The 144,179-nt window shown below is 37.6% G+C and overlaps 1 pseudogene; it reads right to left on the minus strand.

Annotated features, from left to right (window-relative positions):
* Positions 1-2,382: 2,382 nt before the first annotated feature.
* On the minus strand, positions 2,383-117,111 carry LOC149141700 (peroxidase 27-like; annotated as a pseudogene).
* Between the last annotated feature and the right edge of the window lie 27,068 nt (positions 117,112-144,179).

The following is a 144,179-nucleotide window of genomic DNA, read 5'->3' on the forward strand; positions in this document are numbered from 1 at the left end:
TCGACTTGTTAATGATGAAAAACCACAAGTCCTTTTTTATTTATGGGAATAGTGAGGATCCGATAATCAGATATATTTGTGGAATTTTTATTTTTAGAGGCAGAAATATGGATTTAGGCTTTGATTATCTTGGTTTCAAACTAAAGCTAAATAGTTATAAAATCAAAGATTAGGACTGACTAATTAATAGAATGGAAAAAAAAAATTACCGGGTTAGCATCACGTGTGGCTAATGAGGGGGGTAGGTTGATACTGCTAAAATATGTACTACAAAGCATGGCGGTCTGCTGGATGCAAATTTTCATACTACCAAGGGAGAATTTTCACTGGTTAGAAATTAGCATGGAAAAGTTCCCGAGGTTAGGGGCAAACAATCGGGAAAGATCCACTTGGTAATATGGCCAATTCTGGAAAGGACAATCAAGGAGGGAGGTTGGGGCATCTTAGATTTGGGCTCTTTCAATAAATCGCTAGTAATAAAGAATATGTGGAGGGTATTTACTGGTACAAGCCTTTGGTCCAAAATCATAAGAGAAAAATACATGTGCGCTCTAACACTTGCTTCTTGGATTCGTAAATGGATCCAAAATCTCAACAAATAAGTCGACTATCTGGGGAGGCATAAGGAAATAATTACATTGGCTTTTTATGTTCATGAGATGGGAAGTTGGTAATGGAACCCAGATTGAGGTGGGAGTTGATGCCCTGAAAGGGATGATAGGGAACCATTTTTATCGTTTTGTTTACTTGAAATCATCCACCAAAAGGGAATTTATACTCTTCATCAGTGCATCAATTATGATAACAATACCTCCAGATTGCATGGGGGGAAATAGACAGATATGATGGAAATTGTTGGGCCATATGCACTAGAATGGGACCAATATCTACTACAAATTAGACAAGTTGGTACTTCGATCACCATTGGGGAGGATCGTATGGTATGGGATGGAAATTTTAAGAAGGGGCAACCATAGGTAAAGGAAATTTATCATAGAATCCGCAAGCATGATAAGATGATCGATGAAAACACTTGGTTTCAAGTAACCTAGAAAGAGGATCTACCAAAAAAATTAAAGATATTTGGTTGGATGGTACTTAATAACCGGATACTGACATTGTATAATTTATAGAAACGAGGTTTTGTTGGTCCGAGCTTTTGCATTCTATGAGAAAATGAACTAGAGGATGTCGAACACCTGTTCCTTCTCTGTACACATGCCATGGTTGTCTGGAAAGGTGTTCTCAGTAAATATAATATCCCATATAGAAGTTAATTTATAGAAAGATCTTGTTTACTTTATTGGTACAAGAACCATAATAAACACAGTTTTCTCCCAATCTATATTTTTTGGTCGATTTGGAGAAGCAAGAATGCATACATTTTTTAATAGAAACAATTTTTGTACATAGGGACATCATTAAATATGTGGAATTTTTCAATGAGGTTGGCCCTGTAAAAATAAAGGTGAATCATAGACAGGTCAAATCCAAAAATATATGGAGGGTTTTCTCGATGGGTTTCTTTGATGGTGCCTGCAAGAAGAGAAAATGTGGATGTGGGGTTTTCATTAAAATCAGTCCATTTTTCTACTATCATTTATGGTGGGAAGGAGGTACAAGAACCAACAATAGAGCAAAGATTATTGCCTTATGGGGTGTGTTATCAGCTGCAAAGAGGTTGGGAACTGAGAAACTGAAAGTATACGGAGAAGAAAATAACATCATCAATTGGATTAAGGGTCACAATGATTTCAGTCCGCATATACTATCAAATTGGATGAAATTTATTAGAGTCCTGATAAATTACTTCTAGCACATCCACTTTGAACATGTTTTTAGGGAACTAAATACAATGGCTGACCTCCTATCCAAAAGAGGTTTTAAGGTGGGATCTGGTAAGATCTTATATGCAGTTTTTGAAAACCATGTTAAGATAAGGGATGACTACATAAATTTCATATGAGGTTACTAGCTTTGGTCCTATGTCACAAACATGCTTTTTGTAACACGATTTTTGTATTCCACTCTGTTTTTTTAGACTAGCATATGACGAGTCTAGTTATAAACTTTTGATAGGAAATATACAGGGGAAAAGCCCATATTCCATAACTTTGGGAGACTATGAGGAGACCTGTAAAATCAAGTAGCACAAAAGATAATGGTACACGATGAGTTGATTACTTTTTGTAGAATAATAATTTTGTAAATGGGATGGGTAGAGAACAAAAGAGATACTAAGAAGCATGACATTTGTACTTCCTCTTTTATAATGAAATGAAGTGTTTTTTTTACTGAAAAAATATATGTATAGCCCAACATCCCCCAAATAAAATTATGTGCACATGGATGGAGTATTAGGTGCCCCAGATAGGTTCTTCATTAATTAACAAGAACGCATTGGCATCTGATCTGCCCTTCATTTCCAGTAAGAACACCAATCCTACCCATCTTCTCCATCGATCTTCCAAACTCCAACAGAAACCAAATTGAATTCGAGTCCATTGTAGCTGAATTTACTAGGGCCATTGTAGTTGGATCAGTGAGGAGGGAAACATCTGATCCAAAGAGTCCTCTTATCTTCTTCAAGTTCACCTAGTAGTGGTTGTCAAATGTTCTGAAGCTTTCGGGGTCCATCGCCACTATTTTGGTCCTATTCTCTCTAGGCTTACACTTTATTTTCTGTTGTTGGGCGTAGGATTTATCTAACGACAGATCCACGTCTAAGTTCGTAGTGAAGTTGTAGATTTTGTTACTAAAAATGGGGCAGTGGGAAGTGCCAATAGTGTGTGCACCAGATAGCACAACCATGTCCTTCACATTTAAACCTTTCCTCACAAATGAAGACTTCAGACGCTCCAAGTTTGCAAAAGGGGGAGGAAGGTTTGTCAGTGCCTCATTCAAAATCGATACCACACCATCCCTCCATCTTGTGGGTAGTCTCCACAGCATCCCTCTAAGCTGCCACAAGTCATTTAACCATGAGGTTGTTAGTACATTGAAGGATTGATGATCATGATATCCTATAGATGAAAGTGGTGAATTACTACTGAATTTAACTTAATTGTAGATTTCAACAAACAATTACTTACTATATCAACTGCATCTCTGGCAACCAATGTAACAATATAAGCAAATGTGTTGAATTACTACTGAATTTTACTCAATTGCAGATTTTAGAAAACAATTACTTACCATATGAACTGCATCTCTAGAAACCACTGTAAGAATATCAACACAAGAGGCAACACCAAGGCATTGCTTTTCAAGGTATGCCTTGGCAGCATCAATTACTTGATATCCCCCCAAACTCAAATTTGGATAGCGTCCTTTTCAATAGCTTGGTTGTTTTTCTTTGTATTCAATAATAAAGACACATCACATCCCTCTAACCACATTAATGAACTTATCGTTACAAAACTGAAAACAAAATGAGGAGGAGAGGGGAGACCAAAAATATTACTTGTTAAATTTTTTTACAAGTGGCAGAGGAGAGGAGTTTCCCTCAACAAATTAGTTGTGGAGGTAAAATCTCCAGTTGCGAAAATAAAATCGAAACTGGATAGAGGCTTAAAACATAATTTTAACCCATGACAAAATAGAGTAAAAACAGAGTGGTTGTTGTAAAAATAGTGTGAAAGTCTAAAACCATATCACAACAAACCAAACTTTAGATTATCATATAAAAACATAGGAAAACACATTTGCATGATAACTGGAGATTGAAGCCCCAAGTAAAACAAAAAAATATTATTGTGATTTACGCTTCACCAAGGGTTACAGAGTAACACATGCACTAGTACAAAATGACTAATTAGTTACTAAAAAACAACTAAAATTTTCATATAAACGACCATTTTTCAGTGGGTGACCAATAGTAGCTAATTTAGAATATCTTATAACGCGACCAACTTTTAGTCATTTTTAGCTTAGTCATTAATTGGTTTCCTCAATTTTATCACCTAGTAGTATATTTAGTTATAAATTTGGTCATTAATTTTTCATTGGTTTAGTCATTAATTGTTGCAATTAATGACCAAATATATAACAAAATATATTACTATATGACTCAAGAAAACCAATTAATGACCAAAGAGATATGACCAAAACGTTGGTCGTGTTATTAGATATTGTAAATTTGCTACTAATAGTCATATATATGCAAATTTTAGTCATCATTTAAAACCAATTAATGACCAAAGAAATATGACTAAATTTTAGTCGTGTTATAAGATGTTGTAAATTAGCTACTAATAGTCGTATATATGCAAAATTTAGTCATCATTTAATAATAATTTTTTTATCATTTACAGTAGTTAATTTTTGTTTTTGGTATTGTCATATTCATTATATTATCAACTAATTTAGTAGTTTCTATTCATTTCATTTAATTTCATTCATAATCATTATAAATGACTAATTTAGTCGTATATTCATTTTAATCATATTCATTATTAATTAATATAAATTACTAATTTAGTAGTTTTAGATTGATTTTATGTGTTTATTATTAATCACCATAAATTAATTAGTATGATTTTGCAACTAAATTTTAAGTAAATGTCATACAATGTGCATGTTTATCTAATATGATAACACAAAGCTACATATGTTAATTACAAGACTAAATAATATCAAGTGAAAATAAAATAATTTCAACCATATAAATTTTATTATATAAAATATCAAGTATTAAAATATGAGTTTCCAACTTAATATGGGTTGGGCTACAATTTATACATGAAATATTGTTTCATCATTTCAAAACATGATCACTATGTTGCAAAGCATTGCAAGTGAATTCACCAACTCTAAAGGCTTGACCATCAGTTTCTATGAGTGTGTCTTATGCAAGATATTGGCTCTAAGGGTATCACTAGATAGATTCTCTTCTCTCTCTCATTTTGCATTTGTCACTCCAGTGTTATTGTTCTCCTCTTTCTTCAATTGTTTCTTCTTACCATCAATATTTAGTTCCTATCCTGAAAATGAAAGAAGATACAATGGAGAGTATAAGACATGAAAGATAATGAATACTTGAATATAAAATAAAGTATACTATAAAAGATTTATATGACATATACCTCAACATTCGATAGTGGCCACTATGTTGCTAGATGACCTGTATAAACAAAAAAAATAAAATGTCACCATAAAAAATGGAATTGGAGGGGGATTCATCATGATGCTAGGATTTTTTGTGTGTACACACATCATATTGCTCACTTCTAATTGTATTAAAAACAAAGAGTATTCACAATGACATGTAGTGACATGTGGGTGTCTATTTGACTCAATGATATGCTTGATTTTTTAACCCATTCAATAAATGAAACTAGAGACTTTAGAATGAAACTCAATTGTACCTGAATGTAACAATAAGTATTTGTAGCCTCCTGGTCACCGATGAGCATCAAATCACACTGTGAAAAATTCCTTGCATTATGATAATTTGGTTGCACCTGCACTAATACTCTGTAGTAGTCCCTTGACTTACCTATAGATATAATTTTAGAAATAATCCTACTCCTGCAATTCTTCCCTATATGGATCATCTTTGTCCCCCCTATTGATAGTTATTTTTCAAGGCTGTTGGGTTGTGTGATATTCGTTCCATGACTAGCCCATGTAGTTAACCGGGGGGTTAGAGGGAGGGCGGAGCCCCCCCTTCGTTGTGACGATTGCGTAGCAAGGGGAGTCACAGGGGGTTTGAGGGGTGCAGGTAACCCCACTCTATGGGGTCCAGGGTAGTGCCCTGGAAAATTTTGGTTTTGGACCCTATGTTAGGTTGGGGTGACCTACCTATGGTTTTGTGCATGTTTTTCGGTCCATGGTTTTGGACGCAATGTTTTCGGCCCATGGCATTGGATGCTTCGTCATGCATAAATATGTATTGTAACATTGGAAGTAATATAATGAAAAATCAAGCTGGTAGTCCCGGTTTTGGGATCCAGGGGAAAATCTCTATGTATATGTGTTTTATGTGTTATTCTCTCACATTGTTTATTTTCTGCGTTTTAGAATTCCTATGAAGGTAATTTTTGTACGGGGTTAAAACCTACATTTGGTATCAGAGCTGTTTTGGCTTCAAGGGGACACCTTTGTTGCTGAGAGGTTTCGCTTGGGCCTGTGGTAGACCCCGTTTAGTGGGAGATATGCGAGATCGTTTTTGGTGATGAAAGAAGATGGCGAGTAGTGGAAAGATAGAGATCAACAAATTTAATGGTCATAGTTTTGAGTTGTGGAAACTCAAGATGGAGGATTTGTTGGTGGATAAAGATCAGTAGATTGCAGTAGATCTAGGTACTAAACCAACGAGAGTGTTTGATGATGAATGGAATAAGTTGGATTGAGGGAAAAGAGCACAATATGATTGTGTGTCTCAGATTCAGTATTGTTGAATATATCAGGGGAAGTTACGGCAAAGTATTTATGGGAAAAGTTAGGGACTTTGTACCAATCTAAGCCTCTGGTGAATAAACTGTTCTTGTGGAAAAAGATGTATAACCTGAGGATGAAAGATGGAGACTCGGTGACAGAGCATCTGAACGCATTTAATACTGTGGTAAGTCAATTAGCATCTGTTGATATTAAAATTTCAGATGAAGATAAGTGCATCAGTTTGTTGTGTTCTCTACCAGATTCGTGGGATAGTCTAGTTATTGCAATAGGTAGAAATGAAACTGCCTTGCAGTTTGATGAAATAGTCTCATCCTTGCTGTCAGAGGAGATGAGATGGAAAAATATGGAGAGTCAGAATGGTGATGCCTTGTCTGTACGAGGACGGTCCCAGAACAGAAAAAAAAAAAAAGTCATCGAGTGGGAGATTTAAATCTAGTGGGAGATCTAAATCTCCAGGAAAACTTGCAAAGGTGGTGTGCTGAAAATGTTGAAAGGAAGGGCACTACAAAAGGGACTGTAAATCTAAAGCTCCTGACAAAGGAAAGGGATCTGATGATGCTCCTTCTACAGAGGTGAAAACCACCTCAGATGAAGGTGGGGATGTGTACTTGGCTTCTTCAAGTACACATGTAGATCATAAGGCATGGTTGATTGACTCAAGTGCATCCTTTCACTTCACTCCCCATAGAGAGTGGCTCTGCGAGTATGAGAAATATGATCGTGGTGATGTCTTCTTGGGGGATGACAGGAAGGCTAGAATTGTTGGTCACGGAAAAGTAAAGTTGAAGTTGCAAGGTGGAAGGGTTAGAACACTTCCAGGTGTTCTGCATATTTCTGCATTAGCCAGAAATCTGATTTTTGTAAGCAAGCTGGATGATGCAGGTGTAAAAATAGTGATTGATAAGGATACCTACAATATGGTTCAGGGGGCATTGGTATTGATGCAGAGAGTTCGAATTGGAACTATGTACAATCTGCAAGGTAGCACTATTGTTGATGGGTGCAACAGTTCCGTGGTTCCTAAAAGTGGAGAAGAAAATCAAGTGGTCTCTGGAGAGAAGAACATGCTGTGGCATCAAAGGCTGGGACATATTGGAGAGACAGGCCTTCAAATACTTCATGGTAAAGGTATGGTAGAAGGTATGAGTAATAGCTCTTTGGATTTTTATTTTTGTGAAAATTGTGTATATGGGAAGCAGAATCGGGTGAGTTTCCCCTCTGGTGGTAAGAGGGCGAAACAGATATTAGAGCTTGTGCATAGTGATGTGTTTGGACCTGTGAAGGTTCCATCACTGGGTAAGTCTATGTACTATGTATCATTTATAGATGACTTCTCAAGGAATAGATGGATATATTTCCTTAAGAATAAATCTGAAGTCTTTGACGGGTTTAAAGAATTTAAGGCTCCAGTGGAAAACTAGATAGAGAAGAAGATAAAGGTGCCGAGGAGAGATAATGGTGGAGAGTTTTGAAGTAAGGAATTTGAATAATTCTATAAGAAGTGTGGTTTATCATGGCAGAATACTACTCCATATACACCTCAGCAAAATGGAGTTGCAGAAAGAATGAACAAGACGTTGATGGAAATAGCAAGAAGCATGCTCAGTGGTGTCGGGTTAGGACATGAATTCTGGGCAGAGGCGGTGGAGAGAGTATGTTACCTAGTCAATAGATCACCTTCATCAACATTGGAGGATAAGACTCCACAAGAGGCATGGACTGGTAGGAAACCCTCTCTTTCACATTTGAGGGTATTTGGATGTGATGCATATGTACATGTCCCAAAGGAGAAACGAACCAAGTTGGATAGTAAATCTGAAAAGTGCATCTTTATTGGGTATAAGGGTGGTTTAAAGGTTATAAGCTTTGGAAACCAGTAACAAGGAAGGTTGTGTACAATAGAGATGTGGTGTTCAGAGAGGTGAAAGATGTTATTAAACATGAAGTCCAACCAAAGGAAAATTGAGAAAATAGAGTTTGAGCTAAAGGAGGAAGAATCAGACTCCATATCAGAGGAGGAATCAGAAGATGAAAAGCCACAAACTCTGAGTCTGAGAAGATCAATTCGAGAAAGAAGGCAGCCAGAAAGGTATAGTCCATCTACTTTCTGTTCAAATTTTTCTTTATCTATTATTGATGATGATCCCAGAACTGTGAAGGAAGCAGTAGATTCAGAGGATGGAAAACTCTGTAAAGAGGCCATGGTTGATGAAATGGTATCTTTGCACAAAAATGAGGCTTGGGATCTAGTGGAGTTTCTGGCTGGAAGGAAACCCATTGGAATCAAATGGGTGTTCAAGAAGAAGACAAATGTAGAAGGAAAGGTGGAGAAATACAAAGCTCGGTTGGTAGCAAAAGGTTATTCCCAGGTGTCGGGAATTGATTTTGGTGATTTTTTTCTCTTGTTTCGAAGGTAACTTCTACTAGATTACTTTTATCTGTTGCTGCTGCTTTTGATTTTGAGGTAGAATAGATGGATGTGAAGACAACATTTCTTCACGGGAATTTGGAAGAGGAGATCTACATGAAGCAACCTGAAGGCTTTACGGTGAAGGGTAAGAAAGAACTAGTATGCAAGTTAAAGAAGTCTCTCTATGGGTTAAAACAGTCACCAAGGATGTGGTATCATAAATTTGATACATTTATACAGGGACTTGGCTTCACCAGAAGCAAAGTAGATCATTACGTGTATTTTAAATTAATTGGTGATCGTGTTATTTATCTGGTCTTATATGTGGATGATATGTTGTTGGTTGGAAATGACAAAGAAATTATCTAGGATTTGAAGACCCATTTGTCCTCCAAATTCGACATGAAAGATCTTGGTGCTGCAAACTATATTTTGGGCATGGAAATTAAAAGAGATTGGACAAAGAGGAAGCTCTGGTTAAACCAGAGGAAGTATGTCGAGACAATATTGCATAGGTTTAATATGTAGGATAGTAAACTGGTGAAGGTTCCTATTCCTGTAGGTGTAAAGTTATCTGCTGAACAATGTCCAAGAAGAGGAAGAGGACATGTCATGTTTTCCATATGCAAGTGCAGTGAGTAGTTTGATGTATGCGATGGTCTGTACTAGACAAGACATTGCACATGCAGTGGGAGTATTGAGCAGGTTTATGTCAAAACTAGGGAAGGAGCACTGGACAGTAGTGAAGCGGGTTTTCAAGTATTTGCGTGGCACCAGTGATTATGGTTTGTGCTACCAAGGAAGACTAGGATTGGACAGAGTGTTGGATATTCGTGGCTTTGTTGATGCAGACTGGGCTGGAGATCTGGATCAGAGAAGATCTACAAGTGGGTACGTGTTTAACCTATTTGGAGGTGCAGTTAGTTGGATGAGTAAGAAACAATCTGTAGTGGCACTATCAACTAGAGAGGCAGAATACATGGTAGCCACTCATGCAAGCAAGGAAGTAGTTTGGTTGCAGAGATTGTGTTCAAGTATGGGGTTAGTACAGGGAGCTATAAGGATAGACTGTGACAACCAAAGTGCAATTTTCTTGGCAAAGAACCCTGCATATCATTCAAAGACAAAGCACGTTGATGTTCAATATCACTTTGTAAGGGATATGATAGAAGAAAAAAGGGTGTTGTTGGTAAAGGTGGACACTTTGAAGAATACTACAGATGCATTGACAAAATCTATGAGCTCAAAGAAGTTCTCTTGGTGTAGAGAAATAATGGGCATTGCAGGGTTGGATAAATGACTAAGCTCTCTTGTGGCCCTTTGTGGAAATAAAAGAACAAGTGGGAGAATGTTGGGTTGTGTTATATTCTTTCCATGACTAGTCCATGTAGTTAACCAAGGAGTTAGAGGGGGGACGGAGCCCCCCCTTCGTTGTGCCGATTGCGTAGCAAGGGGAGCCACATGGGGTTTTAGGGGTACAGGTAACCCCACTCTATGGGGTTCGGGGCAGCAACCCAGAAAATTTTGGTTTTGGACCCTATGTTAGGTTGGGCAGACCTACCTATGGTTTTGTGAATTTTTTTCGCACATGGTTTTGGACGCGATGGTTTTTGGTCCATGGTATTGGATGCTTTGGCATGTATAAATATGTATTGTAACATTGAAAGGAATATAATGAAAAATCAAGTTGGTAGTCTCAGTTTTGCGATCCAGGGGAAAATCTCTGCGTATATGTGTTTTCCGTGTTATGCTCTCGCATTATTTATTGTCATTGTTTTAGAATTCATATGTAGGTAATTTTTATACGGGGTTAAAACCTAAAAGGAAACAAAATAGAACTCTCCAATTGCATCATCACCTTTCAAAACAATGCTCGAGTATTTCTAGGTGATTGTTGAACTAGTCTCTACTCAGGTCCATGAAATCTTTGATTTGTCTTGATTACACAAACCCCTTTTCGTAATAAAATTATAAATCCCAAATCTGCATTCCTCATCCCCGACATACCAATTCTTTATAGTGGAATACTTTATTATTGATCGCTTGGTGCAATAGAGATCCACTACTGTGGCATGGAGATGATTGATGTCATAATATGGTACAATTCATCCTTCAATATATGCCATAGAAATCCTCTCACCTCACATAGCTCCTCTCATTTAAAAAATAAGAGTTTTGTCAAATTCCTAGTATCCATCTCATTCATCCTTAAATAAGTGGATATATCCATGGGTGAAAAAGTGTGCTTGGAGATTTAATAGAAGGAGCTATCACTAAAAAAATAAAAATACAATGCAGCATAATAGTTATTAGCAGGAGCAACAACCCTACCAAGCTACTTCCTAACTAGATAAAGATACTCCTGAATTACCTCTTATAACGAACAAAAGATAACCTCAACTACCCATAGAGTCTACCTATGCATGGTAGAAATGAAAACACTATTGAAAACAACATCTACAACAACGTTTAGTCATCTCTTCTTCTAGTCAAGGGCATGCCCAACTTTTGAAAAGTATCAAGTAGGTTGGGGTCCACCTCATCCAGGATCCTCTTCTTCTTCTACCCTCTATGTTAATTAGGTTCAAAATAATACCAAAGGTATTCAAAATTGATGGGTGAGTAAAATTTATCAGACCATTGAGTTCTTCCATTTTTAATCATTGTCTGGAAGAATTGAATCTAAATTGCAAAAGCTGTTTAGTTTCCTTCTTTTTAGCTGAAATTAACTTAAGCTTTGGAGAGTTGTAAGGTTTAATGGATCTAAGTATATTCTACTTAAAATATAGTAACATGGTTTAAAAATTTAGGGATTGAGATTAGAATCTAAGGATGAAACATAAAATATTTTATGTTCATGATTACAAGAAATTTTAATTTCATGTAACAAAGTTTGAGGAAGGTCTAGAATTTGCATCATAGCAGAATTTTTTCTTGCATCACTTGAGCCCTTTTAATTTGGGCATGGTAGGGTCCATTAGACAAACAATCAACCACTAAAAAAGGGTGAAAAGAAAAAAATAAAATTTCATGCATTCTGACCCTAGAAAAGTTAGGGAGGATCGAACTGATCTGTACAATAAGGACATGCAAAATGCTTACTTCTCCATTATCTTTTGATGAATTGTTGGCCACAATCAAGATCTGCATTATTATAATAATTAAACCCTTTGTACAATAAGGACATGAAAAATGCTTACTTGTGCATTTTTTTTGATGAATCGTTGGTAGCAATCAAGATCTGCATCATAATCATTAAACTCTCAACTCTAGATAAAATTTATGATTTGATCACATAAACCCTCAAAATTATTTACCCATAAGAATGAAAATCCTCTTTAGTAAAAAGGAAGAAAAAAGTCCAAATTCATACCCATGTACAAATTACCAAAATATCATAATCATTAAACCCTCAAATCTACATAAAATTTAAGCATTGATCATATAAACCCTCAAAATTATTTACCCATAAGAACATAAATCCACTTTAGTAGAAAGGAATAACAGAGTCCAAATTCATACCCATGTACAAATTACCAAAATATCCACGTCCAATGACCTTGCCCTTATCAAAAAAAAATATCGATACCTAATGACCTTGCCCTTACCAAAATCATTAAACCCTCAACTCTAGATAAAATATCAATGCCTAATGACCTTGCCCTTATCAAAATCATTAAACGCTCAACTCTAGATAAAATATCAATGCCTAATGACCTTGCTCTTATCAAAATCATTAAACCCTCAACTCTAGATAAAATTTATGCTTTGATAATATAAACCCTCAAAATTATTTACCCATACAAACAAAAATCCTTTTTAGTAAAAAGGAAGAACAGAGCCCAAATTCATACCCATGTACAAATTACCAAAATATCCATGCCCAATGAACTTGCCCTTATCAAAATCATTAAAGTCTAAACTCTAGATAAAATTTATAATTTGATCATATAAACCCTTGAAATTATTTACCCATACAAACAAGAATCCTCTTTAGTAAAAAGGAAGAACAGAGTCCAAATTCATACACATGTACAAATTACCAAAATATCCATGCCCAGTGACCTTTCCCTTCCTCCATCTAATCGTTGATGCTCTCCTAAGGTGTTTCCCATGCAAACTCCATCTGGGGTTCAAATCCCATGAAATCCATAGATCACGTTGATGGTCTTCCTTCTTCTGGAATTTCCACACAGATATAGACAAGGCAGAGAAAAATATACAATGTGATGTTGTAATATGTGAATATTTTATGTGAACCCACCATTGTATTGGAAATGAAAATGAAAAGAAATATTTATAATTTGAAAATAAAAATAAAAGTATAATATAAAATAAAATATATAAATTGCAATTGGGTTAAATTATTTATTTTTAATAAGAATTTGTTATTTTTTCCTAAGATGCTAAATTAAAAAGAAGAATAAGAAGTTAAAAATGATATTGGGATGAGTGTAAACATTTAAATATGACCTCAATTAATAATAAAAAGTTAAATTAATAAAAATAATAAAATTTAATTTGTTATATTTTGATTTTTTTATTAACTAGTGAATAGGCTTTCTTACAATACCATGAGCCAATACGATGGCTTATCAATACTACAAGTCCAAAAACATAACTTATTTCACAACCAAAATATTTTACAACAATATTACAAGATTCGTAACCGTTGATATTCACCCCCATATTAGGGTAGATATTAGTAACTTGTAGAAAATAGATTTTGTTACAATACCATGGGTCAATACCATGGATTATCAATACCACATTCCCAAAAGACATAAATTATTTCACAATCAAATATTTTATAATAATATGACAAGATTTTTAAGCATGTATATTCACCCTCACTTTACCATGGATATTAACTTGTAAATCCGCTTTGTTACAATACCATGTGTCAATACCATGGCTTATCAATACCACATTTTTATTTTAATTTAATTAAACCTTCTATCCTCACGACTACTAAAAATATTCCCATAGAAATTAAATTAAGGTTTTAATAAAATTATGCTAAGATAGATCTATGCGGGTCCTTTATATATATATATATATATATAAAGAATCGACATAGATCCATCTTAGCTAAGGATCTGAGGTATGAGAGCAAGCAAATTGACTAATTATAATAGATTAAATATAGTGCATGTTTTTTTAAAGTTTTCCATTATTTTATTTTCTTTGACACGATTGATCCAAAATATAGGTTTAATATTTTACAACCAATACCATGGGCCAATACCATGGCTTATCAATACTACAGGTCCAAAAACCATAACTTATTTCACAACTAAAATATTTTACAACAATATGACAAGATTCTTAACCGTGGATATTCACCCCCACATTACGGTAGATATTATTAACTTGTAAAAAATAGTCTTTGTTACAATACCATGGGTCAATAACATGGATTATCAATACCACATGCCCAAAAAAATAAATTATTTCACAATCAAAATATTTTATAACAATAAAAACATAAATTATTTCACAATCAAATATTTTATAACAATATGACAAGATTGTTAACCATGGATATTCACCCTCAGATATTAACCTGTAAATCTGCTTTTTTACAATACCATGGGTCAATACCATGGCTTATCAATACCACATGCCAAAAAACCATAACTAATTTCATAGTAAAATTATTTTAATTTAATTTAATTTTACAACATTTTCTTAATTGAATCTAAAAGGGGAAAATGTTACAATCTGATATATATATTTAAACCCTCTATCCTAATGACTACTAAAAATATTCCCATAGAAATTAAAATAAGGTTTTAATAAAATTAAGCTAAGATGGATCTATGCCAATTCTTTAGATATATATATATATATATATATATATATATATATATATATATATATATATATATATATATATATATATATATATATATATATATATATATATATATGCATCAATCCATCATAGCTAAGGATCCAAAGGATGAGAGCAAGAAAATTGACTAATTATAATAGATTAAATATAGTGCATGATTTTTTAAAGTTTTTCATTATTTTATTTTCTTTGACATGATTGATCCAAAATATAGGTTTAATATTTTAAAACCAATTAAATTTTTCTAATTTAGATAATTTTTTAAACACAATACAATGTGATCAAATTTAAGAGAGAGTTGGGGAGGGGGTGGAGAGAGGGAGCGAGACTGTGAAAAAGTTGGAGGATAGAGAGAGAGAAAGAGAGAGTGATGGGGGAGAGAGAGAGTGAGGTGGGAGAGAGGGAGTGAGAGGAAGGAAGAGAGAGGGGAGAGAGAGAGAGAGATGGAGTTGGAGTGGGAGATAGAGGGAGGAAAGAACAAAGACATAGAGAGATAGAGGTGGAGAGAGACAGGAATGAGGAGGGAGAGATGGAGAGAGAGTGAGGGAGAGAGGAGAGGAGGGAAGAGAAAGAAGAGGAGAGGATAGACATAGGGAGAGAAGGGGAAGGGAGAGAGATGGAGAAGGATAGGGAGGGGGGGAGATAGTGATAGAGTTGGACGGAATAGAGAGTGAGAGAGGGCGAGTGATTTGGGGTGGAGAGATAGAGGGAGGTGGGAGATAAGGGATAAAGAGGAAGGAAGATAGACATGAGGAGAGAGAGATGGGATTGGAGGGGGAAGGAGAGGGATGGAACAAGAAAAACATAGAGGGAGAAAGGTGGATAGAGAGAGGGGGTGACAAGGGATTCATGGAGAGAGATTGAGGAAGAGAGGAGAGCGGGAGGGAACAAAGAGAAGGATATAGATAGAGAGGGAGAGAAGGGGAAGAGAGGGAGAGAGAGTGTGTATGTTTCGGGGGTGATATAGAGAGAGGGAATAACAAAGAGACACAAATAAAAATATAGATATTATATAGTATTATATAACCAACCTAGATCCATATTAACCCTATAACTATCAAGTGCCGAGAGGGATCCAATCTCTCGAGGTGAAAACATTTCCTCAAGTTTTTCACTAGAAAAAAAAGTTTGCACCTCGAGAGATTGGACCCCTCTCAACGCTCGATAGGTCCAGGGTTAAGATGGATGTATGTTGGTTAATATGAAATTAAAGTAGTTTTTATTTGATATTATAGCCTTAAAAATTAAAATTTCCCTTTAAATTAATTTCAAATTAGAACTATACCCAATTAGATTCAATGAATAGATTTTTAAAAAATACATAAAATAATTTTTTTTATTAAAAAATATATTTTTAAAATTACAAATTATTAGAGATACATAGTTCAAAGTGTTGGAAATAATACCGAGAAAGGGGGTGAATCAGTATTAGTGAATTCAATAATCTTTTTCTTTTCATACTCAAATTTATATATGCTACTTCAATGAAGGTAACCCACATGTACACGCAACTGTGTTTAAGGCAACCAGCATATATCCAACAAACTTGTGATTCAGTTAATTCATCATATGTTGATCTTTAATTAGTACTTCATTAACCATATAAACAGTAACCATGTGTAGTAATATCAGAACAAACCATCACACATAAGAAACACACATGAACACCAAGATTTAAGGTGGAAACCCAATGAAGGACAAAAACCACCTGATGCTGTCTTCTTTTAATATAAGAAAAACTTGTTTACAATCTTCTACTGGTGCAGACTCATACTAGTACACAGGCACCCACCTGCAGAAGGCTACAACCTTCTCTTGTTCTCCAGCTTCTACTGGAAGGGAGCTACACCCCCCTAGCTCTTGTACTAGCTGATCCGTTTACTAGTATGTAGGCGCCGGCTTACTGAAGGCTCCAACCTTCACTCGTTTTCCAGCTGTTATTGGAAGGGAGCTCCAACCCCCTAGCTCTTATACTGGCTGATATGTTTACCAGTACGTAGATGCTGACCTACAGAAGACTACGACCTTATCTCTTCCTCCAGGGACCACGTTTCATAAATTTTCATAATTTTCATACTAGATACTCCTAGAACACAACACCACAATCTGAAGGCCACATTTCATCCAATATTCATACTGGACCCATCAACAACATTGAAGCTCAAAATCAATCACCACTACAATACAATCAATCATTGAAACTCAATCATCAATATCTGAATCACCCACAACTGAATCACTGAAGGCCCATCATCACTGAAGCAAATCACATGCAATCAATCTAAATATTTAGTATACTGTCATGAAAACACAGTTACCAGAACACAGAGCAGAACCCAGAATTTCTACAACAACACCAGATCCAATTGCAACTTCAATTATCATATTTCATAATGTATACACTACTCTGATGAGCCAAACCAGCGTGTATATGCGCTTTTACCAAAGCCAACCAGTGTATGCATCTGCAAATATTAATTCATGATTTTGCAACTATTCTAGACTTTAGTTATACCCAGATCATAACATTTACAGAACAACACATGCATCAGTATTCTGATCGATACTATACATGATCAAACCACATAATGATAATTCATTTCAAGCCCTAAGATCCCGATCCATCATTAGATCTTATCCGTCATCAACTGCTAAGGTTCATCCTTGGTTTAGATCAAGCAAAGCACCATAAGTCGATAACTTGCATACTGGACCTCACACTTCATCAGATATTCAATACTTGCACATATTGGCCTAGTGATCTTCTCCTCCTTATATATTTTTAGGCCTTTCTCAATAACATGGATCGAAACCACTTAGGACCAATACCTTGGACCAAATACCTCGGACCAAAAACTTAGTTTTCCAACATATACATGCTTTTCCTTCTGTGAAAATGCGTGTGTACGTATATGCTACTTGTGTTCAGTGAACCTGCGTGTATACGCAGCTTGGTCAAGGTGAACTTGCATATACCTCTCTTTCTTCATTCTTTGTATTCTAAACTGTAATTCTTTGTTGTTAACCTGCTGCACTGTGAATTGATTCCTTTGAGCTGCCCTGCATTTTGTCACAACTATCATGCATTCTGTCACATCTGATATCTCTTCTGTAGATTCATCTAGTTACCATATACAAGTGAGTTGTTTTGCTACAAGTGGGTTGTCATCAAGTACAACACATGCATCATAATGCCAATACAAAGTTGGCTCACCTATACACCATGTGAGGATGAAGAAGTGTTTAAGGAATGATAACCTTTCAACCAATCTTGAACAACCTTTCAATCCCCTATCACTTGTAAGTTTAGATTGCTTGACACAAATAAGATGACTAACATAAAAAATTGAATCATATTATTGTAGTACTTGTTAGGAAGTTGTATTTTTTTTCTTAGACTAAATTAGTCATTCATGTTAGTGATTTTTAGTTGCATTACTTATTAGCTACTCACATATTTTGATCCGCAACTAAATTAGTGATTTATGTTAGTCGTTTTTATTTTGGTCACTTAATATTGCTCATTTTTGGTAGTGCTTCACTTGGAAAAGCTATGGCGACTAACTTTTTTAGTCGCCTAGTCACTAATTGCTCATTTTCTACTAGTGGTGGTAAAACCCAATAACTATTGTTTTCACGCGCCCACTAATATTTTCTCTACGATTTTTTCCTCTCTACCTCTTAGACTTACACCCTCGACTCTCTCTCTACCATGAAAATGAATTTTACATTCAAATTTATCAAAACATACATTTTTGACACATTAATGCATGACTGAACAAAACGTTAAGACACGGTATGGATGATTTTACATAATAAATGATTTTTAGAAATTGTAGAGGTTGCGGGATACAGGTAAGAGTTTCACAGTAAATGTTGGACCACACATATTTACCAAATATTTATTAAATACACATTCCTTATTAAATGTTTTATGTGTTTTGCAGAATTTTCTAATGTATTTCTTCTTAGAACTTGAGTCCTTCAGCTTGTAGACAAAATCTGCAACCTGCAAAAATCAACTAACAAGTATGGTTGCTATTAGTATGTTTAACACGGTGGTTGGGATTAATTTTCTAGCACTCCCCCTGAATCACAACTGTCACCATTGACATATACCAAATAATCTCTAAGATAAACAAAATTTTCACGTGTCAATGGATTTGTGAAGATATCAACAAATTGTTCGTGTGACCTGCAGTGCTGCAACAAAATTTCACCATTGTTAATTAACTCTCTAATAAAATTATATTTATCATCAATGTGCTTGGTCCTCTTGTTAAAAACAAAGTTCTTTGATATTGCAATTGTGGAAGTGTTGTCATAGAAAATAGTTGTTGTGCCCTCTTGGTTTTTGCATAGATCCCTCAACATCCTTCTCATCCAAATTGCCTAACACATTGTTGTTGTTGCGATGACATATTCAGCTTTTGCTGTTGACACTGACACTATTTTCTACTTCTTGGAAGCCCATGAAATGGCTCCATAACCTAAATGAAAAACATATCCTGATGTGTTCTTTCTATCATCGACACTTCCTGCCCAATCATTGTTGGTGTAACCAACTAGCCTAAAATCACTTGTAGCAGTGTACAAAATACCATTCTATTTTGTCCCATTGACATACCTTAGAATCCTTTTGGCTGCTTGCCAATGTGTCTCCTTGGGTGTCTCTATGAACCTTAACGCAAAACTCAGGGCATACATTATATCAGGCCTAATGGTGGTAAGATACATCAAGCTGCCCACCATACTTTTGTATAATGTTGGATTGAAATTGTTGTTGCAATCATCTTTGCTCAAGTTCAATCCCATGACATTTGGAGTTGGTGTGGGCTTGTTTCTGTAGATTAAACCTCTCCAAAATTTCTACAAGATACTTTGCTTGAGAAATAAAAATGCCATTTTCTATTTGCTTCACTTCTATGCCCAAAAAATACCTTAACAACCCCAAGTCAATCATTTCAAACTCACCTTTCATGACTTTTTTTAATTGAATGATGAGGAAATCATCATTGCCAATAAAAATCAAATCATCTACATATAAGAAAAAAATAATAAGCTTACCATCACTCTCTTTGATGTAGAGAGTAGGCTCGCCATCACATTTGTCGAAGCCATTTCCCAATAAGTAAGCATCTATCTTGCTATACCATGCACACAGTGCTTACTTCAAACCATAAAGAGCTTTTGTCAACCTATACACCTTGTCTTCTTGGCCTTCTACCTCATAACTAGGTGGTTGTACAACATATACTTCCTGTTTCAATACTCCATTCAAGAACGTTAATTTTACCTCCATTTGATACACTTTACATATATGTTGCATTGCAATCGCCATAACTATACACACTGTCTCCATCCTGGTAACTAGCGCAAATGTATCTGCATAATCTCTTCCATGTTGCTGCTTGTATCCTTTGAAAACTAGCCTCGCTTTATTCCTTCCAATTTTCCCCTCAACATTGCTCTTGGTCTTATAGACCCACTTCACTCGAATGACTTATTTTCCTTGTTGAAGGTTCACTAGCTCCCATGTGTCATTCTTTTATATTGCTTCTATTTCTTCCTCCATTTCCACAATCCATTTTTCTTCTTTGAATGCATCTTCAAAATTGATTGGGTCATCTACATGAAAAAATAATGCAAATAAGGAATTCAGACTAGCATTACTATCAACTACATCTTGCTCATAAATTTCATTTAAATTTCTGAATTTTGGGCTTATTATGCTTGTGAAAGATGGGTTTGACATGTCACTTGGTGTTGCACTTTGTGGCATGGTTGGAGAAGCACTTTCTTGACTGTGCGATGCTATTGTATTTTTTGTTGACGGTGTTACATGATGCCTTCTTTGTTGCACTTGAATAGGAGTAAAGGGAGTCACTGTTGAGGAATTGCTTGCTGCTGTTAATTCCTCTTTGTCCTCATGTGGTATACATGCGTTGACATTGACTGTCATCTCTAAAATTCCATCACATGCTTCCTATTTTATGAGCTAGACATCTTTTTTGATTATGACCTTCTTGGTTGATGGATTGTAGAGCTTGTATGCCTTGGATTCATCACTATATCCAAAAAATATGCATTTCTCCCCCTTGCTGTCCAAATTGTTCCTTAACTCATCTGCGACATGTGCATACGCCACACATCCAAACACTCTCAAGTGAGTGACACCATGATTTCTTCCACTCCATGCCTCTTCAGGAACTACATTCTTGACACTTTTGGTTGGGCACCTATTCATCACATATTTTGCGTAAGTGACAACTTCAACCCAATAATCATCTAGCAAATGATTTTCCTTCAACATAGTCCTTTCCATTTCCATAATGGTCCTATTCTTCCTTTCCACGAGACCATTTTTGTAAGGTGTATATCTTGTTGTAAATTTCTTGTGAAATCCATGCTCCCTATAAAATCGAAGGAAGTCATTTGAGATGTATTTTCCACCTCTGTCAGTCCTCAAGACTTTGATGTAGTTTCCACATTTCTTTTCAACAAGATCTTTTCATTGATGAAAGCACTCAAACACTTCACTTTTCTGTTTTAGGAAGTAGACCCATGTATTCCTTGTATAATCATCTATGAAAATCAAAAAGTAATGGTTGCCACCAATTGATGGTGTCTGCATTGGTCCGTATAAATTTGAATGGACAATTTCCAAAGGTGCCTTTGCCCTTATTGAATTTCTTGCTGGAAATGTCTCTCTATGTTGTTTTCCCAAGACACATCCTTCACATAGGCTATCTAGTCTTTCTATGGGTGGAAAACCCTTCACCATGCCTTTCCTATGCAACAAATTCAAACCTCCAAAGTTGAGATGACCAAATCTCAAATGCCATAACCAATTTTGATATTTGACCTTTGCTTGATAATTTACTTGTGTGACGACTGCAACTTTTCTTTCATCCTCTTGTGAATTCATTGACATTTGTGCTTGTGTACCTTCTTCCTTCAAATCTGATTTTATCTTTAAGGGAAACATTCTATTTCTTGTCATCTGAACTTTTGCAATCAATTGTCTGCTTGAAGGCTTATCCAAAATTGTGCACTCATCATTTTTGAGGAATACATTGTATCCCTTTTCCATGAGTTGTCCAATGCTTACAAGGTTATGCTTTAGACCAAGGAAAAAATAAACATCTGACATGTATTTCTTCTCCCCCTTCTTTGTTAGAATATTGACTCTACCTTTGCTTATGACAGAGACTGTATTAGTCCTTAATGTCACTTTAGATTTGACACTTTCATCTAGATTAGAAAACATTTATATATTCCTTGTCACGTGGTTGCTACACCCTGAATCTAGAAACCATACTTCACTTTGTTTTTCTTGTGCTACATTACAAGCTAAAAACATGATATCATGGTTCTGATTTTCCTTTGTAAAATTTACACTTGGTTTGTTACTTATGTCATATTTATTCTTTCTACATTCATTTTCATAATGACCATACTTCTTACTATAACGACATTTAACTTGATATTTATCATACCTATGACCTTGTGCTTGATTTTAGCTTGGCATTGACTTGGATTTTGATTTTTTCCCCTTCCACTTAAGCTTGAAGGGCTACCTCTTCCACCTCTGTGTGGGCTTCTTCCTCTTCCTTCATTTGATCTTCCTCTGCCTCTACCTTGACCAAATGAAACTTGTGTCTTGAAGGTATGCTCGAATGAGGAAATTGTCACTTTGTTCAATCTATGTTCATGAGAAATTAGTGATGCATGAAGGTCATCCACTGAAAATTATGAGAGCTCCTTTGTCTCTTTTATGACCACAACAATGGCATCAAAACTTGCTGGCGGACTTCTAAAAACATTCTCAACTATTCTCCTTTTCTCAAGTGTCACACCATAAAACTTGATTTGAGTAACCAATACAATTACATGTGTAAAGAATGAGTCTACATTCTCAGACTCTTTCATAGAAATTGTCTCAAAGTCTCTCCTTAGAATTTGTAATTTTGTTGTGTTCACTTTCGCCATGCCTTGGTAGGTTGTCTAGAGGGTATCCAATGCATGTTTGGAATTTTTTGCTGTTGTAATCCTTGGGAAAATACTTTCATGAACTCCTTGAAAGATGTAGAAGAGGGATTTCCAATGCATGTTTGGAATTTTTTGCTACTGTAATCCTTGGAAAAATACTTTCATGAACTCCTTGAAAGATGTAGAAGAGGGATTTTGCATCCTTCTTCCTGTTATCCCTCAAGAAATCCCTTTCTGGTTATTTCAAGGCATCTTATGCTCCTACATCTGTTGATTCTTGAAAACCATTCTCCACCAAATCCCAAATTTCTTGAGATGAAAACGGAGCATTCATTGTTATAGCCAAGTAATAATAATTTTTGCCATTAAATTTAGGTGTATGAGGATTATTCAATATTGTGCTTGATGCTTCCTTTTCTGGGTGTAAAAAAAACTTTCTCCTTGCTGGAAAATACGCTCCAAAAAAAATATTCCCTTAAAACAAATTTTAACTCCTAGTAAAAACACTTGTTTTTACACTAACAAATTTTTAGGCCCTCTAATACCATGTTAAATTTTTTTACAGTGGGTAGAGCAGAGGAGTCTTCGTCAAAAAATCAATTGTAGAGGTCAAATATCGAGTTGCGACAAGCAAATTGCAACTGGATAGAGGCTTAACACATAAATTTAACAGAGTGGTTGCGTAAAACTAGATGTGAAAGTTTAAAACCATATTGCAACAAGCCAAACTTTAGATTATGATATCAAAACATAGGAAATACATTTTCATGATACATGGAGGCTGCAGCCCAAAGTAAAACAAAAAATTCTTACTACGATTTAGGCTTCTTTAGACTATGATATCAAAACATAGGAAATACATTTTCATGATAAATGGAGATTGTAGCCCCAAGTAAAACAAAAAATTCTTTCTATGAGTTAGGCTTCTTTAGATTATGATATCAAAACATAGGAAATACATTTTCATAGGAAATACATTTTCATGATAAATGGAGGTTGCAGACCTATGTAAAACAAAAAATTCTTACTACGATTTATGTTTCACTAGGGGTTGAGGAGTAACACATAGTAAAACCCAGTAACTATTGTTTTCACGCGCCCACCAATATTTGCTCCACAATTTTTTCTCTCTCAGACTTACACCCTCGACTCTCTCTCTATCGTGCAAATGACTTTTACATTGATACTTATCAAACCATACATTTTTGACACATTAATGCATGATTGAACAAAACATTAAGACACAGTATGGACGATTTTACATAATAAATGATTTTATGAACTTGCAGAGGTTGCGGATTGTAAGTAAGAGTTGTGCAGTAAATGTTGCACCATACATATTTACCAACTCTTTATTAAATACATATTACTTTTTAAATTTTTTATGTGTGTTGTGGAATGTTCTAGTGTACTTCTGCTCAGAACTTCACTCCTTTGGCTTGTAGACAAAATCCGCAACCTGCGAAAATCAACTGACAAGTATAGCTGTTTTCAGTGTGTTTAACACGGTCGTTGGGATTAATTTTCTAACATTACTCACCCTAACAAAGAAATCATGAAAATTCATCCTGAGAAGAGGAGCTACAAGAGAAGGGGCCCTCGACATGTATTTTTCAACAATGTCTCTTACTATTATCTCAGCCCAGGGGCACGTCTTCTTGTAAAAACCCAAAGTGGAAATGTGAACTGAAATTAATCAATTCGATAAGGAATCCATGATAAAAAATAAATAGGGTGGAAGAGGATAGGAAATGAAACACTTTTGGTGTTGGTAGGTAGTTGAGGTGTGTGCTTGTTACTTTATGCCTTTCCAAAATGCTAAAAAACCATCGGTAAGTCTGAGGAGTATAGCTCACACGTGTTGGATGGAAGTTGGAGCCTTGATAAGGTTGAAGTCCAAATATATGATCTGGAATTTATCTAGACAAAGAATGAAAGGTATTACAGACTTATGTGCATGGATGTGCTTATGTTACTTATGCAACGGATCGATAAGATTGCTAGAATACATAGACACTAAGGCTATCAGAGGAAACATAACAGTCAAACATGTAAACAAAACAAGTTTAATAAGGAGTTCACCCAATGCTCCTGGGCTACGTCTCCTGGTCCAGCCTTTCAGTGGTGGCCTCTCTATTATGTTTTCAAGCAGAGTTTTTACAACAATGAGCTCAATTTAAGTCTCACTAACAGAATGAAGTTAGTGGGAATGGAGTGCATAGACCCTTCTTACTGAAACTCGACCTCTGAGGGTCACAGTTGTATGACAGGCCTATGTCGAGGAGCTTGCTTGAACCTCTCAAGCCGTCAATGGAGTACACAGACTCTCTGACTCTCTTTGGCTCTATCTGGCTCAATGCTGCCTTCAAGTCAGCTCGGCTTCTACTCTCTGTTCTCTACTATTAGCTTTCTACATCTCTGTGTGTTTCCCGTTCTTTGCTTCTGTCAGTTCATGGCTTTAAAGCCAGTCTGCTCTTTGACTGCTCATTTCTGCTTCCCGGCCTTCTGGTTTCCTTTCCTCTGTCCATTTGAATTCCTCTGCTCTGCGTCATCATCACTGGGTAATGCCTCGCAGGGAGGTGGCCAACAGTTTGCTAACGAACTAGGTGTCAGATTCCCTAAATCATACTCGAATGGCCGTTAAATATGTTCACTTCAAGATCGCCCGCGAACACGAATCATTTGCCAACTCATCATCCATGTCAGACGTCAAATCCTTGTCGTCTTGCTTTTCAATTTGTCAAATATGGTCAGTCATCGAGACATATCTCTGCCATCGATCTAGACCCCCCAGAGCCTACGGTCGTCCTTCATATCGAGCGGACAAGTACCACAACGTTTACCCATCTGATGCGGGCAGTTTTCTCTCTCTTCTGTCAGACGCGTGTTGCTAGATGTGTGGCATTGGGTGGGACTCATTCAAAACTGCTAAACTCCTCGAAGCCTTCCGATATCCTGCTGGTTTTGGGGAATCCGTGCTACAAAACTGAAACAGTTAATTTTCCGAGTTTTATAGCGTTTTCACATCCGATCATTTCGGGGCTTTCCTTCACTAAGGGGGACGCCCTGCGATATGCGATTAGTGCTAATTGCGTATCAGAATCTACCTCTGTTCCTTAATTTGGCCTCCAATTTTTTCAGTTTTGTGCCATTGCGTTTTACCATGGGCTAACAGTCTGCGCGCTCGACCGAGGGTGCTCGTTGCTCTGCTCTAGCTACAACTGCAACAGTTATGAGGATTCCTTCTAATAGCTTCGATCTTTTCTAGGACTTGAATCTTTTAGCATAATTTGAAACAGTCATGAAAACTTAGAGAGTTTTTCGGATCCAATTCGGATCACGGCCTTCCCACAGAAAAAGCTTCCGGACCACCAAAAGTTGGTTTTATTTCAAGCATCAATCAAGTGAGGGTATTGCTTCCTTGCTTGCTCAATTACTATCCATTTCGCACTGCTTCGATTTGAACCTTTGAGTCTGATTCTGAGGTACTCAACATCACCTCTGCGTGTAGTTCTTACCTTCCTGTCCAGAACTGTATCTTCCTACAACTCATTAAGATATTCAGGTAACAGATCATCAACAGAAGGAAATTGACTCTGCTCCTCAGGATATTCAATTAATGAAGGTTAAAATAGTCTCAAGCTGTCTACATTAGCAACTGAGTAGATGTGCATGTAAGCTGGTAGATCAAGGTGAAAAGCATTCTCACCAATTTTCTCATGTATCTTGAAAGGTCCATACCTTATTGGCTTCAGCTTCTTACCTTCACCTTGCATCCTGTCTTTGCTGATATATAGCTAGACTTGATCACCAACTTGGAAACTATGCTCCATCCGATGCTTGTCATGCCTTGCCTTGTACTTGGCTTGGCTCTTTTCCAATTGTTCCTGTACTGCCTGGTGAATCTCTTCGATTTGTTCAATGAACTTGGTTGCCTTGTCCACATCACTGTTTCCATCAACTACTATGTCTTTACCAAAGACAAAATCCAAGGGATACCTTGGTGTGAAACCAAAACAGGTCTCAAAATGAGATCTATGTGTAGAAGAATGTTTAGCTCGGTTGTAAGCATGCTGCACATAGCATAAATGTTCATCCCGAAGTTTGGGATGCTTGCTACAATAGCCTCTGAGCAACTGGATCACTGTCCTGTTGACCACTTTTGTTTGGCCATCTATTTGCGAATGAAAAGCCGTGCTTTTCTTTAGCCTGGTGTCCATCAATTCCCACAAGCTTGACCAAAATTTCCCAACAAATCGGGTATCTCGATCAGATATTATGGAAGTGGGTAATCCAAAATGAACCCATACATGTTGAAAGAATAACTTTGCAGTTTGTTCAGCTGTAATCTGTTTGTTACAAGGTATTAAAATACACATTTTTCTGAACCTATCCACAACAACATATAAATAGTCATGACCTTTCCTAGATTTAGGCAGTCCTCCAACAAAGTCCATGGAAACACTTTCCAAAGGATGAGAAGGAATTGGTAGTGGAGTGTACAAGCCTAGTTTTCTATTGTTGGGCTTGCTTTCAGCACATATGGTACACCCTCTTACATATCTAGAAACTGTCTCGTTCATTTTCGGCCAATAACAAAATCTTTGCAGCTGTGCAACCGTTTTACTTACACCAAAGTGACCTGATATTAGAGAAGTGTGTGCTTCTCGAATTGTCTTCACTCTTTCAGTTTGTGGAATGCATAGCTTCCCACAATGATACAAGAGTTGGTCCTTAATATGATAATCCTATTCTTCTACTCGTTTTCCTTGACTTCAAGTTGCATATACATCTTTAAAATCTATATCTTGAGCATATTGTTCAATGTAGCTCTCATGAAATACTGAATTATGCTTAAGTATAGTAGATGCATTTATAACTAGTCTAGATAACATATTTGTAACTTTAATGTGTATGCCCTTTTTATATCTGATGACTAGATGAAACTATTGTAGAAAACCCATCCATCTATAATGTCTTGATTGCTGCAACTTAGTTTGGGAGTGTAGATATTGAAGTGGTTGATGATCAGTATGTATAACTGTTTCTTTGCCCATTAAGTAATGTTTCCACTTTTTCACACTCTATACTAATGCATACAATTCTTTATCATATGTGGGATAGTTAACTACTGCAAAATTAAATGTCTCAGAATGATAACATAAGGGTTTACAATGCTGCATCAACACTTCTCCCATGGCATAGTCACTGGCATCTGTTTCAATCTCAAATGGTATTTGAAGATCAGGAAGTGCTAGTACTGGTGTTGTACTAATCTTTTCTTTCAAGGTGTCGAAGGCTTTCTGTTGTTTGCCTCCCCACTGAAACACCTTGTTCAATCCTGTTAAAGCATGTAAGGGAGCTGCAATTAAGGAAAAGTTAGAAATAAACTTTCTCCAATATTGTGTTGCTCCTAAGAAGCTTCTAACCTTTGTAGCAGATTTGGGTTTAGGCTAGTTTACAATGACTACAACTTTAGAGGGATCTATCTTCAATTCACCACCACCTACTATATGTCCCAAATAATTCAAAGATGTTTTGCCACATTCACATTTTGAGAGTTTAACATGAAGTTTTTTTCTTTTCAAAACATCTGGTGTATTCTTAACATGATTTAAATGTTCTTCCCACGTTTTGCTAAATATAAGAATGTCATCCAGATATAAAATAACAAAATCATCAAGAAAAGGTCTGTGTACATCATTCATTACTCTCATGAAAGTAGCAAGAGCATTAGTTAAGCCAAAAGGCATAACTAGCCACTCATACAATCCCTGCTTTGTTTTGAAAGCAGTCTTCCATGCATCTTGCTCTGCAACTCTGACCTGATGATAGCCACTATGCAAGTCTAACTTGGAAAAATAAAAAGCTTCTTTTAACTGATCTAATAGATCATTTATGCGAGGAAGGGGATAATGATTTTTGATCATTATCTTATTCAGTGCTCGGTAATCAATGCACATTCTCCACGAACCATTTTTCTTTTTCACCAAAATGATTGGAGACCCACATGGTGATGTGCTAGGTTTGATGAACCCCTTCTCGAGCAGCTCTTGTACCTGCTTCTTGATTTCTGCATTCTCTAAAGTGCACAACTTGTACATCCTGATGTTAGGCAATGGAGCATCTTGTTGCAAATTAATATCATGCACTATTTCCTTTTTGGGTGGAAGACCTTTAGGTTCTTGAAACAATACATCATATTTTGAAACAACTTTTTCTAAATTAGCTTGTTGTTTAGCATCACAGCCCTCAAATACATTGGTTTTATCAGGTTTCTTTTCCTTTACAACCATCAATAAAAATTGTTTGCATGAATTTACAATTCGTTTCATCTGCCCTGAGTTTATGAGAGTATAAACATTATTGAGCTTATGAGCTCTTACAATATATTCGACTCCATCTTAAACGAGTAGATACTTGTTCTCAGCTCTATAGAAAATAGCTTTTCTATCATACAAGTAAGGACTTCCTAAAACAATTCCACATATATCCAAAGGAACTATATGTAACTCAACCTCATCTACAAATGTTGACCCAAAAGAAAACTTAAGTTTACATTGTCTAGTCAGTTGTAGCTTTGCTTTATCACATATCCAACCTAATGGATATGGTTTCTTGTGAGGTGTGGTTAGTAATCCCAAATTATTTACAATTGCTTCTGAAATTAAATTTACTTGTGAGCCACTATCAAACAAAGTATCAATATTTTGATGATTGGAAATAACTCAAATATGGAAAAGCTCACATATTTTTCTCTCATTTTCTTCATTATCACTAGATTGTGCAGAATTACTAGTAGATTCTTCAGGATTTTTACCTTTTATACCTGTGGCTGCGATTGTTGCTTCATCTCCCGAGTCTGACCCCAAATCCTTTTGAATAGCTGTAGCAGTCTTCTTCTTCTTGCCCTCGAACTTCTTAGGTTTCAGCTCCAGATGCAAAATCCAGCAGTGTTCATCATCATGCCCATCCTTCTTATAGTGAGTGCATGAGGACTTTCTCTTCTGTACAGTTTTTGTCTTCCTCTCTTTCCATTTCTATTTTCTTTTCTCATTATTTTTGCTTGCAGTGGGTTGGGATGATCCCCCAACTTCTGTGTTCCCATTCTTACCTCTAGCTTCTAGATGCGTAGCCTGAATGGATACGTCATCTATACTAGTGGGATTAAACATGAGGATAGTGTGCCTCATGTAGCTGTGTAGACCACCTATGTACTTCAACAGAGTCTCAAGTGAGTCTAAAGAAATTCCTAGAATCAAAGCTCTTTTCCTAAACTCTTGAGTGTAACCTTGTACACTTTGCCCTTTTAGTTTTCGAAGAGTTTTCTAGCTCATCATGGCTTGCTGCATGTAGGCTAGTGGATAGAATTGCTTTTTAATTGCAGAAACAAATTCACTTCAGAAAGAAAGAATATTACCATGTTTCTTCATGTCAGCTTGTGTCCTGCCTTCTCACCATACCAAGGCAATGCCCCTAAGGTGTAGGCTGGCCAGCTAAATCTTACTCTTGTTTGAGTCAATGCTCTGCACTCTGCAATAAACATTAATCTGTCTGATCCAATTATCTAGCTTCTCTGCATTCAACTCTCCATCATATATTGGTAAATCAAATTTAACATCTAATTTAATCAAAGATGTCTTCTTTTTATTTTCAGGGCCATTAGGAGGCATGAGGAATTTTTCTTCTTTCCCTTTGCCTTTGGAGTGGTCATGGAGGAAAGATTCTTCTACTCCTTTGTCTTGTTTGGAGCTTAATGAATCTTCATCTCTATGTTTCTTATAGTCCCTATACATTTCCTCCACCATGGATTTCAGGGTCATAAAACTATCCACGAACTGGGGGGCTGATTCCAAGGGATTTTCTTCTGACATTTTCCTCTTAGAATAGACTCTTCAAATTTCTAGGTTAGTTTCAGCCAATTCTCCTTCTCCTAATTTAAGCTTTGATCTAGTTAGCATTCAACAACAAAATCCAGCAAAAGCTTGTCTAACCTTAATAATTCTACGCTCTGATACCACTTGATCTGGAACTTATCCAGGATAAAGAATGAAAGGTATTACAGACTTATGTGCATGGATGTGCCTATGTTACTTATGCAACGAATCGATAATATTGCTAGAATACATAGACACTAAGGCAATCAGAGGAAACATAACAGTCAAACATGTGAACAAAACAGGTTTAATAAGGAGTTCACCCAATGCTCCTGGGCTACGTCTCCTAGTCCAGCCTTTCAGTGGTGGCCTCTCTATTATGTTTTCAAGCAGATTTTTTACAATAGTGAGCTCGATTCGAGTCTCAATAACAGAATGAAGTCAGTGGGAATGGAGTGCATAGACTCTCCTTACTGAAACTCGACCTCTGAGGGTCATAGTAGTATGACAGGGGTATGCCGAGGAGCTTGCTTGAACCTCTCAAACCTTCAATGGAGTACACAAACTCTCTGACTCTCTCTGGCTCTGTCTAGCTTGATGCTACCTTCAGGTCAACTCGGATTCTACTCTCTATTCTCTGCTATTAGCTTTCTGTGTCTTTGTGTGTTGCCCATTCTATGCTTCTGTCAGTTCATGGCTTTAAAGCCAGTCTACCCTTTGACTGCTTGTTTTTGCTTCCCGACCTTCTGGTTTCCTTTCCCCTATCCATTCGAATTCCTCTACTCTGCATCATCATCATTGGGTAATGCCTCGCAGGGAGGTGGCCACTTATTTGCTAATGAACTAGGTGTCAGATTCCCTAAATCATACTCGAATGGTTGTTAAATCTGTTTGCTTCAAGATTGCCTGTGAACATGAATCATTTACTAACTCATCATCCACGTCGGATGTCAAATCCCTGTCATCTTTCTTTTCGATATGTCAAATTCGGTCAGTCATCGGGACATATCTCTGTCGTCAATTTGGACCCCCCACGTCCGATGCGGGTGGTTTTCTCCCTCTTCTGTCGGACGCGTGTCACTCGATGTGTGGCATCGGTCAAGACTCAATCAAAAATGCTTACTAGCTCTAAGCCTTCCGATATCCTGCCGGTTTTGGGGAATCCATGCTACAAAACCAAAATAGTTACTTTTCTGATTTTTATAGCGTTTTCGGGTCCGAGCGTTTCGGGGCTTTCCTTCACTGATGGGGATGCCCTGCGATACATGATTAGTGCTAAATGTGTATCAGAATCCACCTCCATTCCTTGATCTGGCCTCTGGTTTTGCCAGTTTTATGCCATTGTGCTTTACCATGGGCCAACGGTTTGCTCACTCGATCGAGGGTCCTCTTTGCTCCGCTCTGGCCACAACTGCAACTGTTATGAGGATTCCTTCTGATAGCTTCGATCTTTTCTAGGACTTGAATCTTTTAGCGTAATTTGAAACAGTGATGAAAACTTAGAGAGTTTTTAGGATCCAATTCAGATCAATGTCACTTCTAAATAATTAGACCATAGAGACCCCAACTCTATCCATCCACCATAATATTTCATCAATCATCCTCTGATCTGAACGAAAATATAGCCAACCATCTAGCCTCTTACCATTACCTGAAATTAGGGAAAATAACCCAGTTGAGAGCTAGCCACTGCTTCATAGAAGCTTCATTGACCAACTTGCCATAAAATCTGTGTACAAATTTTTTTCCCATGAATAAGGGGATTTATTCACTTTTACAATGACCATAGAAACCTTCTCCACTTTCACCTTAACACATTTCCTGCTGACCCTCACAAAACTTCTTTTTTTTTTGTTTTTTAAATTCACTTGTAACTTGCGCATTTGGCAGATGAGGAGAAACTACTTGGGGATTAAAATTCAATGAGATATCACCTTTATTTCCTTTTTGAGAAATATAGATGGGGTAAACCTCAACATATGCATTACCCTGATCAACATTGAATTCTATCTGGCTGCATGAACCTTTTGAATCGACCAATGTGTTGTGTGGGCCTTCCTCGTGAGCATCTTCACCTTTTGAGGAGAGTGAGAGTGAGAGTGTGAGTTGAAAAGAAATAATGCACACAGGAAATACAAACCACAAGAACACCTGTTAATTTACTTATGTAAATAGTAAAGCTAAGTGGGCTGATTTTCTCGTCTGGTTGAGAATCTGTATTTATATGAAATATGAGTGGGAAGTTTTAGTCGGTTACATCAATTAGAAAATTATTTTTTTCAAGCGGTGCTGCTCTTTCAATTCTAAAAATGGTAAGGCATGGGAAGTTGGAGGCAACCTTTGAATAAGCGAGGGTGGTGAAATGGATGGACATGTGTGGTAAGGCGGGAGAGGATTATGGCGACGGTGTGTGGTGAAATAATTACTCTTACATTCTCCTCCTTAATTATTTCACCAAAAAAATGAAAGAACTTTGCTATTACATCAAATTGCCATTACATCATACATACTCCTATGTTTTCCCTATGAGTTTCAGATAATTCTTTTCCCAAGGGTTTTGTAAATATGTTCGCAAATTGGTCTTATGATCTGCAAAACTCCATGCATATTTCATTTTTCTTACTAATTCTCGATTGAAATGATACCTCATATAAATATGTTTATTCTTCTTATGGAAAATATGATTTCATGATAATGCAATTGCAGATTTGTTGTCACAGAAAATCTGAGTTGGTTCTTTCTATTTATGCAACAACTTAGTCAAAATTCTTCTCAGCCACATGTTTTGACATGCTGCAACTATCACTACAACATACTCTGCTTCAGCTAATTGAGCTGAGAGGCTCATTCTACAACCCATTGTGAAGGTGATGCATAAGTATGTTGATGCTAAGCTTGGAGTTGACACATGTCTCTCTTAAAATAAAAATAAAATATTCTCTCAATAGAAGAGAAATGTCATCTATATTAAAATAAAAATAAAAATGAATATGTTATGCATGTTCAATTTTCTTTCCATATGACTTAAAATAATTTCATGTAAATTAATTAGAAATAAAAAAACATGTGAGCAAATTTTCAAAAATATTTGAACATGTGATTTGAATAAGTTATTGAAAAAAATAGTTTTTATAGTTAAAACATTTGAAGTGGTTTCAATATTTTACAGTTTAATCCTTTTTTTAGGTATGCAACTTTTTTTGTCAAAATTCAACAAAGATTTTTTGGACTTGCAACTTTAAGTTATGTACTTATAGCATACAAAAATACAATTTAAACAATGAAAAATTACGCATTATTTTTTTCACCCTAAAATAAGTTTGCACTTGAAGAAATTTGATCCCTCTCGTCTCATGTTAGATCCCTGCTTAAATGGATCTAGGTTGGTGATAGAGTCACAATGGAATGCTTCAATGATGCGCATGAAACTGCACTTGAACCAAAACTGAAGACATACCCATATGTGCTCTTCCTATCATAAATATTTCCTGCAAAATCACTATCTGTATATCCAATTAGTTTAAAAGATGAATCAAATGTATACAAGATACCATAATTTCTTGTTCTAGAAACATATCTTAAAATCTATTTTCCAACCAGCCAATGGGTAATCTTCAAGGACTCCATGAATCTAGAAATTAAATTTACAACAAACATTATATCAGACCTTGTTGCAGTCAAATACATAAGATTTCCAACCAATTTCTTATACAAGGTTGGATCAACATTTGAACCTTGATCATTCTTACTAAGTTTTGTACCAATTGCAATTGGGGTTACAATTGGCTTACAATTTTCCATTCTTAACCTTTTCAATATATCCTTTGCATATTTAGATTGAAAAATGAAAATACCTTATTTAGATTGAGTTACTTCAATACCAAGGAAATATTTCATTAGGCATAAATCAATCATCTCAAATTCTCTTTTCAGGCTTGTTTTAAAATCATATATTGAAAGATATCTAGTGAAAATCAAATCATCAACATACAAGAACACAATCAAAATTTTACTTTCCTCGTTTACCTTTGCATACAGATTTGGCTCACTTGGACTCCTGATGAATCCATTTCTATTCAGATATTCATCACATATACTATACCATACTAAGGGTGCTTGTTTCAATCCATATAATGATTTCTTTAATTTGTAAACTTTATCTTCTTGACCAACAATTTCATATCACAAGCTTGTTTCACATAAACCTATTCTTCCAAAAAACCATTTAAAAATGAAAACTTAACATCCAACTAATATATTTTCCTTTTATTTTTGCAACAATAGATAATACTATTCTTACGTTGTTAAGTCTAGCTACAGGTGAAAAAGTTTCATTATAATTAATACCAAGTTTCTAACTGAACCCCTGAGATACAAGTCTTGCTTTATGCTTTTCAATTTCACCTTTAGCATTCACTTTAGTTTTGTAAATCCATTTAACACCTATAGTATTTTTACCTTCAGGAAAATATACAAGTTCCCAAGTATTATTTCTTTCTATAGCATCAATTTCTTCGACCATGGATTTTATCCAAATTTTTTCTTTCACGGTTTCGTTAAAATTTACTCGATAATATGAAAGTAATGAAAAATTTGAAACTTGATCTATTTCATCAATTTTATTAAACAAATCCTTTAAACTTCTAGCATTATGAATTTTAATTATATTCTTTATTGTAGCTATTGTAGGATTAGATTTATTACTCACCTTTGATCATGTTGTTTGTTGTCCACCGTAACCTAATGGTTTGCCATGTTCTTGATTTCTCGGTGTTCTAAGCTGTAATGGACTAACTCTTGGTGATTAGTTTTTTGAAGTGATTACAACAAGTGTATATGGAATTAATTTCCATTGTGTACTTCTTTCTCATCTTCATTATCATCTTAATGAGATACTACAACTGCCTCTGCAACAGATTTATCTATGCTTCCTTCCCAAGCTTCTTCTTCCTTGAACTCAACATCTCTACTGATAATAGATTTCTTGGTGATGAGATTATAGAATTTATATGATTTACACTCCTCTCTATATCAACTAAATATACATTTCTAACTTATATCATCTAACTTCTTTCTCAAATTTTTAGGAACATGTGCATAAGAAACACAACCAAAAAATATTAAATGAGATATATGACAACTCTTACCACTCCATGCTTCTTCGGGAACTCGATCCTTCACACTCTTAGTTAGACTTCTCTTAATGATATAAACAACACAAGCTACTACTTCTCCCTAATATTAATTTTGTAGATGATTTTCCTTCAACATACTTTGAGCCATATTCATAACAGTTCGATTTTTCTTTTCAGCTATTACATTTTTTGTGGAGTATAATGTGCAGTAAACTACCTCTTGATTCCATGACATTGACAAAGCTCAATGAAATCTATTAGCATATATTCACCACCTCTATTTGTTCTCAAAATTTTAATATGATTTCCACTTTCGTTTTCAACCATAACTTTAAATATTTTAAAGACAAAAAATACTTCAGATTTTCATTTCAAAAGATAAACCCATGTTTTTTGACTGTAATCATCAATAAATGTTAAAATGTAAACATTAACAACCAATGTAGGTGTTGGCATCGGTCCACACAAATTTGTGTGAACAATATCCAATTGAGATTTTTCCCTGTACGAAACTACAGATACAAATTTATGTCTATGATGCTTTGCAAGTATACAACTTTCACACGAGCTCATTGATTCTTGAATACTAGGTAACCCTTTCACCATATGTATCTTCTACAGAAAATCTATACCACCAAAATATAAATGACCATATCTTAAATGCAATAACCATGATTCATCCAAATTCTTAGTTTTATAAGTATTCAAGGAGGGAAGAAATTCATTTCTCATTATAAGTGGAAACATCCTACTATTTTTCATTTCCACTCTTGATATTAGCTTCTTGCTCAGATATTTATCAATGATAGTACACATTATTCTTGAAGAAAATATGTACCTTTTCTCTATCAGTTGTCTGATGCTCAAGAAATTGCATTTTAAACTAGGTAAATAACACATCATCAATTTTTCTTCTCTCACCATTTCTAGTATAAACAAAAATCACTCCTTTACCTTTGAATACGTTATTATCATTACCCAACTTGACTTTAGACTAAATACTGGTGTCTAGATTGGAAAACAAATGTAATACCCCTATGTTGTTATCGAAATATCTTTTGTTTTGCAGTTGACTATTTTTAGTATGTTGTCTAATAGGCCATGATGAACTAGATTTGAAAAATTGATGTAATTAAATAAATAATTTTGATAAATAAAAATTGGAGAATTGTGGGAAACGAAACATTTCATTAAAAGATGCTTGCCAAATCTGAAAACCAATGGGGTTCATCTGATTTTGATAAAGTTCCTTAAAAATACTTAGTTGAAAAAAAATATTGAGAAAAGCATTGTGGGAGAGAAAAGAAAGCTTTAAAGGAAAAAAAATCATAGGATGAAGAGTGAGCAGATCCCTGAAAGGCGGGATGCTGCCAAGGAAAAATGTGTTGGAAATTAATATTAAAATACATTTTTTGGAATCAGAGGTGGCTGAAGATTCCAGGAAAGACCATCTTGGCTTGAGGGGAACTAGAGGTTGGTTCAAGGTTGGGTGGATCACTGTTTTCCCAAGCATATTTTCTAGACCCATTTTTTGGTTGGAGTTTTCCTTTATTTCTGCTATTTCGAAGTATTTTTGGATTACTTCTATAATTTGAAATTTTTGGGATAGATCAACAAATTTGTTAGATCACTCTAGCTTGTGAAGCATGAACCATTAAGCTACTGCATCGTAGTAAGAAAATGAGTAGTAATGTCAATATATTACTATCTTTTGTAATCTAAATCTGAACTACGATGCATGTGCGATTACAACAATAATTTACAAAAAGTAGCTAAGTATATGCATTATTAATGTGTTATTATATATGATCCATATTGCATGAATTGGTTGTTTATATACGATTCAAATAACACGAATTTGTTATTTCTGTAAGGTCCAGATAACATGAATTTGTTGATGATTTAAGATCCAAATAGCATGAATTTATTTGATAAATGACATGAATAGAGAAAATCATGGATTGGGAGTGTGTTACTTTGATAAGTGGGTTCTTTATATACCAATGATTTTTAGACCTAATAGAGATGTAGGGGATATTTATGATTTAAGTTTTAACAAATTGTTGAACTTGATAACATAATTTGACAGGAGTTTGTATTTTTGGGTATTAGTGGGTTTAGATTTTCACCATAGTTGTGAGAAGGTTACATTCTAGATGATGTGAATTGGTAGTAAACCTGTAGTGACTTAAGTAGCGGTTAAGGAAAGGAAAATAATATTTGGAAGATATTTCCTGCACACTCTTTTCCATCTTTCACGTTGAATTTTTAATACATGTGGTGACTAGGAGTTAAGATTAGGTTTGAGACTATGACAAGTTATAGAGTTTTGGATGTGTTGATGAGTACCTGAGATAGCCATCCAAAATCTAAGGGTAAACCTTTATAATTACATTAATATCCCAAAAATTAACTATTCAGGACACGGGTTATTCATCCGCCTCATTAGAACTAATGCTTAATGAGAATTATAAATCATTTCACATAGGTGGAATTTTGTAGTGATTGGAAGAGTACACTAGTTTTCACATGTGATTGATAATAAGACCTTAAATAAGCGAATATTCCCTAAAAATACTGCAATCTACACTCTACTTATAAGCTATGAACTTTTCCTCTGCATATAAAGATTAATTGTTGCAACACACGCATGTATGTAATTGGAAATGTAGACACAGAAAAATGGTACAAAGTCTGACTATACGAGCACATTACTTGCTAATCCATGGTTAAAGTACCACCACCAATTTATAGTAGTGATAAGCACTGAGCAGGTAAGGAATGAATAGGAACTGATACATCCAAGGCCATTACACCACCTGAAATACCATATCAATTGCAAGAAATATGCTAGCAATGGAATCAACCATAAAAAACCTCAATAATGCAACAGAACCATAGTAATGGGGATGCTAGCTCACTAGAAGTTCGTATATGGTGGTAACCAATGAAAAATAAGTTCTTGCAACGTGAAAATAATTAACAGTGATACAATTTATATCAATACCAAGGTTATTAATTATCCAAAAACAAATCTAGTATTGTGGCTATCAATTACCAAAGATGAATTCAGTAAAGTGACTATCAAATAATAAAAAACGAACCCAGCAAAGTGGCTGGGAGAAATACGCTTAGAAGAAATAAGAATAGTATTTTTGTAAACTAGATAATTTATATCAATCTGCAAGTCAATATACACCTGAAACATAGAAGGGGGAGATTTATCTCAAAGTCCTCATTAACAAATTACTTGATAATGCATAGTACTAATGGCACAAGGCCATAAGCCAATCCTAGAAAATAAAACCATTGATAGGAGGAACGCTCCACAAAAAAGTATCATTAAACACACTTAAGAGAAAGCCAGTTGGGAGCATGACTCTTTGAATAGCACCTTAAATACGTTTAGGAAGAAACTAGAAAGAAGCATGGCTCTCTTGACTCATTGGCATAATTTATAAATACATGGAATCTAGTAATTCTAAGCTTAAACAATGTATAGCAAGAAGAGAAAACCCTAAATCGAAAACTGCAAGCACACAAGGGTAGATTACCCTCTCTTGAGGAAAGCACAATAACCCACCTAGAAACAAAAGTTTTTGGTTAGGATACGATGAGAGTGGAGAAGAAGCAACTAGTAGAAACCACGAGAGTGACATGACAGTACTTGTGATGAAACTAATAAACAACAGGGAGAAAATAATCAATTAGAGGAGAAATCAAAGTTGTAACCCCAATATTGAAGATAGATAACATGATATAACTTAAGATAGACCTGGGGTAGCACATTACCTGTGCTTACCCCCGAAGTAGGGGCTCCATGCTCCTGTAACCAAAATCTGGTATGGTGGCACCACAAAGAGAAACCCATGAGATTCAATAGTAATTCTTAAAAATTCAGAGATAAAATTGAAAACAAAATTGATGAAGGAAATAGTAGTAGGAACTAGTTACCTTAATCGAGCATGTTCACCTTGTAGAGTTTGCATCATTCTGAGTTGTTGTAGAATCCTAGACAAACCATAGCAGTAGTAACATTACCACCAATGCTAGCAAGATGAACACCAAACCTAAGTACAAATCTCTGTATTAAAAACAAATGATGAGTTAGATTCTAAAACAACATAAACACTAACTAATACGAGTGTGAATTGCTAAGTAGTATATTTTATATTTTCCCCGGGATTCTTCCTCCATCTTGACATAGTGAGTGATTATGGGAGAGGAATCATCTTATAAATATTCCATGAACAAGAAAACAAAAACCAATTAATAATGTTAACTAATGATAGCAAGAAGTGCAGGGTGGTAGCAATTCTAGATGCAACCTCTCCCAGTAGTAGAACTATGTGGCGCAGGTGGTGTAGTGACTAACTCAAATGCAGAAAGGTGGATAGATGCAGCTGTTAGGGTTTCTTGCCAAGATTTCTACACCCTTGATGAAATTAGGAAGCATCATCTGTATTGTTGAACTCGTTGCGTTGATCTCTATGTAGGCCATGTGATGGGGTATAAAATTTCACATGGGAAAGCTCACGTGGTCAAAAAGGACTGGAGCGTGACTACCCATAACAACAACACCTGGAGCACATATATTATACCTTAGTCATGAAAAAGTGTTATGAAACAACATAGGTTAAATGATCGGTGCCATATTGACAACCATTTCGAATAATTAACCTCATCTCGAATTAATTAAGGAGCAAAATGCAGTTTAGGCAAAGTTACCATGATAGCACACATGCTTAGCATAAGGGTCAACCTCTTCTTGAATAACGATAATGGTATATCTAAACAATATAATATAGTGTGTGACAAGTGGGGTGTCATTGATAAACATAGAATCTACATATGACATAGTTCTGGTCATGTAAACAAAATAACATAGGTGTAGATTAATATTGGGTGCTTAGGGAAAATTATAATGAAGCTGAAATAAGTATGTATATCCACGCATTGATACAAAAAAGAAAATGAGTGCTTGGATTTTAATCCGTAAATTAAATATATGTGTGTTTAAAAGTTGGTATATGACAAATGGTCTCAGATCCTAGCTACCACACTAGGCGTGAAGAAAAAAGGCACCACCATAACTATAGGATAGGGGGTAGTAAAGTAAATGCAAAATACTGATAGCATTTTGTCTCTTTCGTAAGATACCAAATTGAGGCAAACGACAACAAAATGATGGAGAAATCTCCTCTAGATGACACAGGTGTTGAAGATTTATATATTGGATTGGGCGAGGGAAGTACCTAATTACCATCCCAGTTTGTGGAAATGGTGAAAAACCTGCACAAAGAGTTAGCATATCTCTAGAGTAGTAATGAACATCTATTAAAAGCTAGTGTGGAGAAGGAAAGAATGATTCGAGAATGGAGTGAAAAGTCTAGCCACAAAATTATAGAACCAGAAGGGATGAAAAGGAAGAAGAGTGAAACAAAATTAGAGAAAACAGAGAGTGGAGGGGAGTCGGATCAGACATCTCCAAAAGTACAGAAAGGAAAGAAAAGGATGGAGTTACAAGGTGAGTTTCAAAAAAGCAAACCTCCCACCTTTGATGGGGAAAAAGGAGGATGTGGAATCATGGCTTCTGAATATGGTAAACTTTTTCTAGGTGTATGAATATGAGAGTAACTTGAAGGCTTAGTTAGCTTTTATCAGTTCGAGAGAAAGCCACTCTATGGTGGGAGGAGGTGAAAAGGGTACATTTGTTGGAATAAAAAAAAGTCTCCTGGGAGGAATTCCAGAAAAAAATCAAGTCACAGTATCTTAACGAGTGATATTATGATGATCGTGTTAAGGAATTCCATGAGTTGAATCTAGGGCTGCTAACCATGGATGAGTTTGTAGAAAAATTTACAAACTTATTGTGGTATGTTCTTTATATCAAAGAAGAAAAGGCCAAAATAGTATAGTTTTTGAACTGTTTCCCAGTCTCTTATAAAGAAAGAATCAAATTTGATAATCCAAAAGTGATGATGGAGGCAGTAAGAAAGGCCCGATTGTGCTATCAACAATTCAATAATAGAAGTGAAGGGGTGAAACTATGGAAAAACAAGGACAAATTTAAGGCTAAAATGAATGAAAAGAGACAAAAACCTCGTTATCTTAAGAATTTTGGGAAGTATCATCAAAGGAAAAAGCACAGTAAGGGAAATACGTTCCCACATGCACAATCGGATACTGGATAAAAGCCCGCATAATTGAAAAACAAGAATAACAATGACATAAAGGAGAGGGAAGCATTAAAGTGTAGGGGCTGCAGCAAGCCACACTTGCTAAGAGATTTCCCACATAATCCAAGGTTTTTCTAGAACATTCAAGTCGTCCATGAGGCAACAACGATGAATGATGTTGCTAGGAACATTCCTAGGATTAGCACAACACTGGAAGATAGAAAATTTGAGCATCAATCTACTATGATTGGAAATGAAGGTACCATACTAAAATAAGTTGTGTCTATTTTAATTGATCCCGGGGCTAGTTTAAGTTATATCAACCCCCAAATTGTAGAAAGACGTAATTTGAAATAGGCAAAATTTAAGAATGCATGATTGATACACCTGGCCACTGGTACCAAAAGAAAATTAACCAATTGAATAAAACAATGTTTCCTTAATTTAAATTTTTATCTGACAGTCACAAATTTAAATATTCTTCCCTTAGGATCATATCATCGGTACATAGGCATGGATTGGTTAGAACAATAGGGAACTATTATAAATTGTTTAGAGAAAATAGTTAGTTGTGTGGACCAAGGTGTGGCGTAGGTAAATTCTTAGTGCGGACATAAACAATTCCTCTAGCCTGAGAGAGTGGGTCTAGCCACAAACAAACAATCTATGGAAAACTTCCTTACAAAAGAATCAAAGAAGAGGGCATACCTCTTAGAACAATATTCCGCTTGCTGATGATCCTGCTTCCTTACTCCAACTATCTTTCAATTCCTTCCTTCAAATACCTGAAACAAGCAAACAAACAATAGCCAACAAACAACAAACGTGATAGAATACAAATTGTATTCAACCTACTTAAAAGGTCAAGGAACATTAAGCCATAAAGATGTAAGATAACACTTCATGTAGGAAATCAATCAATAGTTGTATTAATATAAATTCAGAAAAAGATTACAACTAATTCCTTGATGTTATTGGTCTCCTCCGACGTATCTGAGTTCCCACACTTCTGCTAGCATCTCATGGATAATCCCAACAATGGAATTTTTAATGCCTCTTCCCTTTAGTCTCAAACCAAACCAAACACACTCTTCTCCCTCAAACATACACTAGAAAGCTACAAGCTATAGATGTCTTGCTGATCATTCAAACTCACTCCAAAACTAGTTTAGCTTGGGAAGAGAGAGGTTTCTATAGCTTAGATGGAGAGGAGATGGTTCCTCTAATCATGGGAGAAGGCTTTATCCCTTGGGGTTTGTTCCATCCTAATAGGGGAAAGGACCCCAAACTGACTTCCTCAGCTCCATCCAGCCCAACCATCTACCATACTTCCATTACGAAGCTTCTAGACATGGAAGCTTCGACTCCATATTTAAAAAACTTTCCAAAAGAGGATTGTCGTGACTGAGAAAAGGCTCAGTAGCATTGTACAACGCTAGTCCTAGTTTTAATCTCTGCAAATCAGCACAATGAGGAAACTGGTCATTAGCGTCGGTCTTGTAAACTAGGGTAAAAGGAAGATTCTTGGGAAATGATGTAAAAGGGAATTGTTCTGCTCATGAAGAGGGACATGACGGGAGTTTCTTCATGATGGGAAAGCATGTAGGGCTCACTGTAGAGGTCCTCCAGGATCGTGGACGGGGATTATAGGGACAGTGACAAAATGTTGTGTAATAGATGCCCACTAAAGCATGAAGGTCGAACTAGAGTGAGGGGTGAAATGATTTACAAGTGGATGCAGGGAACTGGAGTCTGTCGTCGGAAAACCTACAAGCAAGCATAAATATGCTTACATCATTGAACACTCTAACAAATCATACATGAATCGTGGTATGGACACAGCCACCCAGAGAATGATCATGTAAATGGATCCAAGGTATGGGTGCAACCATCCAATATAAAGCATCATAACGAAACCAAGGTATGGTCACAACCATCCAATAATGAGAAGGATCACATATAACAACTCACAGTATGGTCGCAACCATCCATCTGAAAGAGACATGTATATTAACATGATCATGCCACATTGCCTCACAACCTAGACTGGTGTAATCTGAGCCCAGAGTCGTGCACTTCAACATGACCTGATCAAAGTACAAATCCTAACATGTGAATGAATGTTTTGAAGTCAAACATGCTAGAAACTCGCTTGATTATCAGTCAATGATGTGAACCATTAACAAGCATGAGAGAAACCACCAATAATGAAAATGGCTCTCAAGATACCAGTAGCACATTCCACGGAATGTGAATAAAGGAATGGAAGTTGAACACCTGCGAAATCACCCAATGATGTGAGCTTGCCGTCTAGTGCAAAGAACTTGCCGTTGGGGCATGCAAGCTCTAAGGTATTGGAAGGGAGTCTCTCAGCCAACTTCCTGGATAATGAGTTGAAGTCAAGAGGAAGTGACCATGTTGAAGGAGGGCCATGACATATCCCATATCCTTGACACGAGAAAAGGGATGCAAAGGATTTCAGATGATACAGAGAATTAGGAGTAAGTGTAACTGCAGAAGGACTAACTCTTTAACATATCGGCGACACGACTACGGAGTTTGGCAGCTTTTGGATCCATAGTATTGGTGGTCATGATGATGTGGCAAAGATAAAATGGAAGGAAAAAATGAATGGCCCAACCCAGGAAGGTCAATGAAGAAAAGTGTCATGTTCAAGAGTGAGTTACCGACACGACTGATAAAATTTCCAATTTTCCCCCACCATTTCTCGCAAGTACCCCAATTATTTTTGATCGCAAGCTTGAAGGGGATAGCATGTGCTTGCATTGTAAGTTCATCCTTCAGACTAATCCAACCTAGTAAGTTTAATTAGCCCTAGGAAGGAGAAGCTCATTTCCATCATCGTGACAAATCTAATGTCGTTTAATGTTTTAATGAGTCCGACAAAGGTGTAACTCGGTATCTTTTCATATTTAGAGAGTTTGAAAAAGACACGAAAAAGAAAACTCCACATGGTTGGTTTTCATACATTTGTGTCTCTTGAGCCCGAAAAGGTAGAAAAAGATACTTGAGAGAACCGCTTGACCATTTCAGTCAAGGAGTACCTTTTTCGTAAATAATTTATCCCAACTCGAAAAAGGGGTAAACATATACTGGGTAAATGACATTCCATAGCCTTTAACGAGTTCAAAACGACAAGAGCTCAAAACTCTTTTCATGTTTAAAGAGTTGTAAGAGGGCTTGAAAGAGGACCCCCCATTTTTATTCTCTTTTACCAGTTAAAAAGGGAAAAATACTCGCCGATCTTTTCATTTGAGTTTTACGAGTCGAGAAAAGAGCTTAAATGCAACTCCAGTACCATCATCAGTAACCCGTCACCTATTGTTGCACAAAAGGTAAATGCATTATCTAATTTCTAATGAAAAATAGGTTAAACATACTTTGAAAACCCTAATATTTTATGAAAAATGAATAAAAGGAGGAAAAAGTAATTATTTTACCATTTTACCTTATATGAAGAAATTTTCACCCATTTGTGCCCTAGATTTTCATGGGCGATTGTGGGATATCCAATAGACCATTTGACAATCCATCAATTGTAGGTGAGAGTGAGGACCTTTAGCTCCATTTTCATGCCTTTTTTGCCTATTTTCAACCGTTTTTGGATTTCTGGAGGAGGTCTTAGCAAAAAAAAATTGCCCTCGGTTGGCGCGATTCCGTGCCCGGAATTGCGCCAATCAAGGGTTATGAACACTGTCAAATGCACCGTCGGCGCTACTATTTTTAAAACAATCGTACTGGCATCATGAACGTAAAAATTTCAAGATTTTCCCAAATTTCTATGATTTAATCCAATTTTTTCTAGCTAAGGATGATCATTGACTTGATTTTATGATTTTTGCAGGGAAAATATCGTGAAAAATGGTTGATTAGAAGGAACGCGAGAATGAGGACACTGACACGCAAGCAATGTAAGACTCAAATTTCTTGAATGCTTTGAGGAACTGTGGGCTCCTCAAATTATTCCTCACTCCAGGTCTGCAGGCTCAACCCGAATTGCTACGGTACCTGATCAGTCTCTGGGATGCCAATCAAGAAGTTTTTATGATCCAGGACCAAGAACTGGAGTTGGAAACTTCTGACATTTATTTCATCACATGAATGTCCCAAAGAGGGGAGCCGATAAATATGTATGGGTCCAGGCCTATTGGGGCAAGTGTGACCATGTTACTTGCAGAACACTGCCCGAAAGCACTAAAATCAAAGAGTGGAAAGGTAGAGATCATGACTATTCAGGATCTTGTGCTGAGAGTGCTTTTTTTTACCATAAACAAAGTGGCTAGGGCTCAAGCACAACATGAAACCAAAAAATCCAAGTTTCAGTATGCTATAGACTGTACGACGCCGACTATCTTCAATTGGGCGGAAGCCATGAAGGTAAACATGAAGCGCCAGCTATCAAAAGCCAAGGCGGGAAACCTAAAGTAGTTCTGCTATGGTTCCATTCTAGTGACCTTCTTTCTGGAGAAAGTCCCACTATTTCACTACGAGCTTTCTGACGTGGAACTGTCATTTCCACGAGACCCATGGATGGTCCGTTGGAGTGAATTGATGCCTAGGATTATCGGGGGCCAACAGATGTCCTATAAGCCTGCCTTCTTCTTGTGGTTACAATGACATTTGATCATAGTAGAGGATTGGCCTTATAGCGGTATTGACTTCCGCGGTGATCCAAATATTCTGCTCCCAAGGGGGGGGATTGTGATGATGGAGGTAAAAACAAACAATTTTAAATTTAATTTTTTTTTATTGTTTTATTGTTTTTCAAATATATGCATTCATGACATTTTGATTTTATAAATGTAGATGTTGGACCAGAGTGTCCTTCCGGGATGTCCTCGATTTCCAGGCTTGTTGCTCGGCAATTCGATGCCACTCCTTATCAGGAAGGAAGCGATAATGTGGAGGATAACGCATGGAACCTCGAGGGATTGGCCCACAGTATCCCAGAGTATGCCTAGGTGGGTGACATCCCACGCAAGTATCAAAGGCACACAGTAGGGGTATTAGATTGGATCCACCGACTACTGACTTATGTAGTATGATCGGTTACGTGCTACCATGAGCATCATGCTGAGTAGTGCATAGGTCTAGCATTCCGCATTTTTGAGGCCTGCGAAACACGGATGTATTTGAACACACATATTATGTTTTTTGGGATTTGATGTATGACAAACATTATTGACATATATCTATATCTATATATATATATATATATATATATATATATATATATATATATATATATATATATATATGCTATATTTCCTTGCTTACTATGGTACACGTTTTTTTTTTTTTATTTTCACATGTTTCGCAAATGTCTATCCAACACATAATTAGCTAATGCCTCTGTCAATGTATTCATATGCCTAGGAATATGATGATATGTAATGTAATAAAAATTTCTCTCCAATAGACGAATACGTAGATACATTCTCAATATATGAGGGTTTCTGACGGAATATTGCCCGTTGAGTTGAAGAACAACAAGTTGTGAATCAAGGTGGACAACCATTTCCCGGATGTCAAGAGCGATAGCTTCTAACAACAATTCGATAATTGCGTTATACTCGACAACGTTATTAGTTGTTCAACCTAAACAAATACCTTGAAGATAAATCAACTCAACATGGGGGTCATAAATGTATTTAAAGGTATACTCAGGATGTGGTCTAGAAAAAGACAAACATGAATGTTATATGATCATGGGCAACAATTTTTTAAGATGTGAAAACAAACTAGTTCTCTTTCATGTTTTAAGAGTCGAGAAAGAAGCAAAGGTGACTTTATCACTTTCAGTTTGAAATGAGCTCGATAGGATAAGCGCTTGGGTGATCTTTTATATTTAGTGAGTCAAAAAGGTCAAAATGACTACTCAAGATCATCTAGGCAAAAAGGATTACGAGGTAACTATGAGCTGCAGAATACCTCCTGAATCGAGAAGTACAGGCAGGCAATCTCCCCGTATGTTGTGTTTGATGTATCACGTTTACAAGGCGACAGACTTGGCTTCTTGTGGATAAAGGATTGCAACCTAGTGGGGTCTCCCTTTATATACGCAACAATATGGGGAGCACAATTTCGTACTAGCATTGTCTAGTGCCGAAGCAAACGATAGCTGCTAGGTTTGAAGATGTTGGAACATGTCTCCAGCCTAGACCTTCTAAATGTGCTTGTTAGGTTTCAAATGTGCCTTAGGTTAATTGAATATATTTTTAAGTTTATCTTGAAATTATGTCTCGGCTTTTAGGCCTTATCGATGTGACTTGAAAAACTCCTATATGCAGCTAAATGAGACAAGACCCTTTCAATTCGATGAATTGTTTACACTAATGAGAGCAGAAAACACACGCAATGTAATAAACAAGCAATTGAAAGCAAAATTACCTTTTCACTAGTTCGCTTTTTGAAAACAAAATGATGAAAAACTCTTTCCAATTCCTATCTTTCCTATCAAATGCACTTCAAGTAGTCCTTTCAGTAGTAAAGAGAATTCATTCCTCTTCCAATTCAAATGACGATGTAACTCTAGTCTTCAATGATTCTAGCTAATGCAACATATTGATTCAACAAACTAGAATTATGTAGTTTTCAATGAAATGATAAAATGAATCTTTCACAAATTTTTCAATGAAAAGTTTTCAATACAATCAACCTCAAGCAAATGCAAAGCACAAAAGAGAATTCTTTCCAAACTAATGATGCCAAGATTCAAAAAACAAGATGAGCAAATTGCTCTATGCCTGAAAAGAGATGCTAAATCAACAAACAAAACTTTTCAAACTTGTTAAATGGAAATCAAAGCAACAAAAAGGACTAAAAATGAAATGCAAGGAGAAACTTAAATAACAAATTGACTTGTTGAGCACACAAATAGTTGAATGGAAGATGACCTAGATTCCCTAGGTCTACAAACCATCCAAGGGCTCAAGAAACCAAGAGAAGAAAAGGAAAATCAAACAAGCACATAAACCAAGCTAACAAATCTTTCCAGTCAGGGAGAACACAATCAGAACAAGCTAAGAGACAGAAATTAGAAGGGCAAGACACATTGGTTATGATTTAGGGGAAACCCCGATCTTCACCTATAGGAATCGACACCACTGCCTAACCGACAACAAGCGCCAGATGGGGGTCGACATGACTATTTTTTAGAAACTCGTGCTAATCGGTGCAACTATTAGAAAAATAAACGCGTTGATCAAGGATTCAATGAAAAAAAAATTCAAAGGCTAAAACCAGACTTGCCACTGTAAATTTCAGACTCAGAGTAGTAAACCAAGAAAAGCAGAGAAAAATAAAGGGAAATGGTGATACTAGAAAAGTTCACACAAAACCATAAAATGAAAATCAATCAAATAGAAGGATTGGTCTCCCATTGTGGTTTCCAATTGGTGGTGTAGGTAAATTCCTAGCGTAGACACAAACAATTCCTCTAGCCCAAGAGACCGGGTCTAGCCACAACCAAACAATCTATGGAGAACTTCCTTAAGCTAGAATCAAATAAGATGGCCTACCTCTTATAATGCTATTATGCTTGGTGATGATCCTGCTTCCTTACTCCAGCTATCTTTCGTTTCCTTCCTTCGAATACCTAAAACAAGAAAACAAACAACAAACAACAAATGTGATAGCATACAAATTGTATTGAGCCTACTTAACCGGTCAAGGAACATTAATCCATAAAGATGTAAGATAACACTTCATGTAGGAAATCAATCAATAGTTGTATTCATATAAATTCAAAAAGAGATTACAACCAATGCCTTGATGTTGTTGGTCTCCTCTGACGTATTCGGGTTCCCACACTTCTGCTAGCATCTCATGGATAGCCCCAACAATGGAAGTTTTAAGGCCTCTTCCATTTAGTCTCAAACCAAACCAAAAAACCATTCTCCCTCAAACATACACTAGAAAGCTACAAGCTATAGATGTCTTGCTGATCATTCAAACTCACTCCAAAACTAGTTTAGCTTGGGAAGAGAGAGGTTTATATAGCTTGGATGGAGAGGAGATGGTTCCTCTTATCATGGGAGAAGGCCTCATATCTTGGGTTTGTTCCATCCTAATAGGGGAAAGGAGCCCAAACTGACTTCCCTGGCTCCATCTAGCCCAACCATCTACCAGACTTCCATTACAAAGCTTCTAGACCTGGAAACTTTGACTCCATATTTAAAAAACTTTCCAAAAGAGGATCAACAAACCGATAAAAGGCTTAGTAGCATCGTACGATGCTAGTCCTGGTTTTAATCTCTAAAAATCGGTTCGAGGAGGAAACTGGTCATTAGCGTCGGTCTTGTAAACTGGGGTAAAAGGAAGATTCTTGGGAAATGATGCAAAAGTTTTTTCTGCTCATGAAGAGGGACATGATGAGAGTTTCTTCATGATGGGAAAGCATGTAGGGTTCATTATAGAGGTCCTCTAGGATCATGGACGGGAAGTATAGGGATAGTGACAAAATGCTATGTAACACAAGGGCAGACTTGGTTAATTAGGGGCAAAACAAAACCCGTATCAATTCGACAAATTTTAGCTTTACAGCTAAAAAGAAGTGCAAGGAAGGGATGTCAGTTGTACACGGTGCAAGTAGAAATGAGTGAACAATAAATAGAGAAAAGACATTTAAGTAATTTACTTGTCATTGGGGAGTTTCAAGACATTTTTGTGAAAGAGATTTCCGAATTACCCCGCATAGGGACATAGATTTCACCATTGATTTGGTACTATGTGGCACTCCTGTATCTAGAGCCCCATATCAAATGAGCATAACAAAACTACTAGAATTGAAAATGCAGTTATAGGAGTTATTGAACAAAGGTTATATTAGGCCTAGTATCTCACCATGGGGGGCTCCTGTAATCTTTGTAAAAAAAATACGAAACATTTAAAATGTGTATTGATTACCGTCAAATGAAAAAGTTAACAGTTAAAAAAAAATACCCATTGCCTAGAATCGATGATCTTCTCGATCAAGTGAGAGAAGAAACAATATTTTCAAACATCGACTTAAGGACTAGTTACCACCAACTGCACATAAAGAATGAAGATATCCATAAAACAACTTTTAGAACCAGATACGACCATTATGAGCTTGTTGTGTTACCTTTTGGTCTTATGAATGTGTCATCAACATTCATGTGCTTGATGAATAGCATACTCCATCCATATCTTGATAGGTTTGTACTAGTATTCATAGATGATATTCTAGTGTATTCAAAAAATGAAGAGGAGCACAAGAAGCATTTGAGGATGGTATTACAAACATTAAGGGAGCATCAACTATATGCAAAACTCAACAAATGTGAGTTTTGTAAAGATAGGGTATAGTATCTAGGACACATTATTTCTAAAGAGGGATTATCTGTGGATCCTAAAATAGTTAAGGCTATTGTCAATTGGCACCAAAGGATGTATCAACAATCCACTCATTTATGGGGATCAAAATGTATTATCGAAGGTTTATAGAAGCTTTTTCTAGATTGGCTTACCCTGTCACTTCCTTACAGAAAAAAGGTGTAAAGATTGAGTTGATAGCTGAATGCCAATAAATATTTGATAAGCTAAAATAGTTGTTAACCACATCTCCTATATTAAAAATCGCAGATCCAAATATGGAATTCATTGTTTGTACATGCACCTGTTTAGAAGGCCTTGGAGGAGTGTTGATGCAAGAAAATGTCGTAATAGATTATGGGTCCAAGAAGATGAAATTATGCAAGAGGAATATTGTTGTGTATGATTTGGAATTGGCAACAATGATACATGTGCTCAAAATGTAGAGACATTGTCTATTAGGAAAAAGGATATCTTAGTAATGGATCATATCAATATGAAATATTTCTTTAGCCAACATTACTTAAATGCTAGAAAAGCAAGGTGGTTGGCATTCCTCAGTGAGTTTGAATTTGAAATCAAGCATATAAAAGGGAAAGAAGACAAACTGGAAAATGCTTTGAGTAGGCATGCTCATGTTGTATTAGGAAGGTCGGTTAGTAGCATGAGTATAAATTTTAAGGAATAGGTTAAAAAGGAAATACCACAATATTCTCAATATTTGGAAATTTAGTAAAAATTACAGCAAATAGAAATTCCAACATATGCTGAAAACTCAAAAAAACTACTCATCTATCGAAATAGGTTCTATATTATGAATGTGAGGATACTAAAACAAACAATATTAGATGAGTATCACAAAAAACCTTATGACAGACATCTCAGATACCAAAAAATGATTACTAAATTAAGTAAGAATCTATTTTGGCTATGTATGAAGAAGGATGTGGTAGAGTATTTAGAAAAATGCATAAAATGTCAACAAGTAAAAGTGGAGCATCAACATCTTACCAGATTTCTAAATCCTCTACTTATATGAGAATGGAAATGGGAAGTAATTTGAATGGAATTTATCACATGATTACCAAGGAAAAAATGGCAACATGATTTGATCATGGTCGTGGTGTATACTTTGACTAAAGCAACACACTTTGTATCGTTGCAATCTACATTTGGGACTTCTCAGATTGCTAATATTTTCATGAAGAACATTTTTTGCCTACATGGGGTGCCCAAGGTAATAGTGTCAGATAGAGATGCTAAATGTAACTCCAAGTTTTGGAAAGCATTATTTGGGGGTATGGGAACACATTTAAATTTTAGTACTACATAACAGTCCCACAAACAAATGAGCAAACAGAAAGGACCAACTAGATTCTGGAAGATATGCTAAGAATGTATGTTATGAATCAACCTACCAAGTGGGAGGATTTTCTGCATCTAGTAGAATTTGATTATAACAATAGCTATCAAGTTTTTATTAAAATGAGTCATTTTGAAGTTTTGTATGGTAGGAAATGCCATACACACCTTAGCTGGAACCAACAGAAGGATAAACTAATATTGGAGACAGATGTGTTGCAGGAAATGGAACAGATAGTGTGCAAGATCAGATATAATATCAAAACAACACAAGATCGACATAAATGTTATACAGACAAAAAGAGAATTCATAAATAATTCAACATTTGGGACCATGTGTATTTGTGTGTAACGCTGAGGAAAAGTAATTTAAGAACAAGTACTTGTGTAAAGTTGCCGCCACGATTATCTGGGCCATTTTAAATTTTGGATAGAGTTGGTCCAGTGGCATATCAACTAGATTTTCCCAGCCATATTAGAGTTCATAATGTTTTTTATATGTCATTTATAAAAAAAAAATATTCATGACAAATTGGAATCTTATATAGGTGGAACCCAAAGGAGATTTTCTTCCATAGCCACTTTGCATCTTTAATCGCAAAGAAATCGTGCTCTAGAATCGATTCGATGCTTAGGTTAAAGTGTAGTGGAAGCACTTTGCACTTGAGGAGGCTATTTGGGAGCTAGAAGATACGATGCAAGAAGCCTGCCCAACACTATTTCAGTAGAAGGCAGTTTAATAATAAACACTGAGGATGATTTTATTTTCGAGAGGGGAAAGATGTAATACCCCTGTGTTGTTATGGAAATATCGTGTGTTTTGCAGTTGACTATTTTTAGTATGTTGGTAATAGGCCATGATGAATTGGATTTGAAAAATTGATGTAATTAAATAAATAAATTTGATAAATAAAAACTAGAGAATTGTGGGAAAGGAAACACTTGAGTAAAATATTTTTTCCAAATATGAAAACCAATGGGGTGGATCAGATTTTGATAAATCTCCTTAAAAATACTCAGTTGAAGAAAAATACTGAGAAAAATGCTATGGTAGAGGAAAGAAGGCTTTAAAGGGACAAAAAAAGCCTAGGCTGAAGCGTGAGCAAATCCATGAAAGGCAGAAAGCTGCCAAGGAAATTGTGTTGGACATTAAGGTTAAAATACATCTTTTGGAATAAGAGTGGGCTACTCATTATAGGCAAGACGGTCTTGGCTTGAGGGGAACCAGAGGCTCATTCAAGGTTGGGTGGATAAATGTTTTCCCAAGCATATTTTCTAGAATGATTTGTCGGTTAGAGTTTTCCTTTATTTCTACTATTTCTAAGTATTTTCTGATTACTTCTATAATTTGAAATTTATGGGATAGATCATCAAATTTATTAGATCACTAGAATAGATCTGCATTATTTTGTTATATTAATATAGCTTGTGAAGCATGAACCATTAAGCTACTACATTGTAGTAAGATAACGAGTATAAGTAATGGCAATATATTACTATCTTCTGTTATCTGAATCTGAACTGTGATGCATGTGCGATTACAACAATAATTTACAAAAAGTAGCTAAGTAGATGCACTATTAATGCATTATTATATATGATCCCAATCACATGAATTGGTTTTTTATATATGATTAAGATAACACAATTTTTTTATTTCTGTATGATCCATATAGCATGAATTTTTTGATGAATTAAGGTCCAAATATGATGAATTTATTTGATAGATGATATGAACATAGCAGTTCATGGATTGGGAGTGTGTTACTTTGGTAAGTAAACTCTTTATATACCAGTGGTTTTTAGACCTACTAGAGAGGTAGGGGATGGTTCTGAGTTAACCTTTAACAAATTGTTGAACTTGATAACAAAATTCGATATGAGTTTATATTTCGGGTTATTAGTGGGTTTAGATTTTCATTGGAGTCGTGAGAAGGTTACATTCTAGACGGTGTGAATTGGTAGTAAACCTCTAGTGACTTAAGTAGCAGTTAAGGAAATGAAAAGAAGATTTGGAAGAGATTTCTTGTAAACTCTTTTCCAGTTTACGCATTGAATTTTTAATACCTGTGGTGGCTAGGAGTTAAGATCAGGTTTGAGACTATGGCGAGCTATAGAGTTTTGGATGCGTTGATGAGTACCTGAGATAGCCATTCGAAAGCTAAGGGTAAACCTTTACAATTACATTAGTTTCCCAGAAAGTGACTGTTTAGGACAAAAGTTACTCATCTGTATAATTAGAACTTATGCTTAATGAGAATTATAAATCATTTCACATAGGTGGAATTTTTTAATGATTGGTAAGACCTTAAATAAGAGAATATACCCTAAAAATACTGGAAGCTACACTCTACTTATAACCTATGAACTTTTCCTCTACATGTAAATATTAATTGTTGGAACACACGCATGTATGGAACTCGAAATGTAGAACATGGAAAAATGATACAAAGTCTGACTATACCATCACATTACTTGCTAATCCATGGTTAAAGTACCACCGCCAATTTATAGTAGTGATAAGCACTGAGAAAGTAAGGAATGAATAGGAACCGATACAGCCAAGACCATTACACCACTTGAATTACCATATCAATTGCAAGAAATATGCTAGCAATAGAATAAGCCATCACAAACCTCAATAATGAAAAAAACCATATTAATGGGGATGCTAGTTCACTAGGAGTTCATATATGGTGGTAACCAATGAAAAATAAGTTCTGGCAACATGAAAATAATTAATAGTAATACAATTTATATCGGTACCATGGTTGTCAATTATCCAAAAATGAATCTAGTAGTGTGGCTATCAATGATCAAAGGTGAATTCAGTAAAGTAACTATCAAATAAGAAAAAAGGAACCCAAAAAAGTGACTGGAAGCAATACGCTTAGAAGAAACAAGAATTCTTTGAGTTTTTTTGTAAATTAAATAATTTATATCAAACTGCAAGTCAACATACACATGAAATGACAAAGGGGAAGATTTATCTCAAAGTCCTCATTAACATATAACTTGATAATGCACAGTATTAATGACATAAGGCCATAAGCCAATCCTGTAACATAAAACCATTGATAGGAGGATTGCTCCATAAACAATTATCATTAAACACACTTAAGATAAAATCAGTAGGGAGCACGACTCCCTGAATAACGACTTAAATATATTTAGGAGGAAGCCAGAAGGGAGAATGGATCTCCTGCCTCATTAGTGCAATTTATAAATACGGGGAATCTGGTAATTCTAAGCTTAAACAGTGTATAAAAAGAAGAGAAAACCCCAAACCAAAAACTTCAAGCACACAAAGGTATATTACCCTCTCTTGAGGAAAGAATAGTAACCCACCTAGAAAGAAAAGTTGTTAGTTAGGATACACTGAGAGTGCAGAAGCATCAACTGGTAGAAACCATGAAAGTGCCATGAAGAAAGTATGAAACAATAGGGATAAAATACTCAATTAGAGGAGAAATCAAAGTTGTAGTCCCATTATGAAAGATAGATAACATGATATAACTTAAGATATAGCTAGAGTAGAACATTACATGTGCTTACCCCCTGTTACACAACATTTTGTCACACCCCCTTCACTTCCCCATGACATACCCCAAAGTACCTGAAACATGACCATCATGTAGTTTACTCATTCATATGCATAGTTCAAATCCTTCCTAAGACTTTGATTGGAAAATTCCTTGAGCTTCCCCTAAATCAAATAGCTCGAAAACCATAATTTGAGAATCATCACCCTTATGAGACTAAAAACAAGGATGATCTCCTGTTGCACTGTACTTGACCTATGATGGCATCAGTCTATTCACTTGTATAGCCGCGATGATCCAAAAAATGCAATTTTCCCAAAGTGGATGAGAAGATTCGTGATCTAGAAGCTTCCAGAGCGGCGAGCTGGAGGTTGTTTGGCATAGATGAGGTCGAATTCTCCCAACTTGTCCTCTTGGTCTTATCCCTATGAGCTACATCCTTGAGATAAGGGCCTACACATATCTTTGGAGAGGTCCTAAATCCCTTTCCCAACCTATATATTCATCCTCTCCCATTGCCAAATGGTTGGTCTATGTCTATTTTCACCCTTATGCTAAGATTGTTCCTATATGCTACCCATTTGGCTTAGAGAAGGAGTGCTTGGAGAGCTTAGCTTGAACTTGGATATTCATTTCAAGGAGTGCCTATCAACACCAAGTCTTGGTTGTATGCTTCCCCTTATTTTCTATTAATATACAACTGTTGGTTCATTTTCCATTGATGTATACGCTCATGTATCATCTATCTTAACATTCCTTGACCAATCTAGTAGGTTCCCTTTGAATATACTATTTGTTTTTTCATGCCTTGTTGTGTCTTGATCTCTTGTGCAGGTGCATAAATGTTGTGAGTAGTAAGAATGAGCCCGCGATGCAAGTGATTCATGATCTTCAACAAAGGATGACTCGATAGCATCAGAACAAGTTAGGCCATTTTCTTCGTCTCTCTTTTCAATTGTAACCTAGGAAAGTTTTTAGTAGATTATCACTTAGGTTGCTAGACCAACTCATTGGGCTAGAGGGATTGTCTCTATCTGCAGTGAGGATTTACCTAGACAAAAAAATGGCGACTCTACTTGGGAGACTATGATCCTTTCCATGCAATCCTTCATCCTGTGTTTGTGTTGAGTTTGACCAACCGTTCATTTTCAGGCTTGTTTGTTAGTCTGTAACTTTTTCACTTACTAGTAATTGCTTCAAGGTTCTTGGTTTTTTGCTGATCTTGAAGATTTTTTGGATTTATCTCATCTTTCTCGACCATCATGGTTTTCTCCCTAACAGTCACGATGAAATCGCGTATGTTTTAATTACAGTCGTGATTATCGCATTTTTGCCAATGATAGGTGTGATGATCCTAGAAATTTAAGAAAACTAGGTTTTCTCATCTTAATTTCAGTTTTTTCCTTCTAGCAGTGGTTTTTTAGTGTGATTATAGTTTCATTGTCTTGCTTGACATGTTTGTTTGACTGCAATTGCCTCTTGATTTGGTTTGAGTGTGTTTGGATCTTGATTTGATTTCTAGGGTATCTAGGGTTTCTAGGTCACCCTTCATTCACACATTGGTATGCTCTTTAGAGATCAATTACCTTTGCTCAAAGAGTTCTTTTGCGTCTGGAAATATTTTGCAAGTCACTTTGGGTTCTTTGGTATAAATTTATTTTCATTAGTGTCGGATTGAGTAGATGCTTTGAAAGTCACTTTAGTTCCGTTGACAAGCAATAGATTACAAATTGTTTGTTTTTTATTGAATCGAAAGGAAGTGCTTGCTGTTAATATTGTGTTTCAGAAAGTGAAAATGTATATCGTTGACATATTTTCGAAACATTTCTTGCATTCAAATCGAAAAGTGAAAGAGATTTTCATGATTAGTAAATTGTTGGCATTTTCTTTTTCTCTTTTGCACTAGTTTGCATTGATTGCATGTTTAGTGAAAAGAAAAATATTTTCATCTTTGTGGCATTGAATTTATTAGTAGAATGAAAGATTAGATTTCATTTTATTGCATTGAAAAGTTTGTATTTATGCTTTTGGATTGTTTGATGCATTGATTGGTTGTTCTCTTACTTTATTAGAATAGCCTTCATTGAATGAAAATTTTCATTTTCATCATTTAGTTGCATTCTAGGAGAAGGTGACATCGTTGAGCCCTCAAAACCGAAACTTAATTCAAAGATAAAATTACAATTTACCTCAATGAATCTAAGGAGAATTTGAAACATTAACATTCATAATTAGTGGTCTAGGCTAGAGATATGTTCCAACATCTATAAAGCTTAGCAATTGTCGTTCACAATAATCTTGCATTAGACAATGCTAACACGGACTTGTGCTACACGTACCGTCGAGTATATAAAGGGAGACCCTCATAGGTTGAAAATATCTATCCATAGAAAGCCGAGTCTACCGCCTTGTAAACATGATACATTGAACACAACATTCGAGGATATTTCCTGCATGTATGTCAAGTCCTTGGTAAATTTATTTGGTAAGGTGCATATTGCAGTTCACGGTTACTTGGTACTCCTTTTTTCCTAGAGTTACATGAGTAGTCATTTTGATCTTTATTGACTCCTTAAATTTGAAAATATCATTGAACACTTGTCTTTTCAAGCTCGCTAAACCAACGAAAGAAACTAGAGTCACCTTTTAATCCTTTTCTCGACTCTTAAAAGATGAAAAGGCAAAGTTTTTGTTTCTAAAAATAACTTCCCATGATAAAGATGTCGAAACCATGCAGTTGCTTCTTGTCCCAATCATGAGTAAATCATTGTAAATTTTATCTTTTAGTCAGCCCTTAATAAATCTCCTTTCCTTTTCTACTCTTGAGAGAAAGTCATCGTGGCTGAACCATTGTGTTCACCCCAAAGTTCCCCTTCATTGTCTGATACTAAAGGGTCCTCCCAAGGAGTTCATCCGAAGCTTCCTTAGTCACTTGTGTTAGCGCTTGGAATTTCACCTCAGGCTGAAAAAGGTAAACTCCAAGGCAACATCAAACCACTTAGCCTCGTAGCTAGCCCTACGGGGCAGGAGAGGGCTCTCTCCTGTTTATCTCAGTAAAGATCTTCAATGGGCGAGATAACCAATAAGGGAACACTGATTTTAGGCTAGTAAACTGATAAAAAGGTTTGAATTGGGAAGTTTTAGGATTTTGGTGGAAAATCGGGGAAAGGCAATTTTGGGTGCAGGGATTGGACACAGTTTTTGCAGGGGGTTCTTTGGGGCAAGGTAGGAGACTGTATTGATGCCTTTAAATTAAGTGAATGGATAGGAATGACCGGTGAGGGGCTAAAGAGAGCAAGAAAGCTTCAAGAGTTCTCTTTAGACAGATGAAAACATAAATATTAAGCAAACTTAAAAGCAGAGCATGGCAATCATGAATTCTACTTTAACATTTCATTTGCCTAATTTGCAGAATGAAAAGTGAGAAGATGAATCACATAAAAAACTTACAAGTACAAAGAGAAACACACCATCAATACATGTAACCACAGGAATCCCAAAAAGGACTGCAAAACCCTGGTCTTCCTTTGCCAAAAATTGCAGAGATACAGTGAGTAATACAATAGAGCTTATCCCTCAAGAGTCCAACCCTCCAACCCCTGAAAATGACTAAGAAAATACATAATATAGGAAAGCTAACACCTTTCCCTGCCTCTAGGGGTCAAGCTCACTATCCTAGGAGCTGTTTCAACCAATTCTAAACTGAGCACTAAAATCTAGGCAGTGAAAACAACTTGCCTCTATAAGCTAGGAAACCAATTCATTCATTAAATGTTTGCTATTTCATGAATGAATCTTCTAGAATAGGTAAATAAGTGTCATGTCAAAATGAAAATACATTAATTACATCAAAGAGGGTGAAAAATCCCATCACAAGTCAAAACTGGTCAAAGCTGGGCGAATTCCTGAGCTGTAGGTTGAATTCCTGTGCAAACTGCCTGATGGGTCGCGCGCCTTTGGAGGCACTTTTGAGGCACTTATAGGTGTCCAAATGAAGCAAAAGTGGGCTTGTCGGAAAGGTCTGGATGTCTACCTTCCAACCCAAGTGGAATTGCTGAATTTGGTGGTCATTTTCCCCTCCAAAATTGCAATCTCCCAAGACTGCTTCCTGTGTGTCAAAAATGTGGCAGAAAGTCATTTTTTGCTTGTTTTTTGACTTTCTGGAGGCCCAAAACTTGGTGAAATTTCTTGGTAATGGCTGAGAAAGTGTAACTTTCCATGAAAAATCCAGAAATGCTGAGTTTTTCCAAAATGGAGCTGCCAAACGAAAGGGTCGCGCGCGGAGCGCGACCCATTGGTGGAGAAAACTTGTGTTTGGCACAAAAAAATCACAATTGACAAAATTTTCTCCAAATTTCTTGAAATTTGGGCTGGGAGTCCCCAATAAGGTAACATGCTCATTCAAAGAGGCTTTGGCCAAAATTTGGAGTGGATCGGGCCTTTTCCATCGTTTTAGTGCTTTGGCCAACCTCCTTGGATCTGGTGATTGCAATTTTGACATTTCTCTAAAACCATGACACCTGTGAAAAAAGTGAAGGAGGTTTTTCTTCTCTGGCATGCTGTGGACAAAAACCTCTCTCAGTTTTCCAAAATTCATCTTTTATTGCTCTGGAACATCATTTGAGTGCGACTTGTCCCGATGTGTAAAACAAGGAATTTTGTCGAAATGGAGCGAAATGAAGGGGATAGGGGGCTTCTAAATTATTGGGGAAATGTTTGGGAGTGGGGAGGGATGTTAGGAAGTAGGGGAAAGTGGAATCTCAGAGATTGAGCGAGGGGAAGGGGTCCAAAAGGGCAAAACACAGGCCAAACCTAGAAAATTGCCAGGTTGTAGCTAGAAACTAGGGTTTATGCAAAAAAGAGGAATTTGGGGGATCTCAATGATGGGAAGCATGTGGTGAGGTACTTTAAGGATAGGGGAAGGTGTATGAACATCAAGATACAATTTTTGCCGATGATTTGACTGTCCAAGAGTAATTGGCTTCAAAACCCTAGGAGAGGAAAATGACCTTACCTAGGCACAACTGAAGCATGGACAAGGTGTAAAAAGACCCATTAGACACTGACATGATAATGAAAACCCTATGAATGATGATAAACTTAGCTGAATGGTGACATGGACCAACATTTGGACAAATTTAGGAGTGAAAGCAAACCCTAGACCTAATGCCTAGTGACCAAATTTTGCTTGAAGACTCACTGAAATGATAAAATTTGACCTTCACACTTTAAAATCACTTTGTAAGAGCACGTTTGATCACTGGAGGAAGGCTAGAAAGACTGACACTAACATTGGCTCCAATGGGGATGGTAGCTCCTTGGAGGTGCCAAGAACCTTAGACCTCTGGGAGAGCAGACCAGTGCCTTTCAATCATTGGGCAATGGAGTCATTATTTGACAAACAATACAAGACTTTGACTCATTTATTCACTGAAAACTGACTCAAGCTGACACAATTATGAAACCTATATGCCTGAAAACTGACTCACAAATGACTCATGACTGACTTAACTAAAACAAGAACTTACAAAGCTTATTGAAGGGCAGCAGTCCATCAAGATTTGAAATCATGATGACAACCACCTGTGTTTCTTACAAGACCATATACATCAAACTATATCAAAATGCCAATGCAACCAATCAAGCAGATGCCTTCTTGATTGATTCTCCCAATCAGATCTCATGATCAACAATAGATACTGGTAACTGGGCATCCAAAAACATAGCTGACCATGATCTCCTTCATCACTGAACACAACAATAATCACTTTCACTGCTGACTGTAACAAATCTGCCATTGGATCCTGAAAACATGAAGACTTGACATTGCCACCTCCTGCTAAAAGAACAAGGTATCCTTTGTTTCAAATTCTGATCTACCTTCATCATGTGCTTCAGAAAGAGTATGTTCCTGGTCCTCAAAAAATTCTGAACAAGTAGATGAGCAGATCTCCTCTTGAAATAACATTTCAAAACATGAGACATATGAGGAAGAATCTGAAATGGAATCCTGAATGATCTGATCTTTTGTAGCTTGAATATATGGTAAGTCATCCTCATATGATATGATAGCCAGATTCTCATTACATTCATCAATCATGAGAAAAGAAATTTCAGATGTTTCATGAAACCCAACACTAACATTTCTATCAGCTATCATAGATTCATCCAGAGAAACCTTTTCACTTACTTGAACGAAGATCTTGTCTTGTTTTTCACAGAGGCAATGAACTACCTCCTCATGAAGATCTAGTGCTGGTGAGATGAGAGCATTTAGGTCTGCTACTCCATTTTCTTCATTTGAGGCAGCCATGATAATACAACTTTCTTTTATGAGATCCGGAACAACATGTTTTGCCTCATCACAATTTATCTCCCGACCTGATTTATCATCATCACTTTCTGAGATTGTAACATTACTTTCCTGTGTTACCTGCATGTTGTCTTCTTCTATGGACAGATCTGAAACAACATTTGCTCTTTCCTCATTTTCAACCATATGGAAATCTTCAGCCTGCTGATCTTGACAAGTATCCTCTAAGATTTCTGTGTGCTGCTGAAATGGATTCTCATATAGAGCCTCCATAATCTCAACGTCCATAAAATTATCATCTTCATAATATTTCTCAAGGCTTTCAATAAAAGTTGAAGCATGCTTGCAATAGTCACGAACCAAATTTAATGATGGATAAGAGTCCTTATATCGTTCAATGAACATAGCATGAAAATCCTTTAAACAGTAAATACAAGCAGGCGGCAAACTTTCATACCATGATTGGGCTTCACCTTCCAGAGTGGCCAGGAATATCTTCATTAAGCAATCTTCAGGAAAATCAACCTTCAACTTGCGAATATGCATATGAAATCTAACTAGATGAAGAGCAGCATCCTTCTTACCATCATCATTAAATATAGGCAGATTCCTTGACCAATCTACCTTCGGAATTTTATTCGAAAACCTGGAATGTGATCTCGGCTCAAGGGAGCATATCTTCTTGTGATTCGATCCATCTTGAAAAGCTCAAAGCTACTGATCTCTCTGCAGTGAAGTCACCATGAAGCATAGATCTCTCGAGTTTTCAGTGAAGGAGTCGCTAGTGAATGATTTCAGCCTTGTCAGTGTCTGATCATTGTTCACCATCAACAATCAGATCTGAACTTGATAGATGTACTGGGGTGAAATGCAAATGAAGTGCTGTATTCACAAGCTCACGGAGATGGACTGAAGCAGCATTTATCTACTTCCGCTTATGCGAAGCAAAAGCGTTTCGAAGGCTACCTGGCATAACTTCAGGCTCCGTCTAAGACTTATGAAACAAACACATCAATCAACAGACAAGTTTGTTCTCCCCAGTATGGCCGCCAATATGTTAGCGCTTGGAATTTCACCTCAGGCTGAAAAAGGTAAACTCCAAGGCAACATCAAACCACTTAGCCTCGTAGCTAGCCCTACGGGGCAGGAGAGGGCTCTCTCCGGTTTATCTCGGTAAAGATCTTCAATGGGCGAGATAACCAATAAGGGAACACTGATTTTAGGCTAGTAAACTGATAAAAAGGTTTGAATTGGGAAGTTTAAGGATTTTGGTGGAAAATCGGGGAAAGGCAATTTTGGGTGCGGGGATTGGACACAGTTTTTGCAGGGGGTTCTTTGGGGCAAGTTAGGAGACTGTATTGATGCCTTTAAATTAAGTGAATGGATAGGAATGACCGGTGAGGGGCTAAAGAGAGCAAGAAACCTTCAAGAGTTCTCTATAGACAGATGAAAACATAAATATTAAGCAAACTTAAAAGCAGAGCATGACAATCATGAATTCTACTTTAACACTTCATTTTCCTAATTTGCAGAAGGAAAAGTGAGAAGATGAATCACATAAAAAACTTACAAGTACAAAGAGAAACACACCATCAATACATGTAACCACAGGAATCCCAAAAAGGACTGCAAAACCCTGGTCTTCCTTTGCCAAAAATTGCAGAGATACAGTGAGTAATACAATAGAGCTTATCCCTCAAGAGTCCAACCCTCCAACCCCTGGAAATGACTAAGAAAATACATAATATAGGCAAGCTAACACCTTTTCCTACCTCTAGGGGTCGAGCTCACTATCCTAGGAGCTGTTTCAACCAATTCTAAACTGAGCACTAAAATCTAGGCAGTGAAAACAACTTGCCTCTATAAGCTAGGAAACCAATTCATTCATTAAATGTTTGCTATTTCATGAATGAATCTTCTAGAATAGGTAAATAAGTGTCATGTCAACATGAAAATACATTAATTACATCAAAGAGGGTGAAAAATCCCATCACAAGTCAAAACTGGTCAAAGCTGGGTGAATTCCTGAGCTGTAGGTTGAATTCCTGTGCAAACTGCCTGATGGGTCGCGCGCAATTCCTGAATGGGTCGCGCGCCTTTGGAGGAACTTTTGAGGCACTTCCAGGTGTCCAAATGAAGCAAACGTGGGCTTGTTGGAAATTTCTGGATGTCTACATTCCAACCCAAGTGGAATTTCTGCATTTGGTGGTCATTTTCCCCTCCAAAATTGCAATCTCCAAAGACTGCTTCCTGTGTGTCAAAAATGTGGCAGAAAGTCATTTTTTGACTTTCTGGACGCCCAAAACTTGGTGAAATTTCTTGGTAATGGCTGAGCAAGTGTAACTTTCCATGAAAAATCTAGAAATGCTGAGTTTTTCCAAAATGGAGCTGCCAAACGAAAGGGTCGCGCGCGGCGCACGACCCATTGGTGGAGAAAACCTGTGTTTGGCACAAAAAATTCACAATTGACAAAATTTTCTCCAAGTTTCTTGAAATTTGGGCTGGGAGTCCCCAATAAAGTAACATTCTCAGTAAAAGAGGCTTTGGCGAAAATTTGGAGTGGATCGGGCCTTTTCCGTCGTTTTAGTGCTTTGGCCAACCTCCTTGGATCTGGCGATTGCAATTTTGACGTTTCTCTAAAACCATGACACCTGTGAAAAAAGTGAAGGAGGTTTTTCTTCTTTGGCATGTTGTAGACAAAAACCTCTCTCAATTTTCCAAAATTCATCTCTTATTGCTCTGGAACATCATTTGAGTGCGACTTGTCCCGATGTGTGAAACAAGGAATTTTGTCGAAATGGAGCGAAATGAAGGTGATAGGGGGCTTCTAAATTCTTGGGGAAATTTTTGGGAGTGGGGAGGGATGTTAGGAAGCAGGGGAAAGTGGAATCTCAGAGATTGAGTGAGGGGAAGGGGTCCAAAAGGGCAAAACACAGGCCAAACCTAGAAAATTGCCAGGTTGTAGCTAGAAACTAGGGTTTGTGCAAAAATGAGGAATTTGGGGGATCTCAGTGATGGGAAGCATGTGGTGTGGTACTTTAAGGATAGGGGAAGGTGTATGAACATAAAGATACAAGTTTTTCCGATGATTTGACTGTCCAATAGAAATTGGCTTCAAAACCCTAGGAGAGGAAAATGACCTTACCTAGGCGCAACTGAAGCATGGACAAGGTCTAAAAAGACCCATTAGACACTGACATGATAATGAAAACCCTATGAATGATGATAAACTCAGCTGAATGGTGACATGGACCAACATTTGGACAACTTTAGAAGGAGTGAAAGCAAACCCTAGACCTAATGCCTAGTGACCAAATTTTGCTTGAAGACTCACTGAAATGACAAAATTTGACCTTGACACTTTAAAATCACTTTGTAAGAGCACGTTTGATCACTGGAGGAAGGCTGGAAAGACTGACACTAACAACTTGAAGATAAAGGTTTTGAACTTGGGATTATTCCAAGTATCCAACCCCTGTCTTCTCATCCACCACCATCGGTGATCCAATATCTTTCTCTTATAGATGTGTTCAAGAATTACATGTGTTGTGGGGAAAAATGCCTATGCAGGACGATCCTATCCACCTAAGGTGTGACAGTGCCTTAGCAACAAACAGAGACAGCTATTCTAGTATTCTTCCTTTATGAAATGAGAATGAAGAGAGATAGATGGACTAACCAGTGTCTTCCGTTCGTCCCTCGATCCAGTTCTCTCTTCTCTTTGGGAGTTCCCAGCTACTTGCCTTCTCGCTCGCCCAGCTTCAAGAGGTTTCTGCAAGATCACAAGAAGAGAACACTACACAAAGACATAGATTCATATTCATAACTAGTTCAGGATTAGAAATAAACTAAACATACTAATGCAACCATACATCAAAGATACACCAGTATATAGGAGGAACCAAGATAGCTTTATTGATGAATAACAAGGTTCAGGAAGAGATACAACCCAGAGGGCTCCAATCCAGCATCTGCTTCCCAGCAAATGAAATTCTTATCTTCACCTTCCCTCAAAGCATTAAGCACCCAATGATTCCAATCTCAAACCAGCAGCAATTCTTTGCAATAACAAAATTCCAGCCTCTAGATCTCATGGAGGAGAGATCCATATATAGATGTTTGGAGAGAGGATGAGTCAGCTTGAGATCTGACTAGTGTCCTCTCCCTTTGTCAGTTCTTGATTCCACTTGGAGGTTCTTGCTTCCACTTGGAGATTGGGAACCTCTTACTCATCACCAGTCGAATTCACTGAGGCAAGTGTCATTGAGGAAGATTCTGGAAGCTTCCTGGGTCTTGACACCTCTTGGAATGAACTTGCCATTTGGCAATTCTCGCTCAACGCACCCTGGTAGTGATTCTACCTGCGTTGCAGTGCAGGTAGCTAGTGTTGGCTTTGAAATTCAGCGCAGATAGCTAGTGGAGCCACTGAATTGATCCTGAATTGACTTTTTTTTGAGCAGTTTTTGGTGGAGAACTTCTGTGAATTGATGTGGTTTGTTAGCCTTGTTCCTTTAGGGGTAGGAACAACATGTTTAGGGACTTTGGATCCCTTAGATTATGGACATTTCATGCTCAATGCCGTAAGGCACAAAAATGTCTATAACAGTTGCCCCCTAAAGTATGAGGCCATTTATCGGGTGAAATGCTTTATCAGGAGGATCCGAAGTTCATCCAATGCTGGGAGGAGACCTGTAATAAGATACAATACAATACATTATTTTTCATACTGCTTTCATGATCTAGCTGAGGTGGGCATTCCCATGCTCAGCTTTATAAATTCATTTTTCTGTACATAGAACAGACAATCATCTTATGGTAGACTGATAATTTTGGTGAAATTATCATCCTTTGGGGTAGGATGATTATCTGCTGCAATGATGTACATGTCAATGTCTTTATCTTTCCTGAATATATATCGCAGCCTGGATGGATGAAACTAGATCCGGGGTCTTCAAACTCGTTCGATCTTCACTCTAAGTACAAGTCGATCCATGTGAGAAATGTTATGAAGTCGAACATGGAAAGACATCGCTTGATTACCGGTCAATGAGGTAAACCGTTAACAAGCGCGAGAGGAATCACCGATAATGATAATGACCCTCAAGGTACTGCAGTACAATTCACGTGGTGTGAATAAAGGACTTGGCGTCGAACACCACGCAAAATCTTTCGGTCGAAGGTCATTGATGTATACCTGTCGCCGGAAGTGAGAAACTTGCCATTGAGGCATGCAAGCTTCAAATTACTGAAGGGGTTGTTCCTAGATCAACTTCTCGAATAATGAGCTGATGTCGACAAGAAGTGATCCGTCAAAGGAGGGCCTTAATGAATCCCACATCAATGACACGGAACGGAGCTAATGATTTTGATGGAGGTGAAAACGATCTGTGACATATGATTCAGGGTGGCGGTCATGAAAGGATGAAAGATAATGTACGGCAGTGGATGGGACACGGTTGACTTTTCTGAACGACTTCTCTTGAACATATGGCGACACTGATGCGATGGATCGGTATCATTACCCCAAATATGGATGGTATGGCGAGACCATGGTGATGTGACCGGTGAATGAAACAACCCAACCCGATTGTGGTACAGAGCAAAAGTGTCATGTTCAAGAGCGACTTGCTACCATCAAAGTTTTCTTGAGTTTCTCCCAATTTTTCCCCAGTCATTGCTGACCAGTACCTCTCTATTTTTGTCAAGCTTGAGGAGGATAACATATGCTTGTTCTATAACCTGCCCTTCGGGCAAGCCCATCGCTATGTTTTAACGAGCCTAGCGATAGTGAAACTCGTTCTCGTCTAAAGACAAGTTTGTCGCTATTTAATGATTTTAACGAGTCTAGCGTCAAAGATAACTCGGTCCTTTTCATTTTTAGAGAGTCTGAAAAGGTACATAAAGTTAACTCAAAAAGTCCTTTTTCGTCATCTAATCCCTTAAGTTTGAAAAAGTATAAAACGATACAGAAGGGATGAGTTTTCGATAGTTTTAATGAGCCGAATAAAACAAGCGCTCGATCTTTTTGTGCAATAATCCCTCAGGTCCAAAAAGATTAAAATCTAGAGGAGGGATAGCACTTCCTGTCCCTTTAACGAGCTGGAAGGCCAAGGACTCGGCAATCTTTTCATATTTTACGAGTCAGATGAAAAGAGCTTAAAGAAGACTCGTCTTTTGAGGAACGAGTGATAAAACGGGTTAGCAGCTGATTCCAGGTACAGGTTGGAATTTTCCAATCACGGCAGCGTCACAAGGATGGCTAGTGAAATCACTCTACGCAGCTATTCCTCAGAATGGGTAAACAAACATATGGAGGTGAACGATCGGCCAATGGAAAAGTGGAGGTGACGGTGCAAACACGACCAAGGCTTTAACGGCTGATGTTATTACATTCACTGTGGTTATTTACCAGGATAGTTCATTTTTTAACGAGCTTAAACGCGGGTGGAAACATTTGCTCGATCTTATGTTTATTTTTTAACGAGCATGAACTATGCGCTAAAACTGCTCGGATGTTGCGTTTATTTTTTAACGAGCATGAACTGTGTGCTAAAACTGCTCGATGATAAGTTTGCATGCCCCCAGCATAACAACGCAAATCGAGGTGCATGCCCCCCAATCTTCATTGCATTCAACTTGGTGGTTGGAATGAAGGTTTACCTTTGAGATTTGGAAAGGAGATTGTTTCATTTTTTAATGAGGTTGACACAATAAAAGAACTATCCTCATGACTCCTTGTTTCATTTTTTAACGAGGTTGACACGAGATTACAACCGTCCTCGGAGCCCACTCTATTTACAGTATTTCTATTAGGGCGATGATCCACGCTGAAAAAATGTTTAGGAATCTTCCGAATCCATTAGATATAGAAGATTTCATATTGTAGGTTTCCACTGTGGCCACTTCCGCCAGATTACTTGCAGGCAGTAGGGCAAAAGTACCCATTAAGGCAGGGTCTTTTAGGAGACCTACTCCAATATTTTGAAGCGAATGATTGCTTCCATGGATCATTGGAATGCTTCCCGTAACTTGTGAACTATCGGGGAGGAAAGTTTGTTGGTCGACGACCGTAATTCCTCCTTGAAAGGGAAATGCAATCTTCCTGAAGTAGGTCGACACAACTGCGGCCATGGCATATATCCAGGGCCTTCCCCGTAGGATGTTGTAATCGAGGTTTCCATCGATTACTTCAACATCAACTTCTACTGTTTTGCCCCCCAATTCAACTTGCAAGTTACTTAAAATCCCGTATGGAGTGTATGATCGTCCATCAAATGATTTTAACATCGTTGACGATTTCGACAAGGGTGGTGAGCCTAAATTTTTCCAGCAACTCATCGACATAAGACATGTAGATGCCCCCTCATCAATAATTGTTTGATGAATAGTTTTGTTGAGGGCTTTCACTTGAATAAGGAAAGCTAGTTGAGCTGGTAACTGAGGGTCATATCCTTTATGATCAAAGGCCACAAGATTGGAATCCATTGGGCCAATCCCACCTATTGCTGATAATAAAGCTTGCTCTTGGGAGGGGCAATTTTGCGGTACCTCAAGTGTCGACATAGCGGACGACGATTGGGCCAGGTCCTCTACTATATTATAATTCTGTGCTACTTTGGCACGAGGATTAAATGTTGATTTGTGTACTACTCCCTTTGGCGACTTTATCATTGGTTCAGGAATGATGGGTGGCACAACTTCGGTCAAAGTTGTCGTCGAACTACTAGGTTGTTCATTAGCCTTGTTATTCGACAGCTGTGGATTCCCGTAATCTTTATTCCTTGTCAAAGCATTATTCTGCTGCTTTGAGGTAGACAACATAAGCACTTGGGATCGGGAAGCATTTTGATTAGCAACCAGTTTGGTTCCCGGGTTTGGAAACGGATCAGTCAAAACTGCTGGGGTTTTTGAACTCTTAAAGAGTTTCTTAACTTCAGCTATATGTGGACAATCTCTCGTCCAATGATCCTCATCGCATATATGACACCCCACAGGGGGTTTCCTTTCTCTCCCTTTCGTTTTCTTCTTGCCCCCTGGTTGCTTCAGTCGTTTGCCCTTGTTTGTCGACATGGCATTTACTTCCGAGGCAAGAAGTTCCTCATTTGCATTTTGACTAGAAATCTTACAGGCCTTTTTAGATTTAGCCTTTGTCGATTTCGCATCTGTTTTGCCAATCACGCCATCGCCGGTGTGAGAGTCATTGTTTGATTTAGGAGGAGGAGGAATTGAGAATTCCGGTCTAGGGGCGTCAGGTATTTTGTCGTAGAGCGTGCCAGACTGAGTATAGACCAAGTCTAGATATTGCGCACGAGCGATAACTTGCTCTTCCGTTATGACTCCTCCCTTTGCCACATCTTCCGTTATAGCGGGAAGTAACGACTTGATAAACCATTCAGCTAATAGCTGATCGGGAACGTACGTTTTTACCATCCTACGACGACGTCACCACTCATGTATATGATCAGATATGTCAGTGGCCATTGTCTGTTTGAAGTTGGTTAGGATTTCTGTTCCCATTTCATACCTTATTGGTAATTGAAAATGGGTTAAGAAAGTCATGGCTAAGGTACTGAAGTTGTCGAACGAAGCTCTAGGCAATTCAATATACCATTTTGCCGCTGGACCCGTTAACGTCCTCTGAAAAAGGCGAAGTCTTATCGAATCATCATTCAGGGTGTTTGATGAACACCACAGATGAAATGTCATCACATGATTCGACGGATCTTCACCCGGATTTCCATTAAATTTAGGAATATCTGACGGAAGTTTATGCGGAATCGTTGGACACCAAGGGGCATAAGCAATTGGATCATTCGTCAGCCAGTTTAGATCTGGTAATTCTAGAGTTGCTACAAAAGGGCAACTATTGATTCAGGTTAGGCAAAGCATACCCAGGATAAGATGGAATCGTCTGAGCAGTGGGTCTTTGCATACCAGCATAATGTATTTGATGCTGGCAACTTTGACAAGGTTGTTGGGCATAACCATTATAGTATGGTTGTTGAATACCGCTTTGGAAATGCAGTTGCCCATTACTTACAAAGACTTGTTACTCAGGTCCTTGATATGATTGTTGGAATTGCGGTTGTTGAGATTGAACAAGCCCTGGTTGTCCAATACTGGATGATTGACCAAGATGAGGAGTCATAGTACTTCTTTGAGCCTGAGTCGCTCCAGATAAGGAGTCACTAACCTGAGGTTGTGATTGAGTCATTGAGACAAGAGGTTGTTGTATTGCAACCTGAGAAATTTGGGGTTGACATACAGCAGGTAGCGCTTGTACTTGCGACGCAGTCACCATACCAAGTATAGTGGGAATATTCGACACAGGGTGGACTGGTTGCATTGAATATGCAACCCTTGGTTGCTGAGGCAGTATTGGTACCCAACCGCTGGATGTATTTCCAGTTCGACCTGAAATTTGTTGTAAACTCCCATATGGTTGTTCTCCGGTAGAGAATAATGAAAAGGCATACTGCCCTCCATATGGTGGCAATCCAGTACTTAAAGGGCAGATTGGCCTTTGAAGACACATTGGATCAATTTGTTGAGTTTCAACATAAGAAATACCAGATGATAATCTGGATGAAGAGATAAGAACTAACCATGTCGTCGAAGCAGTCCCTGATGGGACTCCGGCTTGTTGTTGATAACTTGCCGGGACAGATGGTATACCATCGAACATCATTGGGGTAGCAGCAGGAGGTTGTGCCATTGCTGTGTCAGATGACACAGTCCTAGATGTCGACGGTTGTTCAGACATATCTAGTCTATCCAAAAGATTTCTTAGCGATTCTACAAGAACTTGTGATGAAGGGAGACTAACTTCGAAGATAAACGAGGAAAAGGTGATGATTATTCCGTTTAAAATAAGTTTTAATGACGCTTTAGACACAACTTGCTTTTTCAATTTTAAAGAGTCGAGAAAAAGCTAAAGATGACTCTAGTCTCCTTCCATGTTTTAACAAGCCCGAAGTGACAAATGCTCCAATGGACTTTTTCCGTTATAGAGTCTGAAAAAGGCCAAAAGGAACTGCTCTGGAGACCTAGGTAGAGGGTGTGCGAAACTTTTCGCAAAACCGCAGAATACTTTTTAAGGTACGGGCGGTCAATCTTCCTGAATGCTGTGTTCAGTGCATTGCGATCAGTAGGGCAGCCGACACGGCTTCCTAAGGATAAAGGTTTTATGCCTATAGGGGTCTCCCAATATATACTCGACGGTACGTGGGAGCACAATCCGTACTGGCACTATCGTCCCTCAGGAGGAATCACCCACCATCAGCGAGATCGACAGTCACCAGGCTTTACGACGCCGGAACACGTCTCTAGCCTAGACCACTATGTTGTGCGTTATGTTACAAATAATTATTAAGTTCATTCAGTTTATTTTATGTTGATCTTTCTTAGAAGTTTTCCTTTTGAGGTTCACCACGAGATGTATAGACAACTTCCTAAATGCAATCCAAAAGATGATAAGCAAATTTTATCTCTTTTTCAACAATGAAAATCCTAGCTACAAAGGGAAAAGAAAGACACCATCTTTTCTCAGAGAGCAATCAGCACACTCTAATGCACTTTTCCTAAATCAAGCATGCAAACTATCAAGATGCAAATGCACAATGCAGGTGTTTGTTTTCCGCTTTCTTAGTATTGATGCCTACAAAGAAAGCTTTTTGTACAACTTTGAATTTGCTTTTAAATGACAAATACAAACAAGTTTACTTTTTCCAAATCAGAAAGGGTAGAAGAGATTACAACACTTAACGATTTTCAAAATGAATACTTGTTTTGACACTTAAGAGAGACAAACTCAAACCAGAAGCAAGAATGAATGTATAACCAAGTGTAAACAGCCAATGAACTCTCTCCTAAGATCACAATCAACAGATCTGAATCAAGGGCTACAGGATGATTATTTCACTCATGCAAAGGAAAACTGTAAATGATGCCACAAACACATAAAAACACTCACAGTCTTTTTGTACAAAAGGAGGTGGAATTTAAGCAGAGAAAAGGAGTTATCAGACTGGTACCTATGCTGGTTACAGGCTGCAAAAATCAGAGATCAAAACAGGGCAAAACAGAGCAGAGAACCCCAGTTGCACAAGGCCTAACTGGATCAGCGCAACCTCAACACAGGGGTTTTGACATTCAGCACAGGTAGCCTTCACAGGACCTGCGTTGAAATGCAAAACCTCTTCACAGGGGTCGCGCTGAAGGAGAAACGAGAGTTTCTCACTGGGTTCTGGGTTACAGATTGCTGATTAATCTACTGTTTCAGGCCAAATAAAAGCAACAAGAAAGGTGCAATCAAAGGGATTCTTTGAGGGAATACTAAGATCTATAACAAAGGATCATCAAATCATTTGTGAGTCCATTGTTCAGATCATAGACAAATCCAGTGATTGGATCAAAGAAGCAACTGTCTACTTTGCATCTGAGAATAGCAGATGCAGTTCGATTGTTGCTGTTGAGTCTATGAAACAAACAATGATGGAAACACAAATAAAATGACTAACCAAATCTCCCCAGTGGAGTCGCCAATTTGTTGTGGGGAAAAATGCCTATGCAGGACGATCCTATCCACCTAAGGTGTGACAGTGCCTTAGCAACAAACAGAGACAGCTATTCTAGTATTCTTCCTTTATGAAATGAGAATGAAGAGAGATAGATGGACTAACCAGTGTCTTCCGTTCGTCCCTCGATCCAGTTCTCTCTTCTCTTTGGGAGTTTCCAGCTACTTGCCTTCTTGCTCGCCCAGCTTCAAGAGGTTTCTGCAAGATCACAAGAAGAGAACACTACACAAAGACATAGATTCATATTCATAACTAGTTCAGGATTAGAAATAAACTAAACATACTAATGCAACCATACATCAAAGATACACCAGTATATAGGAGGAACCAAGATAGCTTTATTGATGAATAACAAGGTTCAGGAAGAGATACAACCCAGAGGGCTCCAATCCAGCATCTCCTTCCCAGCAAATGAAATTCCTATCTTCACCTTCCCTCAAAGCATTAGGCACCCAATGATTCCAATCTCAAACCAACAGCAATTCTTTGCAATAACAAAATTCCAGCCTCTAGATCTCATGGAGGAGAGATCCATATATAGATGTTTGGAGAGAGGATGAGTCAGCTTGAGATCTGACTAGTGTCCTCTCCCCTCCCTCTGTCAATTCTTGATTCCACTTGGAGATTGGGAACCTCTTACTCATCACCAGTCGAATTCACTAAGGCAAGTGTCATTGAGGAAGATTCTGGAAGCTTCCTGGGTCTTGACACCTCTTGGAATGAACTTGCCATTTGGAAATTCTCGCTCAACGCACCCTGGTAGTGCTTCTACCTGCGTTGTAGTGCAGGTAGCCAGTGTTGGCTTTGACATTCAGCGCAGACAGCTAGTGGAGCCACTGAATTGATCCTGAATTGACTTGTTTTTGAGCAGTTTTTGGTGGAGAACTTCTGTGAATTGCTGTGGTTTGTTAGCCTTGTTACTCTAGGGGTAGGAACAACATGTTTAGGGACTTTGGATCCCTTAGATTATGGACATTTCATGCTCAATGCTGTAAGGCACAAAAATGTCTATAACAACATGCATAAATTGTAGCTTAATATAGAAATTTAATGTGTACATGAGAGAAGAGGAGAAACACATAAAGCATGAAAGAAGACAACAAGACTTGGTAACGGAGTTTGTCTGACTTGCGTCTTCGGGCCCTACTCAACCACTGGGGAGGCTTTCATTTATTAAGTGGCATGAGAAAGAAGAGTACAAGCATCAGTTACAAAAAGGAGTTTTATACCTCCATACTGAAAAATGGATGAAAAATTCAGAACTTTGATGGAGAAACAGATAGCACCATTTTGTTTGTGGCGTCGAGAAATGCTGAAACCATATAAAATTTGTCAAAATTTGACAAAGTGAAAATTCCGCCCTCCTGCAAAATTCTGCCTTGAACTGTGTGCATTGCCTCCTCTCTGCCTCGACGCACTGACAAACTATGTTTAAATAAAATAATGGTGACAAATTTTCCCAAGTTGGTAGTTGGCTAAGTTGGTTATGGATCTAATTAATATGGAGGAGGTCAGGCAGTCAAACCCTGCCTCCTCTTTTTTCTATACATCGAATCATTTTTTTAATTCTAACCAAACTCTTTTTTTACATTATGGTTGGGTTGGGCCCGCCTTGGGTGGCTTTCCACCCATACCTACCTCCCGCCGATCTTCATTGTAAGGAATTATTGGCACGTTTCTTGGGCGTGGTTGGGTCTGTGCCCCAAAGGCCAGCCCACCATGCAACGACTTGTGTTGAATGGGTTGTTGGGTGGTGGGGTCATGGTTGCCCACCTTGTTTTGGGTTGTTGGTTCTGTGGGAGAGGGCGAGGGTTGTGGCCCACCCTTCCACCAATATTACATTGTCACATGTGGTTATGACTTGGGGTGGTGGGGTTGTTGTCCCACCACCCCCTTTTTTATATATATTTTTTGTTTAAATAAAACAAATAGAAGATTTTTGAAAATTTGGTTTTCGACCGTAAGAGTAATTTTATCCAGAAGACAATTTTTCCTGGAATCTGGCCGAGGTTGGCTAGATTCCATTTGTCGGAAAAGGTCTAAATTGTGCCTTCATTAATCGTGCCCAGTCATCAAAAAGTCAACCCAACTTTGACTGCCTCTATCTCCTTCATCCGGAGTCCAATTAGAGTGTAGTTCACACTATTGGAATCATGGACATGAGTTCTTCGATCTGATGTCAAGTTCATCATCTTTCCTCTACTTTGAATTTTGAGCTTTTTCAATGCCACTAGTGTCTAGAGATCCACCTGGATCAATACTCCCCATTGAGGAGCTTTTGGATCGCCAAAAGCTTCATCAGTTAATTGGCAAGTGAGGGAATTGTTCCCTCACTCTTTCTTTTTCCAACCATTTTTCCTTGCTAGGGTTCATCCCCTTGAAACCAATTCAAAGGTATTCCACATCTCCTCATCGTGAAGTCCTGGTTCTTCTGTCAAGGATGATGTCCTCGGGTAACTGATCTAGATACTATGGTGCAAACGCATCAACTGTAGGAACTGTGCCCACCTCTTCGGTGTCCATACTCAATGGTGGCTCATACAACTTTAAGTTCTCCACATTCACTACAGAGTATTTGCATATATATTGGCAAATCGAGACGAAAGGCATTGTTTCCAATCTTCTCCAAGATAGTAAATGGACCATATCGGATTGGTCGCAACTTCTTCCCTTCTCCCTTCATCCTGTCCTTGATGATATGGAACCACAATTTGTTGCCCACTTGAAATTGATGGTTGACTCAATGTTTGTCATGTCGAGCCTTGTACCAGGCTTGACTTTTGTTCAACTGCTCTTGTACTGCTTGGTGAATCAACTAGATCTATTGAATGAACCGTTGTGCTTTGTCCGTGTCATCATGTCCACTAGAGTCATCTTCCCTTCCAAAGACCATATCAAAAGGGTCTTTTGGTAGGTAGCCAAAACATGTCTCAAGTGGTGAACGATGCGTAGATGAGTGCACTGCTTGATTGTAGGAATGCTACACATATGGAAGATGCTCATCCCACAACTTAGGATGTTTCCCACAATAGCCTCACAACAAGTGTACCATGGTGTGGTTGAGAACCTCTGTCTGTCCATTAGTCTGTGGATGAAATGTCGTGCTTCTTTTCAACTTGGTTTCCATCATCTTCCATAAGCTGGTCCAAAACTCTCTGAGAAAGCGAGAGTCTCGATCTGACACAATCGATGTGGGTAGCCCAAAATGGACCAAAACATGCTGAAAGAAAAGATAAGTACTCTCCTCTGCAGTGATCTGATTTTTACAAGGCATTAAAATACACATCTTACTAAAATGGTCAGTGATGACATACAAATAGTCGTGACTTTTTCTAGAGAAAGGAAAACCTCCTACAAAATCCATCGACACACTTTCCCATGGATGACTCGGAATAGGGAGTGGTGTGTAGAGCCCGAGTTTTCTATTAGAGGGCTTTGAAACAGAACACATCACACATCCCTTTACATAGTGGGTCGCAATGTTCTTTAGAGGAGGCCAAAAACAAAATCTTTGTACATGATACAAAGTTTTTTCAACACCAAAATGGCCAGAAACAAGGGAGGTGTGGGCCTCCTGGATTACATGTACCCTTTCTCCTGTGGGTATGCATAATTTACCAAGGTGATACAACAGTTTCCCCTGCAAGTGATAGTTATCCACCTGTGAATCATGGGTTAGTTTTGCATAAATCTGCTTAAAGTCATCATCGTTAGCATATTGTTCAGCATAACTTTCAAAAGGTAATGAAGCATTATGCAAAATAACAACAACAAAAATAGGAGGGAGAGATAGCATATCGACCACTTTGTTGCCAGTGCCCTTCTTATACTTTATTACCAGATGAAACTACTGAAGAAAGCCCATCCACCTAAAATGATGAGATTGTTGTAACTTGGTTTGTGACTGAAGATACTACAAGGGTTGATGATCCATATGGATGATGGTCTCCTTTCCGATCAGGTAGTGTTTCCACTTTTTCACACTCTGGACCAAGGCATATAACTCCTTGTCATAAGTGGGATAGTTTATCACATCCTGAGAGAACTTCTCTGAATGGTAACATGTTAGCTTCTTTTGCTGCATCAGTACAACTCCCATGGCATATCTACCGGCGTCTGTCTCGATCTCAAATGGCTGCTAGATATTTGGTAAGGCCAAGACTGGTGCGATGTTGATCTTTTCTTTCAATGTTTTGAAGGACTTATGCTACTTTCCTCCCCATTGAAAGATTTGTTTTACACTTGTCAATGCATGTAAAGGTGCTGAAATAATAGAGAAATTGGCAGTAATCTTCTCCAATACTGTATTGCACCCAAAAAGCTGCGAACCTTGGTTACAGTAGTAGGCTTAGGCCAATTTACAATTGCTTCAACTTCAGAAGGATAAATTTTTAGCTAACCATGACCAACAATATGACCTAGGTAAACCAAAGAGGTTTTCCCAAACTCACACTTTAACAATTTTACATAGAGTTTTTCATTTTTCAATACATCAAGCACTTTCTTCACATGGCATACATGTTCATCCCAACTTTTACTAAAGACAAGAATATCATCTAGATATACAAGAACAAATTCATCAATGAAAGGCCTAAAGAGATCATTCATGACCCTCATGAAAGTGGATGGAGCGTTGCAAAGTCTGAATGGAATCACCATCCATTCGAACAACCCCTGTTTGGTCTTGAAGGTGGTTTTCCACACATCCTTCTTTGTAATTCGGACCTGGTGATAACCACTATGCAAATCAAATTTGGTGAAATATATAGCATTCTTTTAACTGATCTAATAAGTCATCAATGTGAGGAAGAGGGTAATGAGTTTTCACCGTGATTTTGTTTGGTGCTCGATAATCCACGCACATCCTCCATGTGCCATGTTTCTTCAGCACTAAGACAATCGGTGAGCCACATGGAGAAGTGCTTGGTCTGATGACCCCTTGGTTCAATAGTTCCTGCACTTGATTTTTGATCTCCTCCATCTTAATGGTCGGCATCCTGTACATGCCAATATTTGGTAAAGGAGCGTCATGCTGCAAATGGATCTCATGTTGGATTTCCCTCTTTGGAGGTAATCCCCTTGGTTCATGAAACATCTCATCATAGTTAGAAATTAATTCACATAATTCCTTTTTATGCACATGATCACAACCTTGGAAAGCATCTGATAATTCTGCATCCTTTCCCCTTACAACCATAAGCATGAAACCCTTGCTATAATTCACCAACCTCTTCATTTTTCTTGCGCTTACAAGGTTGACATTGATTTTAGTTTGATGAGCGCTTACAATATATTCTACCCCATCTTTTGTAATTTGGTATTTGTTTTCATGATGGAAGAAGATTTCCTTTCTATCATATAGATATGGACTCCCTAACACCATGCCACAGATATCCAATGGTATTACATCAAGTTTTACCTCATCCACTAACTTAGAAGCAATCACAAATTTAACATTGCACTACTTAGTTACATTCAATTTTGCTTTATCATGGATCCATCCAAGAGGGTAAGGTTTTGGATGTGGTTTGGTTTCTAAGCCTAGCTTCTTTACCAAGGAATCTGAAATTAAGTTTTCTTGGGATCCAGTATCAAATAGAGTTTCCACTTTTGTATTATTTATGATAACTCTAATACGAAATAGCTCAACTCTGTTTCGTTCATTAGGAGAGACTCATCTATTGAACTAGTGCCTTCATGTGATTCAGAATTAACATGAGGTGTAAGAGTACCTTTTGTTCCTGATGATATGATCAATGCTTCATCTCCCGAATTGGATCCAAGGTCTTGCTACATAGTTGCCACTATCTTCTTCTTGCCTTTTCCTCCATACTTCTTTGGTCTCTTTTCCAGGTAGAATTTCCAACAATGATCGTCGTCATGACCTTCCTTTTTGCAGTGAGTGCAATAAGGTATTTCTCCTTCATATTTCTGGTTGATGTCGTCCTCTTCTCCTTTCCTTTTCCTTTCACTTTAGGTTTTCCATTAGGAGGTTTGAAAGGTGGTTTCTTGAAATCATCACCTCTTTCATTTTTTCCCCTATTCTCAAGATGGATGGCCTTTACACTAGCCAAGTCAATAGTAGTTGTTTCAAACAATAATAATGAATGTCTAAGGTAACTATGTAATGATCCAATATGCTAGTTACTACTTTAGGTAAGTCAAGTGCGATGCCCAAATTAAGTGCCTGTTTTCTAAATTCCTCTGCGAAGCTTTAAACATCCTGACCTCTGCCTTGCCTTAAGTATTTCCAATCCATTAAGGCTTTTTTTTTATAACCCAAGGGATAAAATTGTTCCTTTCATGCAGAAATGAAACTAGGCCATGAGGAAAGAAGCTTACCCACACTCTTACTGCTTCATAATCTTCTCTCCCACCAAACGAGAGCGATTCTACTCAGCCGAAGAGAGGCCAGCTGAATCTTGCAGTAGATTTCAATTTTCCTAATCCAGTTATTAATATTTTCTGCATTAATTTCATCGTTAAACATGGGATGATCAAATTTTACATCTAATTTAAAGAAAGGTTTCTTAGATGCATCCCTTGAATTTCTATGATGATGGTGATGAGAGGAAGAAGAACTTTCACTCGTGGAAGGAGAAGGAGGGGATTCTCCTTCACCATTTCCATGCATTGAACCTTGTTCTTCTAGATTTCTCTCTTCTGCTTTCTCCAGCCTTGAAAGCAATTGACCAACATTTTATGCCATTGTATAGAAGGTTTTGCAGAAATTGCGCTCCTCTTCATAACGAGCCTCTTCATCTGCCGTGTTTCTCCTTCAACGTGCACGCCCCATTTTGAGATCGACAGACTTTAGTTTCCCTTCGCCTCTTCAGAGCCTTCTTCTTGTTAGCGTACAAACATGATATTCACATCTAAAATGACCTGCTCTGATACCACTTGATCCAATATCTTTTGCTTATAGATGTGTTAAAGAATTACATGCATAAATTGTAGCTTAACATAGAAATCTAATGTGCACATGAGAGAAGAGGAGAAACACATAAAGCATGAAAGAAGACAACAAGACTTGATAACAGAGTTCGTCTGACTTGGACTACATCTCTGGGCCCTGCTTGATCAATGGGGAGGCCTTCATTCATTAAGTGGCATGAGAAAGAAGAGTATAAGCATCAATTACAAAAAGGAGTTTTATACCTCCATACTGAAAATTGGCTGAAAAATGTAGAACTTTGATGCAGAAATGGACAGTGCCATTGTGTTCATGGCGTCGATAAATGCTGAGACCATATAAAATTTGTCAAAATCTGACAAAGTGAAAATTCGGCCCTCCTACAAAATTATGCCTCGAACTGCATGCATTGCCTCCTCTCTACTTGGGCGCACTGACAAACTGTGTTTAAATAAAATAATGGTGATAGATTTTCCCAAGTTTACGGTTGGCTGAGTTGGTTAGGGATCCGGTTATTATGGAGGAGGTCAGGTGGTCAAACCCTGCCTCCTCCTTTTTTTATACATCGAATATTTTTTTAAATTTTAACCAAACTCTTTTTTTACATTATGGTTGGGTTGGGCCCGCCTTGGGTGGACTGCCCCCCGTACCTACCTCCCATCGGTCTTCGTTGTAAGGAATGATTGGAGCATTTATTTGGGCATGGTTGGGTCTGTACCCCAAGGGCTGACCCATAATGCAACGACTTGTGTTGAATGGGTTGTGGGGTGGTGAGGTCATGGCCGCCCCCCCCATTTTGGGTTGTTGGTTCCATGGGAGGGGCCGGGGGTCGTGGCCCGCCCCTCCACCAATATTACATTGTCACATGTGGTTACGAGTTGGGGTGGTGGGGTTGGTGGCCTGCCACCCCCCTTTTTTTATATTTTTTTGTTTAAATAAAACAAATTGTAGATTTTTGAAAATTTGGTTTTTGACCATAGGAGTCATTTTATCCAGGCAACAATTTTGCCTAGAATCTAGCTGGGGTTGGCCAGATTCCGTTTGCTGGAAAAAGTCTAAATTGTGCCTTCATTAATCCTGCCCAAGCATCGAAAAGTCACCCCAACTTTGACTGCCTCTATCTCCTTCATTTGGACTCAAATTGGAGTATCATTCACACCGTTGGAATCAGGGCGATGAGTACTTCAATTTGACGTCAAGTTCATCATCTTTCTGCCACTTTGAATTTTGAGCTTTTTCCATGCCACTGGTGTCTGGAGATCCACCTGGATCAATCAGATTTTTGGTCACCTCAAGAATCTGATCTTGAGACCCCTGACAATCCTATACAGACCCCTAAGAGTCCGTAGAGGCTTGTTATTTACTTGTCGAATCCGTCATTTTATACTATTGTGATATCTCCTTAGTGTCCCTACAGTCCTTACAATTAGCTTGGTATTCCTTTGGAGTTATCTCCTCGCACATCTCAGATTCCTCGCCACTAATTGTTTCCACCCATGGATTCAGAAGGTGAGATGCCAACCTCTTCTTCAGGTCATTTAGAAGTTTCCGCTACTCATACTCGTCATATCGATGATGAACAAGGGTATGAATTTCCTCCATAAGGCTTTCCTTTTATAGGAAGAGTCACATCTCACATGCTTCCTGAAACTAGTGGGCCCATGTTTCCACCTGGTTATACAACCCTAGCCCAGTTAGTTTCAGGAACTCCTAGTGCTTCATCTTTGTATCAAAATCCCATTTGGTCTTCCAATGCCATGCCTACTTCTGGTCCATTTATTCCAAACACGACCTCTCAAATTTATGTACAAACTGTTGTCACGTCAGTTCCCATTCAAACTATGATTCCATCGCAACTTGTACTGTCGTTTCAATTGTCCATTATGGTATAACCAACTATTTCAGGTCAAGTTTCAATTAGTTCTTCCACCCCTCTGTCAAGTGGACAGAATGTGCCACCGCCTGGGGGGGAAAATCTGAATATTCCTCTTGTGTCAAGTGAAACCAATGTGAGTGGATTACAAACTCACATGTTTGAAGTCAATCAACCTTATTCTGGTGGTATTCCTAACCTTGTTGGTCCATCCCGGTCAGATAATATCCAGTATCAACAGCCTTTTACGACTCATATTCCACTCCGACAAGCGTATGTCCCTTATGGTTCGCAAGCCTTGGTAAATCCACCTTACACTCCATAAGAAGGAGCTTATGTCCAACATGGTCAATCCACTATTCTTGGTACCCACACCGTCAAGGTATATCCCAAGGAACTATCCAACAACCCTTGCAACAGCAAGGGCAACCCTTGCAGTAGCAAGGGAAACCGCTATAGTGTTGGAAATAATACTGAGAGGGGGGGTGAATCAATATTATCAGATCAAGAATTTTTCTTCTTCATAATCAGATTTATATACGCTACTTCAGAGAGGGGAACTAGCGTGTACATGCAACAGTCTTTAAGGCAACCAACATTTATGCAGTAAACTTATGATTCAGTTAATTCATCATATGTTGATCTTTAATCAGTGCATCAGTACTTCATCAATCATTAAACATTAACCATGTGCAGTATAAACATAATAAACCGTCACACATAAGCAACACACATGAACACCAAGATTTAAGGTGGAAAACACCTACTGCTTTCATCTTTGTCTTCTTTTAATAATAAGAAAATATGTTTACAATCTTGTACTAGTGCAGACTCATACCAGTACACATTCTTCTACCTGCAGAAGGTTACAACCTTCTCTCATTCTCCAGCTTCTACTGGAAGGGAGATATAACCTCTTAGCTCTTGTATTAGCTAATATGTTTACTAGTACATAGGTGCCAGCCTACATAAAACTCCACTCTTCCACCAGGGACCACGTTTCATGAATTTTCAGACTGGATGATCTTGGAACATATCAAAACATATGAAGACCTATCAAAAATTTAGAAACTCAAACTTCATCAACCAACATGCAGTTAATCTGGAAAAATCATATCATTATCATCAAAACACTGTGCTAAACCCATAAACTTGCATCAACATTCAGAACCAACTGAAACCTCAAAAATTCATGTGTAAGACTATATATGTAACTTCAATGAAGAAAACCTGCATGTATACGCTACTTCCTTCAGCCCAACCTGCATATAACTCTAAAGATTTTGAATCATAAAATCTCTGAATCAAAAACTGTACCAACTGACATTATATTGAACATCTACTATCAACTTACAGAACCTTACACAGGCAGGCAACAGAAAACACTTCTTCTCACTTATACAATCAATCAAATATCAACCTCCTTATGCATTCAGATTTACATTCAGATCTAACAAGACTTCATTGAAAGACAACAATAAAATAGTAGCAACAATAAATCAACAATAATGATCTGATAAATCAGTCATCTCTGAACATCAAGCCTTTCTTTTGTATATGCTACTTGAAAGAACAGAACCTGCGTGTATACGCTCTTTGGCTGAGATGAAACTGCGTACAGAGCTACAAATATTGACTTAGAACTTTGTTGCAATTCTAGACTTTAGAAAAACCTAGATCATGATAGATAACGAATAAAACAGGCGCAAAACATTAGATCTAGCCTCAACCAATATCAAATCATTCAAGAATAAGTCATTTCAGGTCTCATGATCCTGATCCAATATTGAACTCAAGGTGCACATAAATATTTCAAATCTAGTCCCAAACATAACCCTGCAACATAAAATATACTTTAGATAGAAGTATTCCTTAGAATCTTATTCACTTGCACACTGGCCTTATGATCCTCTCTTCTTTATATAGTTTTTGGCCTTTCTCAATACCAGGGACTGAAGACACTTAGGACCAATACCTTGGATCAAATACCACAGACTGAATACCTTAGACTAAATACATAGGGTCAATACCATGGTCCAAGTATACCTTGGACCAAATACCTCGGACCAAAACCATGGTTTTCAACATGTACGCGCTTTACCTTCTGTGGGAGTGTGGGAGTGTGTGTGTACGTTATACACTTTCTGTTCTGAATACCTGCATGTATACGCTGTTTGGACTAAGTGAACCTATGTGTATCTCTTAAGTTTCTCTTACATAATCTTCTTCCTTCAACTTCTTTGTTCTGATCAATATTCCTTAGTTCCATCTTCATGATTCTCTGTACCACCGCCCTATTTCCTTTGAATATTCTTGTTAGCCTCTTATCAAAATTGAGTTGACCTATAGAGTTGCCATTAAGGACAATACTTGTATCATAATGCCAACAATCTCCCCCTTTGGACATGATGGCAGCCATGATGGTGTTGATTACTACAAGTTGTAAATACTGTTAAAGATACCATACAACACCAAAATTCCAAAATACTCTCCCTCTTTGACATCAAGGGCAAAGGGCGACCACTCTACTCTCCTCCTTTGCATGATGCTATCCATACTCCCCCTGAGTACATGCGATGTCTGTAGAGAGATGATTCAATATAATAACATGACACTATAACTCAACAAAGTGAGTATGACCTCCCTATGACCATGAACTCATACATACATCAATCACCCAACCAAGTGGGGATACACCATATTTGACTCATCTGCCCAACCAAGTGGGGATATACCAAAGTTTGTACATGACAGAAATACAAAAATTATTACATCATCCATCCCAACGATATTTGGGAAATTACATCATATGACCAATAGAACTCATTGAAATATAGACCATGACTGATGCAAATAAGAAATAGTTGAGTTCAGCAACCATAATGCCAACAATGTGGAATGTGAACACTCCCCTTGAACCTGTGCTACCTGTGCATTTCTAGCAAGTTATTCATCAAAGCATCTTTGTCAGTAGATAAGAATTTAATGAGCAAAGTATATCAATAGATTGTAGTCATCAAAAATCAGACAGAGCACAGAGTCTGAACCACTGTTTTTTTGTTAGAAAAACATATACGCGCTTTTAGCCAAGGCAACCTACGTGTACCCGTGCATATACTTCATGAAACCAGCATGTAGTAAACTTCCTCTAAAAAACTAGATTTAACAGTAGGATGATGCAGCAACAACTCCTGGATTTTGTTTGAGATTTTCAAATGTTTCTCTAGGTAGTGGTTTAGTGAATATATCAGCAACCTGTTCTTTAGAGGGGACATACTCTAATTTGACCTTTTGTTGAAGAACTTGTTCTCGTAGAAAATGGTACTTGATGGGTATGTGCTTGGTCTTGGAGTGCATGACTAGATTCTTTGAAATACTAATGGCACTTGTATTATCACATAGAATGGAGATGGGTGGAGTACATGTGATTTGAATGTCTTGCAATGTTTGCATCATCCAAAGTAGTTGTGTGCAGCAAGATGCAGCAGCCACATATTCCGCTTCAGCTGTAGATAAAGCAATTGAACTTTGTTTCTTGCTGAACCAAGACACTAACCTAGAACCCATATAGAATGCACCACCACCAGTGATTTTTCTATCATCAACACTTCTTGCCCAATCTGCATCTGTATATGCATGAAGAGTAAGATCTGCATCTCTAGGATACCATAGTCCAAAGTCCTGAGTTCCTTGAAGATATTTGAAAATTATTTTAACTGCCTGAAGGTGTGATTCCTTTGGATTTGCTTGGAATATTCCAACTATTCCTATTGCATGCATGATGTCAGGTCAGGTACCTGTTAGATAAATAAGACTGCCAATCATGGATCTATATGTTGGTTGATGTATAGCTGCTGATTCATCATTTGAGCTGAGACTGCATCCTATTACCATTGGGGTACATACAGGTTTAGAATCTTCCATTCCGTACCTTTTCAAGATCTATTTGAGATATTTAGTTTGTGAAAGAAAAATACCATCTTTAGTTTGTTGAACTTGTAGACCAAGAAAATAGGTAAGTTCACCAAGCAAGGACATTTCAAATTCTTGCTGCATTACTAAAGAAAAATTCTGACTCGTGGATTCTTCATTTCTACCAAAAATGATATCATCAACATAAACAATAATAATTAGCAATTTATCATTTTCAATCTTTGGATATAAATTGCTATCTGCAAAACCTTTTGTAAAACTTTGTTGGTGTAGATATTTGTCAAGGTGGTAATACTAGGCCCTTGGAGCCTATTTCAGACCATAGAGAGCCTTTTTGAGTCTGCATACAAGTTTTGCATCATTTCCAAGAATGAATCCTTTTGGTTGTTCAATATAAACTTCTTCTAAATATCCATTAAGGAAGGTTGATTTTACATCCATTTGGTATACTTTGAATTTTTGAAAACTGGAAAGAGCAAGAAACATCCTTATGGCTTCAAGTCTGGCAACAGGTACAAAAGTTTCTTCAAAATCTATACCTCCTTGTTGAGCATACACTTTACAATTAAGTCTGGCCTTGTTTCTAATGACTTCTCCATTTTCATTCAGCTTGTTCTTGAATATCCATTTTGTTCCTATAATATTTTTATCATGACGTCTAGGAACTAATTCCCAAGTATCATTCTTTTCAATTTGCTCAAGTTCTTCATCCATGGCCTTGACCCAACATTCATCTTTGCATGCTTCATTTACATTTTGAGGTTTGGTGGAGGATAGTAATGCTAGATAGCTTGAGGTCCCTGTAATAGTTCTTCTTGTTTGTACAACAACCTCCTTTTCCCCTAAAATTCGAGTTTCTGGATGATTTTTCTGAACATACCTGGACGGAGTCTTTTCTTCTACCATTATATCTTATTTTGGTGCTTCATTGGTTTCTTCTTCAATATAATTTTGATTTGATGTGGGAAAGTAATCCCCATATTCATCATTGTCATAATCTTCTGTTGATATTATCGGTTTTGGATTTCAGCATGCTTCATCAACTACAACATCAATGCTTTCAACAATTTTCCCAAATCTTTTATTATAACATTTATATCATTTAATTCTGGAAGAATAACCAAGAAGAATACCTTCATCTGTTGTGGGTTCAAACTTACCAAGCTTTTCATCAGTCATTTTGATAAAACATTTGCTTCCAAAAACTTTAAAGTATTTTACAGTAGGAGTTTTACCATATCAAAGTTCATGTGGAGTTTGAGTGCTATTTACCCGAACATTTTCTTTGTTGAGAATAGTCACAGCAGAAAATGCAGCTTCACCTAAGAAGGTTGCAAGAGTTCTAGATTCATCTAGCATGGTTCGAGCCATTTGTTGAACTATTCTGTTCATCCTTTCTACTACACCATTTTGCTGAGGTGTTCTTGCAGTGGAGAATTCTCTTTTTATTCCATGTTGTTCACAAAAGTCAAACAATTCATCCAATATAAATTCCCCTCCTCGATCGATCTGAGGCATTTGATTTTTTGATTTGATTCACTTTCAACCAAAGCTTTGAAGGTTTGGAACTTTTCAAATGCTTCATCTTTATGCTTTAGAATACCTATCCAACACATTCTAGAAAAATCATCAATGAACAAAATAAAGTATTCTTCTCCACGAGGTGACTTTTTCCTTGTTGGTCCACATAAATCAGTATGGATAAGTTCAAGAGGCTTACTAGCTGAACCTTCTTTTTCCATGAAGTGAACTCTAGTTTGCTTACCTATTTGACATGGTTTTCATATTGTATTTTCTGGGATTCTGATATCTGGAAGATCATGAACGACTCTTGAGTTTGCATGCTTTTCTTATTTGAGAAAAGCTTAGATGTCCCAATCTTCTATGCCACAACCAGTTTTCATCATTTTTGCTTAGATAGCACTATTGTTGTCCTCCTTTGAGTATGTATAAGTTGTTTGGAGCTCTTGTACCTTTGATCATGGTCTCTCCTATATCAATCTCACAAACAACACATGCGTTTGATCGAAACACCACTTCATTTACTTGATCACACATTTGACTAACACTCAATAGCTTATGATTTAAACCATCTACATACATAATAGTTCCAGATTTAACCTTTTATTTCAAGAAAACATAACCTTTACCTTTTATGATAGCTGGAGTGTCATTTCCAAATGAGAAATTCTTTTCCTTTTCTAAGGCATTACATGAGTGAAGTTTCTCTTTGTCACCTGTCATCTGTTTGGAGCATCCACTGTCGATGTACCACTGATTTTCTTGTCCTTCTGCATACAATGCTATACCACATCTTTCTGTTTGAGATTCTTTCCTTCTCCATATCTTGGTATTTAATGGTGTTTGCTCATTTTGAGGTGTTTGCCGAAATTTTCTCCTGCATTCAGATTATTCATGACCAAATTTGTTACAGATTGAGCATTCTATTTCATTTTGAAGAGGAGAAAAGTTATTATAGGAACTTCTGTTGATCCCTGTTACATTCCTTTGATTTCCTGCTTCTCTAGTCATGATGGTTTTGTAAGCAACACATTGAGCAGATTTGTGCCCAAAATTATGACATGAAAAACATTGCCCATTAAAGAAGTTTTTTGCGACTGTCCAATCTATTTACCTATTGATTGTAGTTTCTATTGATATTCATCTTTGGAGAAAATTGAGTATGATTTGCTTGAGGTTGGTTGTGGCTTCTATTGATATTCATCGTTGGAGAAAATTGAGTATGATTTACCTGGTGATCAACTTTATGCCTCTGCTGACGATTGTCATATTGTTCACTGGTCTTTGCTGCATCAAGATAGATTTTGATGGAGGTTGATGGTATATGTGATTGAGATGCTTCTTCAGTATATCCAAGACCTGTCTTTATCAGAGGAGAACACTGAACTTTGATAATTTCATTTAAAGTTTATGATCCTTTAGAAAATCAAAGATTGAGAGATTTTGTTTTCTCAAGATCTTTTCTTAGACCCATAATTTCACATTCTAGTTTTTCATTGTGTTTTCCTTTTTCAGCAAGTAGGTATGTCAAGGTATCTATGATCATATTATTTTCTTCTAAACAGATTTTGAGTTTAGAGATTTCTTCATGAAAGTTTTCCTCTTCTAAAGCATCCCCAAAATCATCATTGTCATAAGCCATGAGAAGTCTATAATCATCACTATTAGATAAACCATCACTATCCTTTTCTAAACTATCCCAAAAATCATCACTGTCATAAGCCATGAGAAGTCTGTAATCTTGTCCAGTTTCATCTTCATCACTATTAGATATACCATCGCTATCTTCATGAGTATAGTAACTCCTTCTATTCACAACTTGTTTCCTATTCCCTTTTGCATATTCCTTTCCTTTTTCATATTTATCTTTATGAGGACATCTGGAAACATAATGACAGACTGTACCACAAGCAAATCATTTGAAAGGTAGCTTATCTCTGAACCTCCAGAACCCTATTGAAGCTTCTTGACAAAATTTACATCATCTTCTTCTTTTGAAATGTGTCCTGATTCATTGTGTTCTTCCTTTTCTTTTACTTTTGCTGAAGCTTTCAATGCAGCTTCTCTCATATTTGATGGACCTCCTTTTCTAATATCAAAAGTAGTTAGGATTCTGTGAAGCTGTGTCATAGTGATATTCTGCAGATCTTGTTTTTCTTCTATGGTGGACACTTTTGATTCAAATTTAGCAGACAAAGATCTCAAAATTTTCTCAACTAAGGTAACTTTATTTCTTCACCCAGATTCTTCATACAATTAACAATCTCATATATACGTAAGAATTAACTAGCTATACTCTCATCACTATGCATCTTAAGAGTTTCATACTGAATTCTGAGAGTTTGAAGCTTAGCACATTTTACTTGAGAGTCTCCTTCGTAGCTCTGAACGATTTTGTCCCATATCTCTTTGGCTGATTTGAGCTGCATGACTTTGACAAAATCTATTCGTGACAAACTTCCCAATAGAGTATTGACAACTTTGGAATTGGTTTCATATTTATTTTTACTTGTCGTGTCTATAGGAATTGTTGTTGGAAAATTATATCCCCCTCCCATAATTTCCCAGACATCTGTTCCAAGAGATTGTAGATAGGATATGGTTCTTATTTTCCAATAAACAAAGTTGATCCTATCGAAGATTAGTGGTTTGATGGATCCCATGATTTCGTGATTATTCATCTTGATGGATCTTCCTTCAAGCAATCAAGATTGTTCTGAAGGACCTTCTTTGATTCCAATTGTTGGAAATAATACTCAGAGGGGGGGTGAATCAGTATTATCATATCAAGAATTTTTCTTCTTCATAATCATATTTATATATGCTACTTTAGAGAGGGGAACTAGTGTGTACACGTAACTGTCTTTAAGGCAACCAACGTTTATGCAGTAAACTTATGATTCAGTTAATTCATTATATGTTGATATTTAATCAATGCATCAGTACTTCATCAATAATTAAACAGTAACCATGTGCAGTATAAACATAATAAACCATCACACATAAGCAACACACATGAACACCAAGATTTAAGGTGGAAACCCAATGTGGGTGAAAACCACCTGCTGCTGTCGTCTTTGTCTTCTTTTAATAATAAGAAAATTTGTTTACAATCTTGTACTGGTGCAGACTCATACCAGTACGCAGGCTTCTACCTGCAGAAGGTTACAACCTTCTCTCGTTCTCCAGCTTCTACTGGAAGGGAGCTACAACCCCCTAGCTCTTGTACTAGCCAATATGTTTACTAGTACATAGGTGCTAGCCTACAGAAAACTCCACTCTTCCACCAAGGACCACGTTTCATGAATTTTCAGACTGGATGCTCCTGGCACATATCAAAATACATGAAGACCTTGACTCATCAATAACTCATCATAAATATGAAACTCAAACTTCATCAACCAACATGCAGTTAATCTGAAACAATCATATCACTATCATCAAAACATTGTGCTGAACCTAGAAACCTACATCAACATTTAGAACCAATCGAAATCTCAAAAATTTATGTGTCAGACTGTATACGCTACTTCAATGAAGAAAACCTGTGTGTATATGCTACTTCCTTCAGCCCAACCTACGTATACCTCTAAAGATTCTGAATCATAAAATCTCTAAATCACAAACTATACCAACCAATAGTATATTGAACATCTACTATCAACTTACAGAACTTTACATAGGCAGGCAACAGAAAACACTTCTTCTCACTTATACAATCAATCAAATATCAACCTCCTTATGCATTCAAATTTACATTCAGATCTAAGAATACTTCATTGACAGACAACAGTAAAATAGCAGCGGCAATAAATCAGTAATACAAATCTGATAGATCAGTCATCTTTGAACATCAAGCCTTTCTTTTGTATACGCTACTTGAAAGAACAGAACCTGCATGTATACACTCTTTGGCCAAGACGAACCTGTGTACAAATCTACAAATATTGACTTAGAACTTTGTTGCAATTCCAGACTTCAGATAAACCCAGATCATGATAGATAATGAATAAAATAGGTGCAAAACATTAGATCTAGACTCAACCAATATCAGATCATTCAAGAATAGATCATTTCAGTCTCATGATCCTGATCCAATATTGAACTCAAGGTGCACATAAATATTTCAGATCTAGTCCCAAACATAACCTTGCAACATAAATTATACTTCAGATAGAAGTATTCCTTATAATCTTATTCACTCGCATACTGTCCTTATGATCCTTTCTTCTTTATATAGTTTTTGGCCTTTCTCAATACCATCGACCGAATCCACTTAGGACCAATACCTTGGATCAAATACCACATACTGAATGCCTCAGACTAAATATGTAGGGTCAATACCATGGTCCAGAGATACCTTGGACCAAATACCTCAGACCAAAACCATGTTTTTCAACATGTACGCGCTTTGCCTTTTGTGGGAGCGTGTGTGTATGTTATACACTTTTTATGTTCTGAATACCTACGTTGATCCAGGTGGATATTGGTGGCCACCTGCCAAGTCCACCTGGACCCCCAGCATTGTCTTTCTCAGCATTTTCAGTTTCCTTAATTGTAGCACAACTTACTATTTTTAGCAGTTTTTCGGGTCCTGAACTTCCGAAGCCGTTTTGAGGCCCTAAACGACATTTTTTGGGGAATCCGGGGGCAACATGGGTCCATGGTAGTACTCAGATAGATCTTTCTAACGAGCTATTGTATGCGTCAAACGGAGATCATATGCCAAAGTTACGACCCCGGGAAGTTGATGTACCAATTTACCCCAAATGGGGTCCACAGTTTGGCGTTTCATCTCCTAGGGTTAGGTTTTGGAATGTTAAGGGTTTTCCATTGTTTCTCAACAATAAATAGGCCTTCGAGCCTCATTGTAACACAGTTCAGAGGCATGTAGCCATCACATCTCTTCTCAGAGATAAGCTACCATCGCCCTAGCTGGTTTATTTCCATTTCTGGTTGTAAGCATATTTCAGTATTTTCCATTAATGAAATGAAGTATTATTTCCGTTGCATCTTTGTGTATATGGTTATCTCTGTAATTTGCTGCATTCCTATTTAAATCCGGATCAGTGGTATCAGAGCGGTCTGCTTTTTCTCTGTTTTTCTTTGCATGTCCCCAACAAGATCGGGATATAAGGAGTTAGGGCTTGAACTGGTTGAACCTTTGCAAGACCAGCCTCGCAAATCCCAACGGCCTCCCATGGCGGACGAGAAGAAAGACGAGGGGGCAGGAGATCCCATCAAAATGTTGCTCGAAGAAGCCCTCGAGCGACAACGGAACGCGATGATGGACAGTTTTGCCCAGATCCTTCAGCGGCTACCCAAAAGCGGCGCATCGGCTTCCAGCAGCTACTCTGGAAATGCCACACCCTTTAAGGTACAAGTTAATTTTTAAATCCCCATATTAGAGGGTCAGATAGACGCAGATGCTGTAGATAAATGGTTAAATCTGCTAGAGGGTTATTTTTCTGTTCATGAATTTTCGAGTCGGGAAAAGATTGTTTTTTCTCTTCTCAAAGCAGCCCCCCACGTCAAGGACTGGTGGGAAACCTACTGTGAGCAGAAGGATGAAAGTACTGGCTCACTATTTTCAGCCGCACCCACCTGGGATTCGTTCCGGGATGCCGTCAAGGAGCAGTACTACCCTGTTGGAGGCTATGAGGATGAATACATAAAGTGGACCACGCTGCGGCAGGGAAGGGACCAAGACATGCCGGAGTTCACCAATCTTTTCCATACCCTTCGTACAAAGTTGGGTATCAAGGATTCGGAGCAACATTTGATACTCAAATACTGTGGCTGCCTGCACAAGTACATCCAAGAAGAAATACAATTCCTAAACATCCCCTCGCTCGGCGCAGCATACCGATATGCCGTCAAGGTCGAGCAGAAGTTTAAAAAAAAGAAGCGAGACTTTGGATCTGCGAATCCAAAGCAGGGGAAAGGTGCCCCGAAACCACAGAACAAAGGACAAAGCCAAGGTGGGACAGCCCAAGACAACCAGCCGAAGCTGCAAGCAAAGAACAGCACCGAGAAGCCGAGAAAGGACACTGGAAAATGGTGCGAGTTCCATAAGAGTTCCACTCACAACACAAGTGAGTGTCGGGCCAAGCAGTCACTGGTGGCTGAGCTAAAGGTTTCAGAATCAGATGCATGTTCCGACTCTGAGTCAGAACCCGATAAGGGGTATTAAAAAGGGAAGCAGATCATTGATGCGGATCCCAGCGCCACTGTTGCTACCGCAAAGATCCAAAAAAATGAACCCGAAGATCCAGAGGAGGAGGAGCGTCTCTTCCACTCTCAGATGTGGGTAAAGGGCTCCCCGATACAGTTCATTGTTGATAGCGGGAGTCAAAAGAACCTCATTTCGGCAGAGGTCGTGAAGCGGTTGGGCTTACTGACCACAGCACATCCACAACCATACACCATTGGGTGGCTGCACCAAGGACGAGATCTTCGCGTGAGCCAGCAGTGTCGCCTTCCATACAACATCAAGCCCTTCACGGATGAGGTATTGTGTGACATTGCTCCCCTTGAAGTTTGTGATGTACTACTAGGATAACCACACTTTTGGAAGCGACATGCTGTGTATGAATCAAGGCCCCGTGCTGTTATTATTACATTGGGAAATAAGTTGTTCAGGATACCAGAGGTAGCACCACCTGCCACCATCTCCTTGATTACTGCAAAACAATGCAGTAAGATCATTTCCAAAACCAGGAAATTTGTTTTCCTGATGATACGCCCTCAAGGAAAGAAGAAGACAGTGGCCGCGGCCTCCAGACGGGGTCCCTCTGCACGACAACTACAGATGGACAAGATTGTGGAGGAGTACGAGGACATCTTCACCTCCCCGGCAGGGGTTCCTCTGCACTGTCAAGTCAAGCACTCCATCGATCTGACCCCAGGTGCGCCGCTACCCAATGGACCAATTTATCGGCGCTCTGTTCTGGAGAACGATGAAATCAAGAGGCAGATTCAGGAGCTCCTGCAGAAAGGTCACATCCGTCCGAGCTCATCGCCCTGTGGGAGCCCGATCGTGTTGGTACAGAAGAAGGATGGGACGTGGAGACTCTGTATTGACTATCGGGTGCTGAACAAGATCACGGTCCACAATAGGTACCCGATCCCGCGGATTGATGACCTCCTAGACCAACTAAAGGGGGCGAAATACTTCAGCAAGATCGATCTGAAGTCAGGATATCACCAGGTACCAATCGAACCCTCTGATGTGTGGAAGACTGCCTTCAAATCCAAGGAGGGCCTCTTCGAATGGTAGGTCATGCCTTTCGGATTGACGAATGCTCCTGCAACCTTTATGAGGCTAATGGATGACATCTTGCGGCCATTCACCAACTCCTTTGTAGTAGTATACTTGGATGACATTCTGATCTTCAGCCAGAGTTGGGAAGAGCACCTCCACCACATCCGACAGGTTCTCCAAACACTGCGGCAACACAAGCTATGTGCCAATTTGGAGAAATGCACTTTTGGCATGACCCAGGTTCAGTATCTGGGATACATGATTGAAGAACAGGGGGTGCATGTCGATCCAGCCAAGATCCAAGTCATTCGGGATTGGCCCTCTCCAACCACTCTAACAGAGCTCCGCAGCTTTCTAGGTCTTTCCAACTTCTACCGCAGGTTTGTGTTGGGGTTTTCTCATATTTCTTGGCCCTTGAGTCAGGTCACAAAGGGAGGGGCGAAAGCAAGATTCTTTTGGTTTGAATCTCAACAGAAGGCATTCATGGAGTTGAAGGATCGCCTCTGCACAGCACCAGTGCTCGCGTTACCGGATTTACAACAACCATTTGAGGTCGAGACAGATGCCTCTGACTATGCTATTGGGGCAGTCCTTACTCAACATGGACATCCAATGGCATATCACAGTGAAACACTTTCAGACACAGTCCGGAAGTACCCCACTTATGATAAAGAGATGTATTCCATTGTACAGGCCTACCGACAATGGAAGCATTACATTTTGGGGAAGGAAACGGTCATCCACACAGACCACCGACCCCTGCAGTTCATACAGACCCAAGGGAAATTGCAGAATGATCGCCATCAGAAGTGGTCTACATACCTGCAACAGTTCCACCTGAATATCAAGTATAAGAAGGGTAGCACCAATAATGTTTCAGATTGCCTCAGTCGACCACCGATCATGGCGTTAACCACAGTGCTCAACTCTTGTGGGCACGAGACTTCTGATTGGCCACTTCTCTACAAAAGCGACCCAGAATTCGGCCACACATATTAGACACTCTTGGAGGGTCGGCGTGTTGCAGATTTTCACCTCCAAGATGCCCTATTATGCCACCTCGGTCACCTTTGTGTTCCTTCAAGTGAGCGTGCCAAGATGATTTGGGAAGCAGACTACAGTCGGGCTGCTAGGCATTTCGGGGTCGAGAAAACAGTGGCAGTACTGCAAAATTATTTCTATTGGCTGAATCTTCGACAGGATGTTGGGAAGTACATCAGATCATGTACTGCTTGTGCCATTGCCAAACCAACCATTAAGAAGCACGGCCTCTATACCCCATTGCCTACCCCTAGTCGACCTTGGGAATCCATCTCCATGGATTACATGTCAAGCCTTCCTTCCACTAAGCATGGAAATGACTGTGTTTTTGTGGTCGTCGACAGGTTCTCGAAGATGGCCATTATGGTGGCCTGCAAGAAGAATATCACAGCAGAAGCCACTGCTAAACTCTTCTTTGAACGAGTGTGGGTGCACTTTGGGATCCCACAGTCTATCATCTCAGATCGGGACAGTCGGTTTCTCAGCACATTTCGGTCCAGTCTCTGGTCAATGCTGGACACCAAACTCATGAAGTCCACAGCCTTCCATCCTCAAACTGATGGCCAGACAGAGGTTGTCAATAGGATGATTGTGCACATTCTGCGCATGTATAACTCAAAGCATCCACGCACATGGGACGAGAGCCTCCCCTATGTTCAGCACAGCTACAACCGAGCTCTTCACAGCTCCACTGGCCATAGCCCTTTTTAGGTGGGTTTGGGATTCCAACCACTATGCCCCATTGATGTGGCCATGCCACTTGCAGCTACTCACATGAATTCAGCTCATGTCCAGTCCGAAACAGATAAGGCCACCAGCTTCATTGAGCACATCCAACATATTCGCCAGCAGGTCCATGACCTTCTTGAGAAATCAAATGCCAAGTACAAGCAGCGACATGATCAACATCGGGTGCCACACAAGTTTCAGGTGGGCGACAAAGTCTGGTTGCATTTGCAAAAGGAACGCCTTACTGGAGCCTATCGGAAATTGAGACCACTCCGATATGGTCCTTACACCATTACTAAGGCTATGAGAGACAATGCATTTGAGCTCAGCATTCCCCCATTCCTTGGCCTGCACCCAGTGTTCAATGTGGACCGCCTTCGGCCATACTTTCCACCATTGCTAGACACATCTGACATTGCAGAACAGCTCAAACCCACAGAATTAAATCCAGATTGCATAGAACAAGTTGCAACTGATCGGATCATGGACACACAAATCAAGAACACTCGCCAACAGAATATCCAACTGTATTGAGTTGTCAAAGCAGGCCAACTCCTTCAGCAGGGCAAGTGGCTCACCAGGGAACAAGTTCAGCAAAAGTTTCCTCATCTCATGGAGGAGCTCAACGCAATGGGGACCATTGCTTCCTAAGGGGGGAGGAATGATCCAGGTGGATATTGGTGGCCACCGACCAAGTCCACCTGGACCCCCACCATTGTCCTTCTTAGCATTTTCAGTTTCCTTAATTGTAGCACAACTTACTATTTTTAGCAGTTTTTCGGGTCCTGAACTTCCGGAGCCGTTTTGAGGCCCTAAATGACGTTTTTTGGGGAATCCAATGGCAACATTGGTCCATGGAATGGACCAATGTTGCCGATTCCAACAATGGTAGTACTCGGATAGATCTTTCTAACGAGCTATTGTATGCGTCAAACGGAGATCATATGCCAAATTTACGACCCCGGGAAGTTGATGTACCAATTTACCCCAAACGGGGCCCACAGTTTGGCGTTTCATCTCCTAGGGTTAGGTTTTGGAATGTTAAGGGTTTTCCATTGTTTCTCAACAATAAATAGGCCTTCGAGCCTCATTGTAACACAGTTCAGAGGCATGTAGCCATCACATCTCTTCTCAGAGATAAGCTACCATCGCCCTAGCTGGTTTATTTCCATTTCTGGTTGTAAGCATATTTCAGTATTTTCCATTAATGAAATGAAGTATTATTTCCACTGCATCTTTGTGTATATGGTTATCTCTGTAATTTGTTGCGTTCCTGTTTAAATCCGGATCATGCGTGTATACACTACTTGGACTAAGTGAACCTGTGTGTATCTCTTAACCTACTCTTATGTCATCTTCTTCCTTCAACTTATTTATTTTGATCAATAGTCCTTAGTTCCATCTTCCTGATCCTTCGTACCACTACCCTATTGCCTTGAATATTCCTATTAGCATCTTATCAAAACTGAGTTGACCTGTAGAGTTTCCATCAAGGACAATACTTGTATCATAATGCCAACATATAGTAGCAAGTGAAACTTTTGCAACATCAGGGGAAACATTTGCAGCCGTATCAGTAGCCTTTGCAGTAGCAAACTCAGTTTGCTTAGAAGCCTACTCAACCCTTGTATTTGCAAGGCCAAATTTTGCAGCATCAAGGTCAACTTTTATAGCAGCAAAGTTAACCTGTGCAGCAGCAAGATCAACCTCTACAACAAGCTCAACCTTTACAGGCACAAGATCAACTCCTGCAGCAGTAGGGCAAATCTCTTCAGGTCTAGGGTCAATAGGTTCAACAAACTTACAATCCGTATGCAGCGTATAATGCTTATCAACTACCTATGGTAGGTCAATATCAAACCTAACCTGGAAAAAATCCACCTTATGATCCACGTACCCTTAAGTGGGGGCAAAATCAAATCTCGTGTGGTACAAATCCTCCACTATGGGGGCAGAATCCTTACCAACAAGGTTGGAACTTGCAGTTTGGCCCTCCTCAAAGGCCCTACATGCCATTCAATCCACAATTTTCCTTTTTGGTTACGTTGGAACTACCTAATGTCTCGAGGCTTACAAATGATCCTATCTTTAATTCACCTTACTGGCCTCTAGTTCCAACTAAAATTACGAGCGATTGCCCTAAATTGGAAGGGAAGTCTAAAGAGGACCCGCAAGCCCATGTCATGACATATCACTTATGGCGCTCTTCAAATTCATATGTTGGTGATTCTATCCATTTCCGCCTCTTTCAGAGAACCTTAATAGGTGCTGCCGCAAAATGGTATATCGAGTTGCCTCAAGCTACCTATGATAACTTTGACTCTTTGGCTATGGCCTTCCTCACTCACTTACAATTGCCAATTCAATATGAAACTGGAACTCATTTTCTCACATCCCTGATGTAAGATATTATGAGCCACATTTCTGATCATATCCACGAATGGAGACGTTGGTGTCACCTCATCAAATTCAAGATCCCTCATGAGATTTTAACCGAATGGTTCACAAAATCATTTGTAAAATAAATTGCTGCAGATATAGTAATGGGTGGATATCTTACCGAGTACCAAGCTATTCCATGTGCTTAGTATCTAGACTTAGTCTATTCACAATTTGGCACGTTATATGAGATGTTTCCTGATGTTCCAAGACCATCTTCGGATCTGACAACCTTAAAGTCTCCCGATGTACCACTTGTTGATGGTGTAATTGGTTCAGTGTCTCAGACATCCACTAAGACTTCTTCAAAGCTAAAATCCGTTTGAAACACTCACAATAGATAAGCCCTCAAAAGGTAAGAAAAAGGGTAAAGGTAAAGCCAAATCTAATACCTTGAAAAAGGATCCACCCAAGTCATCTGCTGATGATGCTTCTAAGAAAAATCTGAAATATCCTTGCCTCATCTGTGAGGAAGACCATTATAACAAGGATTGTCCCTGACATATGGAAGTTAACCGCTTATTGAAAGGGACTCTGGCTATTTGAAAGAACCTTTTCAGTCTTAGCAGACGTAGTTGGTAGACCAACTGCAATCCTCTTCCTCCTCTGGTTCCCAAGTTTTCACGATGTAAGGTTCATCACCTATTTCAATTGCTACTCGAACAAAGGACTATCAAAATCCGCAAAAGCAAAAGGTGGAGAAAGAAGTCACTGATGTACCTTTTACTTCTACTCTATCCAGTTCTGGTCCACTCCATATTGAGCGTCCTAACAATGAGTTTGTAATCCGACCACCTCCCAAGGGTGTACTTCAGAAATAATATTATAATTCGAATGCTAGAGCTAGACAACATTATAATATTGTTGAAGATTTAGCTCAAGAACCTTCAGCGATGTCTCCTTTGCAAGTTCTCCAAACCTGTCCAACGCAGCAAAAGTCGTCGTTGTCTGCTATAGGCACTATTGATCCTGCCAATTCGAGTTTAATTACCTTTGATCTTGAAAACCACGTTCCTCGTCTTCCTCATCATATTGCTTTTTTGATTCAAGTTATCATTAAAGGAAAGACGATCCATCAGACTATTATTGATGAAGGTGCTTCCACCTGCATCATATTTGTTTCATGTTGGAAGGCCATTGACTCTCATCCTCTCAATTAGTCCCCGAACACTTTGGATCCCTTTGATGGCAGAGGCTCCCATCCATATGGCATTCTCACAAACTTGCCGATCACATTGGATTTTAAGACTATTGAGCTAGAAGAGGAAGCTGTAGATGTGAATCTCAATTACAACCTTCTTCTTAGGCGAAGTTGGACCCATGCTATGTTTTGTGTGGTTTCTTCTTTGTTCTGGGTGCTTCATTTTCCTCACGAAGGAAAAATTGTCAACATCAACCAACTGTATTTTTTCTCTTCTGGTTCATTGAATGACAATGTTCCATATGTGGGAAATAACAAAATTGCTTATGAGAGCATGGGGGTAGTGTTGTGTTGTGTTATATTCTTTCCACGACTAGCCCACGTAGTTAACCAGGGGGTTAGAGGTGGGGTCACATGAGGTTTGAGGCGTACCCATAACCCCACTTTATGGGGTCTCAGGTAGTGCCCCAAAAAATTTTTGTTTTGGAACCTATGTTAGGTTGGGCGGACCCACCTATGGTTTTGTGCATGATTTTCGCACATGTTTTTGGACGCGATGGTTTTTGGTCCATGGTATTGGACGCGATGGTTTTCAATCCATGGTATTGGATGCTTCGGCATGTATAAATATGTATTATAACATTGAAAGGAATATAATGGAAAATCAAGCTGGTAGTCCCGGTTTTGGGATCCAGGGGAAATCTCTGTGTATATGTGTTTTATGTGTTATGCTCTCGCATTGTTTATTTTCTGTGTTTAAGAATTCATATGCAGGTAATTTCTGTATGGGGTTAAAACCTACATTTGTTATTAGAGTTGTTTTGGCTTCAATGGGACGCCTTTGTTGCTGAGGGGTTTCACTCGGGCCTGTGGTAGACCCTGTTCAGTGGGAGATTTGTGAGATCGATTCTAGTGGTGAAAGGAGATGGCGAGCAGTGGAAAGATAGAGATCGAGAAATTTAATGGTCAGAGTTTTGAGTTGTGGAAACTCAATATGGAGGATCTGTTGGTGGATAAAGATCAGTGGATCGCGGTAGATCCAGGTACTAAACCAATAGGAGTGTCCGATGAAGAATGAAAGAAGTTGGATTGGAAGGAAAAGAGTACAATACGATTGTGTGTCTTAGATCCAGTATTGTTGAATGTATCAGGGGAAGCTACGGCGAAGGCTTTGTGGTACAAGTTAGGGACTTTGTACCAATCTAAGTCTCTGGTGAATAAGCCATTCCTACGGAAAAAGCTGTATAACCTGAGGATGAAAGATGGAGACTCGGTGACAGAGCATCTGAATGCATTTAATACTGTGGTAAGTCAGTTAGCATCTATTGATATTAAAATTTCATATGAAGATAAGTGCATCTGTTTGTTTTATTCTCTACTAGATTCGTGGGATAGTCTGGTTATTGCAATAGGCAGCAATGCTACTGCCTTGCAGTTTGATGAAATAGTCTCAGCCTTGCTGACGGAGGAGATGAGACAGAAAAATATCGAGAGCCAGAATGGTGATGCCTTGTCTGTATGAGGATGGTCCCAGAATAGAAACAAAAATAAGTCATCGAGTGGGAGATCTAAATCTAGAGGGAGATCTAAATCTCCAGGAAAACCTGTAAAGGTGGCGTGCTAGAAATGCGGAAAGGAAGGCCACTTCAAAAGGGACTGTAAATCTAAAGCTCTTGACAAAGGAAAGGGATTTGATGAGGCTCCTTCCGCAGAGGCAAAAACCACCTCAGATGAAGATGGGATGTGTACTTGGCTTCTTCAAGTACACATGTATATCATGAGACATGGTTGATTGACTCAGGTGCATCCTTTCACTTCACTCCCCATAGAGAGTGGTTCTATGAGTATGAGAAATATGATGGTGGTGATGTCTTCTTGGGGGATGATAGGAAGGCTAGAATCATTGGTCGTGGAAAAGTAAAGTTGAAGTTGCAAGGTGGAAGGGTTAGAACACTTCTGGGTGTTCTGCATATTCCTGCATTAGCCAGAAATATGATTTCTATAAGCAAGTTGGATGATGTAGGTGTGAAAACAGTGTTCGAGAAGGATACCTGCAAGATGGTTCGAGGAGCACTGGTATTGATGTGGGGAGTTCGGATTGGAACTCTGTACAAGCTGCAAGGTAGCACTGTTATTGATGAGTGCAACAGTTTCGTGGTTCCTGAAAGTGGAGCAGAAAATCTAGTGGTCTTTGGAGAGAAGACCATGCTTTGGCATCAAAGGCTTGGACATATTGGAGAGAAGGGCCTTCGAATACTTCATGGTAAAGGTATGGTGGAAGGTATGAGTAATAGCTCTCTAGATTTTGATTTCTGTGAAAATTGTGTATATGGGAAGCAGAATCGGGTGAGTTTCCCCTCTGGTAGTAAGAGGGAAAAACAGATATTAGAACTTGTGCACAGTGATGTGTTTGGATCTGTGAAGGTTCCATCACTAGGTAAGTTTGTGTACTATGTATCATTTATAGATGACTTCTCAAGGAATACGTGGATATATTTCCTTAAGAATAAATCTGAAGCCTTTGACAGGTTTAAAGAATTTAAGGCTCTCGTGGAAAATCAAACAGAGAAGAAGATAAAGGTGCTGAGGACAGATAATGGTGGAGATTTTTGCAGCAAGGAATTTGAAGAATTCTATAAGAAGTGTGTTATAGCACGGCAGAAGACTAATCCATGTACACCTCAGCAAAATGGAGTTGCAAAAAGAATGAACAAGACATTGATGGAAAGGGCAAGAAGCATGCTTAGTGGTGCTGGGTTAGGACAGGAATTATGGGCAGAGGTGGTGGATACTACATGTTACCTGGTCAACAGGTCACCTTCATCAGTGTTGTAGGATAAGAATCCACAAGAGGTATGGACTGGTAAGAAACCCTCTCTTTCACATTTAAGGGTATTTGGATGTGATGCATATGTACATGTTCCAAAGGAGAAACGAACCAAGTTGGATAGTAAATCTGAAAAGTGCATCTTTATTGGGTATAAGGATGGTTTAAAGGGTTATAAGCTTTGGAACCCAGTAACAAGGAAGGTTGTGTACAATCGAGATGTGGTGTTCAGAGAGGTGAAATATGTTATTAAACATGAATTCCAACCAAAGGAACCTGAGAAGACAGAGTTTGAGCTAAAGGAGGAAGAATCAAACTCTACAGTAGAGGAGGAATTAGAAGATGAAGAGCCACAAACTCCGACTGTGAGAAGATCAGTTTGAGAAAGAAGGCAGCCAGAGAGGTATAGTCCATCTTCTTTCTGTTCAAATTTTGCTTTGTCTGTTACTGAAAATGATCCCAGAACTGTGAAGGAAGCAGTAGATTCAGAGGATGGCAAACTCTGGAAAGAGGCCATGCTTGATGAAATGGCATCTTTGCACAAAAATGAGGCTTGGGATCTGGTGGAGTTGTCGGCTGGAAGGAAACCCATTGGCAGCAAATGGGTGTTCAAAAAGAAGACAAATGTAGAAGGAAAAGTGGAGAAATACAAAGCTTGGTTGGTAGAAAAAGGTTATTCCTAGGTGTTGGGAATTGATTTTGGTGATATTTTTTCTCCTATTGCCAAGGTAACTTCTATTAGATTACTTTTATCTATTGATACTGCTTTTGATTTTGAGGTAGAATAGATGGATGTGAAGACAACATTTCTTCATAGGGATCTGGAAGAGGATATCTACATGAAGCAACCTGAAGGCTTTGCGGTGAAGGGTAAGAAAGAACTAGTATGCAAGTTAAAGAAGTATTTTTATGGGTTAAAACAGTCACCAACGATGTGGTATCAAAAGTTTGATACATTTATACGGGGACTTGGCTTCACCAGAAGCAAAGCAAATCACTATGTGTATCTTAAATTAATTGGTGACCGTGTTATCTATCTGGTCTTGTATGTGGATGATATGTTGCTAGTTGGAAATGACAAAGAAATTATCCAGGATTTGAAGACCCAATTGTCCTCCAAATTCGACATCAAGATCTTGGTGCTGCAAACTATATTTTGGGCATGCAAATTAAAAGAGATCGGGAAAAGAGGAAGCTCTAGTTAAACCAAATGAAGTATGTCGAGATAATACTGCAGAGGTTTAATATGCAGGATAGTAAACCAGTGAAGGTTCCTATTCCTGTAGGTGTGAGGTTATTTGCTGAACAGTGTCCCAGGACACAAGAAGAGGAAGAGGACATGTCCCGTGTTCCATATGCAAGTTCAGTCAGTAGCCCGATGTATGCAATGGTCTGTACTAGACCATACATTGCACATGCAGTGGGAGTATTGAACAGGTTTATGTCAAAACCAGGGAAGGAGCATTGGACAACAGTCAAGCGGGTTTTCAGGTATTTGCGTGGCACTAGTGCTTATGGTTTATGCTACCAAGGAAGAGTAGGATTGGATAGAGTGTTGGATATTTGTGGCTTTGTTGATGCAGACTGGGCTAGAGATCTGGATCAGAGAAGATCTACAAGTGGGTATGTGTTTAACCTATTTGGAGGTGCAGTCATTTGGATGAATAAGAAACAATCTGTAGTGGCACTATCAACTACAGAGGCAGAATACATGGTAGCCACTCATGCAAGCAAGGAAGTAGTTTGGTTGTAGAGATTGTGTTCAAGTATGGGGTTAGTACAGGAAGCTATAAGGATAGACTATGACAGTGAAAGTGCAATTTTCTTGGCAAAAACCCCTGCATATCATTCAAAGACAAAGCACATTGATGTTCAGTATCACTTTGTGAGGGATATGATAGAAGACAAAAAGGTGTTGCTAGTAAAGGTGGACACTTTGAAGAATACTGTAGATGCATTGACAAAGTCTGTGAGCTCTGAGAAGTTCTCTTGGTGTAGAGAGACAATGGGCGTTTCAGGGCTGGAAAAATTACTAAGCTCTCTTGTGGGCCCCTGTGGAAAGAAAACAACAAGTGGGAGAATGTTGGGTTGTGTTATATTCTTTGCACGACTAGCCAGTTAACCAAGGGGATAGAGGGGGGGTCACATGGGGTTTGAGGCATACCCGTAACCCCACTTTATGGGGTTCGAGGCAGCGCCCCGAAAATTTTTGGTTTTGGAACCTATGTTAGGTTAGGCAGACCCAGCTATGGTTTTGTGCATGATTTTTGCACATGTTTTTTGGACGTGATGGTTTTTGTTCCATGGTATTGGATGCAATGGTTTTTGGTCCATGATATTGGATGCTTTGACATGTATAAATATGTATTATAACATAGAAAGGAATATAATGGAAAATCAAGCTGGTAGTCCCAGTTTTGGGATCCAGGGGAAATCTCTGTGTATATGTGTTTTATGTGTTTTATGCTCTCGCATTGCTTATTTTTCATGTTTAAGAATTCGTATGCAGGTAATTTATGTACGTGGTTAAAACCAATAGCTAGGTCTTTTTAAAGATTCTGCTTTAATGGGTACTTTTACTCTCCCACCTCCGAATGTTACTTTGATCAATATGATCTCAGTTTCTACAAATCCTTGGCTTACTCTTACTCCAGATCAAATTGATTCATTTGGAGATTCTATGTCGTGAAGTCCATTAGAGCAATACTATCTAGAAATTTAATTGGCTTCAATGATCGCTTCATAAAGTCATGTTGTTTTCAATATGAACCTATATATTTATGTGCCACCTCCTTGTCTTGGTTCATGGGATTCTCTGGATCCTTTGAACGAGACATTCCCCATTGAAGAGAGTATCGTTGAGGTTATGTCTCTAGAAAAAACTCCTTGGAACAATCTCCATCATCGTTCTTCATTTCTTCCCAGCCTCAGTGAGATGCCTTCGTGTCTTGAAGCGTTCATTTCTCATTACCCAATGCATCCACTTCAAACACCTTTTTTGGGGCATGAAGTCCTGTTTGAGGGTAATATGGGAAACATTACTGCAACCATGCCTCTTGAAATTTCCATTAAACCTGGAATTGTCAAGAACATTCATGTTGGGGTGTCCTGTTCTCCTGATGAGACTAGGGTTTACACTGAACTTTTCCAATAATTTTGAGATGTCTTCACGTGGTCATATGAGGAAATGCCTGGTATTGATCCAACAATAGTGGTGCATGGAATACCTACCTATCCTGGTGCAAAGCCTATTCATAAAGGACTTCATCCTGTGCATCCTCGAAAGGTTGCTGCTATTAAGGCAGATTTGGAAAAGATTTTAAAAGTTGGTTTTATCTTATCCAGTCCCATTGACAAATTGAGTGCTTAACATTGTCCCTGTTGCTAAAAAGCAGGGCACGATTCACGTCTGTATTAATTACCACAACATCAATCGTGCATGTCCAAAATACAATTATCCTACTATGCTTATCGATCAGATCATTGATGAGTATGCTAGGAGTGATATTTTCTCATTTATGGATGGTTTCTCTGGCTACAACCAGATCAAAATCTCACCTACTGATCAACATAACATGACCTTTATCTGTCTATGGGGCACTTTTTCCTATAATAAGCTTCCTTTCAGTTTAAAAAATGTTGGTGCTAACTTCTAGAGAGAAATGTATTATGTATTTCATGATATTCAACACATTGTTCAACCTTACCTTGACGACTTACCAACTCATTCTGCTAAGCGTCATGACCATCAGAACCAATTAAGATCCATTTTTCTATGATGTTGACATTATAACATCTGTCTGAATCTGCACAAGTGCATTTTTTGTGTTGAATCGGATTGACTCTTGGGTTTTGTTGTGTCCCATGAAGGTATCCAAATCGATCCTTTAAAATTTGAGGCTATTGTGAGCTTACCCCCCCCCCCCCCCCCAACCACCACCTCTTTTCTTTAATTGCAAAGTTTGCAAGGAAAGGCTAACTTTCCTCATCAATTCATTCCTAACTACACTGAAATCACCAAGGGTTTTACTCACTTTCTTAAGAAGGGGATCCCTTTCATTTGGGATGGATTTTCCTAGAAATCCTTCGATTCTTTGAAAAACATGCTTATCAGTGTTCCTTTATTGCATCCCCCTGATTATCGACGTGATTATTTCCTATACTTGGTTGCAACTGATAGTACCATTGCTACGGTGTTGGGTCAGGTTGACGATGATGGCAATGAACATGTGGTTTATTGTTTAAGCTTAAATCTCCTTGACATTGAATTTTGATATGCCCATGTCAAGAAGCTTGCCTTGGAAGTAGTCCATGCTATCCAAAGATTTCATCATTATATCCTTTTACAAAAAACCATAGTGATTTCCAATTGCAACCCCATGACCTATATATTGACTCGTCAATTACTGGGGGGGAAATACTCCAAATGGATTGTTATCCTTCAAGAGTTTGATATGAAATTTACTGCCACCAAATCAAAGAAATCACTTGTTTTTGTTGAGTTGATCTGCGTCCTTCCGTTTGCAAGCACTTCTACTGATTTTACTGAGCAGATTCCTGATGAAACCTTGTTTCTCATAAGCACTCTTGACCTGTGGCATGGAGATATTATTGTTTATATTCAAACACAAACCTTTTGATCCAAGTTGTCTCAATCCGACCGACGCCACATCCGACATTAGTCCCAACCCTATCGGATTCTTGGTGATATATTGTACCAAGTTGGTGTAGACTCTGTTCTTCGCAGATGTCTAACACTTGAAGAGGTTGAATGGGTCTTGAATGAGTACCAGTCTAGTGCCTATGGTGGTCATATGTCTGGCTACGCCACTGCTAAGGAAATCCTTCACACCGGTTATTTCTGGCCTTCCATCTTTAAAGGTTGTATTTTGGCTGTTCATAAATGCCATGAATGTCTAATTTTTAACTGGAAGTAGTGCACCTCGCCAGCACCCTTACACCCAATAGTTACCATTGGCCCACTTGCTAAATGGGGCATAGACTTCATTACATGTAACCCTCGCTTGGCTGGGGGGCATGGCTATATTATTGTCGTCATCGACTACTTCACTAAATGGGCCGAGGCGATGCCCACATACAATGCTGACGGTATCACTTCTGATCAATTCCTCTTTGATCTGAAATGATCATATGTTAAAAACTGATGTAGAATTGATTAGCCATTATTGAATTGATTGTTAGCTAAAAGTGTGGAAATCGAGGAAGCTGCTTGAGACAAAGACTTTACGACAACTGATTAAACATAAGTAAGATGCATGATAGAAGTGTTTATAGTAAAAACTCAATGATACCAGACAACAAAGTTGATTACGGAGTTTTTCCCTGACGAACTACGTCTCTGGGTCCACTTTCAAGATGGGTGACTACTTTATTAGGATTAAAACCAAGGAGTTCGATTACACAGAGAATAGACCAAACTGAATGTGCACGCAAGCACTTCTAATCATTTTCAGAAGGAAGCTCTCTGAACCAGCTTTCCAACACCTATCACAGTTCCCAATACTGACTCTGGATGCTCCTGTTACCTTGAAAAGAGAAATGACTATGACCTCTAGAATCTGCATACAAAGACCAAAATCACTCCAATATCCCATTCAATGAACAAAACCTTCTTTTAAAAACCCACCAGGTGCATTCAAACCTCCTCAGGCTGAATTTGGAATGCACAAGTTGCAATATGGGGGTGGTTTAGTCTCGGTCTAGTCAAAGTTTGCCACCTTAGGCATTTGTTACAAGGTCCTTGAATTAAATAACCAAAACTTAATTGAAAAACCCAAAAATGACTTTGGATAAGACTGCGATTGTTAGCTATTATCTAACTGGGTGGAGGCGCTGACAACGAATACGATTAGGCTATTTTAACCCGCGGTTTGGGCTCCGATAGTTCCATTGATTGTTCACCGTGACGGTTGGCAGTTATGGCTAACCTGGTTCTCACATAGCACTGCCACCCACCTAAACGTAATTGTCCACGAAAATAGTCAAGATAAACCCTAACGATTATACCTTGATTCTGGTCACATGTTATGGTTTATGCCTGTGGTCTCTAATGTGGTTAGACTTCGTTGTTAGGACTATGGTCTATGCTAACCCCGACATTTTTACACTTTCCGCTCACATGCTGTGTTACTCCGCTATGGTGAGAGGTGGCGGTGAGCTCTAACCTCTGTCTATTGAATCTGCTCATGTGAACACTGTAATTTCCACGGTTAGGACCCCACACGGTCAAACTGGCGGCTTATGACTGATATGTATTGTTTTATAATGTTTTATATGTTTACAACATGGCTGAGAATGTAATGAGCATATGTTCTAGGGTTTATGCATTTTGATGTTGGTAACATGTCTGATAGTTTAGAACACAGGGATTATTGTATTGTTTAACACATAGATTTAGGTCTAGTGCTTAGGGTTAGACTTTAGCATAGGCTTAATGTATTTTGATGCATAAGATTAGGGTTATGGTTTAGGACTTAGGGTTGGGTTTTTTTCCATTAGATTTGTAAAATACCCTTTTACGACCTAATGTCACAAGGCAACATTAGAAACATTTGTCACATGACGACAACCTGTTGATATCAAAACCTGTGAGTGGATGACAAAACCCACATCAACACCAAATTCTGCAAAGTGGATGACAACCTCATCTCAATAACCCAAATCATGCGAGAAAATGACAAACACATGTCATCGACCAAATCCTGGCGGAACTGACGAAAACTATATGTCGACAGCCAAGTACAAACCATATCAACTGAACACCATGAAAAAAAACCATAAACATCACCTAGATAACCTGAACCATAATCAACACTGTGGAAACTGAACAACACCAGACTGCATTGCTGACGATGACACTGTGCAACTGATCTGACGAGATCCTCCTGGATCAATCCTCTGCACTTGAAAGCTTTTGGACCACAAAAGTTTGACTAAACAAATAGTTGGTGAGGGTAGAGATCCATCACTTTCCACCTTGACCTGATGAGGTACCAATACATTCGATCAATCAACTGCAAGTGATGACCTTGATGATGCTGACCATGGCACATTTTGAGTCGATGACCTGTTCCATCCATATGTAGTATGAACAACTTGCAACGATGGTCAAACAACCTGTTATGAACATGGAAATTGATTTCTTCCCATGAAGAACCATGAGTTAGTGATTCATAATCATCTTTGAAAATAGTCTCTACCAGATATTGTCCAATACCATCAACATGTATTAGCAATCAATTTTGCGGAATGATAGAGACAATCAAAGATATTCTTGACATCAAACCAGCTACTTGACTTGACATACTTTCTTGCTTCCTGATTACTAAGTGAACTTGCTACAAATAATCCATCAAACTCTAATTTGAAAACTGTTGCAACTTAGCTCATCTTTGAAAGTATTTAATTAGTTGTTGATTTGTTTGAATCAATTTTTCCTTATTCATTAAATGATGTTTCATTATTTAGCACTTTCCCCTAATGCATAATTTTCCCTTAGATACTTTGACATTGTTTGGTGAATTTTATCTGAGTTGATTTATTTAGCCATCTTAATGGGTAAGGTCTTGGATGATTCCATGTTTCCAAACCCAAACTCTTAACTAAGTATTTAGATATTAAATTGGCTTGTGATCCACTATCAAACATTGTATCTATCTTTGTATGCTTAGAAGTTATCCTTATGTTAAATAATTCAACTCTTGTATCCTCATTTGAAGGATTTATGTTTGATGAGGATGTAATAGTTTTCGAACTTGAACCAGTGTCATAAGTTTTATCGTAACCATAGCGGTTATCCTCCTTTCATCACCCGAATTTGAACCTAATCTTGCTAGACTGCTGCAATTTCCTTCTTTTCATCCTTCTCCTTAAGGAACTTTTTGGGCTTAAGTTCTAGATGAAGTTTCCAACACTTTGATTCATCATGACTGATTCTCTAGTAATGAGAAAAAGTAGGTCTTTACTTATGAGCTATCGCTAATTTCTTTCTCTTCGAATTGTTCTTCCCCTTACTGTCATTGGAATCTTTGAATTCCAACTCTTTGGATGATTGCGATGAAAACTTGAATGGTATGCCACCTGATTCAATATGTATGGCTTGAACACACACTTCATCAAAATCATCAGGATTAAACATCAATAATGTATGCTGCAAATATGAATGTAAACTACCGATGTATTTTAACAAATTTTCATGTGTATCCAATGAAATACCAAGCGCCAGTGATTTCTTTCTGAATTCCTGAGTAAACTCCTGAACACTCTACCCTTTACCTTGCCTCAGATGCTGCCAATCAATAATAGCTTGTTGCATGTATCCTAAAGGATAAAATTGTTTCCTAAGAGCTTTTAAAAACTTAGACCATGAAGAGATGACTTTTCCTTTACACTTTACATCTATCTAAGTTTTACTTTCCCACCAGATTAAAGTTGTTCCCCCCATTCTAAGTGTAGCTAACCGAATTTTTTTTTATCATCAGAAATTTTTTGAATATGACAATACACTTATAACTACTTAATCCAGTTATCTAGCTTTTCAGGACTCATTTCGCCATCGTAAATAGGTAACTCAAATTTTACATCAAGTTTCAAAAGAGATGTTTTCTTCGATTTCTTTTCTGTTTTAGATTCTACACTGGAAGAAGAAGAAGAAGAAGATGAAGATGATGGAGATGATGGAGGTGAAGGTGGTTTATCAGCCTTGCCTTTACCATTGTCCTTCTTTGATGTCTTTGAAGAAGAAGTTTCATCTCTCGCCTTCTTGTCTTCGTATAGTTCTCCCAACATCTTTCGCATAGTCAAGAATGCTTGCTAAGACTGTTCATCACTCATCTTAGTTTCAGTGTTTTCACCTGCATCAGATCCTGTCATGGTCGATTTATGAACGATTCATCACTTTTCAATCTTTGGATCAATCTACTCAAGGATTCCTTTTCCTCATTGCGACTTTCACCTGGTTAACATTCAATGCAAAATTCTACAAATGCAACCTACTCTGATACCAAATTATATGATTGGAAATGATCATATGTTAAAAATTGATGTAGAATTGATTAGCCATTATGGAATTGATTGTTAATGGAAAGTGCGAAAATCGAGGAAACTGCTTGAGAGAAAGACTTTACGCCAGATGATTAAACATAAGTAAGATGCATGACAGAAGTGAAAATAGTAAAAACACAGTGATACCAAACAGAAAATTTGATTACGGTGTTCATCCCTGATGGACTACATCTCTGGGTCCGCTTTCAAGATGGGAAACCACTTTATTAGGATTGAAACCAAGGAGATTGATTACACAGAGAATAGGCTAGACTAAATGTGCACGCGGGCACTTCTGATCATTGTCAAAAGGAATCTCTCTGAACCAACTTTCCAACACTAGTCACGGTTCCCAATTCTGACTCCGGATGCTCCTGTTACACTAAAAACAAAAACGACCATGACCTCCATAATCTACATACAAAAACCAAAATCACTCCAATATCCCCTTCAATGAACAAAACCTCCTTTTAAAAACCCACTAGGTGCATTAAAACCTCCTCAGGCTGAATCTGTAATTCACAAGCTATAATCTGAGGGTCATTTAGTCTCGGCCTAGACAAAGTTTGTTGCCTTAGGCATTCGTTACAAGGTCCTTGAATTAAATAACCAAAAATTAATTGCAAAACCCAAAAATGACTTTGGATAAGACTGCAGAATGTTAGCGGTTAGCTAACTAGGTAGAGGAGTTGACAGAAAATGTGATCAGGCTATTTTAACCTGCGGTTTGGGCTCCAACGGTTCCGTTGACTGTTCACCATGATGGTTGGCGGTTGTGGCTAACCCGGCACTCACATAGCACTACCACCTGCCTAACCATAACTCTCCACCAAAACAATGGAGATAAACCCCGAAGATTATACCTTGACTCTGGTCACATGTTATGGTTTATGCCTATGCTCTCTAACGCGGTTAGACTCCGTGGTTAGGATTGCGGTCTATGCTAACCCCGACGACTTTACACTTTCCACTCACATGTTGTGTTGCTCCATTGCGTGAGAGGTGGCGGTGAGCTATAAACTTTGTCTGTTGACTCTGCTCATGTGAACACTCTAATTGCAGTAGTTAGGACCCTGCGCGGTCAAACTGGCAGCTTATGACTGATATGTATTGTTTTATAATGTTTTATATGTTTACAACATGGACAAGAGTGTAATGAGCATAGGTTCTAGGGTTTATGTGTTTTGATGTTGGTAACATGTCTGATAGTTTAGAACATATGGATTAATGTATTGTTCAACGCATAGATTTAGGTCTAGTGCTTAGGGTTAGAATTTAGCATAGGCTTAATGTATTTTGATGCATAGGATTAGGGTTATGGTTTAGGACTTAGTGTTAGGTTTTTTTACATTAGGTTTGTAAAATACCCTTTTACAACCTAATGTCACAAGGTGACATTAGCAAAATTTGTCACATGACGACAACCTGTCGATATCAAAACCTATGAGTGGACGACAAAACCCATGTCAACACCAAATCCTGCAAAGTGGATGACAACCTCATGTTGACAACCCAAATCTTGTGAGGCGAATGACAACCACATGTCGTCGACCAAATCCTAGCGGAACTGACGACAACCATATGTCGACAGCCAAGTACAAAACCATGTCAACTGAACACCATGAAAAAAAAAACCATTAACATCACCTAGATAACCAGAACCATAATCAACACTGTGGAAACTGAACGACACTGGATTGAATTGCTGACAACTACACTATGCAACTAATCTGAAGAGATCCTCCTGGATCACTCTTCAACCACATCATAGCGCATTTTGATGTTCCTCAAGCCATTGTAATTGACCATGGATCACATTTTTGTCATTACATGATGGTAGAGCGGACTGCTCAATTGGGCCTTCTTCATGATATCTCAAATCCTTACTATCCGCAGGCCAATGGCCAAGTCGAAGAAATTAATAAAGTTTTGATTAGTATGCTTCAATGCACCATTGGCAAGCATAAAAAGGACTGGAATATGATGCTATTCTCATCTCTCTGGGCTTATATAACTTTCATTAAGATGGCGACTTGATTCACTCCATTCCAACTGGTTTATGGTTTAGAGGTAACTCTCTGATTGAATGTGAAATCCCTTCCCTCAAATTAGTTGTTGAACTTCTTCCTGATACCTCGCCTGAAGAGGAGTGGCTAATCTACCTTGAGAGGCTTGACGAGACCCATCGCATTTCTGCAATGGTAATCGAAGCCCAAAAGAAACATGTCAAAGCTCATTTTGATCAAACCGTTTCTCCTCGCACTTTTTCTGAAGGCGACCTGGTCCTCCTTTATGATCAGGCTAACAATAAGTTAGGCACTGGAAAGTTCAAACCTATGTGGCATGGGCCATATATTGTCAAATGTGTTTTGAAAAAAGGCACCTATGAGCTAGTTGATACAAAGGAAATGCATTATCATAGCCCTGAAATGGGTTGTATTTGAAAAAGGATTATGCGTGAAATTAGTGTAATGACTTTTCGTACATTAAATTCATTAGTGTGCACTTTCTTATTTTTGGTGTGTTTGTTTTCTTTGCAGACATGTGTTTTTCTGCTTACCTTGTGTTCCACTCGGTTTGCAGATGTCGTCAACTCATTATCTTGGTTTTGTTGATGGTGCTTGTGGTAGCACACAGAATTTGTCATCTGTAGCTTGGGCACTTTTTGCCATTGATGGTGAGTTGATTGACTTACAAGGTATATTCCTCGATCGAACAACTAACAATATTGTTTAATACAATGCAGTCATTGAACTATTGTCAAAAGTCATTTCTCTTGGCATTAGAGATTTAGTTGTCAAGTTAGATTCACAATTCGTTGTGTTGCAGTTAAACAATCATTATTCGGTAAGAAATCCACATATATTGTGTATGTATCTACGTGTTCGATTACTGGAAAGAAATTTTGATTTCATTGCATATCAACATATTCCATGCAATTTGAATACATTAATAGATGCATTAGAAAACTATGTTCTTGATAGACATTTGCGTAATTTATAAAACCAATCACATCATCATGATACATGGACGCATAAGTAGAAAATAAAACATGCATATATATATATATATATATATATATATATATATATATATATATATATATATATATGTTGTTCTGTCAGAGTGTTTACATCAAAATGTCAAAAGATATGGTGTTCTGAGACACTTGGCTTTCAAAGCCTGCAAAATGTGTAAAAGTAACTAGAAAAACTATCAGCCTGCATGATGCTCATGGTAACATAAGACTACTCTGATCACTCACCCTAATAGTTGACGCAATCTCGTTGATACTCCTATGGTGTGCCTCTTCCATCACAGTGGCACTTTGCCTATGGTAGCATACTCTGGTATCCCTTGGGTAATCACATCTAGGTTACACTGCATCTCTACGAAAGGGTCTGCCTCTTCCTCATAGTCAGCGCCTACTATCTGATGGGCTGCTCGCCGTGCTATTGGCGACATGCTAGGTGGTCTTTCTGGTCCAACATATACACATTTATCACAAGTTACATCTCAGTTACACTTTTACAAAAAAATCATAAAACATGAATAAATAAATAAAAAAGTTTTACCTACTTCAGTCCACTATTCTCCCGGGGGTATAGGTAGATCCAGATCCCATCTTAAATTTGTGTCGAAATAAATGTAATCATCCACAATAAGTAGTTGGTGATGTATCCAACCAAAAAATTGTGGAGGGAAATGCATTTGTTGGCCCCCTCCTCCTCGGGGCATGAGCTGACTCCACTCCACTAGCCTCAGATCCTGGGGGAGAGGATCTGGTACCTCTGCAAATTGGTTCCAAAAGAAGGGCGCCTTCTCTAGGAAGAAATTAACTAGTATTGAACCGAAACCAAATTGTTTCAGGTTCTCGTGTTTACATTTGGTCAACTACCTCTTCATATTATCTAGTAGTCCTCCACACCAGTTGAAGATTGTGGGAGTCAAACAATCTACTGCATACCCAAATTGGACTAGGAGGCTTCATGGAGAGCTTGTGTGCCAGATACACGAGCTATGGTAAAGAAGATAGTTCTCAAGGGCAGGTTAGTGACTGTTGTTGTCTTTACTTTCATGCCCATGGTCATCTCTGAACCTGGGCAATGTCTCCTGACTAGACTGCTAGTAATTTCACCTCCTGGGCAAGATCCAAAGAGTTGGACTCTCTCTCCCCTCCTAGAAAATCCGATGATGAAATAAATATATATTTCTTCTAGCACTAGTTCTTAGTCTTTAATTATGAAGAGCTCCTGATAAACATCCCATAAGCTGATCAAATACAGTAGCAGCTCCATCTGAGTTCTCAATCTTGTGGTCCTTAAGAACTTTAGCAACCCATAATTCCTCAAAGCATTGATACATTTTGCATCCTGTGCTGCCTGGTTGTCTTTGGCCTCATGGCCCCTTTCTTTCCATTCTAGAACCATGATCTCCTGCAAAACATCGTTAAGCATGAGTTAGAAAATTTTTCATGGATCAAAATCAATAATTTTTGCTTTAAAGAGGGGTTTTCCTTCAAAAATTCTACCTCAGCACCATTGCACTTGTTTTTATTAACAGAGTGATGTCATTGCTCAGGCCTTTTGGCTCGAGATCGATCATTGCAGGCCCGATGACCAAACCGTCGATGATCGCTGATGATTTAAAATTTTAAATCCCTTCTTTTAGCATGTAAAAATCCATTAAAAATGCATAAAAGTATGATGAATTGCAAGAGCAAGGACAGACCTCTTACCTGCTGCAAATGGTTCGTGAAATGATGCCCCAGATCTCTTGCACTCGTCACTTGAAAATCAAGCAAATTAGGGCACAATTGCACTCTCAAAACTTACTTGGGTGAAATGGTAAAAATATTTTTACTTTTGGTCTATTTATAAGTTTTGAAGTCATTTTTTGTCAATATTTTATTGATATTTTAATATTTTTTCTCGATATCAGTGATGGAATTTCCTTGTACAGTTATAGGTACTTTTTGGAGAACATATGATTATCAATGACTGATTCAAATGAGTTTTTTTTATCCCTCATTCAGACTTGTTAAAAATAAATGAAAAAGGAACCCCCCTGGAGTCATCTTTAAGCTCTTTTCTGACTCTCGAAAACTGAAAATATCATCGAGTATTTGTCATTTTGAACTCGTTAAATTAAATGAGTTGATGTCATCTGAGTATAAGTTTACCCTTTTTTTTGGGCTGAGATTGACTATTTACGAAAAATGTACACCTTGGTCGACATGGTCATCAGGTTCTCTCGAATATTGTTTTCTACCTTTTCGAGTTTGAGGGACAGATTACGAAAAGGGACATGACAGAGTTTTATTTTTCGTCTCCTTTTCAAACTCTCTAAATATGAAAAAGACACTGAGTTGTTCTTACGTCAGATTTGTTAAAATTTTTACGACGAAAGATCCGTCACCATGATGAGATCGAGTTTCTCCCTCATAGGACTCGTAAAACTTACTAGGATGGATTCATTCAAAGAATGAACTTACATGACAATCATATGTTATCCCCTTCAAGCTTGTGATAAAAATAATTGGAGTACTCGCAAGAAATAGCGGTGGAAAAATGAAATTGAAACATCCTTTGTATAGGCAGCATGTCACTCTTGAACATGACACTCTTTTGCTTTCGTGTCAGGTTTGGGATATCCTCACTCAACCACTTGTCCTCTCGAGTTTGGGTGATCCTTTTTGCCTCTCATTGACTATTCCATTTTGTCATCATGACCTTTAGTCCTATCTTGAGCCAAATGCTGCCACACTCCGAAGTCATGTCGCCAGTGTTCAAGAGAATTCCTATCTACAGTTATTTACTTATACATTGTTAACAACGTAAACTTTGAAACGGGAACTGATACTGTTACCCGTTTCGTAGAAATAGAAAAAAATTAACCTGATTTTGAAAAGGGGCGATGCAGAACGCACATATTTTTTTTAGAGCATAGTTTTGGCACTTTAAAAAAATGATATGATTACCCGTTTTGTAGGGGTAGTAAAAACGTGACCCGATTTTGAAAAGTGGTGATGCAGAATACACTTCTTTTTTTTGGGAGCATATTTTTGACACTTTAAATTTTCTTATGTATCAAATATAAATATTTTTTTTTAAATGTTAGTGATTTTCATACTGATTTTGAAACGTGTTGATGCAGCATACCTTTTTTTTAGAGGAATTATTTTTCACACTTTAAAAATTATTATGTCCAATTTTTTTTTGAAATTATGATTACTTAACGAATTTCCAAGTTGTTTTATTTTTCTTTGTTTAATCGATTACTTAAAAATATATATATATATATATATATATATATATATATAAAAGACAAAAAAAATTAAAAAATGTTTAAAAAAATAAAGTTATCTCATAAACCATAAAAGAACTTGGAAAAAAAAAACAAAATTTTAAAAAAAAATATATATATAAAATTAAGTAAAGTGAAAATAGAAATATAAAAAAGAAAAAACATTAACAAATGGTAGAAAAAAAAAAAATTAAAAACAAACTAGATTAAAAAAAATAGAAAATTAACAACAAAAAAATTAAAAAACTAGTAAAATTAATATTAAAAACATTTAAAAAAAACTAAAAAAACAAAAATAAACTCAAATTATAAAATAAAACCAAAAGAAATATGAAAATTTTAAAAATATATATATCTTTTCAAAAAAAAAAAAAAAAAACTAAAAAAAAATTAAAAAATATTTAAAGTTTAAAAAGAAATATGTATTTTTTATTTAAAAAAAATATATTATTTTTTATTAAGCCTACCCTTTTAACTTAAAAACAAAAAAATTAAAAATTAATTCTTTTTTTTTAACAATTTTATTTTTTTTATTTTTTACCTCCGCCCAGCCCTGTTGCCTTGGGTAGCGTAGCCCTGGGTGGAGGGTCTGCATGCAGACCCTCTGCTCAGGGCCGTGGCGCCACGGGCGGAGAGGCGATTCCTGGCCACCTATGGTGGTGCGACCTTGGGCAGAGGGGTCTGCATGCAAACCCTCTGCCCAGGCCGCGCCACCACGAGTGGCCGGGCGGGCGGAGGTAATTTTTTTTTTTAAATAAAAATAAAAAAATTGTTTTTTTTTTTTTATTTTTTTTTTTATTTTTTTTTTTAAATAAAAATTTATATTTTTTTATTATATATATATATATATATATATATATATATATATATATATATATATAATTTGAGTTTATTTTTGTTTTTTTAAAATATTTTTAATACTAAATTTTACTTCTTTTTTTTCCCAAATTCTTTTATGGTTTATGAGATAATTTATTTATTTATTTATTTTTATTTTTATTTTTTACTTTTTTTTTGTTGTTGTCTTTTTTATATATATTTCTATATTTGATTTTTTAAGTAATCAACATTTTAATCTTAATTTTAGTAGTTTTTTTTTTTGTTAATTTTCTATTTTTTTTAAATCTAGTTTGTTTTTAATTTTCATTTTTTATTTTTTATTTTTATTTTTATTTATTTATTTTTATTTATTTTATTTTTTTCAGTTTTTTGTTAATGTTTTTTTAAATTTTTCTATTTTTACCTACTTAATTTTTTTATTTTTATTTATTTATTTTTTTCCCATGTTTTTGTTCTTTTTTTCTTCTAACATTTTTTTTTTATGGTTTACAAGATAATTTTTTTTTCCATTTTTTTTTTTAAATGTGTTTTTCTTACTATTTATTTGTTTATAATTTTTAGTTTTTTAATTCTTATCTTTTATAGGTTAATTTTGTTTTTTTTTGTTTTTTACATTTTTGTGATTATTTTTTTTGTTTTTTTTAATATATTTTATTTTTATTTATTTATTTTATGTTTTGTTTTTAGTATATATTTTAATTTATGTTTTGTTATTTTCTTAAACTTTTTTTTGTTTTGTGTTTTTTATTGTTTTAATTTTTTAATTTTTAATTTTATTTTATGTTTTCATTATTTTTTTGAAATTTTAATGTTTTTCGGGGCCATGCTAAAATATTTTATGCCATTATTTTGAAATGTCGGAATTTTACCCTGGAAAAAAAGGTGTTATCCCAACATCAACATTTTTCGTTTTGAGGGTGTTCTTTTGCACAAAATTTACCATTGAAAAACAAAATTGTTATTCGAACATCAACACTTTTCATTTTGAGGGTGTTTTTTTGGACATTTTTGCACAAAAATTGGTTTTCAATGCCATTTTTAAAACATGTTGAAAATTTACCCTAGGAAAAAAAAGATGTTATTCCAGCATCAACACTTTTCGTTTTTAGCACTGTTTTTTATGTTTTTATGGGGTTTTTTGGCCAGAGTTCTCGTTTTGAGTTTATAGTTCCCGTTTCAATGTTTACATTGTTTGTTTGACCCATTGTTACAATCTTGGATTTTATTCATTTCATTCCACTTTATTCCTTGTTTTGTGTCAATGATGGAGGAATCATCATTACACTCCTTGGACGGGTTGCTTCCTATCGACTTCAGCGCATTATCCAAGAAGATGACTTAGAAACTCCATTTCAGTACCTTGGAGCTTACATGCCTTAATGGCAAGTTCTTCGCATCTGGCGACAAATTTTCATCATTGGATTTCGATCGGGTGATTCTACGAGTGTTCGACCTCAGTTTCATTATCACATACATGGATTATACTGTCATACCTTGAGAGCCATTGTCATTATTGGTGGTTTCTCTCATATCTATTAATGGTCCACATCATTGGCAAGTAATTAGGTGGTTTTCTAGCATGTTTGACTTCAACACATTCATTCACATGTTAGAATTCGTACTTTGATCGAGTCGGGATGGAGTGCAAGACCCTGAGTCTTATTTGATATGACTCAGGCTGCATGGAGTTATATGTTATTCATGATTGTACACATGTTTCTTCTATACGGATGGTTGTGACCATACCGTGGGACTTTAGATTTATGATGATCCTTCTATATCAGATGACTACGACCATACCTTGGATCTTAGGTTCACAAATGGTCCTTCTCATTTGGATGGTTGCGCCCATACCATGGATCCTTTCATATAGTCCTTATCATCCGGATGGCTGCATCCATACCATGAAGTCATGTTTTGATATCAAATATGTATATGTATATGCGTCCTTGATTTGTAGGTCTCCGGACAGTGTTTGTCCTTGTCCTTGCAAAATATATCAAAGCATCTCAGCCATCACTCCTCCTTCTGCCTTCATGCTTTAGGGGGCATCTGTTACACAACATTTTTTCACACCTCATGCACTTCCCCATGACATACCCTGAAGTGCCCAAAACATTACCATCATGCAGTGTACTCATTCATATGTGCAGTTCAGATCCTTCCTAGGACTTTGATTGGAAAATGCCTTGAGCTTCCCCTGAAGGAAATAGCTCAAAAACCCTAATTTGAGAATCATCGCCTTTATGAGACTAAAAATAGTGATGATTGCCTGTTACACTGTACTTGTCCTGTGATGGCATTGCCCTGTTCACTTGTATATCCACGATGATCCCGAAAAGGCAATTTTCGCAAAGAGGATGAGAAGCTTCGTGATCTAGAAGCTTTCAGAGGAGCAAGCTGGAGGTTGTTCGGCATAGATGAGGTTGAATTCTCCCAACTTGGCCTCTTGGTCTTATCCCTATTAGATACCTCCTTGAGATAAGGGCATACTCCTATATTTGGAGAGGTCCTAACTCCCTTTCTCAGCCTATATATTCATCCTCTCCCATTCCCAAATGGTTGGTCTATGTCTATTTACACCCTTATGCTAAGATTGTGCCTATATGATACTCATTTGGCTTGGAGGAGGAGTGCTTGGAGAGCTTAGATTGGACTTGGATATTCATTTCAAGGAGAACCTATCAATATCAAGGCTTTGTTGTATGCTTCCCATTATTTTCTATTAATATACAACTGCTTGTTCATTTTCCATTGATGTGTATGCTCATGTATCATTTGTCTTAACATTCCTTGATCAGTTAAGTAGGTTTCCTTTGAATATGTGGTTTGTATTTGCATGCCTTGTTGTGTCTTGATCTCTTGTGCAGGTGCATAAATGCTATGAGCAGTAAGAACGAGCCCGCAACGCAAGTGATTCAAGATCTTCAACAAAGGACGACTCGATAGCATCAGAACGAGGTAGGCCATCTTCTTTGTCTCTCTTTTCAATTGTAACCTAGGAAAGTGTCTGGTAGTTTTTCACTTAGTTTGCTAGGCCCACTCATTGTGCTAAAGGGATTGTCTTTCTCCACAGAGAGGATTTACCTAGACAACACCCCCAAGGTAGGGTCTCCACACTCCTGTAACTAGAATATGGTACAATGGCACTCACAAAGAGAAACCCACATGATTCAGTAGAGATTCTTAAAAAATTAGAGGTAAATTTAAAAACAAAATTGATGAAGGAAATAGTAGTAGGAACTAGTTACCTTATACCAACATGTTTTCCTTGCAGAGTTCTCATCATTCCAAGTTTATGTAGAATCATAGACAGATCATGGAGGTAGTAACGTTACCACCAATCATGTCGAGATGAACACTAGACCTAAGTAAGCATCTCTCTGTCTTTAAAAAAATAACGATGAGATAGATTCTAAAACAACATAAAAATTGGGAAAACATCTTACTTGATACAAGTGTGAATTTATAAGTAGTATATCTACTAGTTTCCCCAATATTCTTCCTCCATATTTATACAGTGAGCGATTATGGGAGAGGAATCGACCTATAAAACTTCCATGAACAAGAAAACAAAAACCAATTGATAAGGTTAACCAACTACAACAAGAAGTGCAGGGTGGTAGCAGTTCTGGAAGTCACCTCTCCCAACAGTAGAACTACGTAGTGCAGGTGGCATAGCGATTGTCTCAAATGAGGAAAGGCATATAGGTGAAAGTGTTAGGGTTTCTTTCTAAGAGATCTACACCGTTGATGCAATTAGGGAGCATCTGGATTGTTGAACTCATCACCTTGATCCTTGTTTAGAACATGTGATGAGGTACAAAAGTTCACATGGGAAAGCTTACGTGGTCAAAAAGGATTGGAACGTGGATACCCATAAACATAACACTTGGAGCATATATATTATACCTTGGTCATGGAAAAGGCTTAAGAAAAAACGTAGGTTAAATGATTGATGCCATATTGACAACCACTTCAAATAATGAACCTTAGCTCTAATTGATTAAGGAGGAAAATGCGGTCTAGGAAAAGTTACTGTGGAGAGTACACATGCTTATCATAAGGATTAACCTCTGCTTAAATAATGATAATGGTATATCACAAACAATATAGTGTAGTGCTCGACAAGTGGGGTGTTAGTTATATACATCAAATTTGCATATGACGTAGTTCTAGTCATGTAAAAAAACAACATAGGTGTAGATTAATATTGGGTGCTTAATACAAATTATAATTAAGCCAAAATAAGTATGTATATCCATGTATTGATACAAAAACAAAAAACTAGTGCTTAGCTTTTAATTTGTAAATTAAAGCTATGTGAGTTTAAAAGTTGGTATATGACAACAAATATTTGTTTGCAGCCATGTGATTGTTGCAACCGCTATCAAAAAACTAAATATCATTCAAACATTCTTGAGTTACATTACAAGTCAAAAACACTGCCTTTTGATTATATTCAATTTTTTCTAAGATGTGTGCAGATTGCTTACCAGCATCTACATGCCTCTTCAAGCACTTGGTAGGAAAATGGCCATATATTTTGCAATAATAACACTGAACTTTAGACATATCATACCTTTGATTTCCTGGATGCCAGGTTCTATCGTTTCTCCCCCTTAAATTAGAAGGATATTTCTGAGATCTCTCTTCATGATCATAATTATCTCACCGATGTCTTTGATTAGCTACTCTTTCGCCTCTTCCTCTATTACTCAACCTTCCTTTGCCTCTTCCTCTATTAAATTGCAATTGAGTTTTCAAGGCATTCTCCAACATGTTATCATCATATCTTGACATCCTGGATTCATGTGCAATCAATGAACCAATCAACTCATCAATTTGCATTTGACTTGTGTCTCTGAAATCTTCTATGGATATAGCAACGACTTCAAATTTCTTTGGAAAGCTTTGAAGGACTTTCTTGATTACTATCTTGTTTGAGAGGTCTTTTCCACATTGTCTCAATTGATTAACAATACTCATGACTTAAGTGATAAAAGAATCCATGGTTTCACTGTCTTTCATTTTTAGATTCTCAAAATCTCTTCTCAAATTTTGCAACTTGAGATTCTTAGAGAGTGTCCCATGCATTCTTCAAAGATTGTGCACTCGAGGCTATTGAAAATATCACATCATCTAAGCCTTGTTGGATAAGACCAAGATCTTTATTGTCCTTCTTCATGTTCTCTCTCAACAACATTCATTCAACATTTGTAAGGGCCATCTTTGCTTCCTTATCAGCAAGCTCTGGATATAGTAACAAATCCTCAAAGATAATGAAAAACCAATATTTTTCTCATTCAAATAGACCAAGAATAAAAAAAAAATATTTTATTTTATTTTTTATTTATTTATTTATTTATTTTATTTTATTTATTTATTATATTTTATTTTATTCTTTCGGTTAAAGCAAGAATGGAGTGAGCAATATTGGTATTTGAAGCCATTTTTCACAAATAATTGAAATCTCAAATGAAGGTTAAAAGCAGCTTTCCACTTTATTATTGTTTCTTTCATCAAAGTAAACTATATAAAATAATGGAGAAACAAAATCTCTTCAATAGTGAGCCGAATAATCTTCAACATATTGTCGATTAAAAATTCAAAGCAATAGCAAAATTAGTATTTTTCTTTTTCTACTTCTTTTATTTGTTGAAAAAGACATAATATATTTCTTCTTCTGCATGCACTTGATTCCTTAACTTCCAGGGAAAAAAATTAATTCCAAATTACATAACCCTCGTTAAATTACAAAGTTCAAGCATATCTCTGCATAAAACACCGAAATACATATTATTTCCTGAATTATAAAATTTAAATGATTCACACCTCTCAAACTTCCATGTTATAGGTCAACATATCACCAAAAAAAACCAAATATTAGTTGCCTCCTAACTTGCTACTCACGATTTCAATCCAACTGCTTGATACTCTAGTAGCTACATACAACCCGACAATGGCTCTTACAATGTTAGACCAATCTCACAAACTCTATGCAACATCTCTTTTCAGATTCACACATCAACGAACCCTCAATTCTCTGAACCTCACTCACATATTCCAACGCTCTACAGAAAATGAAAACTCACTTTGATACCAGTTGAAAAGAAATAATGGACATAGGAAATACAAACTGCAATTACAACTGCTAATTTACTTGTGCAAATATGAAAGCTGAGTGGGATGATTTTCGCCTCTGGCTTAGCATTTGTATTTATACGAAGTTTTATTCGGTTACATTAATTAGAAAGTTGTCTTTTTCAATCGGCGTTGCCCATTCCATTATGAAAATGGTAAGGCAGTGGGCGACGGGAGGCAACGTTGACTATTCGAGTCTGAATGAGCTAGGGCAGTGGAATAGATGGCGGTGTGTGGTGAGGCAGCAAAGGATTATGGCGATTGTGCGTGGTGAAATAATTAGTCTTACTTGAGTATGAGAATGCTAACTATAAATTTTGTTTGAGACCTACAAGACTGCTGGGATATGGGTTATTTCAGAAAAAGGGCCGATTAATATCAGAAAAGTATTGGATGGGGCAAATCTATCCCAATATATGTTTTTGATTTTAGAAGTTTAGAAGTTTTGCTTTAATTTGGGATTAATTTTTTGTTTTTATTAGGAAAAAACGAGATTTTATTATTACTTAAAACATGGTTTTAGTTACAGCTTCATAAACCTAAACACTTAGATGATTGGAAATTACCAATTCAAATTTGTAATTTAAAAAAAAATAATTTGTGATTTCAAAATGTGTTTTCCTAATTTTGATCAATATCTATTAGAAAACATGGGCCAAAAACACTTCTACAACCATATGTTATTGAAAATTTCTAATTAAAATTTGTATTTTCAAAAAATAATTTGTGGTTTTTTGTTTTGCAAATTGGAAAATATGGGCCATAATTACTTGTATATCTATATGGTTGATCCAAATGGATCCTAGAAAACCCTTTAAGTCTTCTAAAGATCAAAACTATCGCAAAAGAAGGACTCTTAGAAGTAGCGGATAACACTATCGGGAGTGAAAAACATGAAGAAATGACCCAAAACAGAGCTATCGAAGGTCAAAGGAACAATGCATTGGAGCCGTTGGATCTGGCTGATCAACGGTCCAGATCCGATCGACATATCGCAATCGGCGATGGCAGGCGGAGTCTATCAGAGGCGGCTCCATGGGAAATATGATAGTGATCAGCACGATTAAACGAGAGCCGTTGATCTATGCGCATAGATCAACGGTCCAGATTAACTCGAGATATTGCAATCGGTGATAACAGAGGAGTGCTCACAAACAGCCCGAAGGATCAGCGATATGCGAATGCGATATCGTAATATCGCATTGGAGCTATGCAAAGGAGTGGGGCCGATAATAACTATGACTACGATAGCCAGACCCGATAAAATTATGAATGATATTTGATATATTTTGAGATCCGGAAAACAACATTTTCCTGTGTATTTCGGATTTCTGCTAAAATGAATAAAATACAAAGGAAATGCGCCGATGCGATGAAACCGGACCTAAAAGGGTTTATTAATGCAGTTGTATATTATTTTAAGTTCAATATGAGCCATTTTGCAGGATTTTCAATGTTTTAATGTAGTTTTAAATACAAAGTGAAAATCACGAAACAAGTAGGATTTCGAGCGGGCTGTAAGCAGTAAGTGGTTTTGGCTGGGATCCGCTTGAGCCCATACACTAGCTACCACGTTTCCAGTTGCCGGAAAGAGAAAACCACCCTTTTCAGGCAGTTAACTCCCATACGTATGAGCCACCCGAAATGAACCTCAGCCGTTGGATCTAGATCTCTCAGATCAATGGTGGAGATGCGATAAGTAGTATAAAGGAAAAATTTATAATAATTCAAATCCAATAAGCGACAGTTTGGCGAATTTTCAAAGTTTTTAGTGTATATCTCTATGTGAATAGAGAACACTATTTTTGGGGATTTCAAAGGGCCAATGGTCCATTCTGTTACAGAATACGTGGCCACCATCCCTAAAGGTGTTTAGCAATGATTGCTAATGCTCAGAGGGGGATCTGAGCGGATAGAGGCCGGGGAGCCAGAGAGCCCAAGAAGGAGAAACGAACAGATAGCGTTGATTGGCTTTAAAGCCACAGAAGACAGAAGACAGAGATAGGCAGTGCTAAGATAGAGAGTGAATAGAGACAAAGAGTCAGTGAGGAGAGTCTGTATACTCAAAAAGACTTGGGGGATCCAAGTAAAGCCTTGTTGTTTTTATCTGTTGTGTGAGACTCACATTGAGTTCACTTTTGTGAAAAAACTCTGCATCTGAAGACATAATAGAGAGGTCACCATTGAAGGCTGGACTAGGAGATGTAGCCCAAGAGTGTTGAGTGAACTACTTATTAAACTCACTGTGTTTATGTGTGTTAATCTATTATGTTCTTTAACTGCTTCATTATATATGTATTCCACAATCTTATCGATCCATTACACAAAGTAACATAGGCAAATCCATGCACATGAGTCTGTAATACCTTAATAATTGTCTAAGATCTCATTATCAGATCAAGTGGTATCAGAGCACTAGGTTTGCTAAGGTTAGACAAGCTTGTGCTGGATTGTTGAATGCTAACTAGGTCAAAGCTCAAATTAGGAGAAGGAGAACTGGTTGAGGCTAACCCAAAAATTGGAAGAGTCTATCCTAGGAGGAAAATGGCAAAACAAGTCTCATCGGAATCAGACTCTCAGTTCATGGACAGTTTCATGACCATGAGAGCCATGGTGGAAGAGATGTATCAAGAATTTAAGAAAGGTCGAGGTGAAAGTACTTCAACCTCCAAACAAGACAAAGGAACAGAGGAACCTCTTCTAGATGGCCATTCAGAAGGCAAAGGGAAAAGGGAAGAGCCTCCTCTATCAACACCTCCTTCTAGCCCTGAAAATAAAAAGAAGAAAACATCTTTGATTAAATTAGATGTAAATTTTGATTTGCCAATATATGATGGAGAATTAAATGCAGAAAAGCTAGATAAATAGATTAGACAGATTGATGTATATTACAGGGTGTAGAACATCGATTCAGAAAGGAGAAAGATTCATCTAGCTAGCCTTCGCCTTGGAGGAACTACCCTAGTGTGGTGGGAAGGCAAGACACAAGCTGATTTGAAGAAGCATGGAAAAATTCTTTCTACCTGGAGTGAATTTGTTTCTGCCATTAAAAAAAAATTCTATCCACTAGCATATATGTAGCAAGCAATGATGAGTTGGCAAACTCTTTGCCAATTAAAGGGCCAAAGTGTACATAGCTATACCCAGGAATTTAGAAAAAGAGCTTTAATTCTAGGCATTTCTCTAGACTCCCCTGAAACTTTTTTGAAGTATATAGGTGGTCTGCATAGCTATTTGAGGCACACCATTCTCATTTTTAACCTTACTAGCATAGATGAGGTATCAGTTCAGGGTACACATCTGGAGGCTAGAGGCAAGAATGTGAAACCAAAGATTGGGGGATCATCAAAATCCACTGCAAGCAAGAAGAAGGAAAAGAAGAAGCAAAAATGGAAGGAGAGGAAGACAAACACTGTAAAGAAAGACAAACCTTCATGCACTCACTGCAAGAAGGATGGACATGATGATGAACACTGCTGATCTTTGCATCCGGAGTTGAAACCCAAGAAGTTCGTTGGTAAGAAGAAGAAGATTGCTGCTGCTATTTAGAAAGATTTGGGGTCAGACTCAGGTGATGAAACAACAGTCACAACTAAAAGTATAAAAAGTAAAAATTCTGAAGCATCTACAAGTAATTCTTCTCAATCTATTGATAATGAAGATAATGAGAGGAACACACATGAGCTTTTTCATATTAGAATTATTTCCAAGCATCAAAAGATTGATACTTTATTTGATAGTGGTTCACAAGTAAACTTGATTTCTGAAACAATTGTAAATAAGTTGGGCTTACTAACAACACCTCACAAGAAGCCATATCCATTAGGTTGGGTATGTGATAAAGAAAAGCTACAAGTGACTAGACAATGTAAACTTAGGTTTGCTATTGGGTCAACTTTTGTAGATGAGGTTGAGTTAGATATAGTTCCCTTGGATATATGTGGCATTGTTTTAGGAAGTCCTTACTTGTATGATAGAAAGGCCATTTTCTATAGAATTAAAAATAAGTATCAACTCACAAAAGATGGAATAGAATATATTGTAAGAGCTCATCAGCTCAAAAATAACTACACTCTCATAAACTCAGGGCAGATGAAAAGAATTGTAAATTCATGCAAGCAATTTTTACTAATGGTTGTAAAGGAAAAGACCCCTAATAATACCAATGCATTTGAAGGCTATGATGCTAAACAGAAAGCTGATTTAGATAAAGCTGTTTCAGAATATGATATCCTATTTCAAGAACCTAAAGGTCTACCACCCAAAAGGGAAATGGTACATGATATTCATTTGTAGCAAGATGCTCCATTTCCTAACATCAAAATGTATAGGTTATCCATTTTAGAGAATGCAGAGATCAAGAAGCAGGTATAGGAGCTGCTCGATAAAGGGTTCATAAGGCCAAGCACATCACCATGCGGATTTCCAATCGTGTTGGTGAGAAAGAAAGATGCTTCGTGGAGGATGTGCATTGGCTACAGAGCACTGACTAAAATAACGATCAAGAATTTTTATCCTCTTCCTTGCATAGATGATCTACTAGATCAGCTGAAAGAATTTGTTTACTTTTCCAAGTTGGACTTGCGTAGTGGCTATCATCAGGTCAAAGTAGCAGAATAAGATACATGGAAGATTGCTTTCAAGACAAAGCAAGGGCTGTATGAATGGCTGGTTATGCCTTTTGGCTTAACTAATGCTCCTGCCACTTTCATGAGAGTTATGAATGATGTACTCTGACCTTTTATTGATGACTTTGTAATTGTATATTTAGATGACATTCTTGTTTTCAGTAAAACATGGGAAAAACATTTGAAGCATGTAAAGCAAACTCTAGATGTTTTGAAAAGAGAAAGTCTCTATGTTAAGTTATCAAAATGTAAATTTTGAAAAACTTCTTCAAATTATTTGGGCCATATTGTAGGGGGTGGTGAATTGAAGATAGATCCCTCTAAGGTTGAAGTCATTGTGAACTCGCCCAAACCCAAATCTGCTATAGAAGTCAGGAGCTTCCTAGGAGCAACACAATATTGGAGAAAGTTTATTGCTAACTTTTCCTCGATTGCAGCTCCCTTACATGCTTTGACAGGATTGAACAAGGTGTTTCAGTGGGGAGGAAAACAACAGAAAGCCTTCGACACCTTGAAAGAAAAAAATACTACAACATCAATACTAGCATTGCCAGATCTTCAAAGATCATTTGAGATTGAAACAGATGCCAGTGACTCTGCCATGGGAGCAGTGTTGATGCAACATGGTAAACCCATATGTTATCATTCTGAGACATTTAATTTTGCAGTAGTTAATTATCCCACATATGATAAATAATTGTATGCAATAGTACAGAGTGTGAAAAAGTGGAAGCATTACCTAATGGGGAAAGAAATAGTTATATATACTGATCATCAACCACTTCAATATTGGCACTCACAAACTAAATTGCAGCAATCAAGACACTATAGGTGGATGGGGTTTCTACAAAAGTTTCATCTTGTCATCAGATATAAGAAAGGAATACACAATAAGGTTGTAGATATGTTATCCAAACCAATCATAAATGCATCTACTATACTTAAGCATAACTCAGTATTGCATGAAAGCTACATTGAACAATATGCTCAAGGTGTATATTTTAAAGATGTATATGAAACATTAAGCCATGGCAAACAAGTAGAAGAATTGGATTATCATGTTAAGGACCAACTCTTATATCATTTGGGAAAGTTATGCATTCCTCAAACTGAAAGAGTTAATATAATTTTAGAAGCACATATTTCTCTAATATCAGGTCATTTTGAGGTAAGTAAAACAGTTGCACAGCTGCAAATATTATGTTATTGGCCAAGAATGCATGAAACATTTTATAGATATATTAAAGGGTATACAATTTGTGCTAAAAGCAAGCCCAGCAATAGAAAACTAGGCTTGTACACTCCATTTCCAGTTTCTTCTCATCCTTGGGAAAGTGTTTCCATGGACTTTGTTGGGGGATTACCAAAATCTAGAAAAGGTCATGATTATTTATATGTTATTGTGGATAGGTTCAGCAAAATGTGTATTTTAATACCTATAGCAAGCAGATTACAGCTGAACAAGCAGCGAAGTTGTTCTTTCAACATGTATGGGTTCATTTTGGGTTACCCACTTCTATTGTATCTGATCGAGATTCCTGATTTGTTGGGAAGTTTTGGTCAAGTATATGGGAGTTGATGGACACTAAATTGAAAACGAGCACAACGTTTCATTCACAAATAGATAGCCAAACAGAGGTGGTCAATAGGACAATGATCCAGCTACTTAGAGGCTATTGCATCAAGCATCCCAAGCTTTGCGATGAACATTTATGTTATGTGCAACATGCTTACAACCGTGCTTGACACTCTTCTACATAGAGATCTCCTTTTGAGACTTGTTTTGGTTTTACACCAAGGTCCACCTTGGATATTGTCTTTATTAAATATGTAGTAGTTGATGGACATAGTGATGTGAACAAAGCAACCAAGTTCATTGAATAGATCCAAGAAATTCACTAGGTAGTGCAGGAACAGCTAGAAAGAAGCTAGGTCAAGTACAAGGTAAGGCATGATAAGCATCGAATTAAGCATAGCTTCCAAGTTGGTGATCAAGTCTGGTTGTACATCAGCAAAAACAAAATGCAAGGTGAAGGTAAGAATCTAAAGCCAATAAGGTATGGGCCTTTCAAGATACTTGAGAAAATTAGTGAGAACGCTTTTTGCCTTGATTTGCTAGCTTAAATGCACATGTATTCAGTAGTTAATGCAGAGAACTTGAGACTATTTGAACCCTCATTGATTGAATATCCCGAAGAGCAAAGTTAGTTTCCTTCTATTGATGAACTGTTGCCTGAATATCTCAATGAGTTGCAAGAAGATACAGTTCTGGATAGGAAGGTGAGAACTACGCGCAGAGGGGATGTTGAGTACCTAAGAATCGGACTCAAGGGTTCAAAACCAAGCAGCGCAAGATGGATAGAGATTGGACAAGTGAGGAAGTTGTATCCTCACTTGATTGATGCTTAAAAACCAACTTTTGGTGGTCCAAAAGCTTTTTTCAGTGGGAAGGTGTGATCCAAATGAATCCTAGAAAACCCTCTAAGTCTTCTAAAGATCAAAACTATTGCAAAATAAATGCTCTTAGAAATAGTGGATAACCCTATTGGGAGTAAAAAACACAAATAAATGACCCAAAACAAAGCTATCGGAGGTCAAAGGAACAATGCATTGGAGCCGTCGGATCTGGCCGATCAATGGCCCAGATCTGATCGGCACATCGCAATCAACGATGGCAAGCAGATTCTATCGGAGGCGGCTCCATAGGAAACTCGATAGTGATCAACGTGATTAAACAAGAGACATTGATCTATGCACACAGATCAGTGGTCCAGATTAACTCGTGATATTGCAATCGGCGATTACAGAGGAGCGCTTACAAATGGCCCAAAGGATTAGCGATATGTTATTGCGATATCGCAATATTACATTGAAGCTATGCAAAAGAGCAGGGTCGATAATAACTATGACTGTGATAGTTTGACTCGATAAAATTATGAATGATATTTGATATATATTGAGATCTGGAAAACAACATTTTCCTGTGTATTTTGGATTTCTGCTAAAATGAATGAAATACAAAGGAAATGCACCGATGCGATGAAACCGGACCCAAAAGGGTTTATTAATGCAATTGTATATTATTTAAAGTCCGATATGAGCCATTTTGCGAGATTTTCAATGTTTTAATGTATTTTTAAATACAAAGGGAAATCACGAAACAAGCAAAATTTCGGGCGGGCCGTAGGTGGTAACTGGTTTTGGCCGAGATTTGCCTGAGCCCATATATTGGTTGCCATGTGTCCAGGCACCGGAGAGAGAAAACCACCATTTTCGGGTGGTTAACTCCTGTATGCATGAGCCGCCCAAAATGAAACTCAGTTGTTGGATCTAGATCTCTCAGATCAACGGTGGAGATGCGATAAGTGGTATGAAGGTAGACCCGATAGGAGTTATAAGGCGGAATTTATAATAATTCAAATCCGATTAGTGGAAGTTTGGCGAATTTTCACAGTTTTTAGTGTATTTCTCTATGTGAACAGAGAATACTATTTTTAGGGATTTCAAAGGCCCGATGGTCCATTCCATTACAGAACAGGTGGCCACCATCCCTGAAGGCATTTAGCAATGATTGCTAACGCTCAGAGGGGGATATGAGCGGATAGAGGCCGGGGAGCTAGAGAGCCTGAGAAGGAGAAATGAACAGACAACACCGATTGGATTTAAAGCCATAGAAGACAGAAGACAGAGACAGACAGTGCTGAGATAGAGAACAAACAGAGACAGAGAGTCAGTGAGGAGAGTCTGTGTACTCAGAAAGACTTGGGGGATCCAAGTAAAGCCTTGTTGTTTGTATCTGTTGTGTGAGACTCACATTGAGCTCACTTTTGTAAAAAAACTCTGCTTCTGAGGACATAATAGAGAGGTCACCACTGAAGGTTGGACCAGGAGACATAGCCTAGGAGTGTTGGGTGAACTCCTTATTAAACTCACTGTGTTTATGTGTGTTCGTCTATTATGTTCTTTAACTGCTTCCTTGTCTCTGTATTTCGCAATCATATCGATCCATTGCACAAAGTAACATAGGCAAATCCATGCACATGAGTCTGTAATACCTTAATAATTGTCTAAGATCTCATTATCTGATCAATGGTTTAGTTTTTCACATTTAATTAATAAAGTGTGGTTTACAGAAGGCTTCATTTGTATTTACCACACAACACATAAGCAAATTTTATTTTATTTTATTTTTTATTTATTTATTTATTTTTATTTTCTTTCAGAGGTGGGAAAACCTATCATAATTTAGTTAAACCAGCAATGAGGACAACAATCTCTGGCTGCTAACTGCTAATGCTGGATATCTCATCACCATTATTTAAGGAAAACTGTGCTACTTGGAATAACCTGTTGGTGGTCCGTAAAGGGGCAAGCTTTCACTCATGCCAGATGCCTCTTGGTCTTGGGCGATTAACCTGTTTCCTTACATTTGAGGAAGACTAGCTCTTAGCTAAATAGTAGTTTTAGGGCATACTCGGGGCCCCAACAAACACATAAACAATTGATAAATATATAATAATAAAACTAATATTACAAAAAAAACTATTACAATAAAACTATTATTTTTATTATAATTAATAAAAATAATTAAGAATTAAAAAGTATTAAATAATTAATAATTAATAAATAGTTATTTATTAATAATAATAATAAATATTATTATTAAACATTTATCTATTAATAATAAATATATATTATTTATTAACACATAAATATTAATTATTATTATTGTTGTTAATTAAATAATTATTAACGATTATTACTATTATTAACTAATTAATAATATTAATTAATTATTATTTAATTATTAGTATTAATATTATTATTATTATTAATTATTATTATTCATAAATATTAATAATGAATATTTATTTGATAATTAAGTATAACTATTAAATAATCAAATAATATTGAATAATCAAATAATATTAAATAATTTAATAAAATAATAATAATAATAATAATTTTACTAAAAATATTATTAATAAATAATGAATATTATAAATCCTATAATAAACATGATTGACCATGGTTGATTTTCATATTGAGACAATCTTTCTCGCAATGTATCGTCGGATCATGGTTGTCACAATGTGATGATGGTAAACCCTAGGGATTGATAGTATCAAGGGATATGAAGGCTTCGATTGATAAACCCAAGGGATTGATGGTATAAACCTAGGGGATGAATTCTAAAACCCCAAGGTATTATAAACCCAAGAGAATAATATTAAACCCAACGGATTAATATTATAAACCCAAGGTATATAAACCTTAGGATAAATATTATAAACCCAAGGGAATAATATTAAAAACCCAAGGGAATAATATTAAACTCAAGGGATAAATATTATAAACCCAAGGTATATAAACCCTAAAATAAACATGGTTGACCATGAATGATTTTCATATTGACACAATGTTTGTCACAATGTGACGTTAGATAATGGTTGAACATGTTTGACCATGGCTGTTTTTCATATTGAGACAATCTTTGTCACAATGCGATGTTGGACCATGGATGACCATGGTTGTCATAATGTAACATTGGACCAAGAGACAATCTTTGTCACAATGTGACCATGGTTATTGAGCATGGTTGACCATGATTTATTTTTATATTGAGAAAAGCCTATTATAAACCCAAGGTATATAAACCCTAATATAAATATTATAAATCATAAGATAAATATTACAATCCCTAAAATAAACATGGTTGACCACAGGTGATTTTCATATTGACAAAATCTTTGTCACAATGTGACATTGGACTATGGTTGAACATGATTAATTTTCATATTGAGATAACCTTTGGCACAATGTGATTTTGGACAATGGTTGGCCATGGTTGACCATGGTTGATTTTCATGTTCAGATAATCTTATTCACAATAGGACATTGGACCATGGTTGACCATGGATGACCATGGTTTTCGTAATGCAACGTTGGACCAAGAGACAATCTTTGTCAAAATGTGATCATAAACCCTATAATAAACATGCTTGACCATGGTTGATTTTCATATTGAGACAATCTTTCTCACAATGCGATGTTGGACCATCGTTTACCGTGGATGACCATCATTGTCACAATGTGTTGTTGGACCAAGGGATTGATAAACCCAAGGGATATGAACTCTTCAATTGATAAACCCAAGGGATTAATTATAAAACCCCAATGTATTATAAACCTAAGTGATTAATATTATAAACCCAAGGTATATAAATCCTAAGATAAATATTATAAACCCAAGGGAAAAATAAACTCAAGGGATTATAAACCCGAGGGAAAAATATTAAACCCAAGGGATTAATATTATAAACCCAAGGTATATAAAACCTAAGATAAATATTATAAACCTAAAAATAAAAATGGTTGACCATGATTGATTTTTATATTGAGAAAACCTTTGGCACAATGAGACATTGAAAAATGGTTGGCCATGGTTGACCCATGGTTGATTTTCATATAAAGACAATCTTTGTCACAATGTGACCATGGTTGACCATCATTGATTGTAATGTCGAGACAATCTTTGTCACAATACAATGTTGGACCATGCTTGATCATGGTTGATTTTCATATTGAAACAATATTTGTCACCATACGACATTGGAGCACAGTTGACCCTGATTGATTTTCATATTGAGAAAAGCCTATTATAAACCCAAGGTATATAAAACTTAAAATAAACATTGTTGATTACGGTTGATTTTCATATTGACACAATATTTGTCACAATAGGACATTGCACCATGGTTGTTGATGAGCACCAGTATTGCAGCAAGAATGCTGCAACTCCTAGGGCTACCAGCTTTACTTTATCAACCCGGTGTTCCTACAAACATGGAGGTGACAATGATGTATACATAAGTAAATTTGATGGTTATACCCTTTTGTCACTGTTCAGCTAGCGAGAGACCACTAGAGGTTTTCAAGCTAGACTTCTATGGATTCAGAAGAATCTTGATTACTGATGAGGGAAAGATAAATCTACTCTAAGAAAAAGCTTGTCTACTGTAATAAGGAAAAAGACTGAAATCCAATGCTAAAATCACGCCATTTTCTAACTATCTGCAAAGAGACTATGCTTTAGAAAGAATGCTAAGTTAACATGTATGAAATTCTACTGTCCTAAGCATGTGAGTTCAAAACATCAAACATTATTATTGTGCATGTAAATGACTAGAATAAATCTATTTTTCTTTTTATATTTTTAATGGAAGAACGTGAAAGCTAATCTCTTTTGGCTATGTGGCAGGCGGCTTAGGAATGTTGGTGGATGGTTGGAAGCTTTGGGAGACCCTTAGGTGACCTTGTCTGGCTTCCTATAGGATTTTCCCTTAATTCGGCCTCAAAATAGGCCACTACTGGAAAACCTACACGATGTCCTAAAAACCTACAGGATTCCCTGTATTTCTACAGGATATAGCCGAGAGAAAAATGATGGGTACTGAAGGTTATGGAAGCCTTAGGAAAGGTGGTTGCTAGATGGAATGAAGCAAAAAAATTCCTAGGATCACTCAGAACTCAAAACCAAGGTTGGGAGATGGTCAGATTTTCTCAACATGCTTGGAGAAGTTTCCTTGTAAAATGATGAAATTGGCGAGGGTCTTAGTGAAAGAAAGGAATGATCATTGATGGATGCATTTTGAAGGAGGTTGTTCATTATGAAATCTTTATTTACTTCTGAAACACCTTCACTGCATCAAACATTGATATTTGCCCAAAAATCATCTAAACATGGAGAATTTTAATAAGCTAGGAAAACAAAGTTTAATGACCTAGCTGTCTACTTCATGCATGAGGAAAACTTGCAGAATAATATGGAATAATTGATGAGATCTACTATAAGGTTGAAGATGGAAGAAATGATGACTAGGTCCTACTCTTGCAACTTGATCAAATGTTGGCTTAAGTACAAAAAACTCTAAATTCTATGAGAAAGTAGAATTCTGTCTTTTTGGGGCTGCATAGGAGTCCTTTCCTCAATTCATGATCCCTGAAGGGAGAAGTGAGGAAAACACACCTATTGACAACTTTTTTATGGTTCTTTATCTCTTTTAGAATATTGCTGAAGTAAAGTACAAATGGAAGCAAACTAATAAACAAACTAATCAAATCTACACTACTTACAATGAAATTCTTCTGAGGACAATTTAACCATGAATATATGAAATCAATCTAAGCATACAAATACAAGAAGATGAACCTTTTATCCTAGGGTTGGGCCCTAGCCCAAGAGCTTCAACCCTCTGAGTTAACTCAGTACTGGATCAAGAAAAAACTCATTCTCATTATCAAACAGAAAATTACATAGCAATGTCTTCCACAAGTCTAGAGCTCAAAAATAACTAGTTTTTTTACAACAAAAATTCGAATCGTAATGAGGATTTAGGCATCTTTATTTATACAACTGAAGTCCGCAATGAATTCCTTAAATATAGGGAGGCTCATATCCCAAAATCGAGATAAAATAACTCTTTGACTATCACTTGCTCGGCTGCCTTTTGATCTTCATGACTTGGCTACCTTTACTACAAGCTAGTGTGATTGATGGAGGAATATTCGAATGAGGGAGGAGTGAGTGAGGAGGATTTAGCTTCTACAATCTCTCTTCCTTGTCCCATTCAATTTTTAGCCTTTAATCTTGCCAAAATTCCCTAATTTTCTCTCACAAACCTGCATTCAATGCACATTATTCCACTAGGCACAATATCTCACATTTAGTCATCTCATTAAATAAAATATAATCAAAACATGTAAGAAATTGTGAGAAGAGTTGATTTGACTAAGCTAGGAGGTGAATTAAGGTCCATATAGTTACCCAATGGTGAGGCTCATCATCATCCCCCTACTGAAAGTGTTTCTCATCCTGTGAGCAACTCATTCAATATCCATATCCATATCTTTTGTAGCCCTAGTGGCCTCCCTGACCTCCCATGCTTCTGTTGTGGTTTCCTCTTCTTGTGCATAGAATCCCGCCTTCCTTTCTACCTCCTCCCACTGCTTTCTCTCTTCCTCTTCCTTCCTTCCTTCTAACATCTCCAAGATAAGTGGTGGACTAAGTCTCAAGCCAATCCAATTGACTTTGAGCCTTTAGATGGTTTGCTGGTACATGGGTGTGTTGTTCAGTGCTTCTCTCAATATTTGAGGAGAATGGTACTCTTTGATTTTCAAACTATATGGAAAGGTATTCCATCTCCTTTGGCAAGCTTTCATGCTGTTATCCCCTAACAACCTGAACATATCCTCAAAATGTGTAATTGCTTTCTCTTGGGCACCAAGATGCCTGGGTGCAAGTTGAGGATCATTTGCAATTAAATTATGCCTATTGATGACAGCCATTGGATTTGACTACTCAACTCTTATCGTGAGAGGCTTTGTTTGTTCCCTTGCCAATATCTTCTTCATTTCTGTAGTCCTTGCTTCTTAATGGTTCATCCATGATGCCAAATCCATCAACTGTAAATCCCCTAGCTTTGCATTAGGGTCCCATACATTCAGAATTGTCAAGTCCATGTTATGCAAGTAGAACTTAGAAATCTTAGCCCTATCCTCCAATGTGCTTTGATCACAAAGGTCAATGAACTGTCTATAATCCTAGAATGGCATAGTGCCTATTTGTGCTAGGGTCTTGATTTGGAACTGATACCATTGTTCCTTAAGGTATAATGCATAGGACTTAGCTGACATCTTGGACTTGATTGCCTCTAAAGATAGACTAGCTATGGTTACCAATTGATTCTCTTTTTCTTGCAGTTGTCATCTCAACCATGCATTTTTTGCCTCCAACCATGGGGACTTCACTACATGAGCAATACCATAGCACATGGGTTCATATTGGGGGATATTTATTGAGGAAAAAATCACATAATATATTGGGGGATATATAGGGGCAAAGGGTTCTTTTATTGGGAGGTATAAAAAATGGAGCTCAAAGTTAATGAAAAACTATAAAGAGGTATAAAAAATGTTAATGAAAAAATGGATACCTACAATGTCTAGTGAAAGTAGGGGTTTTTCAAATTGGGAAGGTATATTGGGTTTGTATTTGTAGGGGGTTAAATACTGTGATTTTTAGGGGTATTTTGCAATATGTCATCAAATTAGGGGTATTTTTTAGTATGCCACGAATGCACGTGATATGCCATAGGTTTATTGAGTGAAGCCCCTATGCCTCCAACTAAGTTTTCATTATGGCCTCTTTGTCCCTCAGGCTGCTTAGCTCTCTGCCCATCTCTTTGAGATTTTCCTCCATGCAACCTATGTCTTCCACTCCCTTGGACTTGGAAATTTGCATCCATCTATGTGTTCTTTCTCTTTCTTTCTCAAGCTCAAAGAAAATGGGATTGAAAATTTTTGTGGAATGACCCTACCCCCTTCAAATAAATTTGTAGTAGGAGTCAAGGTTAGGTTGAGGACTAGATTCCCTTAACTCTGGATCCTCTTTCTTTGTCTCTTGCTACATACTCCCTTCCTTATGCAAGTTTTTATTTTCCTATAGGTTTAGCAGAGTTTCCAGTAGGATTGCCTCTGCTTCCTGTAGATCCTGCTGTGTATCCTATAGGATGTCCTTTCCCTTGGATGAGGCAGATCTAGTCATAGGCCTTCTCACATAAGTGATAGGAGAGTTAGGGGAGGTTTGTCTTAGGGTCGTTCTCCTTGAGTTTGTTTAAGAGGAGCCATCTTCTCTTTCTATTTAGGCGAGTCTTCAATAACAATGGGAACCTTGGTGGGATTTTGAGGTTTTCCCTCCCTTATTATTGTACTTTATCTTATTCTAAAGTACAAAGGAGTTTGTCTCTATCTTTTACCTTTTTGTTTAATAGGGGTGCTAAGGGCAGTGAGGGTAGTTGTTGCCTCTTTCTCAGTGGGTTCTAGAGACACCCTGGGTGACTCCTCCTTGTCTTCTACTTCCTATTTTCCATTTCCCTTTTCATCTTTGTCTTTATCCTCTTCTTCTCCCTCTAGTTCCTCACCTTTCCCATCAGTTTTCGCCTTGGAATCTTCTTCTGTTTCTTCACCACTTTCCTTCTCTTTCTCTTCCTCTTCTTCCCTCTCTATTTCTTCTTCATCTATTTCAATCTCTTCTTCATCCCTTTCACTAGCAGTAGGGCTCTTGCCATATTCGAGGGCTTTTATATCCTCCTCTGCCTACATGATGGGCTAGTTGTTGGTAGTTTCCTTCCTTCACCTTCATCTCATATCTACCAGTGATTGAAGAAGGAAGTAGGGTATGCTGAGTTTGTGGTGAGGAGGTGTATCTAGTCCAAACCTCAATTCTTCAAGAAGCCTAAAGTGGTATCCATATACGACACTATACCTACCTTCACATGATATATATTTTATAAGGCGGTAGCTTATTTCATTCTAGGGGTATGGTAGGCTTTCTCTTCTTACTCCATTTTTGTCTTCCATGGCCTCCTCTCCCTCTAAAAATAATTTCTTCTTTGTAGTTTGACTATTTCCCCTGTCTTCCTTTCTCCAAGGCACTCTTAAGGGGAGTGTGGTAATTCTTCTTATGAGTTTAGGGGTGAGCTCTATGGAGATGCCTCTCACCACAACAGTGGCATGGGTCCTAGTTAGTGGAATGTGGGAGAGAGAAAAATATTTGGCTACTTCATCATCATACCCCCTCAATTTCACAAAGAAACCCATCCAATTATGCCTTGTGAATATTTCTAGCACAGGAGGATGTTGGTGAATCCTCACAGTGTTGATGGGCTCCCTTCTATTAAACCCACCTGTCATTCTGTTTGATGGATGGAGGAATATTTATGTCTGATACAAGATTTTAATGAAGGAGGAAATTGAACTTAAATTTTTGTGGATACAATTCCCTTTTATTGCAATCAGTTTCAACAAACTAGAGGATTTTTTGTTCCTTTCACTTGGAAATATAGGAGGAAATGTAGAACCTACCTCCTTACAATGCTTGATGTAGCCAACCCCTATTTTTCTCCCTCTAAAATTGCTCACTTGAAATTCTGTAGATTCCCTGACTGTATCCTGTAGGATTCCTGTAGGTGGTCTTGCGCAGGAAAAAAATGAAATTTACCTCTCCTGTAGACTGTTGGAGGGTCGAGAGTGACTTTTCTAGTTTGAATCTCGAGAATGTGAATGCATTTATGCATGGGGATCAAATTTTATTTCCTCTTATGGTTGATTCGAGTGAGGTGGTGTGTTGGCAACCGAGATATGAATATCTATTTTTGGACTAGTGGTCCCACTACCACATCATCATTCTCCTCACCTCATAATCAACTCCCACTTCGGGCATCCATTGTATTAACTTCTTTCGATCTCATCCTCCTTTTCTTTGACTTGACTGCTACCACGTGTGTGAGGACTAACTATTTTGTCCTCGTTGACTAAACGAAGGTGGCCAAGTTAATTGGCCACCTTTCGCTTATAAACCAACTCATTCAAAATTTTTACATATTTTGATCACATTATGCAAATGAGAGAGAGGAAGCGAGATACTTACCTGTGGTAGCAATACCTTGCTGAAGTTGTTAAATAGATGAGGTCTTTGTTGTGTGTTGGCTGCATGTGATTTGTTGTCTTTTTCTTTTTATTGTCCTGTGATGATTTTCTTTGATGTGCAGGTACCTGGTGTTAATGATGATGTTGTTGCTGTTACTACTAGGCTCTCGAGGAGCTTCTTCTACCTTTGGATTTCCATGCTTTAAACTTGCTACAACCTATGATTTATGTTTTGTGGGATAGTCTGCTATAGGATTTCCTATAGAATGTCCTGTAGTTGCTTCTCCCTCAAAAATTTTAATCATATTCAACTATTGGGACCTGAGGATGATTAGCATGGGTATAGAGGAGGTCTACAGGTTTGTGAATGGTAACAAATAACCTTTAGGTGTTGTCCCATTTCTCTCTGTCTTCATCTTTTTCTCTAAGTTTTTTTTCTTAACAACTGTAACATTTTTTTGAAATTGATTTTTTTTTTTTTTTTAATGAATGTGGGTGTTCAAGGTGGAGAGAGGTATGGTAATGAGATGGTGATGTAGGAATTTATTTCTTTGACATGGGCAAGTCATTTCCTTGCTCGAGGGTTACTTCCTTTAGGATTCCCAAGTCATTGTAATTCCTACAGGATCATCCTATAGGTTTTCAAGGGATCCTGTAGGTTTACAGGGAATCTTGTAGAAAACATAGAACCCTTGCAAACTGAGGCAAATGAGTGAAAAAATGAAAGGAATGGTGGAATGATGAAGGATAATGAATGGAGAAATACAAATATGAGTTGAATAGGTCCCTTTTTATTGTCCATTGTTGCTCTGATCATCCTCCTACTGGCCTGCAAACAAAATTTGCATCATTTTTCTTTTCTCTCTATTTTTTTTTTGAAAAACAACTAGTCTAACTCCAAGAAGTTTTCATCCTAGCTGCTTGCCCCGGGCGCCTCGAGAGAGGTTTTCACCCAGTGATATTTTTATTTCTCTCTCTTTTTTTTTTTCTTTTGACACCATTGGGCCACCTCAAGAGGTTTTCAAC

This window comes from Pinus tabuliformis, chromosome X (genome assembly GCF_031772625.1).
Source record: "Pinus tabuliformis cultivar Carrire ecotype Pingquan chromosome X, CPIR1, whole genome shotgun sequence".
Classification (NCBI taxonomy): domain Eukaryota; kingdom Viridiplantae; phylum Streptophyta; class Pinopsida; order Pinales; family Pinaceae; genus Pinus; species Pinus tabuliformis.